At 37.2% G+C, this 144,179-nt stretch overlaps 10 protein-coding genes across 11 annotated transcripts; 4 read left to right on the plus strand and 6 right to left on the minus strand.

Moving 5' to 3' along the window:
* Positions 1 to 6,022: 6,022 nt before the first annotated feature.
* Positions 6,023 to 6,385, minus strand: LOC108944326 (uncharacterized). The gene has a single exon (XM_018769236.1). It carries the CDS (start codon positions 6,383 to 6,385, stop codon positions 6,023 to 6,025), a length of 363 nt encoding a protein of 120 aa, XP_018624752.1.
* Positions 6,386 to 7,990: 1,605 nt separating this feature from the next.
* LOC117275599 (uncharacterized) lies at positions 7,991 to 9,814 on the plus strand. The gene is made up of 3 exons (XM_033654899.2): positions 7,991 to 8,079; positions 8,253 to 8,396; positions 9,283 to 9,814. Exons 1-3 carry the CDS (start codon positions 7,991 to 7,993, stop codon positions 9,812 to 9,814), a joined length of 765 nt encoding a protein of 254 aa, XP_033510790.2.
* An 11,125-nt stretch (positions 9,815 to 20,939) lies between these two features.
* Positions 20,940 to 21,461, plus strand: LOC138904235 (uncharacterized). The gene has a single exon (XM_070192740.1). It carries the CDS (start codon positions 20,940 to 20,942, stop codon positions 21,459 to 21,461), a length of 522 nt encoding a protein of 173 aa, XP_070048841.1.
* Positions 21,462 to 29,681: 8,220 nt separating this feature from the next.
* On the minus strand, positions 29,682 to 30,503 carry LOC138904236 (uncharacterized). Its single transcript, XM_070192741.1, has 2 exons — positions 30,138 to 30,503; positions 29,682 to 30,041 (listed from the first exon to the last, which is right to left on the minus strand). Exons 1-2 carry the CDS (start codon positions 30,501 to 30,503, stop codon positions 29,682 to 29,684), a joined length of 726 nt encoding a protein of 241 aa, XP_070048842.1.
* A 5,610-nt stretch (positions 30,504 to 36,113) lies between these two features.
* On the plus strand, positions 36,114 to 37,669 carry LOC138904237 (uncharacterized). The gene is made up of 3 exons (XM_070192742.1): positions 36,114 to 36,653; positions 36,737 to 36,973; positions 37,022 to 37,669. The coding sequence occupies exons 1-3, from the start codon at positions 36,114 to 36,116 to the stop codon at positions 37,667 to 37,669; spliced, it is 1,425 nt and encodes a 474-aa protein (XP_070048843.1).
* A 4,667-nt stretch (positions 37,670 to 42,336) lies between these two features.
* On the plus strand, positions 42,337 to 48,185 carry LOC104091514 (peptide chain release factor PrfB3, chloroplastic). 2 transcript variants are annotated; one of them, XM_009596872.4, is made up of 6 exons: positions 42,337 to 42,651; positions 43,775 to 43,992; positions 44,120 to 44,320; positions 44,789 to 45,001; positions 46,065 to 46,266; positions 47,501 to 48,185. In XM_009596872.4, exons 1-6 carry the CDS (start codon positions 42,495 to 42,497, stop codon positions 47,785 to 47,787), a joined length of 1,278 nt encoding a protein of 425 aa, XP_009595167.1. In that variant the 5' UTR covers positions 42,337 to 42,494; the 3' UTR covers positions 47,788 to 48,185. The 2 variants fall into 2 exon arrangements, with proteins under 2 accessions (XP_009595167.1, XP_009595168.1); XM_009596873.4 differs by lacking the exon at positions 44,120 to 44,320 and having other exon boundaries at positions 42,353 to 42,651; positions 47,501 to 47,864.
* Positions 48,186 to 50,245: 2,060 nt separating this feature from the next.
* LOC104091516 (probable protein phosphatase 2C 55) lies at positions 50,246 to 51,370 on the minus strand. Its single transcript, XM_009596875.1, has one exon. It carries the CDS (start codon positions 51,368 to 51,370, stop codon positions 50,246 to 50,248), a length of 1,125 nt encoding a protein of 374 aa, XP_009595170.1.
* Positions 51,371 to 55,869: 4,499 nt separating this feature from the next.
* LOC104091513 (uncharacterized) lies at positions 55,870 to 60,525 on the minus strand. Its single transcript, XM_070194914.1, has 3 exons — positions 58,984 to 60,525; positions 57,885 to 58,324; positions 55,870 to 57,671 (listed from the first exon to the last, which is right to left on the minus strand). Exons 1-3 carry the CDS (start codon positions 60,451 to 60,453, stop codon positions 56,186 to 56,188), a joined length of 3,396 nt encoding a protein of 1,131 aa, XP_070051015.1. The 5' UTR covers positions 60,454 to 60,525; the 3' UTR covers positions 55,870 to 56,185.
* Positions 60,526 to 82,075: 21,550 nt separating this feature from the next.
* LOC104104903 (glucan endo-1,3-beta-glucosidase, acidic-like) lies at positions 82,076 to 83,499 on the minus strand. Its single transcript, XM_009613096.4, has 2 exons — positions 83,401 to 83,499; positions 82,076 to 83,174 (listed from the first exon to the last, which is right to left on the minus strand). The coding sequence occupies exons 1-2, from the start codon at positions 83,477 to 83,479 to the stop codon at positions 82,222 to 82,224; spliced, it is 1,032 nt and encodes a 343-aa protein (XP_009611391.1). The 5' UTR covers positions 83,480 to 83,499; the 3' UTR covers positions 82,076 to 82,221.
* Positions 83,500 to 112,473: 28,974 nt separating this feature from the next.
* On the minus strand, positions 112,474 to 114,786 carry LOC138904238 (uncharacterized). The gene is made up of 5 exons (XM_070192743.1): positions 114,118 to 114,786; positions 113,664 to 113,850; positions 113,136 to 113,438; positions 112,722 to 113,012; positions 112,474 to 112,613 (listed from the first exon to the last, which is right to left on the minus strand). The coding sequence occupies exons 1-5, from the start codon at positions 114,784 to 114,786 to the stop codon at positions 112,474 to 112,476; spliced, it is 1,590 nt and encodes a 529-aa protein (XP_070048844.1).
* Between the last annotated feature and the right edge of the window lie 29,393 nt (positions 114,787 to 144,179).

Below are 144,179 nucleotides of genomic sequence, written 5' to 3' on the forward strand. Positions count from 1 at the left end.
GGTAAAAAACCATTAAGGTTTGGAGATTATATTGCATTTGCTTTTTCAGTTGCACAGGAAACTGAAGAAATTGGAGATCCATCAAAATATTCAGAAGCAGTTTCTGGTGCTGACTCAGCCAAGTGGCTGATTGCAATGAATGAAGAAATTGAGTCTCTCCACAAGAATGGTACTTGGTCTCTTGTGAATCCGCTATCAGGAAAAAGAATTGTTGGTTGCAAATGGGTTTTCAAGAAAAAGGATGGCATTCCAAGGGTTGAAGATGCGAGGTATAAGGCACGATTAGTTGAAAAGGGCTATAGTCAGGTACAGGGAGTCGATTTTAATGATATTTTATCACCTGCTATTAAACATAGCTCTATTCGTGTCTTGCTTGCCTTCGTTGCCATGTATGATTTGGAATTAGAACACCTTGATGTTAAGACAGCTTTCTTACATGGCGAACTTGAGGAACAAATATACATGCATCAACCCAAAGGATTTGAAATTGAAGGAAAAGAAGATCATGTTTGCTTGTTGAAGAAATCCTTGTACGGATTAAAGTAATCTCCAAGACAATGGTATAAAAAGTTTGATTCCTTTATGTTGGGTCATGGTTATTCGAGGAGCATGTATGATAGTTGCGTTTACTTTCGGAAGTTAAATGATGGTTCATTTGTGTACCTATTATTATATGCTGATGACATGCTCATTGCTGCTAAAGATTTAACAGAAATTCACAACTTGAAAAGTCAGCTGAAAAGTGAATTTGAGATGAAAGATTTGGGAGCAACTAAGAAAATCCTTGGCATGGAGATCAAAAGAGATCGAAAATCCAACAGGCTATTTCTGACCCAGAAGAAGTACTTGGAGAAAGTCTTAGAGAGTTTTGGCATGAAAGATGCTAAACCAGTTAGTACCTTTCTTGCTGCTCATTTTAAGTTATCAGCTGCTCAGTTCCCGCAGTCAGAGGAAGAAGAGAGGTACATGGCACATGTTCCTTATTCCAGTACAGTCGACAATATTATGTATGCAATGGTTTGTACATGTCCAGACATTTCACAAGCAGTGAGTGTGGTAAGCCGGTATATGTCTTGCCCTAGTAAAGCATATTGGCATGCTGTGAAATGGATTCTCAGATACTTGCGAGGTACTTCAAACATATGTTTGGAGTTTGGGAGAAATATTAACACTTTGGTTGGTTTTGTAGACTCAGATTATGCAGGTGATCTTAACAAAAGAAGATCACTGACAGGCTATGTATTTTGCATCGGTGGTTGCGCTATTAGTTGGAAAGCTACATTACAACATGTAGTAGCTTTATCTACGACCGAAGCAGAATATATGGCAGTTACCGAGGCGATCAAAAAAGCTTTATGGTTGAAGGGTCTATTTGTGAAACTCAGTTTACACCAAGGTGGTATTACCATTTTCTATGATAGTCAAAGTACCATTCACTTGACTAAAGATCAAATGTATTATGAGAGGACGAAACACATTGATATAAAGTATCATTTCATCTGAGAAACCATTGCTGAAGGAAAAGTCTCTGTTCAGAAGATCAACACTAGAGACAATCCTGCTGACATATTCACAAAACATCTTCCAGTGTCCAAGTTCAAGCTTTGCCTGAACTTGATTGGCATTTATGAAGAATGATTTTGCCCATTGGGGTTTTTACGGAGAAGGTGGAGCAAATTTACTATATATAAGCCGAAATTAGGCCAAGGTGGAGATTTGTAATATGGCCAAATTTTTATGACATAATATCCATTATAACAAAATTTGTGGATCATGACATTTTTCATGACATAATATCCACTATTAGGCCAAAGATTTCTTGCTATAAATAGAGTAGTTTCTCCTCATTTGCAAACACACAAATTCAAGAGCTTTTTAGTCTTGTCTTTCTTTCTCCTCCTTTATTTTATTATAGAGTATTTTGTAAGAGAGTGAGTGTTGGGAAACACTTGTGTGAACCCTTTCTTTGGAGTGATCTTGTGAGGTTATTCTCTTGGAGTATTTGGGACTAATTAGAGTATTTACTCTAATTATGTACTCTCTTTTGTACTCTTGTTGGTATAGTAAAATTTTTCATCCGCTTGTGGACGTAGGTCACTTTGACCGAACTATGTTAAATTTGTATCTTCTTTAATTGCCGTTATTATCAACTTGCATTGTCTTTGTTATTGTCATTATAACGTTGTTTGACTAAATTCCGCACTACCCGGTAACCCGATCCTAACAGGTTGGACCCCTCAAAACTGGTTTCAATTGATTTTGATATATAAGCATGTACAGGTAGAAAAACCTTTATTACTGAATGAGAATTCAATGTAGAACACCAAAAGGAATATGTCAGATTGGTTAAAATTTAAGGACCATACAAATGTTTTTGTTTATCTGAATGTAACTGCTAGAGATCATTAGTATCTGACGAGGCCCCAAACTATTGCAAGATTGCATCTATAATATAACTTCACTGCTCTCTATCCTTCACTTTGATAGGGGAAAAATAAATTCAAATATAATGTTTGCATAAGCTGCCTTTGAAAAGAATAAAAGTAAGGCATTTGATGCACTAAACTTCCGCTATGTGCCGAACTATATTGGGTCTGTTCTTTTTAGTGATTACTTTAGAAAATAAAACACCAGAAATGTGGTGCCAAGTCAAAGCAATAACCAAATTCAGTGATAAATTTCATGGATATCATGGAGTGAAGCAAGAAGAAAGGGAGTTAGGTCAGAAGTTCCCGGTGGATGTCGATGCTTGGATGGATCTTCGAGCTGCTGCTAAATCTGACTGCTTGTTAGATACTCTAAGTTACACTGATATATATGAGTGAGTTATCATTTCGAGTTTGTTCTTTTGGAAGAACATAAAGAACTTGACTTCATAGCTTAATAGATGAAATTTTGTGAAACATTTTGAACTTGACCCGTTGCTTTCCCTTTACTGTATTTCTTTTACTCTGTTGTGACCATGCTTTTCCTGAGCCGAGGGTTTATCGAAACACGCTCTCTACCTTCACATCACAAGATAGGTATAAGGTCTATGTACATACTACCGTCCTCAAACCCCACTTGTGGGATTAAACTGGATTTGTTATTGTTGTCGTAGTATTTTGGACGTTTGAGTAACACAGTTATATTGCTCATGAGGTCAGCTTAAATAATACAAAAAGATACGAGGATTGAGCAGTTTCACCAAAGCTAAACTGAAAGAGTTGAATAGAACAGAACAGAACAGATGAAAACTCAAAATTGGGTTATGACCATTTGTAAAAGGTTTAATCATTTAATGATTTCTCATATTAAGAACTCTACTCATTTGAAACATCTCCGCTGCACACTGCAGCAAATTCTTCTTATTATGTAATTTTTTGAATGTTCCGTCAATTGGATTTTAAAGTCATTGCAATAGGCGACCTTGATCCTTTACTTTCTTGAGGCCATTGGACTATTGCCGCCCCCTTCTTCTTCTTCTTCTTCTTATTATTATTATTATTGTTGTTGTTGTTGTTGTTGTTGTTGTTGTTGTTATTATTATTTATCTTAGAAGACTTCATTTAACAACAACAACAACAAACCTAATGTAATCCCACAAGTGGGGTCTAGGGAATGTAGAGTATACGTAAATCTTATCCCTACCTTGTGAGAGTAAAGAGGATATTTCCGATAGACCTTCATCTCAAGTAAAAATGAAAAATAAGCAATAGCAATAACAACATAAGGTAAACAACATCACAATAATAGAATAACCGAAGCGAAACAAATAAGAATATGAATAAGAATGAGAGACAGAAAGAAAACTAATCATAAGGAAATACAAGAGTATTATCAATACTATTGGTATTTGAAAGAAATACGCTCCACAACCTACTATTCTTCTGCCCTAATCTTCGACCTCCATATCTCATGTCAAGGGTCAAGTCTTCGGTAAGCTGAAGTTGTGTCATGTCCTGTCTAATCACCTCCTCTCAATACCTCTTTGGTCTACCTCTACCTTTCCTCATACTCTTTAGGCTAACCTCTCACACCTCCTTGCTAGTGCAATTGTGTCCCTCCTCTTCATATGCCCGAACCCCCTTAATCTCACTTCACACATCCTTCACGGGGGCCACTCCTACCTTGTCCCTAATAACTTCATTCCTGACCTTATCTCTCCTGGTATGCCTACACATCTATCTCAGCAAATTATCATTTCTGCCACTTTTATCTTCTGGATATGAAATTTCTTGGCTGCCCAACACTCTGTCTCATACAACATAGTCGGTCTAACCACCACTTTGAATAACTTACCTTTAAGTCTTGGTGGTACATTCTTGTTACACAAAATACCAGATGCGAGCCTTTATTTTATCGATCTCGCTCCAATACAATGAGTGACATCATCATTAATCTCTCTGTTATCTTGGATTACTAACCCAAGGTATTTGAAACTCGCTCTCTTAGGGATGACTTGCTAGTCAAGCCTCACGTCCACATCCACTTCATGAGTCACGCTGCTGAACTTGCACTCCAAGTATTCCATTTTAATCCTGCTCAACTTGAATTATTTTGACTCTAGGGTTTGTCTCCAAACCTCTAGTCTCGTGTTAATACCACTTCATGTCTCGTTAATCAGTACTATGTTATCAGCAAATAACATGCACCACGACACATCCCTTCGAATGTAACGTGTCAAAACGTCCATTACTAAGGCAAATAGAAATGGTCTAAGCACTGATCCTTGATGCAACCCCATAACAAATAGGAAGTATTCTGAGTCCTCTTCCACCGTCTTAACCCTAGTCTTAGTTTCATCATACATGTCCTTAATCGCCCTAGCATATGCTATAGGAACACCACTAGCCTCCTAATACCTCCAAAGGACCTCCTTCGAGATTTTGTCATATGCCTTTTTATAGTCAATGAACACCATATGCAGGTCCTACTTATTCTCTTTATAACGCTCCACCAATGTCCTTACAAGGTGAATGGCTTCCATAGTTGAACGCGCCGACATAAATCCAAATTGGTTCTCGAAAATAGACACACTTCTCCTCACCCTCGTTTCTATCACCCTTTCTAAAACTTTTATAATATGACTTAGCAGCTTGATACCCCCATAGTTGTTATAGTTTCAGATATCACCCTTGTTCTTGTACAACAGAATTATCGTACTCTGCTTTCACTATTCGGACATCTTCTTAGTGCTAAAGATGACGTTAAATAATCTTGTGAGCCACTCCAAGCCTTCCCTGCTCGCGTACTTCGAAAACTCCACCGGAATTTTGTTTGGCCGGGTCGCTCTACCCCTGCTCATCCTATACATAGCCCCCTCAACCTCATCAGTCTTAATATGCCTACAATAACCAAAATCACGTCAACTCTTGGAGTGCTCCAACTCGCCTAGCATAATGTTCTTATCCCCCATTTGTTCAAGGGTTTAAGAAAGTATGTCTACCATCTTCATCTAATAAGTGCCTATTCTACCAATACTTTATCTTCCTCGTCTTCGATGCACTTCATTTGGTCCAGGTCGCGGGCCTTTCTCTATCTCACCTTGGCAAGCATATACAACTTCATATCCCCTATTGACCCTAGTTCTTCATACAGACGACCAAACAATGTAGTCTTTGCCGCTATAACCGCTAACTTCGCCTCTTTCTTCGACTTCTTATATACTTTCTTACTAGTTTGTTTCTCCTCCTCGTCTTTTCTCTCCGTCATCTTCACGTACGCTGCTTTCTTGGTTTTCACTTTACCTTAGACCTCTCCACTCCACCACCAGTCCCCTTTGTAGCTTCCATCATAATCCTTCGAGACCACTAACACCTCTCTAGCAGCTTCCCGAATGCAGCTTCCCCAACTCCTGAGATTTGTCGGTAGTCAAGGTTCCTCAGTTGATCTTAGGTGACCATACACCGCTCTCTTCTTTATCTTCCCCTTGAACTCTAAGTCCATAACCAAGAGCATGTGTTAGGTCAAGATATTCTCATTCGGGATAACCTTGCAATCTGTGCATAGACCTCTATCAGACTTCCTGAAGAGTAGGTAATCAATTTGATTCTTCGCCACCATGCTCTGAAGGTATCAAGTTCTCCTCCTTCTTCTGAAAACTCGAGTTTGCTATCACCATATCAAAAGCTTTAGCAAAATCTAACAGCCAAGTTCCTCCTTCGTTTCTATCCCCAAAACCAAAGTCTCCATCCATATCATCATATCCTCTAGCTGCCGTCTCGGTGTGGCCATTGAAATCTCCTCCTATCAACATCTTCTTGATGTGCAGAATACCACATACAATCTCATCCAAATCCTCCCAGAAGTGCCTCTTGACCTCTTTGTCCAAGCCCATTTGAGGTGCGTAAGCACTAACAACATTAACAGTAAACCCTCCAACAACTAGTTTAATAGCAATCATTCTGTCGTTCACCCTCCTAACCTCTATCACTTGCTCCCTGAGATCTCTATCAACCAAAATACCTACTCATTTCTTGTTCCTCACGCCTCCTGAGTACCATAGTTTAAACCCATCAACATCTCATGCCTTAGATCCTACCCATCTAGTCTCCTGTACACAAGCTATATTAATATTCATCTTATGGAGAATCTTCACTAACTCTATAGATTTTTCCGTCAAAGTACCTATATTCCAGGACCGTACCCCTAGCCTAGAGGCCCCCTTACCATCGTTTCTCCCACCCCTCGCCCCGCCCGAGGACAAGACCTTACTCTACCCGTACTTCCCATGACCACTATAATCCAAGGACTACTAAGCTAGCAGTAGCACAATACAAGCAGAGAATAGCAATGAACTAGAATAGACTAAATCTCAATTATAAATTACTCATAGGCACAAATAAAGAACAGGTAAGAAAGTGATGCCCTATAACTAGAGATCAAGCAAGTGATGCCCTATAACTAGAGATCAAGCAGGCAAATCAGCTAGACAAAAGCAAAGGCAATACAAGCACAGAGTAGAATAAACTAGAATAGACTAAGACTCAAGGATAGACTAAAACTCAAAGGATAGACAAAAGCAAAGGCAAGATACAAATAAGGGAGTGCTATGCTACAACTACAACTAATATAAAGTTTAAGGCAAAGGCAGGCAAATCGGACAAACTACAAGAATTGATTCAGGTAAGCAAGTATGAACAAACGAAGACTTCATTATACAATTAGTTTAAATGTTAAACTTTTAAGATAGGTAATAAAAGTATCAACAATGAGTAGCAAAAATGTTAGCATTCCATGGGGTGTATTGTATTTGCCTAGCATCATGTTTATCAACTAAAGTAAGGAGAAATTATTAACAAAATGCAGTGATTTGGTAGGACGTAGTATTGTCTCTTATAGTAATCTACAAGTGACCTCTTCTAGTCAATTGTAGGATTGTCCTGATTTTTACTTGATTTCAATCTTTTACTTTGTTGAATGTAAATAATGTAAGAAGAAAGTGACATTAATTTCTATGTTGAGAACTAAGGAAAAGATTAGGATCTTTATCATTCTAATGACTTGGAAAGTTTCTTGACTTACTTGGGCACAAGTTATAGAACTACATTTCAAGTAGGCCTTGTGAACTGTTAAGGGTCACGTATTTTCTTTATTAGATGCCAAGACGGCTATATGAAGTACCTTGCAGCTTCTACCACTAGTTCGAGTTTTTGCATGTTTACTTCTACATTCCTGCTTGTTTTTCTATTGGAGCTCCGCACACATGGACAATAGGTTCTTCTCATACATATCTGTTTGATTGGATAGAAATTTGAGAAGGGGAATTGTCTAGAATAAGGCAAAGAAGAATTAGCCTTCCCATGGTCTCATTTTCATGGGTAAATTCGATTATAATTACATATGGCAATGGAATAACACCTGCAGAAGATCCATTAAAAAATAAAGTGACCCTAAATTGAACCAAAAACATCAGTTAGACTTCCTTATTCCAGTTATCTAGCTTTACCAGCAAAATTGGAACCTTCCTTATCCTTAGCTAAATTAGGCTGTTGTTAAGGGAAGAGACATGGACTTGGAAGCAACCACCAGAGCAATTAGCAATATGAACTACCAAAACTATCAAATTCCAATGGTGATTAGTATTACTGATTTAAGGTAAGTTGCCTATCCGTATAACTTATACATTGCCTTAGACATGGACTTCTATGTTGCAGTTGCTTTTCATGTCTTAGAACTCTTTAAGAATATTAAGTATTTTGCGGATCAATTTCTTATGCTTGTTTTGGCATGATCTGTCCTTGATACCATTTTTGTCTGTGGAACGACAGAATAGTGAAAGAGGTGATGGAAGGGCCCTCTGTAAATCTTCTAGAATTTGTGGCTCAACTCATTGCATCTACAACCCTCACCAGGTATTCCCAGATATCTTCTGTTCGCGTTAGAGTTGGAAAGTCTCATGTGGCTGTCCAAGGGTCTGTTGACTACTTGAGTGTCGAGATTATTAGATACTGTTGATGTTCAGAACTAAGACTTATTATTTGTATTATTTGCAAGTTTAAATTTCTTCTGTTTCACAAATCTTTTTTAAGCCAGTTCAATTTGTGATACGAATAATAGTGGCTAAGGGTGGGACTATTTGAATGTTAGTTGAGTTGGAGTTGGCGGAAAAAGTAGTTATCAGCTTTTATTTCAAATTCTATCATTTCTTTTGTTGCATTTTAATTCTCAACAATTATAAATAGAGCATTATAATTGTAAGTCACACAATTATCATAATATAAGAAATCTGAGTTTATCTCTCTCTCTCTCTCTCTCTCTCTCTCTCTCTCTCTCTCTCTCTCTATTCTCTTTGTTCCCCTCTCTCCCTATTTTCTACTCTTCTTTTCTCTTCTTCTCGTCTACATATAGCTATTGTTCCATTTCTTAGCAGTTGATACTCGACATGTGAATATCAATTGGTATCATAGCTCCGTGAATTATGAGACCTTGAAGGGCAGTTGATGTGCTAACTGGTAGTCAACCACTGGATCTTCACGAACAATACGAAGATCTCACAGCTCAGCAAGTAGATCTGATCACTAAATTGACTCAGAAATACCAAGAGCTAAGGGAGGATTTGGATCGGCGACATGCTGAGCTACTTCAGCAGGTGAATTCTCTTAAAAACTCATTTTATGGAATACACCTCAGTCAGCAATCGAAGGACAATGCCTCTACTTCGACTGCAACTAGGGATAAAGGGCCACAATCAGGTCAGGGCATTTGAGGACCTAATCCTTATTGTGCAAATCCTAATCGTGGGCATAACTTGTTGTTTTCACGATTTAATGGAGAAAATCTAAAAACCTTGTTATATAGGATTGATCAGTACTTTGTTGAGGATAAAACTCCTCTCAATCAGAGAGTGAGGTTAGTTGCTATGAACTTGGATGATGATGCCTTAGTTTGGCATCAATCCTATTTAAAATGTAGACATTTACCTATCTTACCTGCTTGGGATGAATATATATCGGAACTAATTGAAAATTTTGGTGAGGAATTTGCTGATTCTATGTTAGAACTTAAGCAATTGAGACAAACTGGTACTGTGAGGGAATTTCAGTTTGCATTTGACAGGTTAATCGCACAGTGTAGTCTAACTGTTGAGCAAGCCATTTTTTGTTTCCTGGGAGGCTTGAAGGAAGAGCTGGTGCACCCTATTAAGATGCATGAACCTAAATCATTTTCCAAAACTTACAGGCTAGCTAGGGTAGTTGAAGAAACCTTAGATGTTAATGCTAGAGCCGTAAAACAGGCTTCATCTGGGCGATACTCAGTAGCTAGGAAGGATATGTATGAAAGTCAAGTACCACCAGCTTACTCCTCCTCCCAGATTAACTTCACCTGCTAGCTCTACATCTATGGCCCCTAAAACAAGAAGAACTATCTTTCATGCAGAAATGCAGAGTAGAAAAGCTCAAGGTCTTTGTTATTTCGGTGATAAAAAGTTCTCTCCTCGACACTAATGTACTCTTCCAAAGCAAATGTTTTTCTTGGAATTGGAGGTTCATGAGGGTGAATTTGTTAAAGGCGGAAACAATAGTAGTGAAACTAACTCACCTAGTGAAGAATGGTCAATTCCTGGAGGTGAGCAACCTTTCATTTCTCTGTGTGCTATAACAGAAATCCAAGGTGCTCAAACCATCCATATTACTGTCTATAGTGATAAGAGGCCTATTCAGATTTTGTTGGATGGAGGCAGCACCAATAATTTCATTGACTCGGATTCAGCCAAGAGATTAGGTTATCGGGTGGTTCCAACTAAGGTGGGGTATGTCAGCTTAGGCATAACACCATGGAAGCCACTTCTGGTATAGTTAGAAATTTCCAATGGATGTTGGAAGGTACAACATATTAATCAGACCTAATTGTCTTCCTAGTTGGAAAATATGATCTGGTCCTTGGGGCCTTATGGATGAGAACTCTAGGCCCAGTAACCATGGACTATTCTGCACTTACCATGACCTATAATTATTTGGGCAAACAACATGTCTTGAAAGGTGTTTCTGATGACTGCAGGTTGTCAAGTCCAAATACTGTTAATAAGTCCAATGGAGAAGATGTACAGCTCTTCATACTTCAGCTCATACTATAGAGAACTAAACCAATGCACAATTAAGGACAAATTTCCTATTCCAATCATAGATGATTTGCTTGATGAACTAACATGTGTCACCATCTTCTCTAAAATTGATCTTAGATCTGGGTATCACCAGATTAGAATGGTGCATAGAGATGTTCCTAGGACTTCTTTCAAGACTCATGTGGGCCACTATGAATACCTGGTCATGCCATTTGGTTTGACAAATGCACCCTCTATATTTCAGTGTTTGATGAATCGCATGTTCCAACCTTTCCTGAGGAGATTTGTTCTTGTCTTTTTTAATGACAATTTGGTCTACAATTTGAATTTAGTAGATCATGTTCAACATCTTCAATAGGTGTTCGAGGTTATGGTGTAACACAAGTTATTAGCTAAAAGGTCTAAGTGTATGTATGGAGTAACTAGTGTTGAATACTTGAGGCATTTTATTTCTGCACAAGGTGTATTCACTAATCCAAAAAAGATAGTTGCAGTACTACAATGGCCTACTCCAACTACTGTCAAACAACAGAGAGGCTTCCTGGGGTTAGCTGACTATTACAGGAAATTTATCAAAGGCTGTGGACTCATCAGCAGACCTCTGACATAATTATTGAAGAAGGACAACTTCCATTGGACTATTTCTATTGATCAAGCATTTTTTGAGCTCAAGCTGGCACTTAATTCTGCACTAGTGTTAGTCTTGCCTAACTACTCCTTTTCCTTTGTAGTTGAAACCGATGCAAGTGGTACTGGTATTGGTATTGTCTTAATGCAATCTGATCATCCTATAGCATTCATTAGTAAGGGTTTTGTACCTAAACATGTTACCCTTTTCTATGTATGAAAAAGAGCTTTTGGCCTTAAAGTATTTGTTGTTACTAAGTGGTCTCATTACCTACTAAGTCAGCATTTCATTATGAGAACTAATCGGAAGGCTCTAAAGTATCTTTTAGAGCAGAACTTCACACTGATTCTCAGATTAGATGGTTGGCTAAACTCCTTCCCTTTTACTTTGAGGTCCAGTACAAAAAGGGGAAGGAGAACATTGCTGCTAATTCCTTGTCTAGAGTTCAAGGTGTTGAATTCATGTCATTACTCATTAGCTTAGTGCAGGCTGATCTGTGGAAGAATATTCAGAATAATTGGCATACAGATGCTGAGCTAGCTAATCTTATTGCTTCTCTCTAATACACTCCACGGAAACACTTCAGATGGCTTAATCAACAGCTTCAAAGGAAAGGCAAACTCTTGGTAGGAAATGATGCTGACTTGAGGTCTAAAATCCTCACACTTTGGCACTCTTCTCCTACTGGTGGGCACTCAGGAATTGATATTACTACAAGGAAAATCCTCTCTTATTTCTACTGGAAGGGAATTAGAATTGACATTGTGGATTTCATTCACAAATGCAATGTCTGTCAGAGAAACAAGTATGGCACTGCTGCTTCTCCTAGTCTTTTGCAACCCCTTCCCATCCTTGTTCTTCCTTGGACTGACATTACTATAGTTTTCATTGAGGGACTACCAAAGTTTAGAGGCAAGTCAATCATTTGGGTAGTAATCGACAGATTGACCAAACATGCCCACTTTATTACATTATCTCACCCATATACAACTCAATCCTTAGTCCCTATCTTCTAGGATAACATCTTCAAACTTCATAGCTTCCTAGCATCAATCACCAGTGACAGGGATCCCATCTTTATCAGCAGCTTTTAGAAGGAGTTTCTCACTTCTCAGGGTATTACCTTACAAACATCCACTGCTTATCATCCACAAACAGATGGTTACTCAGAGATCCTTAATCGATGTTTGGGGACATACCTACGCTGCTTATGCACTGATTCTCCTACAGACTTGTCTCTTTTCCTTTCTTTAGCTGAGTGGTGGTACAACACTAGCCCTCATTCTGCCATTCAAACTTCTCCCTTTGAACTCTTATATGGGTACCCTCTCCTCCACTACACCTTCCTTACTTGTCAGTTGATTCTGACTCTGCTTCTATTGAAGAAATTGCTTTGCTACGCGAGTTCAAACTGCAAATGGCCAAGTTTCATCTTACACGAGCTCAACAAAGAATGCAATCCCATGCTAATGCCCATAGGTTTTATAAGCAGTTCAAAGTGGGAGACTGGGTCTTTATCAAGCTCTGACCTTATAGACAGTCCATTATTTCTCCTTTTCCTTTTCACAAGCTCACTTTTAGATATTTTGGACCTTATCCTATTGTTGAAAAGATAGGTGCACTACAACAAAAAAGTCTTTAGCAGCAATGAAAAAAGGATTTAGCGGCAATAGAAATAGCCGCTAAAGAATTTACCGGCTATTGATATTTGACCGATGTACATGGCGTCGGCAAAGCCTTTAGCGGCCATTTCAGGATTTGCCGGTAAAGTTATTTATTTATTGCCGGTAAAACGTATATATTGTAACGAAGATTGCTTAACGGAAATAATTATGGCCGCTAAATCCTTCCGAAAAATGGCCTAGCTAGCCCTTTGGCATCCATTGTTATTGCCCGTAAATCAAATTTAAGTGTCGCTGAAAATAACAGAATTTAATGACAATAACTTAGCGACAATTATAATAGCAGCTAAACCCATCTAAAAAATGACTCAATTTGGGAAGAAATTCAAAAATAGCTAGATTTACAAATGGTAATTGAAAAATAGCCACAGTTTCAAAAGTAATCGAAATTTAGCCACTTTTCACGTAAAGATAAATCTGAATGAAAAAACTGTTCAAAATTTAGAAAATATTCCAGCATAATATACTGGAGATCTAGTATAATATACCGGTCCAGCATAATATGCTGAAAGTTCATACACAGGTGATCCAATATCCAATATATTATGCTAAAACTTTCCGCGTATTGGACTTCCAACATAATATGTTGGAAGTTCATACACAAGTGCACCAATCTCCAGTATATTATACTGGACCGGTCCGTGTTGCGACAAAATAGTGACTATTTTTCAATGACTTTGCAAACGATGGCTATTTTTGAATTACCAGTGCGAAAACTGGCTAGCCCGTGCTATTTTTACCTCAATTTGCGTTGTTGGCCTCTGTTTTTATTGTCGGTAAAGTTAATCAAATTGCCGCAGAAAGTCATAAGCTTTAACTGCTATATTTTAGCTTCAATAACAATAGCTGTTAAATCCATACCTAGTTTGGACTTTAAACATCTAGTTTCATTGCCGATAATTCTAGTTAAATTGGCAAACAAAAGCCATTTAATGCAATATCAAAGGTACAAATTAGTTCCAATAGGCTATCTTCGAATTGGCAAATTCTAATAAACACACTACTTTCAATTCATAGAAACATAATATATCTCATTAAATATAGATTAAGAAAAGCAAGTGTTGATCCATAATCTAATGTAGTTGCGACAAAAAAGAAGACTAAAATTACATTGTTCGAACAAATTAGTTACTGTCCACATAATAACAAAATAGTAGATGCATAACCCTTAATCATATTGCCATCTTCCCATGCTATTTTTTTAACATCATAATATATGGCCTGACATAATAAAATAAGTGAATGTTAAAAGATGAAATTGTATGTAAAAAGTTTGTAAGTATTGAAAAATACTCCAAAACTTGACCTACAAAAGTTTAATTCCGCTATTTTAAACAGAAAAAAAAAAAGAGATTGTCACATAGTTCACCAAAATAATATCAAGGCAAAATACAGAAAGACCCCATTAAACTTGTCCAAAAAATAGGTTTGAACACTTTAACTAAACGGGTGTTCTTTTATCCCTTCTTCCCTTCTTTTACCCCCCTAAACACATTGCAAGTGAATTTTGTTCCACCCTCCATGACCCCAGACCCAGCGCGTGAAAATATTTGATTTGTGAGCGCGTTTTACACTAAAATTAATGGATAAAATGAATTAAAAAAATAAAGAAAAATTATTATAAAATAAGAAGACCCAACGGTAAAATCTCCAATTATCCGATCCAATTCTTCTTCTCTTCTTCAAGAACCATAAATCTCCTCTCCTTCAAAAACTCACGAATTTTGGCTAAGACCTACAATTTTGAATCCTTTTATCTGAATCAAAGCCTTATTCTTCTCTATAATTTTTTGATTCATATGATTTTAGGGCTTATTGAGTGTCTCAAATTTCTTCTTATTTGAGGGATTCATCTGATTTTAGGGCTTAGTCGACAATTCGGTCAACTAACTTGGCTAGGCTTTGCATGGAAGATAATGATCCTGGGTTAAATAAATAAGTACGCTGAAACAATGGTTATGTGCTGCCGATAATAACTGCTTGGACCCCTCGGAACCCCGGTAGAAGATATTGGATGTGTCCACACTATGGGGTAAGTTTAATTTTTGTAAATTAGTTGAATCTTTCACTGATTGACTTTTAATTAATTCCTTGTGTTTCATCATTGTAGGGTCCAAGATCTTGTGATTTTTGGCGTTAGAGAGATGCAGAAATTGATCCAAGATCGAAATTTGTTATTCCTAAACTGGTGGAGAAAATTGGTGAACTTGAAAGTGCAATGGAAGTGTATGAAAGTGTTGAGAAGCCTAGGAAAAAAAACAAGTGAAAAGGAAGATAGAGATGCAATTAGAGAAGTTGGAGAGAGAGATTGAGAAGATGAAAGGAAGGGTGAAGTGGAGGATCAACTTGGTTAACACAATATTCTTGGTTTTCCTTGCAACAGTCCTTCCAATATACACTTCTAACTCCTTTTGAACTAACTCCTGAAACTTAAAGATTCTAATATTTGGTTCATAAATTATTTTGTCCTTGTATCTTTTGTCTAAGTACTTTGAGTTGCATAGTTTGTTCTTGGTAGTACTATTGCACTTGTGAAGTGGATTATAGTCTTCATCACAAAATCTTTTGTCCTAGAATTATAACTAGCAAACAAGAGTCATGGACATCTAGCACAACACTTTACCCTCACCCTTGTTAGTTCATTAACATACTTATCTAACTCTACATGTTCATTGACTGCATACTTAGTAAGTGCTTCTCTAAACTGTCTAACACTTTCAAAAGAAAGTCCAGTTTCCCAAATAATTAACTTACAACTAGGATAAAAGATAACCCTATTTTGCTGCTTTCTTCTTGCTCTTACTGGCGGTTGGACTTCATCTTCACCTTCATCATAAGCAGTTTTATCAGGATCTGTTTTAAAACTAGCAGCTTCATCTGAGGGATAGTATGGCTCATCTCCAGCAATCTTACCCTCTAAAGATGTCTTCTTCCTAGCTGCATACTCATCATATCCTACATCTGGACCCTTTTTACCTAACTTGGCATGTCTAGTTTGAACCTCTTTCTCTTTTCTCTTCCTTATGTGCACTTTTTTCCTCTCTTCTCTTAAATTCCTATACTCCTCATCAACATCACTACTATATTTTTCTTTCCCTTCCTCAAACATCTCTTCAATTTCTGAATCTGTACTATGGTCACTGCTTTCTACATCAATTTCAACTAATAGAGTATCATCAAGATTAGAAAGACCACCCTCATCCCCACCAGGCACATTATTAGCAGCAGGGACGCTATTTTATGGTTATTCAAACCCTACACCTTCACTGCCCCCAACACTTTGATTTATCCCTTTATCAAAAGACACACTAGATTCCTCACACACATGGCTTATATATTCAATAGCTGGAGGGACCACTAATGCTTCATCAACAGAGTGGGACACATACACTTCAAATATAATCCTATTTTTTAATAGAGGCACAATACCCATAATATCCCTATCAGTTAAAATTTTTACCAAAGTGCTAGAATTAGGTGGTCTCACATAAATGTCACATATTTCACAATTATACCCATTTTCTTTCACATAATCTACAAACTCAAAATACAAAAATCTATCAACATCAATATCAAAGTACTCTGTCATAATACCTCATTCGTAGTTGATAGGATACTGTTGTAACTGACCTCCATGGAACATTCTCAGTGTAACGAGCTCAAAAGATATTTATTCGAACTGAAATTAATAAACAAATAAATATCCGTAAATATTTTTTTGAACTTCAAAATCGACAAGAGATTGAAGAAAACAAGAAGAACCTACAAGAGAAGACAACGATCTTCAGTATCTACACTTTAATCGACGAGATTTGAGGGAAAATCTACACTTGATTTTGACTTCATCAGCACTTTTATCGTTTTGTTTAGAGAGAAATGAGGTTGGGTAATTCAACCTAGGGTAAAAAATAAAAGATAGCGGGTCGGATATTTTAATCGGGTGGGTTTTTAAGTAATGGACCAGATCATTAAAAGGTTTGAGTTCATTTATGATGTGGCATCACCAGAAAGGGAGTGGCTCACACTTGTTAGTCTTTAACTGGTCTGGGGTCATGGATGGTGGAACAAAATTCACTTGCAATGTGTTTAGGGGGGTAAAAGAACACAAGTTTAGTTAAAGTATTCAAAACTACTTTTGAACAAGTTTAATGGGTCTTTATGTATTTTGCCTAATATCAATTAAAAGCTACAACAACATCCAAGATTATAGCTCAACCTTTCACTCATTATATCGTGATCAACTAAGGTACCAAACAAATGAAAACTTAACAAAGTTCACTAATCTTCATAATACTACCACTCACGCCAAAAAAGACATTGGTTCAAGTTAGTCCGGAGATAGATCGGGTAAGCACAAGTTTAATTATGTAAAACAGCTTATCACTAGAAGCAATTAGAAAATGCTAGCACAACAATAGCAAATAAGCACCTCATAAAGAAAAAAGACTACTAATTTTAAAACAGTTATAGCCTACTTATGATAATAATATACAACTTCCAGTAGTGCTATGTTAACTTATTATAATACAAGAGTAGTATCATGAGAGGATGGAGCATTTTCAGAAGCAGTAGGCATCCGCCGTGCTTGTGGTACTAGTTGATGACCACCGTTAGCATCAGGGACCTGAGAAATATTAACAAGTTAGATAACATTATTTTATAAGATTAAAATTTCAGGAAAAAAATGTCTAAAACTATTAAAATTGAGTTACCTGTTCAGTTGACATTCCATTGACATTATGAGGCATAAATAACTAACATCCTTACCAGTAAATTCCTTCCTAAAAAGCATGCAATCATTAGGACAAGCATAAATCTTTTTATATTTTAAGCCCAAACCTTCAACTATTTTATTGGTCTCATAGAAAGAAGAAGGTAATTTTTTCCCCTCAGGTAGTGCATCATTCAATAGTCCAAGTAAAGCATTAAAAGATTTATTTGACCATTTGAACAATAATTTTATACGATAGAGATGTAGCAAAAATGACAGTTTATTAAACTTCTTGCATCCAGGATATAGTTCTTCATTTGAATCTTTCATGAGACGTTCAAACTTATCTACCTCCGGATGATATTGATTTCTAGATGGATGATCTATATTTTCTTCTAAGTTTGGATCCATCTCACTTCTTTCACTAGTGTCACCATCCATAAACTGTGTTAGGCCTCCAAAAGCATCCTCTATCATTTCTCTCGTATCATCGGCCTCCAAAAGCATCCTCTATCATTCCTCTCGTATCATCGCCCCTTAAAGTAGATTGTCTACAATTATCTACTTGGGTACTAGTTGATTCATTCAGAGACTCTTCATGATAAAACCATGTATCATATGATTGTATAATACCATGGCACACAAGATGATCATATATTGTTGCCAGATTTACATCATAGTGTAGTGCGCATTCTGTACATGGGCATGGAATTGAGTTTTCATTATCTTTTTCATGAAAGGCGTAATTTAGAAAAGTCTCCACTCCATCCAAATATTCTTGAGTACCCCAGCAAGACATCCAACTTCTATTTCTAGAATTATCCATCACAATTCAAGAGAATATTGTCTCTTCTGCAATCACAACAGATATTCAAATGATTTCACAATAAATGTGAAAAGACAATTATTTAACTCAATATAGAAGTAAACAAACTTTTGAACTCAATGAAACAGAATTTGAACACCAATCAGGATAGTTTTCTCTTTAAGCTAATAAGAAATAACAATCTCAAGAACAACTTAACACTTACAAGAGCAAAACGTTTGCCGGGTCAATTTAAATGAAGAAGTAAACAACATAGGCAACACAAAAATCTTCATATTATTATACTACTAGTGTTTCATAATTTTAATTAACCTCTAGTATACCTGGTTGTTGTAGCAAGTTGTCGTGATTCATTAGGACTTAATGCAAGAATCAAGAAAAAAGAAAATAAAAGGAATATAATCTGGAAAAAATTGATTCATTTACGGTATTTTGGTCTTTTCTATCTTGTATTTTAGTATTTTTGCTTAACAACTACATTTTACATGTGCATGTTCAGTTAGCAGTTAGTAGAAGTATCAACTTTCAAAGAAAACATATGTAATGAGGAGTCAAATATCGGACATATCTTCTTCTGCTTAATTTCCTCTGTGCTTGAATACTTGAGGTACAAAACTGATACCCAGCTAATAAAGCTAAAATTATATGTCAGCAATCTTCTTAACAGTTAATTAAGTAATCTCCAGAGCAAAATACTTACCTAACCAAACACTAAATAAATCGTCTTCTCAAAAGACAAAATTATGCTAACAAATTTCCTATATAAATAATCTTCTTCATGCATAAATCTATAGCAAAAAATGAAAGCAATATCAATCAGAAAGTACCCCATCCCACTTCTCAAATATAAAATTACATCAACATTACTTTTGAACCAAAGAATAATGAATACCAAAGAAGATTATGAGAGTATAACTCAATTAGAAGAATGAATGTTGCAAATTAAACAAGAAAATTTAAATAGAGTTGGCACATAGACATGTGTTGATCTAGTGATGCCATGTAAACCTTCAAAACCCTTATTCTCAAATTGAGTGAACTGTGTATGAGAGGATCTACTGCAGCACATACTTTAATACTAAGGTTCTAGTATATTTTCAACACTTAATCTAAATAATAAGAAACCCCCCAAAAAGTAAAGATCTTGCTACAGTATTTCACTCAATTCTAAAGCAGGTTAAATTCTCATTATCTCCTTTTCCCTTTCCCTAATCCCCCAATACAGTAGAAAAAATTAGAGAAAAGTTAAAAGGGGGAAATTTTATCATTACACTAAATAGTACGATGTTTTCTGTGTTTTAGGGAGATGAAAGATAAACCATCAAAAATTCAAAAAGACGATAAATGCGAAGTACAGTGCACGACATAATAGATATTTGCTAATAATACTAAGGATGGTAATATACAACAAGCATTAGAATGTCAATACACATCAGCCTATATTAATAAAGAATAGAAAGCTAGACAATAAACATCTTTACTTGTATATTGATAGGTTATATGTATCCGTGTTATGTTTTGATGATCTAACAAACTTATTGATAAGAACCAGATAAGGAACTTGTTACACATCCTCAAGTACTTAAAGAACAACAAGTCTCAGTTCGGGGTCGTGGTTCAACTCTTCAGAGTCAAAGGAACAACAGAGGGAACAGATGGCCACCGGTTTCCGTGGTGACTGTATAAGTCAACTCCCCACAGCTGTAAAGTTTCTACCTACACACGCAACAGTGCAAAAACAGTGCAGCAGTCAACTTTATGAGGAATGCCCTTTACCTAACTTGCTTACATCATTCAAGTGATGTCACAAATGAGTTATTTACATCAAGCAAAGGTAAAATAAAACACTTGCACATTCAGGAATCGATCAAGCATTTTCTCTCAAGTCTGTGCCAATCTTGCAAGTGATTCTCAAAGGGCATCAAGAACAAAGAACAGCATAACGAAGGACCAGTTTCATGTATTGAGTCATTACATGTCCCTAGTTGTGTTGCACCTTTGTTAAAGTTCTTTACTTGTAATTCTTACTTAGCTTAGTTAGAAGCATTGTGTAGGAAACCTTTGTAAATAATAAACCCTTGTGGTTGTGTCTTGGCTAGAGTTAGTCGAGTTGTAAGTCTTTGTAATAGAGTTATTACAAAGTGACTTGTAATAGAGTTGTTACATGTTAGTGAGGGATTAAGAGGTTAATTCCTAGGTTACAATAGGTTGTAATCTAAAGTTTGCTCAGTAGTGTAGTTGAAATCCTACAAGGGTAGGTCGTGATTTTTAATACCGTGAGCTGGGAGTTTTCCACGTAAAACTTCTTTGTATCATTTACCTACTGCAGTGTGCGTTTATTCTGTGGAAACTAATAGAGAACCTGGTTCTCTATATAGTTTGGTGGACCCTTAGTTTCTATCAATTGGTATCATAGCAGGTTCTTTCTCTCAGGCTAACACCTAGAAAGGATCCTCATGGCTGCTCCATCAAACTTCGAGGAAGGACAATCAACGTACAGACCACCTAGGTTCAACGGCCAATACTATGATTGGTGAAAAATAAGAATGCATGATTTCATCATAGCTGAGGACTCAGAGTTGTGGGATGTAATCTGTGATGGACCTTTTGTTACCATGAAAACTGTTGATGAGGGAACAGCTACAGTCCCAAAAACGAGAAAAGAGTACAATGATGCTGACACAAAGGCTATTGAGAAGAATTTCAGGGCAAAAAAGATTCTTGTCTGTGGCATCGGACCAGATGAATACAATCACATATCAGCTTGTCAGAGTGCTAAGGAGATCTGGGAAGCTCTTCAAACAGCACACGAAGGGACAGCTCAAGTCAAGCAGTCGAAGATCGACATGTTGACAACTGAGTTTGAGCTCTTCAGAATGAAGGACGACGAGTCCATTCAGGACATGCACACTCGCTTCACCTCTATCATCAATGAGCTTCACTTACTGGGAGAAATTATTTCCAGGAACAAACTTGTCAGGAAAATACTTAGTGTATTACCTGGTTCCTGGGAAAGCAAAGGTAAATGCCATAACAGAGGCAAAGGATTTGTAGAAGTTGACCATTGATGAACTCATAGGTAATTTGAAAAATTATGAAATGAAGAAGAAGGTCAATGAGAGAAGAGGGCCCAAAAGGAAGAAGAACCTGGTCCTCAAGACAGACAAAAATGACTCAAGTAGTGAGGATGCCGACATGGCTTACCTGACAAAGAGATTTCAGAAAATAGTTCTCAAAATTGGAGGTATTCCAAAAAGGGGCATCTCTAGCAAGCCTAGAGGCTATGACCTATGTCATAAGTGTAGAAAACCAGGACATTTCATCAAGGATTGCCCCCTCTTTAAGCAAGATCAGTACAAACACAACACAGACAAAGCAGTCAAAAGGAACCAGGTTCCTGACAAAACGTTCAAGAGAAAAGATGGCGCTGACAATGTTTTGAAACAAGGTCTTGCTGCATGGGGAGACTCCTCCAGCAAATCTGGAGATGATGATGATGATCAAGGTAACAACTCCATGATGGCAGTAGAAAGCGAAGCAGCTGAATATGATTCCGTATTTGCTCTAATGGCTAAATCAGATGAGGATGAGGAAGATGACGATGAGGTAAACTTTCTGGATGTTCAAAGAAATCTGAAATCCTATTCTCAAAAGAAGCTTATATCTTTGGCTAATATTTTAATTGATGCTTATCACAGTCTCATTAATGATAAAAATGCGCTAACCACGGAACTAGGAGAAATATAACACGAGAGAGATGATCTAGTGGTGGTTGCGGTTGATCTAAGAGAGACCATTGAGAGTTTAAAAAGGGAAAATGATATTTTGACTGAGAGAATTACAAACATAGAGCATGAAAGAGATGACCTATTGGTAGTAGTTGTAGACCTAAAGGAAACAATTGAGGAACTAAGAAGGGAAAGTAGGCCTATGAACAGTCAAAAGGGAAAGGAAGTTGCGAGTGAGGCACACCTTAGGCTTGAAAATGAGCTAAAATCAGTGAAATATAGTCTGTGTGCTGAGCTTGAGAAAAACAGACAACTTCAGGAAGATCTAGGCAAAGTGAAGAGTGACTTAGAAAAATCTCTTAAGTGGACCTGGTCCTCTAATGCAATCACTTCTATGTATACGAACAATGGGGAAACATGCAGGGAATCGGGTTCCAAAAAAAAAAGACCTTACAGCCCACACAGCAAGTATATTACTGTTCCTGATAACTGGCCCTGCACTCACTGTGGTAACACTAGACATTTCAAGGAAACATGTAAAGTCAGATTCCAGTCCCAGTAGAAAAACAAAGTTTTTGCTGAAAAAGTAACTATTGCAAAAAAACATGCTCTCTCATATAACAAACATGTATTGCCTGCTTGGACAAAAAGAACCCTGATTCACCTGTTTCCTCATTACAAGGGACTTAAACTTGTTTGGGTTCCTAAGTCTAATCTTTGATTCTCTTGTATAGGTGTCACGACCCAAAACTCTAACCTATCGTGATGGCGCCTATCGATGGTACTATGCAAGCCGACCTTTCAAAAATACTTCAATATTTCATAAAAAGGATAATTCAAAGCTTTTTCATGCTAGAAATGTTTACAAAAACCGGAGTTGAATTCAAAATAAAATGCGGAAAGATAGCCCCAAATATTGGGGTGTTACCAAGTCATGAGCATCTAGATATTCAGTCTAATAAAAATAGTGTCTAAGTATCAATACAGGAAAGAAAGAAATCATAAAAGGAGAGACAAAGTCTGCAGACGCCGGCAGCTACCTCGTAGTCTCCAGTACTTGATCGCGCATGAACTGAACGACCTCCGTGATCAAACACACATGGATCTGCACATGAAGTGCAGGGTGTAGCATGAGTACAACCAACTCAACAAGTAACAAAAATAAATAAGGAACTGAGAAGCAGTGACGAGCTATACAGTTACAGTACATTTTCAATAATTCCAGCAAAGAATAGACATATTTTCGCATCCAGCAGTTTAAGTCCAATCAGTTTTAAACAGTTAAATTCGGGTAATTCAGATATAAAATCTTTCAGGAATTTCACAACAACGACAGATAGAAACTAAGTGTATCATCAAATGAAAAGGCAAGTACAACCTCTCAGGGAAACAGTCACTCAACCCGTCACAACAGCTCAAATCACTCGGCTCTCAGCCCTTAGTACTCATACTCAATAGGTACCTGCGCTCACTGGAGGTGTGCAGACTCCGGATGGCTCCTTTCAGCCCAAGCACTATATTCGCACAGATAACTCACGTGCTGCACGGACAACTCACGTGCTGCACAGACAACTCACGTGCTATAGTATCAATATGTGGAACCGCACGGACAACTCATGTGTTGCACGGACAACTCACGTGTCATAGTATCAATACCTCACAGACAAGCCATCGGCCTCACTCAGTCATCAACCTCTTTAGTCTCTCGGGCCCTCGAAAATCACAAAGGTCGGCCCAAACAAAGATAACATAGTGTATCAACAAGAATCAAGAAGAGGCTGAGATATAATATGTAAGTAAAACCATGACTGAGTACAAGACAGCAATTAACAAGTAATTCAACAAGTGCGCGACCTCTGCAGGTCCCAACAGTACCATCACATAACCTAAGCATGATTTCTAACATAATTTGCAATCAAATTTCTATAATACGGGGAGAGCATATAGCTAGCAACAAGTTATTCAACTTTACAGTTTCACAAAATGGACCAAGTCCCAATTCCTATGGTGCACACCCACACACCCGTCAACTAGCATGTGCGTCACCTCCAAAATACTCACATGATCTAATAATCCGGGGTTTCATACCCTCAGGATTAGATTTAAAACTATTACTTACATCAAACCTCGCAAAATCCTACTCTGAAATGCCTTTGCCCCTCGAATTAATCTCCAATCGCCCTGAATCTAGCCACAAGCAGTACGATATAATTAACATAGGCTAAAATAATCAATTCCACAAGAAAAATACGAAATTATAAGCCAAAATCCAAAATAGGCTCAAATCGGTCCCCGGACCCACGTCTCGAAATCCGACAAAAGTCACAAAATACAAACACCCATCCACACATGAGTCCAACCATACAAGAATTACTCGAATCCAACCTCAAATCACCTTCCAAAACTCGAAATTTTAGCCTATGAAGTTTCTATCATTTCCCCCAAATTTATCACTCGAATCCCTAATTAGATGATGAAAATAGTAATAGATTTATGAAATATAGTCCAATCCGAGTTAGAATCACTTACCCCAACAATCTTCTTGAAGAAACCTCGAAATATCGCCTCACACCGATATCTCAAAGTCCCAAAATCGAAATGGGAATCAAACCCTCGAAATTCCATTTTCTGCCCAGTTATTCCGCATCTGCGGACATACTACCGCACCTGCGACACCGCACCTACAGAATTTCCCTCGCAGGTGCGGAAATCACTTAACGAACTGGGTCGGAATCTGCGAGCAAGAGTTCACACTTGCATGTGCGCACCTTCGGACAAGGGTCCACTTCTGCGATCTTTCCCACTAGCTCACTCTCTGCATATGCGGAGCTTCAAGCGCATTTGCGGGCTCGTAGATGCGAAAATTCCCTCGCACCTGCGACCCCTGGCCATCTCCTCCATGCCCGTTTCTGCGCTCCTTCACCTGCACGTGTGAACACGCACCTGCGGTCTCCCCACCGCATGTGCGAAACCACCAGATATCAGAAAACTTTAGCCATTTGCCTAAGTCCAAATTCAAACCGTTAAGCATCTGAAATACCCCCGAGGCCCCCGGGACCTCAACAAATATACCAACAAGTCCTAAAACACCATACGAACTTAGTCGAGCCCTCAAAACATGTCAAACAATAATACAAACATAAATCACCCTCCAATCCAAACTTAATGAATTTCGAAATTTCCAAATTTCCAAATTCTACAAACGATGCCAAATCATACCAAACCACGTCCGATTGACCTCAAATTTTGCACACAAGTCATGTACAACCTTAAGGACCTATCCAACTTTCGGAATCATAATCCGACCCTGATATAAAAAATTTAACCCCCTCCCCCTCCCGTCAAACTTCCCAAAATTCAACTTTCGCCATTTCAAGCCTAACTTAGCTACAGACCTCAAATGCACAGTCTGGACATGCTCCTAAGTCCAAAATCACCCAACGAAGCTACCAGAACTGATAGAACTCTATTACGGAGTCGTCTTTACACAATTTCGACTACGGTCAAAATCCTAAGACTTAAGCTTCCGCTTTAGGGACTAAGTGTCCCAACACACTCCGAAACCAAAAACAAGACCTCCCGGCAAGTCACATAAGCATAAATAGATACGGGGAAAGCAGTAAATAGGGGATCGGGACTAATACACTTAAAACGACCGGTCGGGTCGTTACATCCCCCATCTTAAAATAATCGTTCGTCCTCGAACGAGCATAGCGACATACCTGAAATGGTGAAAAGATGAGGATAACGGCTACGCATATCATGTTCGGTCTCCCAAGTCGCATCCTCGATCGGCTGACTCCTCCACTGAACCTTCACAGAAGCAATATTCTTCGACCTCAGCTTTCGAACCTGCCAATCTAAGATCGCCACTGGCTCCTCAACATAAGATAGATCCTTTCCCAACTGGACTGAGCTGAAATCCAACACATGAGACGAATCGCCGTGATACTTCCGGAGCATAGAAACATGGAATACTGGGTGCACTCCCGCTAGGCTGGGAGTTAAAGCAAGCTCATAAGCAACCTCCCCAACTCGCCGCAACACCTCAAAGGGACAAATGAACCTTGGGCTCAGCTTTCCCTTCTTCCCGAACCTTATAACGTCCTTCATAGGCGAAACCCGGAGCAAGACCCGCTCTCCAACCATGAATGCAACATCGCAAACCTTCCGATCTGCATAACTCTTTTGTCTGGACTGGACCATGCGTAGTCTATCCTAAATCACCTTAACCTTCTCCAGAGCATCCTAAACCAAGTCTATACCCAATAATCTAGCCTCGCCTGGCTCGAACCAACCCACCGGAGACCTACACCGCCTACCATACAGAGCCTCATACGGTGCCATCTGGATGCTCGACTAATAACTGTTGTTGTAAGCAAACTCCGCTAGAGGCAAGAACTGATCCCACGAACCTCCAAACTCCATCACACACGCACAGAGCATATCCTCTAATATCTGAATAGTGCACTCGGACTGTCCGTCCGTTTGAGGGTGAAATGCTGTACTCAACTCCACTCGAGTACCCAACTCATGTTGCACGGCCCTCCAGAACCGTAATGTGAACTGCGTACCTCGGTCAGAGATAATAGATACTGGTACGCCAAGAAGCCTGACGATCTCGCGGATATACACTCGAGCCAGCTGCTCGGAAGAATAGGTAGTCATCACAGGAATGAAATGAGTTGACTTAGTCAGCCTATCCACAATCATCCAAACTGCATCAAACTTCCGCTGAGTTCGTGGAAGCCCAACAACGAAATCCATAGTGATCGGATCCCATTTCGACTCCAAAATCTCTAACTTTTTAAGCAACCCACCTGGTCGCTGATGATCATACTTCACCTGCTGGCAATTTAGGCACCGAGCTACATACTCCACTATGTCTTTCTTCATTCTCCCCTACCAGTAATGTTGTTTCAAGTCCTGATACATCTTCGCGGCACCCAGATGAATAGAACACCATAAACTGTGAGCCTCCTGGAGAATCAGCTCACGCAAACTATCTACATTGGGCACACATAGCCTGCCATCCATCCTCAATGCACCATCATCCCCAATAATGACCTTCTTAGCATCACCGTGCTAGACCGTGTCCTTAAGGACAAGCAGATGTGGGTCATCACACTGACGCTCCCTGATACGATCAAACATAAAAGACCGAGAGACCACACAAGACAATACTCGACTCGGCTCAGAAACATCCAATCTAACAAACTGGCTAGCTAAGGCCTGAACATCCAATGCCAATAGCCTCTCTACTGCTGGAAGATATGCTAAGCTCCCCAAACTCTCCGCTCGGCAAGTCAAGACATCGGCCACCACATTGGCCTTCCCATGATGGTATAAAATGGTGATATCATAGTCCTTAAGAAGCTCCAACCACCACCACTGACGCAAATTAAGATCCTTCTGTTTTAACAAATGTTGCAAACTCCGATGATCAGTGTAAATCTCACAATGGACCCCGTACAAATAGTGCTGCCAAATATTCAAGGCGTGAACAATAGCTGCTAACTCAAGGTCATGGACAGGATAGTTCTTCTCATGAGGCTTCAACTGGCGGGAAGCATAAGCAATCACTTTACCCTCCTGCATGAGAACACACCCAATACCGATCCGTGAGGCATCACAATACACTATATAAGAACCAGAAGCTGATGGCAGAACTAGAACTGGAGTCGTGGTCAAAGCAGTCTTGAGCTTCTGAAAGCTCTTCTCACACTCCTCCGACCACCTGAAAGGAGCACCCTTTTGGGTCAATTTAGTCAAGGGTTATGCAATAGATGAGAAGCCCTCCACAAAACGGCGGTAATAACCAGCCAAACCAAAACAACTTTGAATTTTCGTGGCTGAGGACGGTCTGGGCTAACTCTACACCGCCTCTATCTTCTTCGGATCCACCTGAATACCCTCCCTAGACACCACGTGCCCCAAGAACGCCACTAAACTGAGCCAAAACTCACACTTGGAGAACTTTGCATAAAGTTTCCCCTCCCTCAATCGCTGTAACACAATCCTCAGATGCTGAGCATGCTCCTCCTAGCTACGAGAGTACACCAGGATATCATCAATGAATACAATAACGAACGAGTCAAGATAAGGCTGAAACATACTGTTCATCAGAAGCATGAAAGCTGCTGGGGCATTGGTCAGCCTAAAAGACATCACAAGGAACTCATAATATCCATATCGGGTCCTGAAAGCTATCTTAAGAATATCTGAGTCCCGAATCTTTAGCTGGTGATACCCTGACCTAAAATCAATCTTGGAGAATACCCTTTCTCCCTGAAGCTGGTCAAACAAATCATCAATACGCGAAAATGGATACTTGTTCTTGATTGTGACCTTGTTCAACTGCCTCTAATCAATACATATTCTCATAGTACCATCCGTCTTCTTTACAAATAGAACTGGTGCACCCCAAGGTGACACGCTAGGCCGAATAAACCCCTTATCAAGGAGTTCCTGAAGCTGCTTCTTCAATTCCTTTAACTCCTCCGGTTTCATACGATATGGTGGAATAAAAATGGGTTGAGCGCCCAACACCAAATCAATATCCCTGTCGGGCGGCATGCCCGACAGATCTACAGGAAACACATCCAGAAAATCTCGCACCACAGGAATAGAATCAATAGCAGGGGCCTCTGCACTAACATCCCTCACAAAATCCAAATAGGATAGACAACCCTTCTCAACTATCCGCTGAGCCTTCAGGTATGAAATCACTCTACTGGGAACATAGTCTATAGAACCTCTCCACTCAACTCTCGGCAACCCCGACATCACTAACGTCACGGTCTTAGCGTGATAATCTAAAACAGCTTGACATGGAGACAACCAATCCATACCCAATATCACATCAAAATCGACCATACTAAGCAGCAAAAGATCTACTCTGGTCTCCAGACTCCCAATAGTCACCACACATGACCAATATACACGGTCCACAATGATAGTATCGCTCACCGAAGTAGATACATGAACAGATAAAACTAGAGACTCACAGGGCATATCCAGAAAATGAGCGAAATACGAAGACACATATGAATAAGTGGAACCAGTGTCAAATAATACAGAGGCATCTGTGTGGAAAACTGAGACAATACCTGTAATCATAGCATCTGAATCAATGGCATATGGTCTGGCAGGAAGAGCATAGAAACGGACCTGGCCACCCCCTGATCGGCCTCCCCCTCTCGGGCGACCCCTAGCTGACTGGGCTCCACCTCGAGCTGGCTAGATGGGTGGTGGAGCTGCTGGTGTTGGTGCCATCGGCTGAGTACTCTGTTGTGGAGGCCCACTCAAAACATGTCTAAAAGGACGGCCACCTACCTTGGTGGAACTGCCCCCAGAAGGAACACCGTTGAAGCCACCCTGGCCATGAGGCCTCTTGGTGGAACCCACTCCTGGCTGCAAACCATCTCAATATGATGAGAAAATGTAGACAACCTTGTTGAAAGTAGTACCAGACACTCTCTCTCTAGTCATAAGCATTCGCAACTGAAAAGTGAGGCCATCTATGAACCTCCCGATCCTCTCCCTGTCTATGGGAACCAACTAGATAGCATGACGGGCCAACTCTGAAAATCTCATCTCATACTGCATCATGGACATATCACCCTGACGAAGCTGTTTGAACTGCTTGTGCAGCTCCTCTCTGCGGGACTGAGGCATGAACTTCTCCAGGAATAGACCGGAGAACTGCTGCCAGGTAAGGAGCATTGTGCCGACTGGCCTACGCCTCTCGTAAGCCTCCCACCAACTAAAGGTATCCCTAGAGAATTGAAAAGTAGTAAACGAGACCACACTGGCCTCTAGAATACTTGCGGTACAGAGTATCCTCTGGCACCTATCCAAGAAGCCATGTGCATCCTCTCTCTCGACACCACTGAAAGATGAAGGCTGTAGCAATCGACACTGCTCATCATCAAGAATGACAGGAACCACATAGTCCTAAGCAGCCGTAACTGGCTGGGCTGGTGGTGCCCCCGGTGTCTGGAATCCATGTACCACCTGCTCTAGTGTGCGGGCGGCAGGAGTCTGAGCACCTTCCCCGGCCTGAGAAGTGGTTGTTGCGACCGAAGCAGAGACCGCCTGAGCAAGACTAGTACACGCGGTCAGGATCTGAGCTAAGGACTCCTGAAGGCCTAGAATCGCAATAAGCACAGGTGGTGCCTGAGCTGGTCCCATAGGCTCGTCCACAACTGGAGCATGCTCCTGAACTGGGAAAACTGATAAATCTGCAGGTGTTGCCCTAGCTGCGGTGTGAGCTGCACCTCTGCCCCTACAGCGGCCTCTACCGCGACATCGGCCTCTCGCAGTCCTGACTTTTGGTACTGGTGGTTGTCCATCCTGCCCCGTAGTACGCGTCCTCACCATCTATGAGAGAATTAGAACAACAGAAATTTAGTTACCAGAATTAAAAGATTCGCACGACAATAATTCAAGAATGTGAAATTTCCTAAGGGTTCGGCAGCCTCTCGAAGATAAGTACAAACGTCTCTGTACCGATCCGCAAGACTCTACTAAACTTGCTCATGACTCGTGAGACCTATGTAACCTAGGCTCTAATACCAACTTGTCACGACCCAAAACTCTAACCTATCGTGATGGCGCCTATCGATGGTACTAGGCAAGCCGACCTTTCAAAAATACTTCAATATTTCATAAAAAGTATAATTCAAAGCTTTTTCATACTAGAAATTTTTACAAAAAACCGGAGTTGAATTCAAAATAAAATGCGAAAAGATAGCCCCAAACATCGGGGTGCCACCAAGTCATGAGCATCTAGATATCCAGTCTAATAAAAACAGTGTCTAAGTATCAATACACGAAAGAAGGAAAACATAGAAGGAGAGACAAGGTAGGCGGACGTCGGCAGATACCTCGTAGTCTCCGGTACTCGATCGCGCACGAACTCAACGACTTCCGTGATCAAACACACCTGGATCTGCACATGAAGTGCAGGGTGTAGCATGAGTACAACCAACTCAGCAAGTAATAGAAATAAATAAGAAACTGAGAAGCAGTGACGAGCTATACAATTACAGTTCATTTTCAATAATTCCAGCAAAGAATAGACATGCTTTCGCATCCGTCAGTTTAAGTCCAATTAGATTTATACAGTTAAAGTTCAGGTAATTCAGATATAAAATCTTTTAGGAATTTCACAACAACGACTGATAGCAACTAAGTGCATCATCAAATGAAAAGGCAAGTACAGCCTCTCACGGAAACACTCACTTATCTCGTCACAACAGTTCAAATCACTCGGCTCTCAGCCCTCAGTACTCACACTCAATAGGTACATGTGCTCACTGGGGGTGTACAGACACCAAAGGGCTCCTTTTAGCCCAAGCGTTATATTCGCACGGACAACTCACGTGTTGCACGGATAACTCACGTGTTGTAGTATCAATATATGGAACCGCACGGACAACTCACATGCCATAGTATCAATACCTCATAGACACGCCCTCGGCCTCACTCAGTCATCAACCTCTCTAGTCTCTTGGGCCCTCAAAAATCACAAAGGTCGGCCCAAACAAAGATAACATAGTGTATCAGCAAGAATCAAGAAGAGGCTGAGATATGATACGCAAGTAAAACCCTGACTGAGTACAAGACAACAATTAGCAAGTAATTCAACAAGTATGCGACCTCTGCGGATCCCAACAATACCATCACATAGCCTAAGCATGATTTCTAACATGATTTGCAGTCAAATTTCTATAACACGGGGAGAGCATATAGCTAGCAACAAGTTATTCAACTTTACAGTTTAACGGAATGGACCAAGTCCCAATTCTTATGGTGTACGCCTACACGCCCGTCACCTAGCATGTGCGTCACCTCCAAAATACTCACATGATCCAATAATCCGGGGTTTCATACCCTCAGGACCAGATTTAAAACTATTACTTACCTCAAACCACGCAAAATCCTACTCTGAAATGCCTTTGCCCCTCGAATAAATCTCCAAACGTCCCGAATCTAGCCACAAGCAGTACGATATAATTAATATAGTCTAAAAGAATCAATTCCACAAGAAAGATACAAAATTATAAGCCAAAATCTAAAATAGGCTCAAACCAGACCCCGGGCCCACGTCTCGAAATCCGACAAAAGTCACAAAATATAAACACCCATCTATACACGAGTCCAACCATACAAGAATTACTCGAATCCAACCTCAAATCACCTTCCAAAACTCGAAATTGTAGCCTATGAAGTTTCTACCATTTCCCCCAAATTTACAACTCAAATCCCTAATTAGATGATGAAAATAGTAATAGATTTATGAAATATAGTCCAATCCGAGTTAGAATCACTTACCCCAACAATCTTCTTGAAGAAACCTTGAAAAATTGCCTTACACCGAGCTCTCAAAGTCCCAAAATCGAAATGGGAATCAAACGCTCGAAATTTCATTTTCTGCCCAGTTCTTCCGCATCTGTGGACATACTATCGCACATGCGACGCCGCACCTGCGGAATTTCCCTTGCAGGTGCGGAAATGACTTAAGGAACTGGGTCCGCATCTGTGAGCAAGAGGTCACAACTGCATGTGCGCACCTGCAGATAAGGGTCCGCTTCTGCGATCTTTCCCACCAGCTCACTCTCCGCATCTGCGGAGCTTCAAGCGCATATGTGGGCTCACAGATACGGAAATTCCCTCACACCTGCGACCCTTGGCCATATCCTTCATGACCGCTTTTGTGCTCCTTCACCCGCACGTGCGAAATCACAAGATATCAGAAAACTTCAGCCATTTACCTAAGTCCAAATTCAAACCGTTAAGCATCTGAAACATCCCCGAGGCCCCCGGGACCTCAACCAAATATACCAACAAGTCCTAAAACACCATACGAACTTAGTCGAACCCTCAAAAGATGTCAAACAACAACAAAAATACGAATCACCCTCCACTCCAAACTTAATGAACTTCAAAATTTCTAAATTCTACAAACGATGCCGAATCATACCAAATCACATCCGATTGACCTCAAATTTTGCACACAAGTCTTGTACAACATTATAGACCTACTCCAACTTCCTAAATCAGAATCCGACCCCGATATCAAAAAGTCAACCCCCGGTCAAACTTTTCAAAATTCGACTTTCGCCATTTCAAGCCTAAATTAGCTACAGACCTCAAATTTACAGTCCGGACATGCTCCTAAGTCCAAAATCACCCAACGGAGCTATCGGAACTGAAAGAACTCCATTCTGGAGTCGTCTTCACACAATCCTGACAACGGTCAAAATCCTAAGACTTAAGCTTTCGCTTTAGGGACTAAGTGTCCCAAAACACTCTGAACCCAAAAACTGACCTCCCGGCAAGTCACATAAGCAGAAATAGATACGGGGAAAGCATTAAATAGGGGACTGGGGCTAATACACTCAAAACGACCGACCGGGTCATTACAGCAGGGAGCAGTGAAAGAAAGCAACCAAAGATGGTACATGGATAGTGGCTGCTCGAAGCATATGACTGGAAGCACCAATGATTTCTTTTTACTCAAAGCCCTGCAAGGAGGGAGTGTATACTTTGGAAATGGAAAAAAGGGATACATTCTTGGAGTAGGAAGAATTCGAAAGTCTCTCACTCACTCAATCGAAATGTGTATTACGTGAATGGCCAGAAGTACAGCTTGCTGAGTGTCTCTCAGATCTGCGACAAAGGCAACAAGGTGTAATTTGTGTCAAAAATTTGTACAGTCACAAAGATATTATCTTGATGGAAAAAGATACAAGAGCATCTATGTCGCTGATTTTGAGTCACTACATAATGAGGATCTCATGTGTCTGAGTGTTGTGGATGATGACGCTAAACTATGGCACAGAAGGTTGGGCCATGCAAGTTTTACATTGCTGAACAGTTGGTCAGGAAGGATCTGGTTCGTGGATTGCCTAAGTCAAGCTTCAAAAATCACAAGGTGTGTGATGCATGTGCAAAATGAAAGCAGATCAGATCCTTCTTCAAACCTAAAAAAGAAGCTTTGGGAAAGTTTGATGCAAAGAGTGATGAAGGAATATTTCTTGGATATTCATCACAAAGAAAAGCTTACAAGGTATACATCAAAAGAACTCAATGTGTTGAGGAAAGCATACATATGATCTTCTACTAAGCACAACACCCTCTTGGAAAAGCTGCACATGATAAGGCTGATCAAGATGGAGAGTTATCAAATATCCCTGGTGAAGTTATTGACATGGCAAATGGAAAGGTCGATATAATAAGTCAGGTCAAGGAATCAAATGACAATGGCACAGCTGAATCTCCAGCTGACATAGAGGAACCTGGTCCCCCAATCACAATAATTGAAGCAGAAAACAGAGTTGTGGATGTTGTACATGGAACTCCGGTTGCTGAGGTGAGGAACAAGACACATGGATCATATACAGAAGAATCTAAAACCTCTCATAATGAGATTCAGGTGTCCAACTGGAAGCAAAACATCTCACACCCTCTTCAAAATGTAATCACCCCCCTTGACTCAGGAATTCAAACTAGATCAAATTCTAGAAACTCACTTGACTTCTCTGCATTTCTCTCTCAAATTGAGTCCAAAAATATCAAAGAAGCATTGAAAGATGCTGACTGGATTACGGCTATGCAAGATGAGCTTAATCAATTTTAGAGGTACAGTGTATGGCACCTGGTTCCTCGACCTGCTCACAGAACTCTCATAGGAACCAGGTGGGTATTTAGAAACAAACTTGATGAGTTTGGAAACACCACAAGAAATAAGGCAAGGTTGGTAGTTCAAGGGTACAATCAAGAAGAAGGAATTGACTATGTATAGAGGCATTATTGGGTCACTTCTGTATCTCACAACAAGTAGACCAGACAATATTTTCAGTGTGGGACTCTGTGCCAGGTTTCAATCCAATCCAAAGGAGTCTCATCTGAAGGCTGCAAAGAGAATTCTGAGGTATCTCAAAGGAACGCAGGACCTGGTTCTCTACTATTTCTCAGGAGATAACTTTGACTTAATAGGGTATGTTGATGCTGAATATGTTGGTTACCTGGTGGATAGGAAAAGCACTTCTGGTATGGCATATTTTCTAGGCTCGTGTCTAATCTCATGGGGCACAAGAAAACAAAACTCAGTGGTCCTTTCAACTGCTGAAGCTGAGTATGTGGCAGTTGCCTCTTGATGTGCTCAATTGCTGTGGATCAAGCAGCAGCTAGAAGATTTTGGTGTGTTTTCTGATTGTGTGCCCTTACTATGTGACAACACTAATGCTCTCAACATGGCAAAAAATCCAGTTCAACATAAGAGAACAAAGCATATTGATGTGCGACAACACTTCCTCAGAGACAATGTTGAGAAAGGGCTCATCTGCATGAAGTCTTGCAACACAAAAGATCAAATTGCAGATATCTTCACCAAAGCTCTGAGCAGAGAGCACTCTGAAAAGAATCGCTTGGCACTAGGGTTGATGAAATCTAGCTAGGGACCTGGTCCCTCGATGATTGGCTATGAAAGAAATGTACAGGTAAAATAGCTAGAAAGTGTTTTATGGCAAAGTCTAACTCATCTCTATACCATTTCAGGTAGACACGCATGACGATTACAGAGCAAACAAGTAGCCAATGATATCGTATTTCAGTCAAAAGAATGAAGTTCACATTTAAAAAATCTTTCAGGGAACCTGGTTCCTTTGACACAGGTTAGTAGTTTCTATGTACTCTCATCAACATCTTTTTAACGGCTGAAATGGTGCCATGTCATTAAAATTGATGCCATGTCATTAAAATGTCAATCCTTCATTTATCTCTCTTTTTGGAACTCAAGCGTCCTACCCGTTATGAAACGACCCGTCTACCTAACTTGATACTCGTTCATAACCGGTCACTCACCCCTCTTAAGTAACCTCTCTCACGGTCACTATCATAATTGTTCACATTAAAGCCAAAAATTCCCTTTTTCCTTCAAACCAAAGACTCTCTTCTTCCATCAAACCCTCACTATCCTCCATCATGTCTGAAAATTTGGAGACTCAGACTGTTCCAAGCATCGTCCCCACTGTGTCATCACCCATTGAATTCCTAGTGCTAGAACCTACAATCCCTACACCATCTAGTCCAAACCCTAAGCTAGAGTCACAACCATCTACTGGTTCTTCTCCAACTCAGTCGAGCACTGGCTCTCATAGGAGTCGCAAAACCGCGACTCCCAAGAAATTTGTGGCAGCAACTTCTCTTTCTGTCTCATCGAAAAAAATGGTAGAAGCATATACAGTGGCAGAAAAAGACAATCAGGAAATATTTAGTCGACCAGTGAAAGAATGTTCTGAGATGCAAAGAGTGGGTTGTAACAGTGATGAATCGGCAAAGACTACCCCAGGTCTTAATTTGAATGTCGCCGAGTCTACAGGTAATGCTCTTCTTATGTCTTCTGAGTTTACTTTGGGTTTGCAAGAACAAGAGGCCATAGAGAATATGTTGTCAATTGCTGCTGAGGTTTGTGTAGTTGATGAGTATGAAAGCGTGTCTGAAACAAATGGGTCTAAGGGGAAGGTGATAGTCTACTAGCAGAGGGAAGGGAACTGGTGCCTGTCAAAAATCTGGCACCAGACAGTACTACTGGGGAAATTCCTAAGGGATCTGATCCCTTCACACAAGAGGAGCACTATGCTCCTACTTGGGATGAAACTCCTTGTTCTTCTAAAGAACCCCAGGTCAGTACTGATCCCGCTCTCTCTCCTCATTTCTATGCTGAGCTGTTGGCCATTGTTCCTCCCGAGATGCGATCTCTGTCTGAGGAGGAAAATGAAGGGAGTGAAGATGCCTATGATAATGTGGCTCTTGCGAGCTTCATCAAGCCTAGGATTAGTCAGGCAACTCCCTAAGAGTCAACTTCTAAGAGACTTATCACTAGGTTGCAGAAGAAGGAAGAATTTGAGTCAGTTTTAAGGAAAAGCAAAAAGGAAAAGAAGAAGAGGAGATTGGTGAAATATGGAAAGGTTGTAAATGAGAAGGTAGTGCCTCCTGCACTAGTCGTTGTTGTTGATGATAAGGTAGAAGAGGAACCTGGTTCCTTGGTTCGTAAGTCCTCAAAGAAACTTGTTGTTCCAAAGTCCAACAGGGAGTCATCTATGAGTGAAATGGACTTGAGCAAGGTTGAGGGTGAAAACTCTTGTGAGAAAGTAGCTGAGAAATCTGGTGAAGAGTTGGTTGAACAAGCGTCTGAGAAAAAGATGTCTGAGAAATCTGGTGAGAAAAGAAAAGATGCAAGACAATCAGTTAAAAGGAAGGCTAGTGCTAGTGAAGAACCTGGTTCCTCTAAAAGGGCCAAGGTTGATGCAACCCAGGATGCTGGAAGGGAAAAAAAACTGAGAAACCAAAAGGTACTGTGGGGCCATACATTTGCCCCTGATATTCTGGATATGTCAGGAATGCTCCAATTGGTGGAGATCTGCGAATTCCAACAGTGGACACATCTGTTCACAACTGACAATCCTAAGGTATATAAGGCAGAAGTCGTAGCTTTTATGCTGACTTCTTCACAGTTGAGGATGATAACATTTGTCTGACAGTGAACGGTGTTGATTTTGTGATGGACACTAGTGTATTGGGAGCCATTTTGGGCGTGCCCACTGATGGGATGTCATCCATTGAGGGGGTCTTCTCTACAAATTTCAGAAATACCATTGTGAAGGATAAGGCAGTACAACAAGAAGAACGGGTACACAAGAAGGCCCTCCTTCCAGTGTACCAACTGCTGTTCGAAATGGTGAACAAAGTTCTGCTCCCACGTGCTGAAAGACGCTCCATTACATCACGAGCAGACTTGGTTCTCATGGAAGCACTGGATGGTTACACCGCCATAAACCTGTCCGGTCTTATGATAGAGCACATGAAGAAAATAGTAGAGTTCAAGGAAGGTAATCATGGGTTGCCTTACGGGTTTCTCCTCACTAAAGTGTTTGAATTCTTAAGGTCCCCTTGGGACAGGCTAAAGTAGGAACTCGCAAGCAATCTTTCTCCAAAATCACCCTTGAAGAGTGTGAGTGCATTGATAGAAATGGAGAGGTAGGCAGCAATTTGACCATTTCTCAGTTGATCAATGCTCAAAACAGTGCCAATGAAGAAATAAGGAAGCTGAAGGCTCGGAATGCCATTCTCGAAGGTCAGCTCAGTCAGACCCAGGAGGCAGCTGGTTCCAATAGGGCCCAAAACACAGAGGTTGCCCTCCTGACAAAGGAAAATACTGCTCTCAGGAAACAGGTTGAGGACATGAAGGAAAGGTTGCTAACCGAGCAAGGGTCTGCAAATGCTCATATGGACATCATTCTTAGAAACCTTGCCTCTTCCTCTGCCTTCAGTGCTCCCCCTTCCAGTGCTCCTTAATAGTCGTCATGTTCCCAGTGTCAAGTTCCTAATGTTCGTCCTCTATTTTTAGTCTTAATGATGTTTATGACTGGTACCTTTTGTTGTTTTTATTTTGTGGATGTTTTGGTAACAATGGAACTGCTCCCTGATTAATTTCGAAAAATTAATAAAAATTTCATACTTTTGTTGTATATGTCTTGCTCTTTGGCTCTATTTTTAGTCATGATTGTGTGCACACATGTGGCATGAGTTAACCAAGCTAGACTTTTTTTTGCTTCTTGCTTGCTACTGATCTTTTTATGATGCCAAAAGGGGGAAAAATAATTGAGGGGGAACAAGCTGGGGAATAGATTTAGGGGGAATACAGGAAACTGATCTACCATTCTAGCGCTAAGGAACAGATTCAAAGGGAATACAGAAAACTGATCTATCATTCTGGCTCTTAGGGGAAACATCAATTATAAGTTTGTCATCATCAAAAAGGGAGAAATTGATAGATTATATGTATCTCTGTTATGTTTTGATGATCTAACAAACTTATTGATAAGAACCAGATAAGGAACTTGTTACACATCCTCAAGTACTTAAAGAACAACAAGTCTCAGTTTGGGAACGTGGTTCAACTCTTCAGGGTCAAAAGAACAACAGAGGGAATAGATGGCCACCAATTCTCGTGGTAACTGTACAAGTCAACTCCCCATAGCTATAAAGTTGCTGCCTGCACATGCAACAGTGCAAAAATAGTGCAGCAGTTAACTTTATGGGAAATGCCCTTTACCTAACTTGCTTACATCATTCAAGTGATGTCACAAATGAGTTATTTACATTAAGCAAAGGTAAAACAAAACACTTGCACATTCAAGAATCGATCAAGCATTTTCTCTCAAGTCTGTGCCAATCTTGCAAGTGATTCTCAAGGGCATCAAGAACAAAGAACAGCATAACGAAGGACCAGTTTCATGTATTGAGTCATTACATGTCCCTAGTTGTGTTGCACCTTTGTTAAAGTTCTTTACTTGTAATTCCTACTTAGCTTAGTTAAAAGCATTGTGTAGGAAATCTTTGTAAATCATAAACCCTTATGGTTGTGTCTTGGCTAGAGTTAGTCGAGTTGTAAGTCTTTGTAATAGAGATATTACAAAGTGGCTTGTAATAGAGTTGTTACAAGTTAGTGAGGGATTAAGAGGTTAATTCCTAGATTATAATAGGTTGTAATCTAAAGTTTGCCCAGTAGTGAAGTTGAAATCCTACAAAGGTAGGTCGCAGTTTTTAATCCCGTGAGCTGGGAGTTTTTCACGTAAAATTTCTTTGTGTCATTTACCTACTGCAGTATGCGTGTGTTCTGTGGGAACTAATAGAGAACCTGATTCTCTATATAGTTTGGTGGACCCTTAGTTTCTATCATATATACCTCAATCTTGCAAAAGGAGTCAACTCCAACGAAAGCTATCCATATTGTTAAATTTTCCCAGATACTAAGTTGAGAATCTTTCAAATTGAAGGATTTAGACCCAACCAATTAATTTATGATAATGCTTCAATTTAAGTGCAATTTTTCATTAATCCCTAGACCTATCCAACCAATAACCTAAAGATAGAGATGGAAATATATAGAAAGGCAAACTTACTGGTGATGGTGGCCAGCAATTTTGGTTGCCGGGGATTGAAGAATCGAGAGGGTACATTCTCTGATAGAAGGTTTCTTTCTTTGAGCGAAAGTTTTTCTCTTTTTTGCAATCTTTAGGGTAAATACCATAGTAAAATTTAGGCGTGATAAGATTTAGAGGGAAAAGAAGAAATTAGAGGGAATATGAAAAGAAAAACTAATTATATTGGCGGCTTTTCTCTTGAATAGGCGCTAAAAGATACTAATTAGTAGCCAATATTCATTAGCAAGTAATATATGGCTTCCGCGAATAAATTAACGGCAACTGTCTTATTGCCACTAAATAATTGCCGCTAAAGATATTTTTTGTAGTAGTGGTGCAGTGGCATATAAACTCCTTCTTCCTCCTGAGGTCTTGCTACACCCTACCTTCCATGTGTCTCAATTAAAGTTCTGTTATGTAGTTCCTACCACCATCATTCAACCTCGTGTTGTTAACTTAGATAATCAGTATTGTTCATCTCCTAAAGCTATCCTTGATCGCAGATTGATCAAAAGGGGTAATAGAGTTGTCGCTCAATGCTTGATCAAATGGACTGACTTAGATCCTTCTTATGCTACCTGGGAATTGGCTTCTGCTTTAAAGGATTGATTTCCTTCATTCACCCTTGAGGACAAGGGTGTTGTTCATCGGGGGTATTGATACGAATATTAGTGGCTAAGAGTGGAACTATTTGAATGTTAGTTGAGTTGGAGTTGGTGGGAAAAGTAGTTATCAACTTTTATTTCAAATTCCATTATTTCTTTTGTTGCATTTTAATTCTCAGCAGTTATAAATAGAGCATTGTAATTGTAAGTAACACAATTATTATAATATAAGAAATCTGAGTTTCTATCTCTCTTCTCTCTGTTTCCCTCTCCCTATTTTCTACTCTTCTTTTCTCCTCTTCTCGTCTACAAATTGCTACAGTTCTATTGCTTAGCAGCTGATACTCGACATTTAAGTATCAATTTGATGATCAATTGTCATTGAATGTTGGTTCTATCCTGTTGCACACTTTTATAGCGAACACATGCCGCCAAAAGAAAAAAAATTACAAATAGAGAATTATATACTGCTAACAAAGAGTAGTGTGCAGGATTTAGATCCATAGAAGATAAATATGTATTACTGGAAATAGTGCCAAGAAGACACTATGTTTGAGTTTTCTCAAAGCAAAATACTGCAAGAAAACACACACACTTGGCACTTTGTTTCAAACATTCATACCACCCCATTTACTCTATGATTAGTCTCGTGCGGGTGCTAACACTAATTAGTCTAAAACACATAAGCATTATTTCAACACTTCCAACACGTATACATTCAAAGAATACTTTTGCATATCTTGAACATCAAATGTGTGCAAAGATAAGTAGAGAAGTAACGAGTTTTTGAGTACACAGATAGCTAGAAAGCAATCGAATTCGGTTACTAGTGTCCAACTCAACATTTTCTTTCTTGTTTATCACAAGTCACAACCAACACTTACTCAAAAATAAAAATGCTAAAAACACGCAATACCTGGATGAAAGAAAGTTTCAATATTGAAAGGAGATCGGTATGGTTGGAGCCAAGGAATTTGTATGTCTTTTGCCATAATTGGATCCACCTTTTCAAGTGCGAGAACGAAGAAATCGCTCGCTCTTAGTTTGGCCAAGTTTCTAAAAGCAACTTCTTTAGAAAAATATTTTCTCAAAATTATTTTTCAATAAAAACAGTTTGTGTTTGACTATTTAATTTGAAAAATACTTTTTAACATTAATTAATGTTTGACCAAGCTTTTGAAAAGTGATTCTAAATCTATTTTTTTCAAAAGTGCTTTGGGGAGAAACTCTTATAAAAATTATTCTTGCTTCTGCTCAAAAGCATTCTTTTTCCTTTTAAAAGCTTGGCAAAAAACTCAGCTAGCGTTTGGACATAGATTTGATTGAAACTTTAAAAAGAAGATTTTTGAAGCTGTGTTGCAAGATAGTTTTTGGAAGATCCAAACCAAAATTTGCATATCCAGTCCGAACTGCCCAAATGTCCGCCCCTATTTTTAGTAGTGTACTTTTAAATAACTTGTGTCGTACAATAGGTTAGGTTTTTCATTCTATTTTATTAAGTACTGTAACAATTTAAACCTTAATGGTAGCGTCAATTGCTGGAAATGATATTCTAGTTGTCCCTAATGTCAATATCTGGAGAAGAATCAATAATCTTCTTTTTTTAACAGTAAAGTAAGAGCAACACCATAGAAAAATATAAAAACAGGAAAGTGACACGTGCACAGCCCCAACACCACTTCCCACTTCCCAAAGCCCGTGTTCTTGGCGGCGGCGGCGGTCGGAATTTCAAGAAAGCTTCGGACAACATTTTATCCACCACCATTAGTACTATGGCTAAAATGACTGTTGACCCTTTTTCTGTACAAGCAGAAGCTAGTTGTTCCTCTTCTCCTTCAACTGTTGGAAGCTCAAGGATATTTGCTTTCAGAATTAGAGCTTATAATAATCAGCATATAGATGACAAGAACAGGTTCTACAAAGAGCTTGGTCTGTAATTTCCCTTCTCTTTCTTCCCTCTTCTCTGCTCATGCTCTACCTTAATATTTTGAAATGAATCAGTAAAAAAAAAATGTACCATCTTCTTTACTTTAAGTTTAGCTGAAATTTAGAATTTATTATCAGAGTCATTCATGTGAAAAAAGAGAGGTTCATAAGTGAGGGACACGTGGTGTAAACTTAGTGAATTTAAATTTCTTTGCTCTAAACAGCTTTTAGATGAAGTTGTCATCCTATTCAACATTTTTGTCACAGCTTAATAGTTCTAGCTCTTTCTTTGTGGCTAGTGAATTTGGCACAGTCAAGTCATTTACTTTGCTTTTATATCAAGGGTTCTTTTGTTGTTGTTGTTGTTGTTGCTGGCAGTGGTTCTTTAAATATCATAAATTCAAAATTGGTAGTGCTAAGTAGACTACCTACTTAATGCTACTGTTTTACAAGGTTGTGGTACTTGGTATGAATTCAACTACTTTGGGTTATTGATTGCTTGTGCAAGCACTAGTAGTGTGAAAATATTAGTGAACAGTGAATTAGAATGATAAACCAAGGTTGCGAAGGAAGTGTAAAGGTATGGCTAGGGTATAGGCATTTCACAACTGCCCTTCCCGATAGGGGAAGTGAAGAATCCATCAAAGTGGGGTTGGGTGAGTTCTTCCTTAACAGTTTTTAATGGTTTTTGGATGAACAAAGTTTTGTTGAGAGAATATAAGGTGGAGATTCTAAAGGGAGGAAACACAGAACAGATGAAAAGAATCTTTGTCAAGAAGCATGTGAATGGAACACAATCCAGTTAGAATTGCCAACATATTCATATTCTACGATTTCAATAAGAAAAGGTATACAATACACATTGTGTTTAAGCAAAGGGATGTTAAGGCATTTACACCGTCCAGTTAATGAGTATGTATAGTTTACATTTATTTACAAAGTGCTATACAATCTTTCTCTTTTTAGATGATAAATCAAATAAATTTCATTAATATCAAACCAACTCGGCGTAACATAAGTTTATACACAGTATCTAGTTACTGCTATAGAATCTTTGCATTCTAGTGTATGTACAATATGTAATAGTCTGTTAATTGCTAGTGGTATTGATGGTTTGATGATGTAGGTACATTTGCTTTGAAAAGGAAGATTGAAGATTTGGTACTCCGTGCTGAGATGTTGACACCAACAGCTCTAGAATTTGAAGAAGCAAGACGCCTCAAACAGGAAGAGGTTATTCGTGAATATGATTTGTGGGATGATGTAGCCAAGTCAGATGAAGACCTTGTTCAATTAGCTGAGAACGCCAGAGCCATTGATTCCCTCAAAGACCTTAGATACAAGGTGTCATGTCCTCAAAGCTTGTTCTCACTCGTCACCATATGTTTATTGCCTTGTTAATACTTCAAAGGAAAAACCTTAAAACTCAAGCATGTTATTTGATTCTATTTGATTGAGTGTTATTCTGCAGGCTGAAGAAGCTAAGCTGATTACAGAGCTGGCAGGAATGGATTCTATCAGCTATGAGTTTTTAAAGCAGGCCTATACAGCCTGTGTCAGTGTGAATAAGTCATTAGATAAGTATGAACTATCCAAACTTCTTAGGGAACCATATGATATGGAGGGAGCATGTGTCACCATTGAATCTGGAAATGAGGGCATTTACTCAGAGGTGATGTGTTCTTGCTATGTTGCCACATATATTTACGGGGTTGATGGCAAAGGACCATATACATCTTAGGTTAAAATAATAAGTCAATGAGTTTTCTAAGGAGGGAGAGAGGGTTATATTTGTGTAGCTTTACCCCCTTGTGTCGGAGATACTACTTCGAAAACTTGAAGCTGTTACGGCTTTATTAAATTGAGGTATCCTGGAATTACTGCAAGGCTCACACTGTAAGAAACTATATAGATGAAGGATCTAAATGATAATAATAGAATGCCTACAGATATTATCTACAGAATATTATTCACTTTGGCTATTTTATTGGGATTTAATCATTAAATGGCAAGAAAGGCTGTTGAAAGACAAATTCAAATGGTATAGTAACTGGGGTGTAAAGTTGATAGGTATTTATTTTTTTATGGTTGCAATGTACTTTAGGTGGTACTGCTTCTCACTTATCCAATTATGATGCAGATTTGGGCAGAACAACTGACAAGAATGTATATCAAATGGGCCGAAAAGCAAGGTCATAAGGCGAGGATTGTTGAGAAACAAGATTCAGAGAGTGTTGGTATCAAATATGCGATGATTGAGTTAGAGTTCAAGTCAGCATATGGCTATCTTTCAGGGGAAAGAGGAATTCATTACATGAGTGGAAGTTCTGAAAACAAATTCGATCTCTCAAAGGTATTCTAAGGATATATACTTGGCTCAAATTTAGTTATCCCTTTGCTATCAGTTGACCATATGAATTATAAAATTCTTATATTATGCGCTTTGTATTCCTAAGATTGTCCTTTCCTATTCCCTCCTCAACCTTTTGAGTTATGTGTTTCTGGAGAATTATTAGGCGTGCTTTCCCTATTGGCCTCTTAAGACGAAAACATTTTATGTGCGTGAAAAAAAAAATGAAAAAAAAGAAAGAAAGAGGAAAACAATTTGTCATCTTAAATCTCAGTGTTCCAGCTGCATTTTGCTTCTAATATAGTTTCTCTGACATGAATCATGATCAATCACTCTGTCACTGACAGTTTGTTCAGAAATCCTCTTTAATCTAATTCAGTTCATGAAAGTGTGATCACTACCATCAATGTTATGAAGGAATCTGTGATTGTCCACATTTAACTGAAAAGGGAGAAGAAATAATACAGTTATCATGGTATGATATTTTAGCGTAGAAAACTAAAGTATTTCAAGTTCTGAAGTAGTATTTGTATAGAACGTGATGATTAATGACACAGGCTCAAATTTTATTTGGACTTAATACCAAGGTATTAGCAGTGTATCATGAGTTTGTAATGTTTAGCTGAATAAGGAGTGAAAACAGTCATATAACTCAAAGTACAATGTTCTCTCCCTATTAATAAACTCCCAATCAAAATAAAGCAACCCCCCCCCCCCCTCTTTCATTTGCCAAGAAGGTGGAATCACTTGGCTAGCAATTTTCATGGTGAAGTATTGCTTTCGGGAAGAAATAGAACAAGAGTTCTGTTTATCCTCCTCTATTTAGTAAAGTGATCCTCTGTGATGTCCTCATAAACTCTATTTGTGCGTAAAGTTATCATGAATAATGAAATTCGTTTCAACTGTTAGGAAGGCAGGAAATTTAAGCTGTTGAAGTATTTAACTGACTGATAAAGGAGTGATGATTCGGCTCATGTTCGTTGACCAATGATTATGTACCTTACATTAACACAAGATTCTATCTGATGAGATACTTGTATCTTCTTAAAAATGACAAAATTTACAGGTTATCAAGCCTGATGAATTGAAGGCTGGAACTGCTGCTGTTGATGTTATTCCTCTTTTTCTTGAATCATCCCCTGACCTCTCAATTGATGAAAACAATCTAGAAATCACGACACAGCCATCATATGAAGAGAAACAGAGCAACACTTCGCCTTCACTCACCATTCAACATATTCCAACAGGATTGCAAGTCCGATCAACAGGTAATAACGGCTTATGTTGCGCTTAGTATCATTGGCTCTGTAGGGTGATTCATATTACTTCAGTGTTTTTGCACTATGATCTATTTAAGGTTTCTGCATACACACACATGTATTTAAAGAAGACTCTATTCATTGTGGGTATTCATCTGAATATTGGTGAAGAAAAAGAAAAGCTCTTGTATTCAGTCCTGCTGACGGCAGAGATGTTAGACCTCATACAGACTACTTAGAGGCACTGATGAGTGCGTTGAAAAAGAATACTTGATGCAGGAAAATACCTTGCGACTCTCTTGGTTTTCCTTTCTCCGAGGTTAAAACAATATTAGAAACCAAATAACTATATGTCGAGCGTGGTTCTCGAATCATGGGCATGATATATGATTTGACAGGGAACCCCTACTGTTCGCTTGCAAGATGTACGATTGGATACATTGTCAACAAGAAAACAAGTTAAATGTCTATGAGGCACTCAATAGAACACTGTAAGTCAATATAATAACGTGTAAGTTGATACATATCATCTTTATCACATATGCGCGATAATCAAGTGTGGCTCTGATGGTATCACTGTTCAGTGAAATCAGAGGATTGCTTGGTCGAATGTTACGTTCCTGAAAGTTTTCTTGTCCTTCAGTCATACAAAAGCCATTCTACACAAAAATGTGATACTTTACATGTTGGGGTGGAGAAAAAAGGTTCTGGTTCATGATTCAGCAGTAAATTGTATGCTATTACGTTGCTGACAGATTCAAGGCAGGTGTTGGAGATACTATCCTTTGTTCCATTGATTCACAAATGGCTGTGAGATACGGTCTAAGATATTGGTTTCCAACAGAAATATGTTGCATTTTTAGGAGAATCTGTGCTCTAAATTTGTGGCTCTAACTAGCACATATTAATTGTTGACGAAAAGAGAAGAATTTACAGTGCTGATATAACTTAGGCTTCTAAAACAATGTGGCTTAGTGAGAAATTGGTGAAGAGTGAAGAAACGGCAGAATGGACAACTCAAAGACAAATGATTGAGGAAGAAAATGGGCGAAGTCAGACTTGTAGTTTGTTTTGTGACAATAGGTTGCAGATGGAATAAGAGTGAACATTTGATCTACTTAAATGTTTTATGCCTTACAATAAGTTTTCCTTTACAAATTTTGTTTATGTGTGTGCTTTATTTTGCTGTTTCTAACTTCTCCATAAAATATCCATTCCTTTTCATAGCGGTTGCTATTTGTAGGTGAAAGAAGCCGGTTTGCAAATAAGCTGAAAGCCCTCAATAGATTAAAGGCAAAGCTTCTCATTGTAATGAGGGAGCAAGGAGTCTCCGACTTGGCTAGCGTTAGAAGTAGTGCTATCTCTAGTAGCTGGAATCAAGTGGCCAGAAGGTATGTATTTCACCCAAACAAACTGGTAGAAGATATAAAGACGGGCATCCAATTGTCTGACCTTACTGCTGTGTTAAACGGAAATATTGAACCATTTATCGGTGCCCACATCAATAGTAGACGACATGAAATCCTATGAGCCAGATCCCCTCTCATGCAAAAGGATCCGAACTTTGGAGTTGTGCTAATGATTTGATGCCTCATTCTCATATTATTGAAAGCCAAGATCCTTCGACCCGTTTTCTTATAAGGAAAAGAAAAAAGGAGAGATTTTGTGATAAGAAAAGGAGCAGGTAATTAAGGGAAAGAATGGGAGAGGAATGCAGTCACTGCTTCATTTTGAAATGCAAGATGATGCACTTGTTTGTCATATTTTTTTTAGAATTGGTTCTTAAGTTTTATATTATTAAGCTGGTGGCAACATTTTATAGTAGTTGTGCTCTACAGATCTGTAAAAGAGTCATGATGCAACTTTAGATGACTCAAAACCACAGGCTATACTTATTATCAACACCAAGAGTACTGCTCTCAAAGCCATTTCTTCTTCTTCTGTTGCCTTTGCTCCTACAGCAAAGCAGGGGTGTCAAGATCAAGCAACCAGATTATGGTAGCAACTAGGAGTGGCAAACGTGCGGGTCGGGTCGGATAATATGGATAGCTAACTGTTTGCTTTTAACCATTTTGCACCACTAGTAGCAACAGACTTTGTTAAAAGGCTAATTACCAGAAGGTCTTCTTGGTCATACAAGTACTTAGTGAGCGTTTGGACATAAGAATTGTAAAATTCCAATATAGGGGGAAAATAATTTTCAAGTGAAAATGGTATTTGAAAATTAGAGTTGTGTTTGGACATAAATATAATTTTGGGTTGTTTTTGAAGTTTTGTGAGTGATTTGAGTGAAAAATTTTGAAAAGCAGTTTTTTGGAGTTTTTAAAATTTTCGAAAATTTCCAAAATGCATCTTCAAGTGAAAATTGAAAATTTTATGAACAAACGCTGATTTCGAAAAAAAAGTGAAACGTTTTTGTAAAAAATTTCTTATATCCAAACGGGCTCTTAATTTTACGATAAGTATTGATTTAATTTGCTGCATCTTAACCCCTTTGTTGTCTATTTTTTTCTTTCTGTTTCTCAATTAGGTACTCCCTCCGTTTCAAAAATATTGTCCTAATTTGACTTGACACAAACTTTAACAAAGAAGGGAAGACTTTTGAGATATGTGGTCTTAAATAAGCTATAACATTTGTATGGCTTTAGAACTTTTGAAACTTGTAATTTTAAACATGTCATAACATTTGTGTGACTATAAATGTTTCCTACTAAGGACATATTGAAAGGTGTCAATCACTTTTAAACGGATAATAAGGAAATAGTATCAATATTTTATGAAACATAGGGAGTATTTCTTTGGACTATCAAAGTAGACATGCATCAAATCAAATAATTTCCACCTATTAATCAGCTCCTTTTTTTTTGGCTTGTCGATTATTATTTTTCCCTTTTTGGGTAAAAAGTTCAGGATTTTTAACTCATTTAATGATTGGTCAGATATTTAGATTTTTGAACCCTTTGTGGGATCATTAGAAAGAAGAGATTGAGAAATGAAATTAACAAAAAAAGTGATATGAGATTGTGATTGTGGTGTACAAAGCTGGACTGGTTGATGGTTCTTAAGTTGGATGTTTCTCTTCTTTTGTTCCCCTTTCATTTTTGAGAGCAACTTATATACCGATGTGAGAGTTAATATCTTGTGGAAATTTTCTTTACTCAACGATTTAAATATTGCATGAGCAAAGTAGTACCAAAATAAATCATAAATAAGTGTTGTAAATAGTTTTTTGAAGTAGAACATTACTCATTTGGTAGGATCACAAATAGCCGGTCATATTCATTGATTACTTTTTTTAATCATATACAGAGATTATACATTGATTATACATAATTATACACATATAAGATATAAATTATACACATATTATACCTTCACCGGCTTAAGTGGTTGGATGACCGACTATTTGGGTTAGTTCTTCTTAACTTCTATTCAAATAGCAGCTTCATTAATTTGGCAATAAGCACGTGACTAATTTGTTAACAAATATAGTATTATTGGCAATTTAATGATTAATTATGTGTGTTTATTGTTTTCATTCTTTATAAGTGAGATTGACCATTCGTTTGTCTAATTTTATGACTAATTCACTGCGCCTTCTCCTTTCAACATAACCGACCATTCTGGGATTTCTTCGACGGTATATAAACTTTTTCTTTTTAATTGTCAAGGAAGAATAATGCTTTTCTCCTGAAAATAATTCTACATTGATTGTTGAAAGGAAGAAATATGAAGGTACATAGTTCAGCGCTAACCAATAGTACAAAACTTCTTGTGATATAACTATGAAATCTGTGTATTCATCTTTAAAATATAATTGCAAATAATTCATATTGTTTATACAAAATTTGCTAGCTATATCTACTGGCCAAAATGTTCCATCTCAACTAATTAAAGTACAAACAAATAAGCAACCTAACAAATACTTTAATTTCCACTTCTTCTAATAACTGAATTCATATTCTCAATCGACCTTTTCTCAAAATAATCATTGAATACAAGCAACAATAACAGTAATATCATCAACTTTTCCTCCTCTATGACTTAGCCATTCCCTCTCAGCTGCTCTTCCAAAAGGTGTATCTGCAAATCTATCAAATGAATTATACAACGCAACGTTCCCAATTTGACTAGCCAATTCCTTTGGCTTCAACTTCACATCAATCCCTCTTTGTACAAGTTCCTCAATCTCACTTTCATTCATATTATCAAGCAATCCATCTGTTCCAACAACTAAAACATCGTCTTTTTCGACGATTATTTCCATCTCTTGAGCAACACTAGGATTATCTTTAGCATTTCCTAATTGATACGGACAATTAAACCTCCGTTGTTGTATTGGCGATTTGTATATAACTCTTCCATTTCTAATCAGAAAAAATCCACTGTCACCAACGTTAGCAGCACATAACGTATTTTTCTCACTGTCCAAAGTTATAATACATGCTGTTGACGATCCTTCAGAATTTGTATTTTTGTAAGCTGCTTGAAGAATTCTTTTAGGGTTCACTGCAGTACCCTTTGGTTCATTAATATCTATAGCAATAAGTGAATTTCTCATAAGTTCTCTTGCGTATATTCCAGCATCAACTCCCTTACTTGCCCAGCCACCAACGCCATCTGCTACACCAATTGTTTGGTATAATTTGTGGATAAAGTGAGCATCTTCACCTCGTGATTTTGTTGGGTTTTCTTTGGGTAAATATAAAGATCCAGCCACCATTTTTAGGTATGGTAATTTGTTACTACAGTGCGAGAGTTCTGTCCCTTGGACGACTTGAGTAATAGGAGAATGGCAGCTGAGACCTACAGTGGTAGAACCTCGTGAATCGGGCAGCCCGAGAACTTGATCAAACTTCTTGAATGAATATTGATCATAACCTAATTGTGGTTTCTTTGGGTCTTCTTTGGGACGTTCTTCGTCAAAAGATGATGCAGTCAAAAGTTTTGGACTAGGGTTGTCATGACTAAATTTGAGTCTCTTGTTGCTGTAATTTTCCAGTTGATAATTATCGTTACAAAAGTCGACGTACCTCTTCTGTGGCAGCTTGAAAACTTCATTAAACTTCTTAAATGAATGTTCATGACCTAATGATGATATGCATGCAGCCATTGATGTGTTGATTTGCAAAAGATTTGGAAAGTAAAAATATGAGGTGATGAAAGTTTGGTTAAAAGATGGAGTAATATATATATGTATATATATGTACACGTAGTATAATCCTAGTTAGAATAGGTTAGGGAAACAAAAAAAAATGGAAACTAAAAAATAAAAGTACTGCTTGAAGAGCACGTTAGGGCTTTGGTTATAAGTAATTTATATATATGTGTGTGTGTGTGTGTGGGGGGGGGGGGGGGGGGGGGGATCCTAGTTAGAATAGGTTAGGGAAAAACAGTTTTTGGAAAGTGAATGGAATTACCGTTTTGGAAAGTAAATGGAATTACTTTTTGAAATGCAAGATGATACACTTGACTGACATATTTTTGTAAGAATTGGTTCTTCTTGTTCTTAAATTTTGTATTCTTAAGATGGTGGCAAATTTTCTAGTAGATGTGCTATATATACATATCTATAAAATTTTAATTTTTAGGAGAATAGAGATTTACGTAACAGTTTGTTTGGATGGTTGTTACTCATTGTATCGTATTATATTGTTATTCAGAAACAATGTTTGTTTTGATTGTTTAGTTAAAATTGGTTGTATTGTATTGTTAAATTCATTATTCTGGAATAATGAAAAGTCCATTTTTTGAAACAACCGATTTGGTGTGGTGGGATTGTTTCCTATTTTTCTTTTCAATTATGCCATAACTCATTACTTTATAATTCTATTTTACCCTTTAAATTTTTTATTTTATTTTAACTCCAACCTATAACCTACGTCTTCGTCTCTTTTTTCCTTCTGCTGCTTCCAACTCAGGTGTAGGTTTTGCCTTCCTTTTGTTTCATTCTTTCTTCTACTTTGATTTTTAATTCCAATTCTAATTACTTTATCTCCAATTAGTTGTATAATATTGGTTGTTTTCAAGTGTGCAAAGTGTTATTATTTATCTTAAATTATTTTATGCATAATTCTTGATAAATTAAATATTTAAAGTAATTGAGGGTATTTTAGTAAGATTATCAGTTACAGTACAGTACGATACAGTCAAGCCAAACAGCAAAATGTTATTTAACAATAGCAAACAATACAATCTATCCAAATATTGTATTCATAAAACGATACAATACAATACTGTACAATATAATACATTATAAACGTTGGGTAACAATTATCCAAACAGAGTGTAAATTAGAAAAAAAAAATTATCTTGTTTCATCAGCCACTGGTTTGTGAAGTAGGCTTTTTTCAACTCTTAGTAACTTTTGCCATGGATATATCAAGCCATCATAGAATAATAAGGAGGGTCTCTCTAATCTATGTACCATGGGAAAGAGCAAATTTTCATATAGGGGTGGCAAGTGGGTCGGTCTCGGGCCTAAACGGGTCAAGTGGGTCGGTTCAATCGATCTCGGTTTCAAATTAAACGGGCCAAATGATCTTTTTGTAGGGACCGGCCCGGGACCGGGACCGTTTGGTCCCGGGCTAAACGGTCCCGCTCCGCTGGCTAAATGGGCTAAGTGGGCCCAACAGTTTTTTAAAAAAAAAATAGAAATTAGAGACAAAAGGATGTTAAAAAAAATATCTAAGGCAATGCCTTGTAAATTTTATTATAGAATTGTGACTTAAATTTTTTAATTAAAATTTAAAGTCTAAAGACAAAAATATTGTAAAGAGATATTCAAAGCAATGCCTTATAATTTTATTATAGCATTAAAAAAATATGGCAATATATTTCTTAGTCTTCATCCCCCCTATGGAATGAGCACAACAAGGTGCTAATACCACCATTGAGAAAAAAAAAGAAACTAATCAAGATGTGCCAAAATACAAGTTACATAATACATATTAATTTTTGTTCATACAAGTTACATGGTATCTCTTACAAACTTCATAAATCCATCAAGGTCCGGAGGAATTTTCGTTGGTGGTGGCGGAAAAGTAGCTTGGTCATTGCCACTTCCGGGCGAAGCAACATCCTCCGCAAGTTCAGCTAGCATTTCTTCGTAAGCTTCGTCTTCATCTGGTTGTGATTCAGCACGTCCAAAATTTCTTCTTTGCGGCCGGATCCAATCTCTAAAAAGTACTGATTTTCCCAAGCTCTCACTTATAGACGCTCTATAATCACCAAGTTGAAATCTTGCTTGACTGAAAATGCTCTTTGATGCCACTGTTGAAGTTTGAATAGTTAAAATGTCTCGGGCCATTCTTGAAACAACCGGAAAGTATTTTTTTTTGTCCTTCCACCATTCCAAAAGATTAAAGGAGCCGTCGGGATTTACTTCCTCAATTTCATGCGACAAATAAACTTCAAACTCATTTAGTTGTGAAAAATCACTACTACTAGAACCTTGAGAACCCCTAAACCCCGCTCAAGCACTAAGGGCTCTTACTCTCGCAGTTCCTTTAGATGATTCAGAATCAGAAGAAGAAGGAGTTGGAACATTTGGTCTGACATGATTTAATGCAACTTGATAAGCATTAAAAATAGTTTGAGCGTTTATTCTAATTGAGGCTATTGCTTCCGGAAGTTACAACTCCTCATCTTCAAGTGCTAAACCATTATAAAGAGTTTCATACAAAAAATGAGGACCTCCTAATTTCATACAAGGAATTAACAAAGCAGCAATACCATAAATAGGGGGAATAAGGAAAAAATATTTTTTAAACTTTTTTCTCGTAGAATAAATAGCAAGTTTATAAATTTTCCCACCCTCTGAAAAATGAGCAAACAAATTTGCAAGTTCTTCAATATAAACTAAACAGTTAGAAATAGTAGTATAATATTGTCCAGAAAATTCATTTGTAGCAATATGAAATTTTTCTAAAAAATCTACAAGTATTTTAACATTAGCCCAATTCTCATTTGTAAGGTGCCCATCATCATCACCTACATGTGCATTAAATGTTGAGTTTATGGGGTTTCTATATTCATATGCAACAACCAAACTTTCATACATGTAATTCCATCTAGTTGGACAAGGTTTAGGAATATTTCTTTCTCTTAGGCCAAATTCATCACATCTTTTAAAATATTCTCTAAGTCTACTTCTACGGTTTGAATAAAAAAGCCAGTTAAGGGCTATTTTAACCTTTTTAATTTTAATATTTAAAATTCTTATAACATCACCCACAATTAAATGGTAAATATGACAAATACATCTAACATGAAAAATATCACTAAATGCAGGATTTAGCGTAATGGTAAGTAAGGCTGTAGCATTTGTGTTACTAGTAGCATTATCCATTGAAACTGACATTATTTTATCACTAATGCAAAAATATCTACAAATATTCGTAACTGTGCTAGCAATAAATTGTCATGTGTGACGTGAATTAATAATTCGATAAGCAATAATGCGCTTTTGCATTATCCAATCCTCATCATTCTAATGACTGGTAACAGTAAGATAATCACTGTCGTTACCACTTCTACCAATATCGGTTGTAATAGCAACACGACAATTTATATGAGTAAATAAATAGCGCAAATATTGTTCCTATTCATGTTTATATTTATAAATACAGCTCTTTACGGTTGTGCGAGAAAAACCTTTATAAGCAGGGTTATCACTAGTTGGGTTAACATCAGGAGCAGGACTGGTGGGTATATCATCATCCGGTTGAGTTTCATCAAAATCTATTTCCTCGTCATCATTTTCATCAATAGTTGGATTAGAATAAAGAGCATTCATTAATTCATGGTCTAATTGTTCACCAGCTCTAATATTATGGCAAAATTGACTCTCAGTAAATTGTAATAAATTATTATCGCTATCAAGAATAGCAGGTGTAGGACGGATATAGGGTTTGGTTCGGGGCAGTGGAGGAGGAACAAATTGAGCACTAGATTCACCACTCTTGAATTTTCCTTTATTTTTACCAAAAAGTTTTTTTAAGGAAGTCATCTTAATTAATAAAGTAATAGAAAATAAATAAAACAAACAAAACTATAATAAAATTTTGACAGCTCAACGGCTATAATAACAAAGCTATTTTTGACAGCCCAACGACTACTTTATAAATTTTAATTTTTTTTTAAAAAAAAAAAGGTTGACCGTTTGGCCCGCGAGTGGTCCCGTTCCTGACGGGCCCAAAGCTAGGACCGGTCCTGGCCGGCCAAACGGGCCAGCCCACTTGCCAGCCTTATTTCCATATGACTTAATCGTTTGAGATAATATTTGCAAGAGGAATAGAATAAACTTAGGTAAACTTTTGTTTCTTTGGTAAAACCAAGCAACCAATCTACCACTAGTTTTGAACAGGTCCAATAATCAACCACGCACTGGTTCGTCAAAGGAGGATCAGATGATATTATTAGAACATCAAGATCAATTTTTGTTTTTTCGGGTGCATGTTCTGTTCCATTGACGTAAAATAATTGAATTGGCAAGTATAAAAACAGTTTTAAAACCCAATTATCATTTCTTCAAAAGATACTTTTTCTTTTGATTTGGAGAATTAATTCTATCAAATATGAAACTTTCTGTACTATTATTGCAAGAGAAAAGAAGTTGCAACATTCCAGCTCTCATCAGAAACATTATACAAGCCGTTTACAAACTTTTCAGTCTTAACAGGAAGTTTCTTGCGAAGAAGCATTTACAACAGACCTATTATTGGGTAAATATCACAAGCCCACAGGTGAACTATGGAAAAAAAAGAATGTGACTGTCAATGAAATAAGGAGAGTGAAAAGGATGAAAACAAATTGAAGGGTAGCCCGATGCACTAAGATCCCGCTATGCGCGGGGTCCGGGAAAGAGCCGGACCACAAGGGTCAATTTTACACAGCATTACCCTGCATTTGATAAAAACAAACTGTTTTAGCAAAATAAAGCTTCCAAATAGTCATCAACATAAGCAAGGCATGGCCAGTGATCCGTTCTAATTCGGACTAATGTAGAAGTATCAGAAACCTCCATCTGAAAAAGGAGATGAAATCTTGGTGGAAGGAATATTAAGATCTGAATTGATCCAAGGTTTTTCTTACTAATTTGGACATAACCCCCTCCCTCATCTTCATCATCCTTGTACTTGAGGTAAAGGGGCCCCCCAACTATACTAGATTCTGAGATGGTATCATCAGTGGAAGAGGTACCCAAAGTCACCTCATTCCATTCAACATCCCTTATAACTCCTCTCTCCTTCACGAGGCTGGTTAGAGGATCACCGGTTACACATACAACAAAAGGTGCCAAGGATCGCTCTACGGCTTGGATCAAAGATGCCACAGGAACCTCCAGTAGCTTCACGGAGCGAGTACCACTGATTGCTGCAACCCCTTTACCTCCTTTAAGTACAAATGTCTCCCGCCCAGTGCTGGTTGATGCACCACATGCTTCCCACAAGGCACTAAACAGATCCACATAATATCGACATACTGCATCTTCAGGCGTGTCTTCTGGAACAATAGCTTTGAGAAACATATCTTCAATTCCTACTGTAATGTTATGCAGCTGTCCTCTAATGATCTGACCATTGTCCGCATTTGTTTCAATGAAAACATCAACAAGACCAGGTACTGGATCCTGTGGTTCCAATTCAATCAGAACAGGAGCTTTGAAGCTTTTGTCATCTCCAGAAGTTTCAGATACATTCTCCACAGGGATAATATCAAGGGAATTTGTCTGGTTAAACGAATAGAAACTTTTGGGGGGTTGACCTAGAAGAAAAGGAATGTGGCATGATGGAATAGAGCCGTATGGCGCAGCAGAAGAGAACTTGAGCGCAGTTGCATATAAGGCAGGAAGGGTGTCAACTCCATTAGCTAGCATATTGATTCCCCAAATGCGACTGAAAGGCTCTGACTCAAACCTTAGAGCACAAGGTATTTTAATCTTGAAACCTGGCATGTGTCTTAAGTCGGGAATAAATGAAAAATGCTTCCTCAAGATTTCAACAATCTGCGAAATCTTTGAATCCATAACACGTAATGGCTCCGGAGGCTGACTGTGCCTATTGGCTTCAGAGATCACCGTAATATCAGTAATTTTGTCAAGCTCACTTTGCTCACTTGGGGACACATTGTCCTTGATGGGTTCTATATAACTAGGTTTCTTGGCATCAAGTCCCAGAGTTGACAGGGACAAAGACCAAGATTGTTTAACCAACAATGGCACCACGCGCTCAAGATGCATGCAGGATGAAATACTCCTGGATTTCTTAGGGTCGTGAGAAATTCTAGGAGACTGAACACTGAAGAAAGAGCTGGAATGAGTAGATGGAGAAATTCCAGGAAGCTGGTCCCCACTGTTTAGAATGTCTCTTAGCTTTTTCCCAGGAACACAAATCAGCATCCGCAGGTAAATTCTGCAAAATACCACCAAATGTTAAAAAGCAATAGCATCCTGCAAAGTTAAAATGAATGCTTTTCTCCATGTTCATCCTGCAAATTTAATGATGAATATACTTCCCAATGTTATTTACATCTGTCATTCGCGGTGAACATGTGATGATATAAACAATGTGTACAGACAAACAGAATGAGGTAGGAAACAGGATGAGATTTTCTCATAGAATTACCTGGCATTGTCACGAATCTCCAGATCTGGGAAATAAAGACAAGTGAATGATAAAAGACGAGATAACCCAACAAATAATTTGGAACTATGTTGATGCAGGATCATAGTTCGACAAATTCCAAGAACTTTACTCCCGTGACCCCAAGACCTTAATCCTGTATCTGGACCATGTTTTTCGACAAGAAATGCCATGAACTTGGTAAGGATCTCCATTAACCCAATAGAAGAAACTTTATCACTCTCAGCAATCCTTTCCAATATAGAGAAGTAAGATACCAATTTGTAATCTATCTTGAGTTTTGGAAGCAAGTGGTCATCAAATGTCTTAAGTAGGCGTTCCCCCAACCACCGGTGCTTGTGACATGTCAATAAGCGGTCAGTAAAACCAACAATGACAGGAACTAATCCTCTATATTCAGATAAAGAGTCTATAAGTGTTCTCTGCAAACAAAAGTCAAACTTCCAAATCATTTGGGCACAAAATAAATAAGCTTCGTTTGCAAAATCAAAGTAGAGTATCAGTACTATAGCTAAGTCAGGAGGAGATGCATCATTATTTTTTGGTGATAAGATAAAGTAAAATGTCAGGAGGAGACGCATCTCATTCATTTCTAAACTCCTCAAGACGAACTCTAATCACACCACTAAGTTTTCCTAACATCCAGATTTCGATGAGGAGATGGAAAGACTTTAAAGTTACACACGTGGCAGGGCACCTATAGAAGGAAGAACAAGTACACCTAAGAAACCAATCCAGTTTTACGCAGCAAAAGTGACAAAATGAATGATATATATTGTTAGAGTGTTAGGCTCTATGCAGATTCTTCACAAAAGTTCTTATCTTTTGTGTTGGAGCACTTCTTCTCGACCTTTAATTATCCTACAGATTTCTTTCATCAGTAACATATTCTCCTACATCTTTCAAATTCTACAAGATAAAAGTAAAAAGGGAAAAGAAGAAAACTCTCAACTGTTTGCACTACAGAAGCACGGCGACAAAGAATGTATAAATATTTTCCTATTTATGAAACACCAATTGCGTTGAAGCAATGTCACAGAACTAAAGTAAATACAGAACAACAGAATCTAAGTATTTGTACCTGCACAGTGTGGAGGATCGTTGGCTCCACTAGGATTTTATTGGAGATAGAATCATTGTCTGAATGAGACTGCCCAATCAAAAACTTATAGATAGCACGAATTGCCACAGAAGTCTCCATACTCCAAGGAGGCAACCATTTAAAAGCTGATACACAAACAAGGCCGTCTTCAAGTAACTTCTCCTTAGTCATTTCCGAACTTCCCTTTGCACTCACTACTCCTTTTTCATTATCCATCAAAGCAGAACAATAGGCAAGCAAGTCAAGCTTCAATGATTTCAAAGCAAGCGGATCAAACACTGACGGATAAAAGCTCAAGCTCATATCAACGACATTCTTCCTTTTCTCCACATTCCTCTTCAATACCAACCGTATCAATCCAACTAACCAATACAGCACCAGCAACCGGAAAGACAAATGATGCTGAGATTCTTTCGATAACAACAAGAGTCGACTCGCGATTTCCAACTCTTGCCCTTCGAACGAGTCCATAAAGCTTAAATACATGACCAAATAAGCATGCCATAACAAAGGATCGTACGTATAAAGCAACCCTGAAAACTGAACCTTCAACAAAGACCCCTGCAAATCTAAAGCTGCAGCAACTGGCAATGTCTTGTCCATAAACTCCAAGAGACCCCATGGAGTCAAATTTTGCGGCCATTCAAACAAAAATGAGATCACTCTCCTTAACTCCCTATTACTCAAATCTGATAACTCCCCCCCTACAAAAACCTCATCTTTACAATTTTCATCTACTAAAAACCTCGGTACAGTAAACGGAACCAACGTACTCGAAGAATTACTAAACGATACATGAGGTTTTAATTTCACGATGTTATAAACAACAGTAACTAACAATAATACATAGCTTTGGCCAGCATGAGTACGTTCACTTTGGCACAAACTCCATAGATGTGATCCAATTTCACAAAGTAAACAAGGAAAAGCAATTTCTAACTCGCGTAAGCATTCACAGGCGATCGACCGGGTTTGTCGGTCAACGCTATGATTCGGCCGGTTGATAATAGTCAACAGAAGCTCAATTAAGCTTTCAAACGGAGTAATAAAACTCGAATTAACAGAATTTAACGGGAAACTAACGGAATTGATGAAAATCGAAGTGGACGAGATGAGGAACTGTTCTTTGAGCGCGAATGAAGTTGAAACGCCGTCGTTTGGCGATTGGATGACTGATCTTAGAGTTTCGAGGAGACGGTTAGGGAAAGTGGATGAAACGACGTCGTTTTGGTTGTTGTATTGTTGTTCTTCGAGGAAGATGAGGAGTTGGAGTTTGAGATTGTGAGGGAGGTCTTTGCGGAGGAGTGATGAAAGTGTGAGGTTAAAGAGAGGAATGGCGGCGTAGTTGGTGGAAGTCCACCGGAGTAGCCGTGCTACGCCGCCGTGGTTGTAGTCGTCGATTAGATTTTCCCATTCTGAAGGCGATAAGGGTTTGAGTTCCGATGACATTTGACTCGGTCCGAGTTCCGAGTCTGGAAAACTCGTCGCTGATTAATGTCTCAAGTTCTTGTCATTTTTTTGAGCTAGAAGACAAGGTCCAAGTTCGGTATAGCCGGTCATATTAATTAATCATAGATATCGATTATACATTGATTATATATAATTATACACTTTTAATACATAAATTATGCATATAATAACATTCGCTGGCTATTTTTAGTTTAAGTTCTAGGGCGGCTATCTCGGTTCCGCAGAAGCGAGTCCGCAGAGCGGAAGAAGCCGCAGATGCGGGTGAGTGGTCGCTTCTGCGACGCCACAGAAGCAGTTAAGTTTCCGCAAAAGCGGAAGTGCTGGACAGAACACTTAAATATAAGGGTTCGCGATTTTGCTTCATTTTAAACAATTTGAGCTCGGGTTTTGGCAATTCTTGAGAGGATTTTCGAAGGGGATTCTTGAGGTAAGTCCCTTGTGCTCATTTTCAATCAATAATCTTGCTTCCCTATTGATTTTTCCACCTAGTTGGTATGTAAATAAGGTGTAAATTGAGAGTTTGAGACTAAGGGTTTAGAGAGTTTGATTTGGAGATTTGGGTGACGATTTAGTGTCGGATTTTGATAAATTTTGTATGGTTGGACTCGTGGTTAAACGGGCTTTCAGATTTTGTGACTTTTATCAAATTTCGAGATGTGAGCCCGAGGTCCGGGTTTTGAGTCGATTTTTTACTTTTGATTAATAACTTAACATTTTCTCATGGAGTTGATTCCTTTAACCTGTATTAATTATATCTAATTGTTTATGGCTAAAATCGAGGCATTCAGAGGCTGTTTCGCGAGGCAGGGGTGTGTTGGAGTAAAGAGTTGCTCGGATTGAGGTAAGTAACAGTTCTAAATTTGGTTATGATGGAATGAAACCCCGTATTATGTATCATGTGTTTGGTTTTGAGGTGACGCGCATGCAAGGTGACGGGCGTGTGGGCGCGCACTGTAGGAATTATGGCTCGGCCAATTCCACGGAATTGTGTAGTTGAATAATCTGCTGTTATCCGTACATTTTCCACGTATTAGAGAAACTGAACTGTAATTCATGTTAGAAATCATGTTTAGACCATGTGTTGACATTGTAGGGACCCACAGAGGTCGTTTACATGTTGAATTATCTAATTTGCTATTTTGTACTCAGTCACAGTTTTACTTACATATTACATCTCAGTCTCTATTGTTCATTATTGATACATTATGCCATTGTTGTTTGGGCTGATTATCATGATTTTTGAGAGCCTGAGAGATTGAGAGGTTGATGACTGACTGAGGCCGAGGGCCTGATTGTAAGGATATTTATGGGATCGGGCTGCACGTCGCAGCATGTTTCATTGTTTATATGCTATGATTGGCTTGTTATAGCGTTTGGGCTGAAGGAGCTCCTCCAGAGTTTGTACACACCCCTAGTGAGCGCAGTAACCTACTGAGTACTAGTTTCGAGTGGTGAACGACTGAGATGATGGAGTGATTGTGAGGAATGAGTAATTGTGAGGTTGGAGTGAATGAGAGGACTGAGTGATTGTTGCTCTGTGAGGATATATTTGACTTCATTATTATTGCACTTCAGCTATCATATATCAGTGTCTTGAAATTTCTGAGAGATATTATCTTCTATTTCAAATGAACTTGACATGAAATAACTGTTTTGGACTTATTTGTCGAACTTGAAAGCATGCCTACCTTCCTATGTGGAGATTACTGTAATTGAACTTTAACTGTGAAGCTCGTCACTACTTTCAGTTCTTTATTTAGTCTTATTACTTATTGAGTTGGTTGTACTCACGCTACACCCTGCACTTCGTGTGCAGATCCAGGTATTTTCGGACAACAGTGGGTATTAATTTCATCGCATACTTGATCTTTTTTTTGGAGATTCCAAGGTAGTTGCCCGACGTTTCGCAGACCTTGTCTCTCCTTCCCTATCTTTCTGCTTATTGTATTTAGTTTCAGACTATTATAGACAGTATTTTCCAGACTAGTGATGTATAGATGCTCATGTACTCTGTGAGCCCTCGATTTTTGGAAACTTCCGCGTTGAGTTTTGGGTTTCTATCTCTGTTTATGACAACTTTTATTATTTAAACTGCTTTAATTCATTTTCTGTTAAAAGTGTTGTAATTATTTCGTAATGTCGGCTTGCCTAGTACCACGTTAGATGCCATCATGACAGGTTAGGATTTTGGGTCATAACACATTATTGCTTTAAAGTTATGTAGCGTCTCTAATTGGAAATGTTTATTAACTTTGATAACATTACTTTAATATGCTACGTTACATTCTTGAAAATCAGATGTCCAATTTGGACTATATATAAGTATATGTTTGTGTTCATTTTAAAAAGTGAACAAAGTAATAACTTTCTACTGAGTTGTCTTTGTTAATCTTTGTTGTTTCTGCTCTTAGTTTATATTAGAAGAGCTTGTTAAATTCGGAGGATACGCCTAATTTATCACGATGTAGGCGAAATATTCTTAAGGACAGTGTCATTGACACGCCTCAAACTAAACCTTTTATTCTCCATAATCATCCAATAATTTTTCCAACAAACTCCTCGTCGGATTTTTTCTAACTCGAATAAACCGTACAGTTTTCTATCTAAAACGACGACAAATCACATTTGAAACTCTTTGTCAAATAATATTTTCTAGTTTGAATCGGGAGAACCAAAAAGGGACTGAAATTTCCAGCAAGGTTTTTAGTCAAGGCCTCCATGCAAGTTTTCTTTTTTGCTTGTTTCCGAACAACTATTCAATTTTTCTATACTCAGGCTATAAGTTTCTTTATCATCAAAGAGGATTTTCTAAACCATGCATGTGATGGAAGAACTTCAATTTTGCAATATCTCTCGCACCTTTTTATAGATTTTTCATTTGCAAATTTATTTCATGTACTTTTGAAAAGATTTTCTGGAGGTGATGGAGATAAGAACAAAATATTAATATAAGAGTCTGTTTGGATTAATTGATTGTAAATAACTGATAAGCTTGAAGTACTGGAAAAAAAATTTAAGTGTTGAAACTGATTTTTAAAATAAGTATTTACGTGTTTAGATAAAAGTGTTGAAACTGATAATAAGCAGTTAATGTGTTTGATAAAAAAATTGCTTATAAGCTATTCTTTTGTTAAAATGACTAAAATACCCTTGAAATTTTTTCAAAAGATTATAATTTAAAAAACAAATTGTAAAAAAAAATATTGACAACGAATATGGAATGAAGAGGAAGTCAAGAAATATATTTGGGAAAAGTATTTTGTGAATTAGAAAATATTATTAAAGATAAACTAGTAAAAGTGTTGGTCAAACTAAAACTGCTTATAAGCTGAAAAACCATAAGTTGTGGGTGACCAACATATGACTTATGGCTGATTTTAGCTTATAAACACTTGACTTATAAGCATTTTGGGTATTTACCAAATGCGTAGATAAGCCAAAATATGCTTATAAGCTAGTATGACCAGCTAAAAATGAAACAAAGGGGAAAGAGATAGCTCGCGGGGGTGGGTGGCCAAGGCAACGCCATGTAGGGGTATTCGTCGGTCGGTACAGTACGGTATTTGGATATTTCAGTTCAGCATTTTCGGTATTCGGTTTCTTAAAATGCTATACCAATACTATACCTAATTAAATTCGATATGATTCGATTTTTCTCCTTTCAGTTTCAGTTTATTCGGTTCAATAACTTACGTTTTATTCGATTTGAATACTAACTGTCACACCTCCTTTTTCCTCAGGGATATGGGATAGGGGAGTTTTTCCAATCTAAGTGACATTGTTCGAAATGAGATTATTTTATTTAATTCAGAGTCGCCACTTGGAATAATTGTTATGGTGTCCCAAGTAACCTGTTTATTTTAAAATCTCAAATCGAGGAGATTGACTCTTATTTATGGTCTGCGAACACAGAAGATCGAGTAAGGAATTCTGTTAACCCGGGAGAAGGTGTGAGGCACTTCCGAGTTTTGTGGTTTTAGCACGGTCGCTTAACAATTAATACTTGACCTAATTATCTGACTTATTACATGTTTTAAACCTATTGTGCACTTTACCTTTTGATCACTTTTAGTTACTTGCTTAACTGCTTTTAGTATTTATGGAGTTATTTCTTGAACAAGTTACGATGTCGTACACTTGTCGTTTGGTACACATTGCAAACCGCGCCACGTGAAACGCAACCGCGATTTATAACATATTTATTATTATTATTATTATTATTGTTTGAAGTTATGGTCAAGTCGCGTGAAACGCGCACTCGAATTGGAGTTTACGTATCGTAACTATACAATGGGAACCGTACTCATAGTCGCGATAATTTATTAATCGCGCCTAAAACAAGCTACGATATTTATGAATTATTGGTCTTAAACTAATTTGAGATTTGTAAAGCCATAAGAGTATGTCGTTGTAGAAAAGCATGAAATAGATTAAATTAATTATTCAAGAACTACAAAAGGGGGCCACTGTATGAGATTAATGGGCCTAGCAGATTTCAAGTTTTGGTCCAAAGATAAAATAACTTTTTTCATTAGCTTATAGTAACCTCACAAACCCACTTCCTTCAACAACCCATTTGTCTAGGCCCAAACATTGGATCTTCACCAATGACATAATTCTAGTTAAACTTGTTTAACAACTTAACTCTATACTTTAGACAATTGACAGCTTAATTTAAAACAAAGATGGAACTACTAAAGTACATTTATTAACACATGAAGTACTAAATAACCAAACAGAAACATAATCATGCTTGAGCTTCCATTTCAATAAGAATTTTTTTTTTTATGAACAATCACAACTCACTTATCAATTAGCAAATTTTATTAAACCATTCATGGATGAACCCTTTTTTAAGAGAACATGCTAATGAACTAAGATAAATATACAAAGAGGAAGCTCAAAAATTGGCAGCATGTTTAACAGAGAATAATTTCATTCATTCAAGATATAAATGAACATCAAAGAACACCAAAAGAAAAGGAAATAAATCATATCATTAATTAAAACAAGATAAGAAGTGGACCTCAAAAGTTGAATCTGAAACTTTATAGTTTTACAGCTTTGAATCTTAAACTCATTCACACCGCACGCAAGACCTCAAACGGAGCATCGAAACTCGCTAGCGACCTCAACTAAAAGCCTCACTGTTTCGATTGGGTTTGGATGGTAGTTTATGGTATTAAAAGGATTGTTCTATGGAGGTTTAAGGATTGTTTTGGGGTGGTGAAACTACTTAATTTTTCGAAAGAAAGACGAAGAAAGAATGACATGAATAGAAATTCCCCTAGCGTAGAAGAAGCAAAAACATTTATCTCAAATACCTCTCCTCTTTTTTTTCTCCTTCTCCTTCTCCTTTCTTTTTTTCTTTCTCTCCTATTTATAGAAAAAAAATCTGAATTTTTAAGATTGTTTTTTTATTATTTTTTAATTAAAAAAATTCCCACTTCCCATCTTATTTTTTTAAAAAAATAATTCCTCACTTTCCTTTAATTTTATTTTTTAATTTTCCATTTTTTACTTTTATTATATTTAAATTCTCACTTTTTACTTTCTTTTTTTTATTTTCCACTTATTTTACTTTTCTTTTTTTTTAATTTTCACTTACTTTTACTTCTTTTTTTAATTTTCAGCTAGCTTTACTTTTATTTTTTAATTCCAAATTTCTTTTACTTTTCATTTTTTTTAAATTTTCACATTCTTTAACTTTTATTTTTTAATTTTCCACTTTCTTTTACTTTTTATTAAATAATTTTTACCTACTTTTACTTTTACTTTTTAATTCCATACTTCTACTTTTACTATTTTTTTATTCAAATCCGAAAATTAAAAATAATAATTTTTTTCGGGTTTTTAATCTATTTTATTTTAAATTAAAGATAAAGAATAAAAATAATATTAATAGTGATAATTGACCTTTTAAATTATTTTTAATTTTTTCTCTATATATAAAAAAATGTCACAAAGTTAAAATAAATAAATAAATATATATATATATATATATATATATATATATATATATATATATATATATATATATATATATATATATATATATATATATATATATATATATATATATTAAATGTTTAAAAATATTTACATAGTAGAAGGTGATAAAAATTCAAATATAGTAAAAAATTAGGTGCTCATAGCTGCCCCTCTTTGCTTGGAAACATGAAGAGTTTTCAAGCAAATATTAGGTGAGCCATGTGACTAATATTTTACCAAACCATTATTCAAAAGGAAAAGAAATAAAAGATAGGGTGCAACCGAGTCCTGGTCTTGGACAACCTACATATCTCGGGTTATAGGGGAATCAGGTCGCGTGTAGTTCAAGGAGAATGGTAGACTGATGAGTTGAGGAGTCGAGTGAGATTTCGTCGAGGCTCCGGACCGCGATCCTGCTATTATATCAAAATAAAAAAGAAACTAAACAAGCCTATCAGTTATGAGTTACAAGATTTCTATATATGAGTCTTCTGAAACTTGATCTTGAGTCTTGGCTGGTTCTTCATGCAGACTCTGATCTAAACCTTGATACTCGTTAGCTGTAGGTTCTAGTTCATTGTTCTATAACTTCTTCTAATCAAAACGGGACTCCAATGCTCGTGGCTTCAATCATGTCATGAGCATTCCACATCTTTTCAACTCTTTTTGCATTTTGGATTCACTTATTTTTTCTTTTCTTTTATTCTGAATTGAGACTTCTTCTTTTGGTCATCTTGAACCTTGTGCCTCGAGGTAAAATTTACTCAGACACCAAAATAAATAAACGAACAAAATTTTTCTATCCTAGTTTGCACTAGAAAAATTTTGTGAGTAATTATAACAAAATTCTAAACTACTTCTTTATTGAAAGCAATAAAACGTTGGGAGTGGTATACCCCGAAAAACTTTTTTTTTTGGGGATGGTGTTCCTTTTTTGTCAAAAGGATGTCTCAACTAAGGATTGATGCACCTTATGTTGGGAAAATATGGCCATGGAATGGGATACCCTATATTGACAAAGATATCAGGGAGTGGTATACCTTACATTTAAGATCAAATCAATTATGGAATGGATACCCTATGTTGGAAAGGAGACTAGGCAGTGGAGAACCTATATCTAAAATAAAATTAACTAGGGAGTGTAGACCCTATGTTGGAAAATAGACTAGAGAGTGGAGACCCTATGTCTAAAATAAAATCAACTAGGTAGTGGAGACCCTATGTCAGAAAAGAGACTAGGGAGTGGAGACCCTATGTCTAAAATAAAATCAACTAGGTAGTGGAGATCCTATGTTTAAAAAGAGACTATGGAGTGGATACCCTATGTCTAAAATAAAATCAACTAGGGAGTGGAGACCCTATGTTGGAAAGGGCGATTAGGGAGGGGAGACCCTATATCTAAAAATAAAATCAACTAAGGATTGAAGACCTTATGTTGAAAAAAAGACTAGGAAGTGGAGACCATATGTCTAAAATAAACTCAACTAGGGATTGGAGATCCTATGTTGGAAAAGAAACTAGGGAGTGGAGACCCTATGTCTAAAATAAAATCAACTAGAGAGTGTAGACCCTATGTTGGAATGGATACTAGGGAGTGGAGACCCTATGTCTAAAATAAAATCAACTAGGGAGTGAAGACCCTATGTTTGAAAAAATACTAGAAAGTGGAGACCCTATGTCTAAAAATAAAATCAACTAAGAATTAAAGACGCTATGTTGGAAAAGAGATTAGGGAGTGGAGACCCTATGTCTAAAATAACATCAACTAGGGAGTGAAGCCCCTATGTTAGAAAGGAGACTAGGGAGTGGAGAATCTATGTCTAAAATAAAATCAACTAGGGAGTGTAGACCCTATGTTGGAAAAGAGACTAGAGAGTGGAGATCCTATGTCTAAAATAAAATCAACTAGGTAGTAGAGACCTTAAGTCAAAAATAGAATCAACTTGGTAGTGGAGACCCTATGCTGGAAATGAGACTAGGGAGTGGAGACCCTATGTTAGAAAGGGCGATTAGGTAATGGATACCATATGTCTAAAATAAAATCAACTAGGGATTGTATAACATATGTTGGAAAAGAGACAAGGGAGTGGAGACCCTATGTCCAAAATAAAATCAACTAGGGAGCGGAGACCCTATGTTGGAAAAGATACTAGGGAGTGAAGACCCTATGTCTAAAATAAAATCAACTAGGGAGTGAAGACCCTATGTTGGAAAGGAGACTAGAGAGTGGAGACCATATGTCTAAAAATAAAATCAACTAGGGAGTGAAGACCCTATATTGGAAAATGCGACTAGGGAGTGGAGACCCTATGTCTAAAATAAAATCAACCAGGGAATAGAGAACCTATATTGGAAAAGGAGACTAGGGAGTGGAGACCCTATGTCTAAAATAAAATCAACTAGGGAGTGTACACCTTATGTTGGAAAGGAAACTAGGGAGTGGAGACCCTGTGTCTAAAATAAAATTAACTAGGGAGTGAAGACCCTGTGTTTGAAATGAGACTAGGGAGTGAAGACTCTATGTCTAAAAATAAAATCAACTACGGAGTGAAGACCCTATGTTGGAAAAGAGACTAGAGAATGGAGACCCTATGTCTAAAATAACATCAATTAGGGAGTGGAGAAGGAGTGGAGACTCTATGTCTAAAATAATATCAACTAGGGAGTGAAGACCCTATGTTGAAAATGAGACTAGGGAGTGGATACCCTATGTCTAACATAACATCAACTAGGGAGTGAAGACCCTATGTTGGAAAGGAGACTAGGGAGTGGAGACCCTATGTCTAAAATAACATCAACTAGTGAGTTGAGACCCTATGTTGGAAATGAGACTAGGGATTGGAGACCCTATGTCTAAAATAAAATCAACTAAGGAGTGGAGATCCTAAGTTGGAAAAGAGACTAGGGAGTGGAGACCCTATGTCTAAAATAAAATCAACTAGGGAGTGGAGATTTATGTTGGAAAAGAGACTAGGGAGTGGAAACCCTATGTCTAAAATAACATAAATTAGGGCGTGAATACCCAATGTTGGAAAAGAGACTAGGGAGTGAAGACCATATTTCTAAAAATAAAATCAACTAGGGAGTTGACATCCTATGTTGGAAAACAGACTAGGGAGTAGAGACACTATATCTAAAAACATTAATTAGGGAGTGGAGATCCTATGTTAGAAAAGCAGACTAGGGAGTGGAGACCCTATGTCTAAAAGCATCAACTAGGGAGTGGTTACCCTATGTTGGAAAAACAGACTAGGTAGTGGAGACCCTATGTCTAAAAATATCAACTAGGGAGTAGAGACTCTATGTTGGAAAAGCAGACTAGGGAGTGAAGACCCTATGTGTAAAAACGTTAACTAGGGAATGGAGACCCTATATTGGAAAGTAGACTAAGGAGTTTATAACCTATGTCTAAAATGACATCAACTGGGGAGTGAAGACCCTATGTTGGAAAATAGACTAGGGAGTGGAGACCATATGTCTAAAACTAAAATCAACTAGGGAATGGATACCCTATGTTGGAAAGGAGACTAGGGAGTGGAGTTCCTATGTCTGAAATAAAATCAACTAGGGAATGTAGACCCTATGTTAGAAAAGAGACTAGAGAGTGGAGACTCTATGTCTAAAATAAAATCAACTAGGTAGTGGAGACCCTATGTTGGAAAAGATACTATGGAGTGGATACCCTATGTCTAAAATAAAATCAACTAGGGAGTGGAGACCCTATGTTGGAAAGGGCGATTAGAGAGTGGAGACCCTATGTTTAAAATAAAATCAACTAGGGAATGTAGACCCTATGTTGGAAAAGAGACAAGGGAGTGTAAACCCTATGTCCAAAATAAAATCAACTAGGGAGTGGAGACCCTATGTTGGAAAATCAACTAGGGAGTGAAGACCCTATGTCTAAAATAAAATCAACTAGGGAGTGAAGACCTATGTCTAAAATAAAATCAACTAGGGAGTGAAGACCCTATGTTAGAAAGGAGACTAGGGAGTGGATACCCTATGTCTAAAATAAAATCAACTAGGGAGTGGAGATCTATGTTGGAAAAGAGACTAGAGAATGGAGACCCTATGTCTAATATAACATAAATTAGGGAGTGAACACCCTATGCTGGAAAAGACGACTAGGGAGTAAAAACCCTATGTTTAAAATAAAATCAACTAGGGGAGTAGAGACCCTATGTTGGAAAAAGGCGACAAGGAGTGGAGACCATATGTCTAAAATAAAACCAACTAGGGAGTGAAGACCCCATGTTGGAAAGGAGACTAGAGAGTGGAGACCATATGTCTAAAAATGAAATCAACTAGGGAGTGAAGACCCTATGTTGGAAAAAGCGACTAGGGAGTGGAGACCCTATGTTTAAAATAAAATCAACTAGGGAGTAGAGACCCTATGTTGGAAAAGGCAACAAGGGAGTGGAGACCATATGTCTAAAAAAATCAACTAGGGAGTGTAGACCCTATATTGGAAAGGAGACTAGGGAGTGGAGACCCTATGTCTAAAATAAAATCAACTAAGGAGTGAAGACCCTATGTTTGAAAGGAATTATAGGGAGTGGAGACCCTATATCTAAAAATAAAATCAACTAAGGATTGAAGACCCTATGTTGGAAAAGAGACTAGGGAGTGGAGACCCTATGTCTAAAATTAAATCAACTAGGGAGTGGAGATCCTATGTTGGAAAAGAAATTAGGGAGTGGAGACCCTATGTCTACAATAAAATCAACTCGGGAGTGTAGATCTATGTTGGAAAAGAGACTAGGGAGTGGAGACCCTATGTTTAAAATAACATCAACTAGGGAGTGAAGACCCAATATTGGAAAGGAGACTAGGAAGCAGAGACCCTATGTCTAAAAATAAAATCAACTAGGGAATGGATACCCTATGTTGGAAAAATAGACTAGGGAGTGGAGACCCTATGTCTAAAAATATCAACTAGGGAGTGGAGACCCTATGTTGGAAAAGCAGACTAGGGAGTGGAGACCCTATGTCTAAAAATATCAACTAGGGAGTGGAGATCCTATGTTGGAAAAACATACTAGGTAGTGGAGACCTTATGTCTAAAAACATCAACTAGGGTGTGAAGACCCTATGTTGGAAAAGCAGACTTAGGAGTGGAGACCATATGTCTAAAAACGTCAACTAAGGAGTGGAGACCCTATATTGGAAAGGAGACTAGGGGGTTTATAACCTATGTCTAAAATGACATCAACTAGGGAGTGAAGACACTATGTTAGAAAAGAGACTAGGAAGTGGAGACCCTATGTCTAAAAATAAAATCAACTAGGGAGTGGAGACCCTATGTTGGAAAATCAGAGTAGGGAATGGGTACCCTATATCTAAAAACATCAACTAGGGAGTGGAGACCCTATACTGGAAAAGCAGACTAGGGAGTGGAGACCCTATGTCTAAAATCATCAACTAAGGAGTGGAGACCCTATGTTGGAAAAGAAGACTAGGGAGTGGAGACCCTATGTCTAAAAATATCAACTAGGGAGTGGAGACCCTATATTGGAAAAACAAATTAGGGAGTGGATACCCTATGTCTAAAAACATCAACTAGGGAGTGGAGACCCTATGGCCAAAAAATATCAACTAGGGAGTGGAGACCCTATGTCTAAAAATATCAACTAGGGAGTGAAGACCCTATGCTGGAAAAATAACTAGGGAATGGAGACCTTATGTCTAAAATAATCATCAACTAGGGAGTGGAGACCCTATGTTGGAAAAGCATACTAGGGAGTGAAGACCCTATGTCTAAAAATATCAACTAGGGAATGAAGACCCTATGGTGGAAAAGCGACTAGGGACTGGAGACCCTATGTCTAAAATAATCATCAACTAGGGAGTGGAGACTTTATGTTGAAAAATGCAGTTAGGGATTGGTGTACCCTATACTACTATAATTTTGAACTATTTTTTTCTTTTTCTTTTTTAAAATTATTCTTTTAGAGAATGAGTAAATACGGGAAAGAATTTTAGAGGAAATTTCCCTTTTTGGAGTTGTTACTGCAAAGTTGTTTCTAACCCTTGGGCTGTTTCTTTTTAGTTGCACCTGCTTCTTGCAAGGTTGCTTTTGGATTGCACTTGTTTCCTATTTTTTTTTTCTTTTTTTCGAACAAAGAACAATTTGTTAGTTTGAAATGGTGGCTGGTTTTGTGGCCTTGAATGTTTCGGTCACTTGATATCGGCCCTTTCAACTGCAATTGGTTATTTCCTGAATAGCGATAGCATTTCTGATCCTGGAGAACCTCTGTCTTTTCCAGACTTTGCCATGACGGTTAGTCACGTGAGACTTAACCTTTCAACTTTATTTTGCCTTTGTGGGCATTTGACTTTGATTTCCTTTCTTTTCAGGAGTTTTGATTTCGAAACATCAACCATCATGGCCAGTCGGAGTCGACTTGATGCCCTTATCGAGGCTGGGTGCCTTTTGAATATTAGCTCGTATCAGACAAAACAAACCCCTGTAAATCACTCTTACCATCCTTTCTTTGTCTTAGTTTTGGAACAAAATTAGACCGAAAGGGATTCAAAGAAAAGCACATAATGGAATGGACAAATGAACTTAGACGAGAGGTGTCCCTTTCAGGAAAAAGAAAGAAAGACTTATCTGGAGTGCATGCGGACTTCAATGAACATGACATGCCTCTTGGACTGGATGCCTGATCTGTATAGACCGTCCAACTCTCAGAAATTCATCACAACTTTGCCTTGAAATCAAGAAACCTTGCCCAAGACAGTATCGATGTCTGTGACTGTGAGGATCCTCTTTTCGATCAGTGGCGCTCTTTGCGGGTTTTCACCATCTGACCTCTCTCATTTCTCTTCTCACCGTTGCCTTATAGTGCTCTTTACGAGTTTTCATTAGTAAGACTCTCTCATTTTCAATTTCTCTGCTTACCATCGCCTTATGGTGCCCGTGAGGGTTTTCACCGATAAGACTCTCTTATTTTATTTCTCTCATTTTATTGTATCAGATCCAAGTAACTGTACCCTCCCATTTCGAACCTCTTTGCCGATTGATCAAAAGGACTTGAACATGGTTTTTTGGGGTAAAAAACATTTGGATCAAATTACAACGTTGAAACCTTTCAGGCAAACCCATCACCGAATCATTGTAACTTTTGCCCACTTTCAACTTTTGGGGGAATTTAGATTTTTGTTTTGGTGTGACTGAACCCCAAAGGGAGGCTGCCTACGTATCCTTTCGAAATCAAGTCGAACGTAGTTCAAGGAATATGAACTTGTTTGATTTTATTTTTTTTTCTATTTTCTCTCTTTTTTTGTTTTGTTTTTCTTCTCTTTTTTCTTTCTTGTTTTTTTAATAACATCTTCAGGTTCCAAAGAGGGTAATCAAAGGAAGGTAACCGACTCAAAAGGGTTAGCAAAAGGGTTAATGATGTTTGGATGGCGAGAATGAAAGCCTTCATCATCCCAATCTAAGAACATTAATGCCACATATAAGGTCAAACATAGTACCTTTTGACTGCATCCGCGTTGACAGTTGTTTCAGGGACATTTTCTTTGATGCTTCCTAGATACAACACTCTCTTTTACAGTACTATCATTACAATGTATGAATCTTTCCAATTCTGAGCCAATTTTCCTTTAACTTCTTCATGAGGTGGGAGGATACGTCTCACGATGAGTTGTTCTATTTCAAATTTCCTGGGCCACACTTTCTTGTTGTAGACACGGGCTATTCTTTGTTGGTATAACTGCCCGTGGCAAATTGCGGCCAATTATTTTTCATCAATCAGTGTCAATTGTTCCAATCGGTTCGTAATCCAATCTTTATCCTCAATCTCTGCTTCAATAATGATCCGGAGAAATTTCATCTTTTTCCGATTTCATTCAGACTTGGCCTAGGCCTACTGTTCCAATTCTTTATTTATTTTCTCATAAGCCTTATCTTCAACACATTCTGCTTCTTGATTCATTATTTCGAGGTCTGACAGTGTTTTAGGATCTGGGCATGAAGTCCGCAAGCATGTCATATTATAAAATCTGCATTAACAGAACTGAAAAGAGAATAAGAAAAAGTGACAAAATTAAGAGAAGAGACATTCTTGGACAATGAAATATTATTTAATTTTTTTTTGAATTTTAAAGATAGAAGGGTTTACATCGGAAAGTAAGACAATAAAGTAAAACATCCGGATCACACCCTGATATAATCCGGACGCAGAAAGGATAGCAAGACTGGCTACCGAAACTCCCGTCTCATGGGGAACTTTCAGGCTTGGCGACCGTTTTTTGGTTTTTTTTTTTCCTGTCTCGGCAATGACTGCAATGACATTCAGTGCCAGATCAAATTCTTCATCTCTCCAATTTTTGTTCATCAAACCCTCTGAACCACTCTGAACGGCCTGTGATGTGGCCTTAAAAGCAGCATGACTCAAGATTCGGCCCATTTTAAAATCATTTTCGACCATCTCCCCAATTTTGATAGCCTGAACGAATGGTCTACCCATAGGAGACATCATGTTCTGGAAGTAGTCCGCCTCTTGGGCCTGTAGGAAAACCGTAACCATTTCTGTTTCGTCCATTGGAGGCTTTACCGTGGCGGCTTGCTCACGTCATTTGATAGCATATTCACGAAAACTTTTCGTGATTTTCGTTTTCAAATTGGACAAATCGTTCTCTTTTTGGATTTTTTTTTCATTCTTGCTTTCTTTCTTTCTTTCTTTCTTTTTTTTCATTTTTTTCTTCATATCTTGATTTCTTTTTCTTTCTCTTTTTGTTGTATTTTTCTTTCTATTTTTCTATGTTATTTTTTGTCATTCTTTTCTTTCTTTTTCACTTAATTTTTTTCGGTTTATTTTTTCACTCAATTTGTTTATGGCTATGATCGAATCCGATGGAGATTGCCTACATATCACAACGCCGCATGAATCAGATCTTGCGTAGTTCAGGAAGATCAGAAATAAAATAGATAAACTAACTCTCTTTTTTACTCATATACAAATAATCCGACAAAATCTCCTAGCAACGAAAATATTTTCAATTTGTTTTTCGATTTTTTTTATTTTTTTTATTTTTTATTTTTGAGAATTGGTGAAAGAAAGAATTCTAAAGAAGAAAGAAAATATTTTTTTGTAAATTTCAAAAGGAAAAAAATATTTTTTTGGATTTTGATTTTTTGAATTTTGGGAGAAAGACTTCTAAAAAAAAGGTAAAAAATATTTTTTTAGTTTTTGATTTGATTTGTTTTCTTTTTTCAAATGAAAGACTTCTACAAAGAAAATATTTTTGGGTTTAAAGTTTTTTATTTTATTTTATTTGTTTGGGATTTTCTAAGAAAATATTCTTAAAGAAGGAATTAAATGACAATATTTTTTGGATTTTTTTAAAAATATTGGAGGCCGAAACCGATGAGGTTTGCCTACGTATCTCACATCCGGTGAGAATCAGACCCGCATTGTTCGGTTAGTTTTGACGGAACAGAAAAATTTGATTTATTTTGAAATGACTTTTCTTTTCCTTTTTTTCTTTTTTTTTTTCTTCAAAATTTCGGCAGAGTTTCAGGATATTTTGAATATTGGGATTTTCAGAACCGAGTGATTTTCTCTCTCCTACCTCAATCGTGGTTTTTCTTTATTTTTCTTCCCTATTCTAGAAGTCGGTCAACATGCAAGCCCAAGTAAATAAATATACAAGTAGCACGTAAAATACATCAGGATGGTCTTTTTATTTCGAGTACACCTGTCCTAGAAAGACCCAACCCATGTGTTGAGCCCCCAAAGTCAAATGTATGTGATGCAAACAAGCATACCTACTAGGGATCAAGCATGAGGCACTTTATTCTAGCTTTAAATCCTGGGTGTGTTGTTCTAGACCTGGCTTACCCGAGCGGACAACTCGAGCCGGGGGGGGGGAGGGGGAGGGGGAGGGGAGGGGAGCGTACCGGAAATACAGAAGCTTCACCGGCTTTGCAACTTGTCCGATCCTTGTTCTAAAATTAGGGTATGACTCTAATAGAAAAGAAGTCATGCGAATCGCACGCTTCCCAGAAGATTTAGAAGACTCAGAGAGAATAAGGGTTTTCGTAACAGTTTATATACAGTTCACAAAATATAAAAGTAGTAAAAAGTGGCATTTAGCACATTAGGCTCAAACACGAAAAAATCAGAAAATAAACAAAAGCCAAGTATAAAAGTCATTTAAGCTTGAATTATGAACCCTGAACCAGAGATTCTGGGTTCGGTCCCTAACGGAGTCACCAGAGCTGTCACACCTTATTTTTCCCGAGGGATATGGGATAGAGGAGTTTTTCCAATCTAAGTGACATTGTTCGAAATGAGATTATTTTATTTAATTCAGAGTCGCCACTTGGAATAATTGTTATGGTATCCCAAGTAGCCTGTTTATTTTAAAATCCCAAATCGAGGAGATTGACTCTTATTTATGGTCCGCGAACACAGAAGATCGGGTAAGGAATTCTGTTAATCCGGGAGAAGGTGTGAGGCACTCCCAAATTTCGTGATTTTAGCACGGTTGCTTAACAATTAATACTTGACCTAATTATCTGACTTATTACATGTTTTAAACCTATTGTGCACTTTACCTTTTGATCACTTTTAGTTACTTGCTTAACGACTTTTAGTATTTATGGAGTTATTTCTTGAACAAGTTACGATGTCGTACACTTGTCGTTTGGTACACATTGCAAATCGCGCCACGTGAAACGCAACTACGATTTATAACATGTTTTTTTTTTTTTATTATTATTATTATTATTATTATTATTATTATTATTATTATTATTATTATTATTATTATTTGAAGTTATGGTCAAGTCGCGTGAAACGCGCACTCGAATTGGAGTTTACGTATCGTGACTATACAACGGGAACCGTACTCATAGTCGCGATAATTTATTAATAGCGCCTAAAACAAGTTACGATGTTTATGAATTATTTGTCTTAAACTAATTTAAGATTTGTAAAGCCATAAGAGTATGTCGTTGTAGAAAAGCATGAAATAGATTAAATTAATTATTCAAGAACTATAAAAGGGGCCAATATATGAGATTAATTGGCCTAGCAGATTTCAAGTTTTGGCCCAAAGATAGAATAATTTTTTTCATTAGCTTATAGTAACCTCACAACCCCACATTCTTCAACAACCCATTTGTCTAGGCCCAAACATTAGATCTTCACCAGTGACATAATTTTAGTTAAATTTGTTTAACAACTTAACTCTATATTTTAGACAATTGACAACTTAATTTAAAACAAAGATGGAACTACTAAAGCACATTTATTAACACATGAAGTACTTAATAACCAAACAGAGGCATAACCTTGCTTGAGTTTCTATTTCAATAAGTTTTTTTTTTATGAACAATCACAACTCACTTATCAATTAGCAAATTTTATTAAACCATTCATGGATGAACCCTTTTTAAGAGAATATGCTAATGAACTAAGATAAATATACAAAGAGGAAGCTCAAAAATTGGCAGCATGTTTAACAAAGAATAATTTCATTCATTCAAGATATAAATGAATACCAAAGAACACCAAAAGAAAAAGAAACAACTCATATCATTAATCAAAACAAGATAAGAAGTGGACCTCAAAAGTTGAATCTGAAACTTTATGATTTTACAACTTTGAATCTTAAACTCATTGAGTCCGCACGCAAGACCTCAAACGGAGCATCGAAACTGGCCGCTGACCTCAACTAAAAGCCTCATGGTTTCAACCGGGTTTGGATGGTAGTTTATGGTATTAAAATGGCTGTTCTATGGATGTTTAAGGGTTGTTTTTGGGTGGTGAAGCTGCTGGCTTTTTCGAAAGAAAGACGAAGAAATAATGATACTAATAGAAATTCTCCTAGCATAGAAGAAGCAAAAACATTTCTCTCAAATCCCTCTCCTCTTTTTTTGTTCTCTCCTTCTCCTCCTCCTTTATTTTTTCCTTTATCTCCTATTTATAAAAAAAAAATCGGTTTTTTTCAGATTTTTTTTAATTATTTTTTAATTAAAAAGAATTTCCACTTCCAATTTTTCTTATTTTTTTAAAAAATAATTCTCCACTTTTCTTTACTTTTATTTTTTAATTTCTTATTTTTACTTTTATTATATTTAAATTCCCACTTTTTTTACTTTTCTTTTTTTATGTCCCACTTATTTTACTTTTTTTTAAATTTCCACTTACTTTTACTTTTTTTTTAATTTTCAGCTACCTTTACTTTTTTTTTTAATTCCAACTTTCTTTTACTTTTAATTTTTTTAAAATTTCTACATTCTTTTACTTTTATTTTTTTAATTTTTCACATTCTTTTACTTTTTATTAAATAATTTTTACCTACTTTTACTTTTACTTTTTAATTTCATACTTCTACTTTTCCTATTTTTTTATGCAAATCCGAAAATTTTAAAAAATATTTAATATTTTCGGGTTTTAAATTTATTTTATTTAAAAATACAGATAAAGAATAAAAATAATATTAATAGTAATAATTGACCTTTTAAATTATTTTTAATGTTTACCCTATATATAAAAAAATGTCACAAAGTTAAAAAAAAAAATATATATTAAATTTCTAAAAATATTTACATAGTAGAAGGTGATAAAAATTCAAATATAGTCAAAAATTAGGTGCTCACACTAATTAGTGCATAAAGTCATAGACTGTAATATTGTTAATTAAAGTACTTAAAAATACAAAACTAAAAATATTTATTGATAAAATTTTTGTCCAAAATCAGAAAATATCAATCCAGAGAGAGAAAATTCTACATAAAGGAATAAATTTGATCATTAATGTCTTGTTAATTGCTTAGACTTAATTGATGAACTTAGAGAATAAAGAAAAGTAAAATTTTAGATTTTTTATATTTATATTATAATTAATAATATATGTATTATGTAATATAATATATATTTCGATACGATATCGGTATTTCAGTATTTTATTTTAAAATACCAAATACTATACCTAATACCATTTTAAAAAAAAACTTAAACCGAATACCATACCGAATATCAAAATATCGAATACCAAATATCAAAATTTTTAATTTTGGTACGGTAATTTGGTATTACCAAATTATGCACAGCCCTAACATCATGATTGAGTTCTAAAGATGAAAATTGAAAAAAGAAAGGGAAGCGATAATCATAATTAATTAGATAAACATAATTATTTAGTATCCAATTACAGAATGACACTTGTATACATGATTCAATCTTAATTTCTTTTTTTTTTTTGCCCTCCAGAGTGGGCTCACTTTCTGTATTACATTATCACTAAAGGGGTATTTATTTCGTTTCGAAAATGTTTAGGGGTGTCATAGTACCCCCGAAAAGTTTAAGTGTTTATTTGAAAAGACCAAACTAGTTCAGGGGGAAATTTGTATTATCCTTTTAGAAATCAAAACAAAAAGTAAAAGAAAACCAAAACCCCAAAGGACACCCCTATATAAAGGACTAGTTGTTTGAGAAACTTTCAGATCTCCGCAGCCGTCAGTTTTTCAGATCTGAATCAGTTGAACTTCAGTATCTTTGGTGCAAAACATTGAGTAAACTATGGCAACTTCTTCATCATGCCAACTGCCTTCTACTCACCACTTGTTTGAGATATCGGAGTTTGAACAAAAAGAGAGTCTTTTGGCAGTTATGGCTTGTTGAAGAAGTTTCCATCATTTACTAGCAAATGTTTAACAATTATCAGAAAGAGATGATTAAGGATATGAAGCAAGTGGTTATAATTGTTCTGAGATGGTATACACAAGAGAACACTTTATTTTTCGTTTTTTTCCTTTGTTCCTATATTTGCTTTAGCTATTAAAAGTTGCTGAAGTATATTTTGGATACAAATCATACATTGAAACCTACTTCTTGACAGTGATGTTGATAATGATGAAATTACAGTTAAATTTGTGATGAGAAAGATAATTACAGATTTACTTGCTCAACACCAGATAACTTTCTATGACATTTTTTCTACTAGATCTGTTATTCTTATTCTCAACCATATAACTACTTCACAAACTAGTGGAAAAAATTCCTCAGAGTGATGAGTAATACTCTGGTGAATACTGGAAAAAGTTAAAGCAGCATCACTATGGATATATTTTGTGATTAATGCTCAAGATTATAGATAATACTTGCGCTTTTTATATGCATTTATTTAACCATTCTATGATCTTTGTTGAAATGTAACTCATGCCTAGCATCAAGTTCTCTGGACTTGTGTAATTGTGTTGCTTCAAGCGGTGATTCGAGGTGAATTTGTAAGGTTAAGCGTTATTGTCATACTGATGATGTTAAAATGACAGACCTTGGCGTAAGCAAATAGTAATTCTTAACAAATGTGCTAGTTGACCTCAAGATTTTGGGGTTAAGTTAGTCCCAACTCTTGTTTTTCTTAACAAATGTGACTGCAAAAGTCTCACCAAAAGAAACGCATTAGTAGCCCAAAGGAAAATGTGAGCTGACGGACAAAAGGTGATCACTGAAGATGTAGTAGCTATCATGGTTTGAAACTCCAAGTTAAACTTAACTTTCTTTATCTGAAATGATAAGTTACTCTTGATGTATGTTTCCGAGATGTCTTATCATTGGCAGCTCAAATGTTAACAGTAAATCAGGATTTCATCTTGGCTAGGAAGACATTGGTGTCTTATGGTCAAGAAATTAGAAGCCATTGCCACAAAGAAATAATCTTTATCACATCGGGTAACTTTACTTGGATTTAAGATTCTCATTCTTGCTTTACGTTTTCATTGCAATTGAAGTGGTTTAGAACAACTCAAAATGCTTTCAGAGGAGAAATAATCAACCTCTGCAAGAACCATTAACCAACTAGGAAAATAAAAGGAGTTGCAGATGCAGACCACCGCAGAGACAAAATCATGCAGAACTACTTGAGAAATTGAGATCATTTGTATACTTGGAACTCATTTAATGCTGAAGCGAACTGCATGACCAGAAAAATTGGATTTCTGGCAAATAGCTTGAATGCTACCAAAAAATATTTTCCATATTTAGATTCCATATCATGCCATGCTTATTCAGGGTCCAGGACTGCTTTTCACTACTCAAGTGAACCTGATCCCTTCGGTACAGGAGAAATAGGTTCTTGGTAGAACAAGGGTCTCATAAGTTATCTCACCTGTTTATTTGGTAATTCCTACTGGGCAAAACAGAAACTCGAATTGCTTTTTTTTTACTAACAGTTTTTTGTTGTGCTTGGGTGGTTGAGTCTATTGGAGGCAGTGGTGGATTCGTTTGATGGATTTTTCCTGAAAAGATCTCTTTTGCAAATATGAATAGAGGTTTCTCTTCTCTTCCAGCTATATGCTTAAGGACTTCTTTGTTTTGCTTCCTTTAGCTAAGGTTTATTCCTCTGCTTCATGTAAATTTCTTTGAATAACAGTCTTATAATCCATTACTTTTTCCCCAGTTTAAAACCATTCATTTTGAAACTAACACAATTTGAATTTAAACGAACCAATTGTAGCACAAGGAAATTTTGGGACCTGGATAAAGTTAATAATCTTTAGTATATTGAGATTCAGTTTGGATTTTCCCATTAGCTTTATTCTGGTTTTGCTTAGCTCTGACCTAGATGTCTAAAGATCACTATGGACTACTGAGATAAGTGCCTTCCATAGAAGCATATAGGTCTGGGTACATAATACAAATGAGTTGCTTTCTGCTGAAGCTGGGCAACCCTTATTTAATTACATTTATTTAAAGAAAACAGTTGTTATTCCCTTAATTCTCTTGCTTTCTCCAACTAGTTAAAGTTGATTGGGTACTTTGGCTGCCTGTTCGGTGTAAATAGTCCAAAATGCTTCTCAAATTCAGGGCTCTTCTGATCCTCATTAAACAATGCAAAAATATAAGTCTCTATTGGCCTGGAGGGCCTTTTAGGACTCCCTCCTTTGACATGCCTTATCAAGTTGTTGTTATAAGTCCTGGCATTGTCAATGGAGGTCAATTGCCCTGCTCCAGCTGAAGGCCAACCACTCTCTGATACAACGATTTCTAAAGACGAGCCACCGGCCTTTTCAAGGGCCGAGTATGTGGCATCTAAGAGGGCATCAAACAGGTTTTGGTATCCTTTTCCATTATCATTGACAACAACTCCAGGTGATGTAAATAGCGCGTACTCAAGCTTAATGTCTTGATTGCTTGCTTTTGAAAAATAAGGATAAATGTTGACAAGCAAAGGTGAGCGGTTGGCTACTAGGAAGCTGATGATGGGATCAATAAATCGTCGAACATCATCTCTAAATTTACCTCTTGATGGAGGAAAAGTGTCAGTTGTAAGTCCAGTTTCAATAGCAGTGGAAACTTTAATCTGGTTTCCAAGACCAGCACCAGAAATTGCATTTTGAATGTTTTTCATGGCATTGAGCAAGAAAGGTACATATTGGGAGTTGCCATTTAGCGGACTTATTTCATTTCCAACTGCTATATACCTGAACCTGACATTACCATAGTTCCTAACGTTGTTTTGGACCCAGGTATTTGCATTGCCTTGGCTAGAAGCAATATTCTGAAGGTCAGGGTTTGGCACACCTAACATGAGTTCAATATTGGAGCCGCTGAGGGCTTGGAGAGTGGACTGGCGAGGATCGTAGATTCTCATTCTTTGGATATTCTTCTGCTTGCATAGAGCCACGACATCTGCTGGAGAAGGTAATCCATTCCCATTTGTTCCATAACACACTCCTGTTTGTGCACCTGCATTGCGTTTCTGCATATTAGCTCATGAAGCTATCTACTACTTGGTCAACTGGAATATCAAGACAGCCAGAAAAGATGCATATAATTTATAAAGAAAATGATGGATGCATAATCATATCAAGGAACGTATTTGGGAAATAAAGAGCTATATTCCTGCAACATCCAAATTGTATAGGCAGGCTACATTAGTGTTTACTATGTAATTTTAAAAAGAGCGACCGACCTGTGAAATCTGAGGTAGCCAATATAAGTACCCCCAGCAGAATTATGGTAAGAGTAGAATGTGGTTTTGTGCAACCCATGGCAAAGAAAGACAAATTGCGCTATGGCTGAAATGGCAGGAAAGCTTGCCCATTTATAGTGGAAAATTCAGAAAGAGGGAAGGACTTTGTTACTCCAATTTCCACAGCCAAGTCCATCTATGGAAAAAAATGCTACACAAACTTATCACAAGCTGCAGAAACTACACAAATGAGAGAAATTCTTATTTCCATAGGTTTGAAAAGTCTGCAGCCCCTAAATTTCCTTGGTGAAAATGACTTATGACCAGCGGAAATGTGGAATTGGTTAGTAGCCTTGCCATTAATTGCTACATTAAACATTGGGAAAAATAGGTTGATATTTCTCTTAGGATTAAAAGAGAATATCCATTACCCGGCTGCAAAGTGAACTCTTGCACTGTTCAAGAGAGACTAGTACAAACTTCCTTAGGCCTTAAACCAGGGAGTAATATTTTGAACATTCAAAGTTTTTATGAGAATGGACTAGCATTGCACTTTCCAGATGCGTATGAAGGATTTTGCCCAAGTAGTGTCGATCTATTACCTATCACAATTCAGTTTGTACTATTCTGGGGGTTCAAAAACTTTACTTCCCATTCCAAGTTGATATTTACTTTGTATTATTTTTCAAACAGCATCAGTCTATGGTATATATATTTACTGCTATTTAGAGACACGGACGTGTGAGTGTATATTATACCTGTTAATCGGGTCGGGCTGACCCGTTTACAGCCCGGTCCAGCCCGGTACTGTAGCGTGGCGCGGGCTGGGACGGGTTGGGTAGGGAGCGGGTTTCAAACGAACAGTTTTTTGATACAGGTGCACCGGAACCCGCTAAGCCCGTTAACGGGTTGTTAGCGGGCTACAGCCCGATTCAGCCCGTTTATTAACGTTTTTTTTAAAAAAAAAAATTTAATGGACCAATTGAAACTCCTGATATTGACACTTGTATTTCTTATCTACACAAACATTTAGAAACATTATATAATTATTATGCTAACATTGTTGATGCTTCTTCTGCTGTAGATGCAAATATTCCTTCAAGTTCAGTTTCAACATCTGGGACCAGTGCTTTGGATGATAATGATGGTGTTGAAGATTATTTGATTTGGTCTACAATAGGGGAGCATCAACAAACCTAGCAGGAATATTAATGAACTTTAATTCTACTTGCAAAAGTCAGCAGAGCCCCGCACAAAGGAATTTCTACCATTGGATTGGTGGAGGAGCAACTCAAATCAATTTTCTGTTCTTTCGGCCATGGCTCGAGACTTGCTAAATGTGCCGATTTCAACAGTCGCATCAGAGAGCGCATTTAGCCAAGTAAGGCAGCAACTAGGAGATACCCGTCATTCATTGGGTAGCAACGCTTTGGAAATTCTAGTGTGTTTCAGAGATTGGATAAGATCAGAACGACGAAATCAAGGGCGTGACGAGGTAGATGAAGCGGAGGACCAAAAAATTGGAGATATAATGGTTTATGGTTCTGATTCAACCAATGCCGAAAACCAAGAACCTTATGTTGACATGGATGAACTTACAAAAATGATGCAAAGCATGTGATGTACTATTTGTTTTTTTATAATTGTTGTAAAATTTTAATTTGCAAGTTCAAAAATAACAAAATCAAAAAAGAACTTGCAACTTAATTTGAAGTATTATATATTATTCAATAAAAATATCAATTGAAAGTCTTCAGAGCTTGATCCTTACATATAGGTCTTATTAAATAATTTTTTGTAGCCACTTACTTTCAAATTTTAATTTTAACATTATAAAATTCAAATTTAAAATTTAAAATTTTAAACTTCAAAGTTTAATTCTAAGTCTTAAAAGTTTACAAACACTTAAGTATCAATAACATTGAATAAGAAAAATAAAATTTACTTAAAAAAAATAAAATAAAAATTCACGGCCCGCTAACAGCCGCTAAGCTCGAACCCGGACGGACAAAAAAAAAACTCGAAAAAGTACAGCCCGCTAACTCAGCCCGCTAACAACCCGCAACGTTAAACGGACGGGCTAATTTTTTTTGTTTAGCCCGTCCCAACCCGCCCGTTAAACACCCATAGTGTGTATATATGTGTGTGTGTACATATTCCCTTCAACAGTGTCTGATGATGCCACTTGGTTGAAGATGCCTCCGGCTATGTCCAGATGGTATCATTTTGGGATTCTTGAAAGTCCGCCCTCAAGAAGAGGCAAAGTATTAGTTGTGGAAGTGCCCTAGTCTCTAGCATTATCAAGTAATCAAGTTCTGACTTTTAGCATTAGCTTCTAACTCTTAAGGCAAAGTCACCAGTTGAGCATTTAGGAGAGCCATTTTCTCTGACACAAGGAGCAAAGGACATGGTTTTATGGTGTGCGACAATTAGATCTTTTAGAGTAACAATAAAGGCATTTGCTTGTAGAGCCGATCCCAACTTATTTGGAATTGAAGCGTACACCAGTACTCCTTTGTGACAACAGAGGAGCTTAGCGTAAATGTATACAGTTACAAGCCAAGTATCCGCTTCTAGCGCCAGAGCAACTACTAGTTCTGTCAAATGTATCTTTCCTATCACAAATGTGTTAGATTAATGTACTGTGAAAAAGGGTTACTATTTTAATAGTCATGCATAATGCGTATAGCAATGTTTAGCATGATATTATTGACCAAGTAATATTAAAGACTAGACTCATTGACTTATTATTGAAAATTTCCATCTGATTTAGGACTTCCAATACAAATTATAGATGAGTTAGGTCGAGTCCATTAAGGACTTGAAAGTTGAAACTCAGATGGAGAAAATCAGAAAATTGAAGGCAAAAACAAAATGAGGATCATCTATCCTTGTATCCAGTGTTTTAAAAGGCATTTTCGGGGCGAGCCGCACCAAAAAAAATTTGTTGAATAAGTCCTTTATATAATACCCAAATTCTCAAAAGTTAGCTTGGTAATTACTCAAAAGTTTTAAAAAGGAACTCAAATGTATTAAATTTAAAAGTGAAGACTTTTTTTTATTGATTGAAGCCCTAATTCATGGTCTAATATCTCCCAAAAGCAACAAGATTTGTTTTTTACAAATACAAAGAGAACTCCATTCTCCTTCATAGCTGCAAGTTCAAAGTTCAAATTGCATGTTAGTCATCCTTTTTGTTCCTCAATGTAGAAAACTTTTTTTTTAGACTCAAGTTACTTGTGATTGTAAGTAGCGTATAATAGATTATAGATTATTTGACTAGTTTTTTGTGGGGATGGGGCATATATATATATATATATATATATAGTTTTCTTCAATTTTTATGCAATTTTACATGTTTATAAATATTTACTGTCATTATATTATTTTATAAAATATTAAAAATTAAATACTTATGGGGCTTACGCCCAGTGCCTCGGGGCTTACGCCTCGCTGAGGCATATGTAAAACGCATCGCCTTACGTCCACGCCTTTTAAAACACTGGTTGTACCACGATTAAAACTATTTCAGTTATTGAATACCAAATTTCTTATTTTTCTTTTTCGGGGAGGGGCTTGAGTAAAAATCTAATGGTATCTAAATGTAAAGAAGGTTATGTGGTTAAAGAAGTTGAATGAAAAAGAGGTATAACTCTCAATATCCCTTAATAATTTACTTTTCTTAGCAATATCCATTCACATAATCGTTTCTCCATGTCTGTTGTCTACAGATTTTCGAACGCACATTTGTGTAAAATTGAACATTATGCTAAGATAGATGCATATTGTGTAAAATTGAACATTATGCACATTGTTCGATCAGAGGACAATCAAGTGAACAGTCATTCATAGTTTCATACAGAAGTTCTGATTGATGAGTCGTGAGTCGGTGTTGACGAGAGGCTGGAGGTTTGTAGATAGGCTCTTGAGTCTAAGGGTTTCAAGCTGAGCAGGACGAAGACGGAATACCTGGAGTGTAAGTTCAGCGCTGATCCAGGGGAAGTGGGCGTGGATGTGAGGCTTGATTCGCAGGTCATCCCGAGAAGAGGCAGCTTCAAGTATCTTGGTTCGGTTATCCAGGAGGGAGGAGAGATCGATGAGTATGTCACACACCGTATAGGGGTAGGATGGATGAAGTGGAGATTAGCATCTGGAGTCCTGTGCGACAAGAGAGTGCCACCGATACTCAAAGGTAAGTTTTATAAAGCGGTGGTTAGACCGGCCATGATGTATGGGGCTGAGTGTTGGCCCGTTAAGAACTCACATATCCAGAAGATGAAAGTAGCAGAAATGAGGATGTTGCGGTGGATGTGCGGACACACTAAGATAGATAAGATTAGGAATGATGATATTCGTGAGAAGGTACATGTGGCTCCTATTGATGACAAGATGCGGGAAACGAAGCTTAAATGGTTCGGACATATTCAGAAGAGAAGCCTAGATGCTCCGGTACGGAGGTGTGAGCAGCTGGTTGTGGAGGGCACCATAAGAGGTAGAGGGCGGCCTAAGAAGTATTGGGGAGAGGTGATCAGGCATGATATGGCGAGACTCCAGATTTTCGAGGACATGACACTAGATAGGAAGATGTGGAGGTCGAGTATTAGGGTTGTAGGTTAGGAGATAGTTGAGTCGTGCCTTACTTCGTACTATTGTGGGACTAGTCATGTAGGTTTTTGTCTGAAATAGCTAGTGACAATGTTGTGGATTACTATTTCGCTTTTCAATGCATGTCTTATTTACTAGCTATCACTTTTTCTTTGCATCTTTTTTCTAGATTTCATTGTGTTTCTATTGTTCTTATGATTGTCGTGATAATATTAATATTTACTAATATTGTCTCCCTTTGCTTTGCATCCTGCTTCTGGATTTCATGGTGTTTCAATTTATCATATGATTGTTGTTGTGATACTAATATTGTCTCCTTTTTGTCCTTTTATATTTTTATTTCTTTTTGAGCCGAGGGTCTTTCGGAAACAGCCTCTCTATCCCGTCGGGGTAGGGGTAAGGTCTGCATACACACTACCCTCCCCAGACCCCATTAGTAGAATTTTACTGGGATGTTGTTGTTGTTATCATGAATTTCTTTTCTTCCTTTTTTTTTTGGGAAAAAAATGTCTATGAAGAAGAATAAATATCAATGGACAAGAAAAAAAAATTAGTAGCTATGATGAGTAAGATGGGGTCCAAAAAGAGGTGGAGCCAAAATTTATACTTATCTGTATCGGGTGTAAATACCCTGTGTGGGTAAGTTTTTATCTTAAAAGTTTATGAGTTCTGAACTAGCCATACAACACAGCTCGTCTTAGTTACTAAGTTAGCAATTAAATATTCGTACATATTTAATAAATTTTTTAATACAAATACATAATCTAAATAAAAATTACTGAATTCAACTAAACTCGTACCTAATACACTAGCTTCGCCCCTGGTCCAAGACCTCCAATACATGGTCATCTCCGAGCAGCAAACCAAGAAAGACTGTAGACAAGATTTAGATCTTCTGTGTTTAGACTAAAATTTCATATACAGCCAAAAGATGTAAATACATAAGCACAAACAGTAAAACCAATTAAAAAAGTCAGTGGCTCGTGAAAAGGAAAAGTATGTTGGTAAATGTCAAATTAAATCAGTAGTACATCACAACTCAAGATTACAAAGATGCTCTGTACTCAACCCGGTTTGCCAAATTTTGAGTAGTATTTCTTGATTTCTACTTTAAGTGAAAAATAAAAGTACCACATCCAATTGCCAATTTAATGGCTGATTGCTCCTTCCTATTTCTAGCTTGAGGGGAGGGAGTTCGGGAAAAAAGAGCTTATATTTACCAGGTTCTTACACTAAATTAAATTGTTAGTAATCTGTATTTAAAAATAAATTTTGTAACTTATAAACAAAACAGAAACAGAAATGTAGAAGAAACAAAAATAAATTGAGCCCACTAAATTTTTCATGTGTCCTTAAAGAACTTAATCCTCTTCTAGTATTCGAGGTTTAGAACGGATTAACCTCACTGGTGTAGCGGTATTTCAAACATCAGTGTTCAACAAACTCAATAAGGCGGCAGCTAGGGGTGTACAAATAAAACCGACAAACCGCACCAACTCGATAATACGAGTCAAACCGAGAAAAAAATCCCGACTATTGTTTGGTTTGATTTGGTTTGGTGTTGGAAAAAAAAACCCGACCATATTTGGTTTGGTTTGGTTTTAACTAAAAAAAGTCAAACCGAAACCAAACCAATTCGACATTATATGTATAGAAGCTTTAAATATATTTAATACATAAGAATATTTATGGTAGTGTAGTTTATAAATATTTCTTAAACTTTTTCATAGTTTTATCTTTTAACATATTATTTCAAGTTTGGGCATATAATTTTTGGATGCTCCAATAAGTTTTATAGTCCATAAATGTTAGTAACTCAAATAAATCCTAAACCAAAATCAAATCAATACTAATGCTAATAAAAGATATTCAATTCAATTGTACTATGAATGAAAATGGTGTTGGATATCTATTTTTTAGTTTTTTCATGGTTTAGATAAAATGTATAACTTATTTTTCTTTTAGTGGTTAGTCATGTAAATAATAGTACTTATTAGTCATAATTTTAAATTATGTTTGTTTTCATTATGGCTTATTAATAATATTTATTTTATGCGATTTTATTATCTTTATTGTTGAATATTTTAGTACAATGCCATGACCTATCTCATATTTATGTTATTTTATTGAAAAATACCTTATATAGTTCTGTCTTACTAGGATTAAAGAAATATTTGGAGTACAAATTTTACGTTTTGTGCTATGAAGATTTTATGAAAAAAAATCGAAAAAACCCGAAAATCCGAAAAATCCGAGATTTTAAAACCCGACTTTTATTGGTTTGGTTTGGTATTTAGATTTAATAACCCGATACAATTAGTTTGGTTTGGTAATTAAAAAATTCGAACCAACCCGACCCATGTACACCCCTAGCGGCAGCAAATCATACTTACTTTTTGTTTATTAGAAACAATGCAAGAAAGAAGAAGAGAACTCAGAAGTTTCGTAAGAAAAATCTGAGGGAATGACCAGATATTTATAGCCAACAGGTTGAGTTAAAACAGAAGAGTTGCAACTCTTCGTTTGAGTCTGCAACTCAAAAGTGATTGTTTACGAAATGGCTATTTACGCAAAACTGCTAATTTGGAGAAAAATTAAATTACCATAACAAACGATCAAAAAACGTTAATAAAACATTAATATTAATGAATAAATTTGGTCCCAAAAATTAATCAATCAATTAGATTATTTGACCAAATCCAAAATCGAACGAGCCGAAAATGACGAGACTTGCCTTCTTCTCAACTCTTTAAGAGCTAAAAGAAGTGCAATTGTATATAAACCCATCAAATCTCTTTTCCTCCTTGAATATTGGTCAATATTCTTTTGTAAAGAAAGAAAATTTAAAATTTTATTTTTTCCTCCATTTCCCATTTACACCACTTTTAAGCCAAAAACCCAACATAAGTATTTTTAACCTTCAATTTTATAATTAAAGTGAATCCATATAAATATCGCTTAAAGTTAATTTGGTGCTAAATGGACATAGATAGACACATATCATGTATCTTGATGCAAACATAAAGTGTAGTAAATTTAGTACATTTTTCCTGTGATGTATATATATATATATATATATATATGACTTGAACCAAACCTTGTTATCTTGATTATTAATCAAGTCGTAATTGTAAAAATATCTTCTTAAACATAGTTTCAACATTCCTCGTACCTTAGTCGAATCAATTATCAGTTAAAGCTAAAATAGCATGCCATTTAAAAGAGCAAATTGCCTTTTTATTCTGGTGTGGGGAATGAAGAAGTTATGGTTAACCTCATCTGGTAAGGAAAAGCTTCTAAAAGTTTGTTTTGAGAAAAAAAAAAAAATGAAAAAATAGACTAAGTTTTCGTAGCTTGGAATAATCCTGTAACCACCAACTTTCTGCCCAGTATTAAGATAGGATTATTCAAAGGCGGATCTAAAAATTTAAATTTTATGGGTTCAATTTTTAAGCCTTTTAGCATTGAACCCATTATATCTTTAAACTTATGGGTTCAGAACTACCAATTATTGCAATTTTAATGAATTTTTAGACATAAATTTATGCTCCGAATCGAAAGTTATGAGTTCAGATGAACCCGACACTGATACTCTACGTCTGTCCCTGGAATACCATAGAGTCAGAGCCAGATTTTGAACTTTATGAGTTCTAAATTTTAAGATAGTAATATCAGATGTTAGTAATTGAATTCTGGATTTGAACCGAAACTATTGGACTCGGTCGAATGCGTATATCACATTCTAGCTCCGCCTATGAAACCCATCATGGTGAGGTGTCCACTTGGCGATGGCGAAATCGTTGCTTTTAAGTCCCACAGGGTCCAGCAACTTGGTATCGACACACATGTCTCAGAAATTAGTAGTCATTAATTAACTTGATTTTAAGTCAAATGGAGCATTAACTAACTAATAAAAAACCAACTATTTTTCCTCCTCACCTTTTATAATGTCCCCTCATGTTCTCTAAGTTAAATGTCTGTTCAACGTTCTCCACAAACAAATTATATAAGACAGACCCATATTAGAGCCAATTTTGAAAGTCATTATGTTGACGAGTTGAATATAAACTCAGGACACTGCGATATCCTCTTAATTGCGATAAGGATGAGAAATTATAATGACCAAATGTCATATCTTAATACATCTAGCTACTACTATATATCTCTAGTGAAATATAAACCACTACAAGAAAAGTGTGAATTATCTGAGAATTTTTTTCGCAGGAAATTTCTATGGATTTTCATGCGAAAATTTAAAATTCATAAGTTGATGAATATTTTATCTGCGAAAAATATTTTTCCAGGAAAATTTCCATATAATTTTGGCCCCACTTTGCGCCAAGATATTACGTGGGGAATTATTTGGAAAAATTATCTGCAAGTACCATTTTTATAGGTAAATCCACAAGTAAATAAATAATAATAAATTTCTTTGTTGTTTCGTAGGAAATTCACTAGGTAAAGCTACCTACAGATTTAGCTGTGGATAATTACCAGAGAATTTACTTGGGAATTTTCTTACTTGGGGAATTACCTGAAAATTGTTGGTCTGCGAAATTATGAGATTTATTCCTTGGGATTTTCCTGAAAATTTTCTTACATGGGGAATTACTTGAGGATTTTATAGTTGCGGATTTAGATATCATTTTTGGTTTGGGAATTTACTTTGGGATTTTCATACTTGGGGATCTATCTAGGGATTTCGTTGTTGCAATTTTAGTTGTGAAATTTTCTTGGGGTTTTCTTACTTGAAAAATTACTTGGGGATGTTTGCTTTGTAGATTCCTTTTTCAATTCAAATCGTTTATTATGTAATAATCTCACTCTAATAAGTTCTTGAAACGAAAAGGTTTAAAGTAATAATTTTGACATAATTATTAATAAAATCATCATATTCAATTAATTTATTTTATGAAGATAATGTCATGACATATTTATCAATGTTTAAAGCTAAATATAGTTACTAATCCAATAATAAATAATTATCATAAATCTAATTAATGTTAACAAAAGAATTAAATATGAGGAAATTAAATTAAAAACAAATTAATTAAAATAATTAATTATTCTTACCCAGCTTGTTAGGAATTGATTCATATCAATTATTATTATTTAAATCTAATTAGTGTTGAACTAATATCATTAGAACATAAACTAAATTTTGTATTATTGATTTAACGTAAGTATAGTTTTTAAGTAGAAAAAATATACAGTTACATTTATAATTAACAGAGTGATCTTCTTACTTTATTTTTAAACGTACTATCTTGATTAACTTATAATATTATTGAAGTAATTGAATCTTGTGTTTGTGGTTAAAATTGGCAAAATAATTTTTACCCGTTACTTAATTATGTACAGTGTATTTAACTCTTGTTTAAAAGAATTATTATATAAAGATTTAATGCGTTATTCAAGGTATTTAAATGTCTCATTATCATTTTGTTCCTTATTTGAGACTTCTAATTCCCAAAATTGTATTCATGTTCTTTTTCTTGAAAGAAAAGAGAATTTATCAACAATCAATAAAATCTTAAAGAAATGATTGTAATTCAATCCACCTAGTTATATTTGAAGAAAAATTTAGTTTGTGAATTTGGAATTCATACTCACTGTATCTTTCTTCAAACAAAAACAAAAAACAAAATAAATAAATTTTCATCTTGATTCAGTGAATTGAAAAATTATGAGATAAATGGCTTAGGTCTCTCTTTGTCCCACACCGGACAAGAAAATAAGATATAGGCATTTATAGTGAGCAGCTGCCAAGGAGATAACACGTAAGTGAGGCATTCTAGGAGTTTAATTAGGCAATGAAATTCGTGGTATTATATACGTGCGTATATATTGAAAATATCAAAGAAATAGTTATTGAAAATGTAACACTAAAAATAATTAATGTATCTTATTCATAAACATTTGTCAAAACTTTCTTACGACTTTACTTGCGGATTTTCCCCTGAAAATCCACAAAAATTGCTTTTTCTCACGATTTTTTACCAAAAGTTTCCTGCGCACGTTTAGTGTTACATGCGGATTCAAAATTCGCAACTATGTTACGTGGAGATTTCAAAATTCGTAGGTAATAATTATCTGCGAAGGTTTTTCCATGAAAATTATTTCGTATGAAATTCCGTAGAAAATTAAATTACTTGTGAATTTTTCTGTAAAATTCTTAAAATAATTCCCATGTAATTCGCACTTTTCTTGTAGTGAACTAAAATAATGTACATTAATTTCAAATTATTGGCCTAGCCGCTTAACTAGGGTCAATGATATTATATGGTATGGCTTTTTAATTAGCTGCCATAAGATTGTGCTAGATGTTCAACGAAGGAGTCTTTTCAAATAAATTTGACGAGCTCGTCTGATTGCTTACAATATTTGGTTGGAGACGCATCTTCTTCTTTTATTTTATATTTTTTGAAATTCTTATTTATGTTATCTGAGAGAATGTTAGACACAAATAATTAATGAGCTACGATAATAAAGAATATATCCTAGACCTTCGAAAATTATGCAAGGTGAAGTATGAAGAAAGAAAAAACATTAGCAGTAACTTTCAATTGTTCACAATAAACAAAGCAAACAATTTCCATCGAAACATTGGATACAACTAAAGAAAAAGATTATAAAAGCAATATAAATTCGATGGAAATTGTTTTAATCATGTTTAATACGCTTATCTAAAAGAGTCTTATATTTTCTAGAAGTTGTTTAGTCATGTTAATTATACACCAGTACTCCAGTAGAAACTATAGATATAATACCTTTTACTACTTTTTCTTTCTATTTTTATTTTTGTATACTATTGGCTTGAGATGAACTTAAATAGCGCGAAATGGTTGATCAGGATTAATAAAGTTGATTCCAACTCGAGTTTGAAATTAAGGCGTAGTTTGTTGGTATTGTTGTAAAGTTTCATGAGAAATATAGACAGATAGCAAGCAAGCATGGTAGTAGCAGAAGTCTCCAACAAAGACCCACAAGTCTATCCTATATATGGAGCGTGTTCAAAGGCAATTTTCTTGGAGACACATCACATCGCATCATTTTCAGAGTTATTGGTAGAAAGATGGTGTGAAGGTCTGAGAGTGTTGGATACGAACAAACTCTTACATTGGTTGTTAAAAAGATTGAGAGTCTACATATAAATTGTAGGGATTTCTTAACGGTGTGAGGCATTTTTGAGGAAAATCATGCGTGATTGGCCCAAAGCGGACAATATCACACCATGATAAGAGTATCTTTGGGCCATTTAACCTAACAACTGGTATCAGAATGCAGGTTTAGCGGGACGAGTATGTGGATGACAAAGTGATGGTGTGGGCCGACACACACACAAGAAGCTAGTTTTGCGATGACCCTCTATAGCCCCTCAAAATTTTAATAGCCCATATTTTTTTTTTCATTTACACGAAATATTCCTCCGGCCCAAACATATTACATTTAATAGCCCGAAATATCTATTTTGTATATATTTTGTATAGTGACAGTCTATGGTATATAAATTGTATATTGACAGTCTACTTCGTATATAAATTGTATAATAATAGTCTATTTTATATATATTTTGTATTGTGATAGTCTATTTTGTATATGTTTTGTATAATGACAGTCTATTTTGTATATATTTTGTATAATGACAGTCTATTGTATATATTTTGTATAGCGACATTCTATTTTGTATATATTTTATATAGTGACAGTCTATTTTGTATATATTTTGTGTCCCGAGCACTTTTATTTATCTAACGTGTATAGACTGTTGAATGATGTATAAAAGTGTATATATATTATTCTTTTACCTTAACCTTATCTATCCAACGTGTATAAACTATTTTGTATAGAAATTTATAATTAAGAAATTGCTGACATTTCTATTAAAACAAAAATCAAAGAACGGTAATGAACAAAAACAATAGGTCCACCTCACCAAAAAAAAATTAAAGTAATTCTATTGAATCACAACTCACAAGACTCATGTTACTCTAATTAGTTTTTATTTATTTAAAGTTTTTGCTATTTTTCAGTTTCTATTAAACAAGCATAAATTTCTTTCTGCTAATTGTAAGTATTAGTAAATTTAAGGAACTCATTATTCGTAATATGAAAAACTGAGTATCTCTCTGATGAATATTTAAAGGGTATTTTATACCTTTTAATTTTTATCCATAAAATAGGAGTCTGATTCAAAATGGTCCAACTTGACCTTAAAAAGCAAAATGTGACACTTATTCAGATTAGAGGAATATAAAGACGAATTTAAAAAATAAGAGAGAGAGAAATTAAAACTTGCTCATTTAATCGTAAGTTGGTGCTTTTGGTTTTAGTTATATGAAATTTTCATTTCATTTCTCCATTTCTTCAGTTATTAAAAAAGAAATGATATCGACTTTAAAATAACTTTTAGTTGTCTACTAAATCCTGCAAATCAAATGGAGTTAAATAAGAAAATTGATTTATTTTTAACATTTAACAATTTATGGTGGAGATATAATGAAGAGTAGTAGATTAGAATAAATTAAAAACTCCACTTTGCAACTTGAAGAGTTGATTAGACTAGAAATAAGAAGGCTTCAAATTGAATTAAGAAAGTGAGGACTGATATTTATGATGGATTATGATAGTGAGGTGACAGAACAATCCGTTGTTATATTTTATGATAAGGTGCACTTATCTGGATGGTGGAGCTGGGCGTAGGAAAGAGGCAGAATGAAAAAGTGAGGTGAGTCAGCACCTTTTGTGTGTGTGTGTAGCTCATGTAATAAGTTTTTGGCTATAGCTTGCAATCAAGATAATGGGCTAGCGATTGCCTTAATTTAGTGCCGAACGACCACTTATGTCAGAACCCCATACTCTAAAAATGTGGGTGACATATAGTGAATCTCGAAAATTGATTCGTAGATCGTGGTAATGGGCCACGTGGAACTTAGTTCGAAGGGGAGATTGCTGGGTACGAACAAAGTCCGAGTCTACATATATGGTGTGGGGATCTCTTAATGGGGAGAAATTCAAAAATAGTCAGATTTACAAGTGGTAATTGAAAAATAGCCACAATTTCAAAAGTAATTGAAATTTAGCCACTTTTCATGTAAAGATAAATCTGAACGAAAACACTGTTCTAAATCCGGAAAATATTCCAGCATAATATACTGGAATTCCAGTATATTATGCTGGAATTCCAGTATATTATGCTGGAGTTCAAGTATATAATTATACTTGAACTCCAGTATAATATACCGGTCCAGCATAATATGCTGGAAGTTCATATACAAGTACTCCAATTTCCAGTATAGTATGCTGGAACTTTCCGCATGTTGGAGTTCCAGCATAATAAGCTGGAAGTTCATACACATGTGCACTAATCTCCAGTATATTATGCTGGACCGGTCTGTATTGTAGCAAAATATTGGCTATTTTTTAATGGCTTTGCAAACGCTAGCTATTTTGCAATTACCAGTCCGAAAGCTGGTTAGCCCGTGCTATTTTTACCTCTTAATGGTGTGAGGTCTTTTGGAAAAAATCGTACGGACTTGGCCCAAAACGGATAATATCACACCATGTTAAGAGTATTTTTGGAACGTTTTAACCTAAGAGAGATAACTAAAAGTGTCTCAAATTTGGTTCATAAAAATGTAGAGAAAACTACCCTCTATAGCCCCTCAAAATTTTAATAGCCCATATTTTTTCTCACTTACATGAAATGGCCCTTCGGCCCAAACATATTACATCTAATAACCCGAAATATCTATTTTGTATATTTTTTATATAGTGACAGTCTATTTTGTATATTATTTGCATAGTGAGAGTCTATTTTGTATATATTTTGTATAGTGACAGTCTATTTAGTATATTTTTTGTAAAGTCAGTCTATTTTGTATTTGTTTTTTTGTATAGTGACAGTCTATTGTATATAAATTGTATAGTGACAATCTATTTAGTATATTTTTTGTATAGTGACAATCTATTTTGTATAGTGACAGTCTATTTGGTATATTATTTTGTATAATGACAATCGTTTTGTATATATTTTGTATAGTGACAATATATTGTATATATTTTGTATAGTGACAGTATATTGTATATAAATTTATGCTTCATCAACAAAAGGATAAAAAAGGGTTTCCCATATGTAAAATTCAACCGTCAAATTTTTTTCCTTCCGAAATGTCACTTCTTTTAAGCCTCTTATTTACGGTTCCTTCTCTTCATCTTCTTCCTTACATACGTTACATAGACGAATGTCCCCTAACCAGATTCTGAATCAAGAGAGAGAGAGAGGCGATCTTTTCATCGGAACATGTTTCAACAGCGTTCTTCAAGCTTTGGTGCTTCATCAACAAAAGGATTGATCAAATGGTAGTTATTCCCTTTATTTGATGGGCAAACAAATTTCCACAATTTATCCACCATTGCTTTTCTTTGATCTTGAACCTCTATACCAATAGGTTTTTCTCTTCCCAGAAATATGGACTAATCATGAGCATCCCAGAAAATTTCATTCCTAGAGCTACGACTGATTTTCTAGCTTTGATTCCCAGTAATGTGCGGTGAGGGACCTAGAGCTTCGTCTGATTTTCCGGCTTTGATTCCCAGTAATGTGCGGTGAGGGCCGGAGGAGCAGAAAGAAAAATAGCCCTTATTATTATTTTTAGGCTATGACTTATATGGGGTCATTTTATGGCTACCGGGTGATATAAATTCTGGCTGAGTGGCTACAAATAAATTTTGCTCAAAAATGTAATCAGCGCAATTTATCCAAAGTTTTGAGTAGTTTGAGCTGGACCATATGATTCAATTTACGCAACAAACAAGTTAACCCGTTTAAAAAGACTTGTCAAGAGTCAAAACATAACTAAACCAAAAACATCTGTTGATTTATTACAATAACCATGATATGAATTTTTTTGTTTGTTTCTTTGATAACTGAAAAACAAAAATGAAGTGGTAAAAGTTAGACGACTTGAGTTATGACACATGGTCTAGCCTAATTGTTTGATCCAACTCATTTTTACCTAAATAAATGTGAAATAGTTTATAACCTTATTCAACCTATTTTAATCTATCAAAACTTAGTCCAACTAACCTCTTCTATGTAATTAGGGCTGCTTATCGGGCGGTTATTTATGATTAACGGTTCGGCTTATCGGTTATCGGTTATCGGTTATCGGTTTTTAAATGTATTAATCCGCTAGTCACCCGATAAGATATTGGGCGGATTGGTATCCGTTTAGCTATTATCGGACGGTTATCGGGCGGTTTATCAGTCTATTTATATATCTTCTATGTATGGTTACATATTTTCCTGAAGATACATATGATATTCTTTGACTTTTATAAAAATAATTATGCCATTAGATGTTTCGTGACTTGACTGGAATTGCTACTGATTCATCCACCGAATTAATGAGATGCATTATTACCTTTATTAACAGTATAAAATAACTACAGAACTAACTAAATTCTGTTTTTCACTTTGTGAGTTGGTTTAGGCTGATCCTCACTTAAGCTTAAGGAAATCCATATAAAAATAAACTAGTGTTCGAAAAACAAATAGCAATAGAAAAGAGGTAGCAGACTAGCTTGCTAGTGTTCGAATTCTTACCACATATATTAGAACTGAATCGAAATCGAATTAGAAAGTAAATTTATTTCCTGACAAAGTATGACGAGGAAAATGACATTCTTCTGCCACGAAATTTTTCTTTTAATCCCCAGAATAATTTTGACATTTTTTCAAACTTCTACATAGATTTGGTCTATTTTATCAATAGCAGAACTAAAGATTCGACCATCAAGTAAAGATTCGAAAATGAGAAGAAAAAAACTTACCGTCTGCTACTCTGGCTATGGCCATAACTGAGAGTCTGAGATCTAGTTATGTGATTAGAGCTATAGAGCTATGGAGGAAAGACCCTTGAGAAAAGAATAGGAGGAGAGAGCGAGAGGCAGCGGCCGGAGAAATCGGGAAGTCTAGATTTTAGGGTTTCTAAATTCTAAATTTCTAATAGAGTAAATTGTACTATACATCTTTTTCTTTATATTTAATACAATGGTGAATGAAGACCACTAAGGCACTAACCGGGAAAAATAGGAAAGAAAAGACATGTATTTTGGCTACCAATACCAACACTTGTTAATGGGAAATTGGGAATTGATACTTGACACTTGGCAGAAACTATATCATTAGGGTATATATATATATATCTACCAATACCAACACTTGTTAATGGGAAATTGGGAATTGATACTTGACACTTGGCAGAAACTATATCATTAGGGTATATATATATATATATATATATATATATATATATATATATATATATATATATATATATATATATATATTTTAATGGGTTAACAGATTATCCGTTAAGAAAATTGAATAATCTGCCCCCAAACCAATAAGTCGTTAATAAAAAAATTTCAATCCGTTCTCCATCCGTTAAACTGTTAACCCGATACCAATAAGCCATTAAGCTTCGGTTTCGGTTTGGTTTTCGGTTTCAGTTCAGTTTTGAACACCCCTACATGTAATGGAACTTTTAATCTTAGTTGGTTGTGACTAAGGGTGTGTTTGGTACGAAGGAAAATATTTTTCGAAAAATATTTTTTAATTTTACCATGTTTGGTTGACTTAAATGTTTTGGAAAATATTTTCCTCATTAACTCATTTTCCTCCAATTGGAGGAAATTGTTTTCTCTATCAAAAGAAGGGAAAACATTTTTCAAATTTCTTTTTCAACCTTCCCCATCCTATTCCCTATCCCCATCAACCCACCCCGACCCACCCTCACCCCCGCCCTGTATTTCTTTTTTCATTTCAACAAATAAATATTATCTTTTCATGATATAATTATTTTTTATTTTAACAAAATGTACTTTCTCTTCATAACGTAGAAAAAATATCTTCTTTCGTATCAAAGTATTTTCTTTCCATGATGTAGAAAAAATATTTTATTTCATTTTAACAAAATAAATATTTTATTTCATGTTGTAGAAAAAGTACTTTCTTTTTCAGCCAAAAAGTATATTTTCTTTTTAGTTATCGAACACAAATTTCAACGTTGTTTTTGCGTAAAAAAAGTAAAGCAACACTTTAGTTCCTTTGGATTTGTGTGAAATTTTAGAAGAATAATTAAATTCTTGAAGAAAATAGAGTCCTGAAAACGTTGGGTATTTTGGAGGGGGGAGAGCACAGAAAACATGGCTTGGGGGTGGGGGGTGGGGGGAGGGGTGAGAAAAGTAGCACAAAAAATTATTTTCCTAAAAAATATTTTCTACTCTCTAATTAAACACTAGAAAATATTTTTCGAAATTTTTTTTCACTCATTAACCAAATAAAGAAAAATAAGTGATAAAACCACTCATTTTTCATAAAAACATTTTTCATGAAAAATATTTCCCTTCATACCAAACACACCCTATGAAACCACTGATTTCACTTGGTGAGTCGGAAAATGCCTGACAACTCAATTAATCCGATAAACTACTAGGAGCTCCCTGATAGTAACAAGCTATCAGCCTTGTATTAAGATAGGATAATATTTGGCATAACCCGCGCTAGGTGAGGTATGCACTAAAAGGCGAAACTAGGATTTGAACTTTATGAGTTCGAGATTATATTTTTTTAATTTATTAAATTTTAAATTAATAATTTATAAATATTTATTATAACTTTTAATACAAATACAGAATTTGAACAAAAGTTACTGGATTCGGGCGAACCCGCAACCAACATTGTGGCTCTGCCCATGTGCACTTATGTCCACTTGTCGAAGACACAAGCATTGCTCTAAGTCCCACTGGGTCAAGCAACTTGGTTTTGACACACATATATGCCTCTGAATTAGTAGTCATTAACTAACTCGATTGCTTGCCCCCCCAACTAGTTACCTCTTCGCTTTTTTAAAATGTCCCTTCGTGTTCTCTAATAAATGTCTATTTTTCTAAAAGTAGTTTGGTGGGTTTTACTTTCAATCAGTCACTTTGTCCTTTGTAATTTTCTTTCCAAAATTGGACATATACATCTGATCCACTTTTAGGAGGTCAGTGCTCTTTTGGCCAAAAGCATCTTTTAATCGAAGAACATGTGAAATCTTGTGGCAGTTATATTACAGTCGAATCTGGAATTTAAATTTACTGTGTTCAATTTTTAAGATTATCGGTATTAAATTTATTACTATTAAAATTATGGGTTCAGATCTAATTAATATTTATATGAAGATTTTAGCAGATTTTACATATATATATTGTTGGGTTTAAGCTTCTTAGAGCTTAAAAGAGGGTGAATACGAAATGAAGAAAAAAATAAAAATTTGATTTTCCCTCCTTGACAAAGGGACATTGTCCCATATTGGAGGAGAAAAAGATTTTTGGTGGGTATATATACAATTGCTCTTCTTCTAGCTCTTAAAGAGTTAAGAAGAATGCAAGTCTCGCGCAGTCGTCGTCGTCGTCGTCGCTTGCTAGGCTTCAGCCAAATGATTGATTGATTAATTTTTTGGACCAAATTTATTTGTTAATATTAAGATTAAAGTAATATTATTTTAATCCAAATAGTGAACAATCATAACAGACATTCTGAAGAGTTGCACCTCTTCGTTTAAACTCAACATGTTGGCTATAAATAACAGACTATTCCCTTAAATTTTTCTTTCGAAAATTCTGATTTCTCCTTCTTCTTTCTGCATTGTTTTAACAGAAAATAAAGCAGTACGTGTGATTTACTACTGTTCTTTGCATTCGTTGTCACTGTGATTTGAAGCACCGCTACACCAGTGAGGTTATCTGTTCTATCCTGGGAGCAGGGACGGATGCACGTAGGCTCAAGTGGTGTCACGTGATACCGCCTGATCGGAAAATTTAACTAAATTTGTTTATGGTAGAGGATACATAAAAACAAATAAGAAATAAAATAACTAAAGTGACACCACTTATCAAATCCAGGTCTCAGTTTAGTGGTCCAGTGTCTAGGTCTCAAACTGAAGGTCGGGGGTTCGATACCACATTCTTGAATGAATTCACTCTTTTGGGCATTTTAGCTACTAATTAATAAAGAGATGCTTCGGTCGGGTGCTGGGAGGAGAAAACACTGTGAATTCAGTGGGCTCAGATTAATTCTATTTTTCTGTATTTCTGATTTTACATTGTTTTAATTTTTTGACTATATTTTCGAATACAGAATATATATATACACACACACACACACACACACACACACACACACACACACACACACACACACACACTCCGTGTCGAAATTTATGGGTTTAGATGAACCCGTATCTCAAGTTACATCCGTTCCTAAGGTATATAATCAGTGGCAGACCCAGGATTTTATGCAAGCGGGTTCAATCTTAGAAGTACATAACTTTAGTAGTAAAATAGTAGTTGTCAAGTGGGTTCAAATAAAATATTTATACAAAATTTACACAGCTTTAATCCTAATTTATACATATACACAGTATTATTTTTTGATAAAGCGTGTTCAGTTGAATCCACTTGCCACCACGTACGTCCGCCACTGTATATGATATAAATTAAATGAGAAAATCGTGCTAATTTCACCTAGAATCTCATGGTCATGACTAAAGATGTTGAGATTGGAGTTACAGCTTCACATTACAACTTCTGAAACCAATCTCTCTTTCACTTCTGTCAAACAGCACAAGAAAAAGAAGAGAAGGCTTTATTATAGAGTAGTACTACAATCAAACAGCACAAGAAAAAGAAGAGAAGGCTTTATTATAGAGTAGTACTACAAACTTGTAACATCATTTTCAAGAAGTGAAGCATGAAGTAAGCACAAATGGCTGTAACTAATTTCAATATTTCTTAAGAAATTAATTAACCAAAATTTAATTGGAGGAAACCATGCTAACCTAATAGTCATCAAGCTAGCATGAGTTATTAGCACGTTCTAATTCTTAATATGTAGAATGGAAAGTGACCTAACATGAAAACAAGATTTCTATGTGATCACACCCAACTATGCCTTATAAAAAGGACAAGAGGTCGTCGCAAATATATCCCGGCTAATAAGTTCGGAGTCGAATCCCACAGGAAATTAACCTATCAACCACAGCTGCTAGACTCACACAAATTCAATTAATCAATCTTCAGAAATATTTAAATAACACTTTGGATGTTTATTAACTAAATATTACGTAATGAAAATGTAATAATAAATAACTAATTACGAACAGTTTGTAAACAAGAATTAGAATGATCTAAGGTTGTGATTTCCCCTTTTATCAGAATCTTTTCCGCTACATTTTCTATAAATTAGCCTAAGTCTTCTCTATCGATCATGAGCACTATGACTGTCGTAACTCTCTCTCGAGTAATTACCACAATTTACTAGACATATTCTCCCGAATTACGCTAGCTGGCATTAAGTACGGCTTACTCAGATCGCACCAAGGTTTCATTATCCCTAATCCCACCTTTAAACTTTTCGTATTGATCCCTCATATACGTTAGGAGTGATATTGTTCAACAACTACCTAAATATGTACTCTCTCCCGAGTAATACATACTAAATAAGCACAGCTAATTGAGGGCCCTTCAATCAACTACATGAATAATATAGTTAAACAAATAAAAAAAATACTACGGCAAATTTATATTAATGTAACGAGAAAATCATCCTTCAATAAGTTCCATCAAAACCCTAGATTAGGAGTTTAGCTACTCATACTCATAGTAACAATATCCCAAATATTTTGCATAATTCAATTACAAAGTAAAGATGAAAGGATATAGAAATCGATGATTCTAACTCCCAACGAGTGATTCCACAAGCTATTCTTGTCTCCGGTTGCAAAAGTCACCCAAAAGTGGCGTTTTTAGGTCTATTTATAAGTGTAGGAAAAGACCTAAACGTGTAGGCAACGTCCTAGTCAAACCCGGAGATGAAATAAGTCTTCAAAACTCGGACTGTGCACGCCCAGACCTGGCCTCGCAGGGCCTAACGCCCGGTGGACCTCGCCCCAGGCCTAGCGTCGCCAGGTATAAGGCCTGGTCAAGCTCTCCTTCTGCCCTGCCTCGCCAGGTCTCTCGCCAGCTACAAGCCTGGCGTCGCTAGGTATAAGGCTGCTCTAGGCCTGGCTTCGCTAGGTATAACGCCTGTTGTAAGCCTGGCATTGCCAGCTTCTCCTTTTCAACTGCTCCCGATCACGCTTTCAACTTTTAAGTATCCCTTTTTGCTCTACTTTCATCTCCAATTCACCTACACATAAAATAGACTCTGTTACGCACAATTAAAGTGTAGTTTATCATTAAAGCATATAAAATGCAAGGCAAATTATATGCTAAACTATGGAATTATAGCCACACATCAATATCCCACACTTAAACATTGCTCGTCCTCGAGCAATCAAACTACACTTACAGACACAACCTCACTAAGCAAATCCCTTAACTCATTACACCAAGAATATTTAAAATAGTCTAAGCACCAAGGTGTAACATCCTCGCCTCAAGATTTGACTCAGACTTATTCACAATTCACTTACTTACTCTAACATGGAGGTCAACGACATTACCTTTCCTTTATGAATCACGTGCCCTCACCCAACAAAGAGCTCAGTTCCACACACAATGAATTTTAAGAACGTAGGAACTCAAGATAGAAAAAATTCACTCGCTCTCAGATATAACATTCATATGCCACAAATGATACACCATAGGCTTGCCCGTAGTGTAATACTCTACTAATCGAGCTTATTCAGTCTAAGATCAAATAGGACTTTTATTGGTTGTAATGTAGGCTGCGGGTCGGGTAGGATATATTTGGATATAAGTGACTACACCTCCCTTAAGTACTTTAATACATACACTTTAACATTCAAGCCCATACTTATGTCAAACCAAAACTCCACCTTAACTTCACTTTATATTAGCCCCTACTTCTTTAAGCACCAGTATATCACTAGCCACCACCATCAAAAATTATTTTTCTTACAATACAACTATTTATATATTTTTTTCTTCTTTTCTCTTAATCCAAGTGGCTTTTATTGACATTTTTTTTTTCAAACGGTGCACCTTTCTCCTTATTTCGATTATTCCACTCAAAAGCCAATCCACCACCCCACACTTTAACTTTTTCATAATTCATCACAATTCAAGTGCTCATGAGAGGTGACAAGGTTCAAATATATGGTCGATTCAAATAAAGGGGTACGACTTGTAATGTGGTTACTAAAGAAACAAGATTATAGACTTAAAGGGGTTAACTACGATACATAGCTTTTAGGTGGGTAAACTATATATATCTGGCTTAACAAATAAATGCCTATATTACTTCTCAGACTGAACAAGACTTCTATTTCGCTTTGCACACACACATGGCAAGTTATAGACATCAAATGCAATGCCATATGAGCTGACGAAAGGCCCCATGAAATCGATTCCCCATACATCAAACACTTCTACCTCCTGAATTGGGTTCATAGGCATCTCATGTCGGCGGGAAATATTCTCGGTTCATTGGCATTCATTACAACCTTTCACCCATAAGTGTGCATCTTTGAACAATGTCGGCCAGTAAAAGCTCGACTCCAAGACTTTCGCAACTGTCCTTACTCCCCCGAAATGGCCACCATATGGTGATGCGTGACACGCCTGCAAAATAGAAGATTGGTCTATATCGGGGATACACCTCTGGATCATGTTATCAACACAAATCCTGAACAGATAAGGCTCATCCCAATAGTACATGCGACAGTCGTGAAAGAACTTTTTCTTTTGAACAGAAGAAAGGTCATAGGGGACAATACCGCTTGCCAGGTAGTTTGCAATGTCTGCATACCATGGCGCTACCTCAAGACTCGTGACTAGTAGTTGTTCATCCGGGAAGGTCTCCACAATCTCTTCCACGTCAACCTTCTTCTCGGCTCCTTCCAGCCTGGACAAGTGATCAGCCACTTGGTTCTGCGTTCCCTTTCGGTCACGGATTTCCAAGTCAAATTCTTGCAGTAGTAGTACCCATCGAATAAGGCGTGGCTTTGAATCCTTCATATCAATTAAGTACCTGAGAGCAGGATGGTCAGTATAAATAATTAGCTTAGAGCCTATCAGGTATGGCCTGAATTTGTCAAATGCGAACACCACTGCTAGTATCTCCTTCTCGATCATCGTGTAATTTAGTTGGGCACCACTCAAAGTTCTACTAGCATAGTATATTGGATGCAAGACTTTGTCTTTGCGCTGTCCAAGAACTGCTCCCACAGCATAGTCGCTTGCGTCACACATCAGCTCAAATGATTGCTCCCAGTCAGGTGCAACTATGATGGGTGCTGTCACCAGCCTCTTCTTAAATTCCTCAAAATCTACCCTGTAATCATCAGAAAACACAAAAGGTAATATTTTTCAAGCAATTTACACAAGGGGTTAGCAATTTTGGAAAAATCTTTTATAAATCTTCTATAGAAGTCGGCGTGGCCCAGAAAACTTCTTATTGCTTTGACGGACATGGGTGGTGGAAGATTTTCGATCACATCAACCTTGGCATGATCTACCTCAGTGCCCTTACTCGACACTAGGTGCCCCAAGACTATACCTTCCTGTACCATGAAATTGCACTTTTCCCAGTTGAGTACCAGATTCGTCTCGACACATCTTTTCAGCACTCTTTTCAAATTCCTTACGCAATCATCGGATGAGTCTCCTACCACCGAGAAATCATCCATAAAGACCTCCACGATGTCCTCAACTATATCAGTGAAGATGGCCATCATGCACCTTTGAAATGTGGCGGGTGCATTGCATAGGCCGAACGACATCCTCCGAAAGGCGTAGACGCCATATGGATAGGTAAATGATGTTTTCTCTCTATCTTCTGGGGCAATGGAGATTTGATTATACCCCAAGTATCCATCTAGAAAGCAAAAGTGGGACTTCCCCGCCAATTTATCTAGCATTTGGTCAATGAACGACAAAGGAAAATGGTCTTTTCGGGTGGCCTTGTTCAATCTTCTGTAGTCCATACAAATTCGCCATCCCGTGACTGTTCTTGTTGATATCAACTCATTGTTCTCGTTTTGCACTATAGTCATCCCACCTTTCTTAGGCACACATTGGACTGGGCTGATCCAGTTGCTGTCGGAGATGGGGAAAATAATTCCCGCATCTAACCACTGTAATTACCTGTCTTGTTGTTTTAAGAATTTAAGCCCCGTCTCGTGGCATAAGGCCCTGAGCAGCTTCTTATTATGTGTATTGACTTGCGTACATGGTTGAATTCAGTTACCGGATGATTCGGAGTGATTTGGGACACTTAGTCCCTAAAACGGAAGCTTAAATCTTAGGGTTTTGACCGTAGTTGGAACTGTGTGAAGACGACTCCAGAATGAAGTTACGTCGGTTTCGTTAGCTCCGTTGGGTGATTTTTAACTTAGGAGCATGTCCGGACTGTAAATTTGAGGTCTGTAGATGATTTAGGCTTGAAATAGCGAAAGTTGAATTTTTGGAGTTTTGGACCGGAAGTGGACTTTTTGATATCGGGGTCGGAATGCGATTCCGAGAGTTGGAACAACTCCGTTATGTTATTTGGGACTTTTCTGCAAAATTTGACGTCATTCCGGGTTGGTTTGATAGGTTTCGGCACGAGTTTTTGAAGTTGGAAGTTTTGGAAGTTCAGAAGTTCGATTCATGGTGCGGTTCATAGTTTCGACATTATTTGATGTGATTTGAGACCTCGAGCGAGTCCGAGTTAGGTTATGGAACTTGTTGGTATGTTTGGATGTGGTCCCGGGGGCCTCAAGTGAGTTTCGGATGGGCTACGGGTCATTTCCCTCCTATTTTGAACTACTGTTCTGTCTTCTGATGTTCTTCTTCGCGAACGCAAAGAGTATCTCGCGTTCACGAAGTGTTACTGCTGAAAACCCCATATTTCTTCTTCGCGTTCGTGTTCAACCTCACGCGTTCGCGAAGGTTTGCCTTTTTCCTCCATCGCGTTCGCGAAGCTCTTCATGGCAGCCTCATATTTCTTCTTCGCGTTCGCGTTTGCGTTCAATGTCTCGCGTTCGCGTAGGTTCTGTCCCTTGTTCTTCGCATTCGCACTCCTTCCCTCACGTTCGTGAAAGGTTTTTCTGGACAACCTTACCTTCCTTCTTCGCGAACGCAAGCCTTTCTCCGTGTTCGCGATGCTTTCAGACCTGAGCAGATTATAAGTTTTCCAAATCGAGGGTTAGGCCATTCTTATCTCATTTTGACTTGTAGAGCTTGGTTTTGAGCGATTCCTTGTGGATTTTTCAATAAAATCGATTGGGTAAGTGTTCTTCACCTAGAATCTATTTATTTTCATGATTCTATCTTTATGTTTATCATTGAAATTGAGTTTTGAGTTGAGGAAAATGGTGGTTTTTGAAGAAAATTTTCAAAATGAAATATCACGATTTGAGGGACGAAATGGTATCGAAATTTGATAAAATTGATATGGTTGAACTCGTATCGGAATGGGTATTCGGATTTCATAAAAATATGTCGGGTTCCGAGAGGCGGGCCCCGCGTTGACTTTTGTTGACGTTTTAGAATAAAATTTTAAGTCGACGTATTATTATCCGGAATTGTTTTCGATGAATTTTAATAAAGTTATACAATTAATTTGGATAGATTTGAATGGCCCGGAGTCAATTCAAGCAAGAAGGCGATTTTGGAATATCGGTATAACTTCAAAGAGGTAAGTGTCTTGCTTAACCTCGAGTGGGAAAATTTCCCCTTAGGCATTGAGTCTTATGTGCAATTTGTGTAATTGAAAACCATGTACGCGAGGTGACGAGTACGTTCTTGGTTTATATGTGCAAATTTTATTGAGTTAAAGTCTTGAGCATATTGTGTAATGAATTGGATAATTGTTGGCATATATTTAATCATCTACTTGTCGTGCCTAAATCCTTGTTGTTGACTCTGTTGTTATATGATAATTTGATGTGATTGTTATTTGATTATTTATGAAATTTCGTGAATTTGCTGGTTTGATAATTATTTGAATTTAATTTAATTTTTTATTTTCCCCTCTGCAAATAATTAATTAAATGAGCTTAAGAAGAGGTGTTTATATAATTATTGAAAATTTGATTTTTATGAAGACTTTGCTTTATGTTGAGTAATTTCTATCTCTATTGATTGTTTTTGGGTGTTGTACGCATTGTGTGGAGCTTTTGGCTATTTGTTGTGAAATTAATTGACTTGGTTGTAGCTTGGTTGTGGCCATTGGGCAAATTGTGATATGAATTGATTTTTGTTATGTTGCTGTGATAATTTTCCGTGTAAATTATTGTGGTGTGTGAGTTGTTATTTTGGGGAGATAAGGGTGGCATTTCATCGTTGATATTATGTGGTTATAAGGGTGGCATTTTACTGTTGTTGTGTTTGTTGGAATATTGTCTGGGCGGAGCGATAAGGGTGGCTATAGGAGCGATAAGGGTGGCTATTGATATTGTCTGGGCGGAGCGATAAGGGTGTTTATAGGAGTGATAAGGGTGGCAGTAGGAGCGATAAGGGTGGCTATTGTCAGGGACGATATGTGATGATGTGGGGTTGTGGTGTTGATAATTTTCATGCGATGTTGTGATTTTCTTGTGTTTATTTTTATACCTTGTGCAATTTGTCTTGTTGTTGATAAATTGATAACAATATGATTTAAGTTGAATTTGAGAGCCTGTGGCTATTGCCATGCGGATTACAAAATGAAATGTGGGCACGAGGTGCCGTGAGTAAATAATGAGGATATTTGGCACGTGAATTGTCCGTGCAGTTGTGATATGAAATGTGGGCACGAGGTGCTGTGATAAAATGATAATGATATTTGGCACGTGAATTGTCCGTGCAGTTGTGATATGAAATGTGGGCACGAGGTGTTGTGATGAAATGATAATGATAATTGGCACGTGAATTGTCCGTGCAGTTGTGATATGAAATGAGGGCATGAGGTGCCGGAAAAATATGATGATTTAATTATGGGCACGAGGTGCCGTGGAAATGTGAAAATGGGCTGAGACCCGTGTTTACGAAAAATATGAAAATGGGTTGAGATCCGTATTTTTATGATTATGAAATGAGGTGTCACATCGTGACTTTTTAATCGAAAGAATTATATTTAAAATATTTATTTTGAAGGATTTTTACTTAGAAAGTATTATATGAAAGAATTGTATTTGAAAAATATTTATTTGAGGAAATTATATTTGAAAAGATTTATTGAAAGAATTATATTTGAAAAATAATTATTTGATAAAATTATATTTGAAAGAGAGTTATCTGGAAGAATTATATGTGAAAGATATTTATTTGAAGGACTTGATTTAATTGGATGTAATTGTGTTTATTAATTGTTGAGTGATATTAATGGTATTCTTGTTATCTATTGTGCATATCACTGGTTGTTTTATCCCTTATTATTATTATTATTATTATTATTATTATTATTATTATTATTATTATTATTATTATTATTATTATTATTATTATTATTATTATTATTATTATTATTATTATTATTATTATTATTATTATTATTATTATTATTATTATTATTATTATTATTATTATTATTATTATTATTATTATTATTATTATTATTATTTGTTTCCTATTATTTTGTATATTATATTGCACAGGTTATTAGACTAGTGAGTGTCTTGACTGTACCTCGTCTCTACTCCATTGAGGTTAGTCTTGATACTTACTGGGTACCGACCGTGGTGTACTCATACTACACTTCTGCACATTTTTGTGCAGAGCCAGGTATTGGAGATATCAGACTTGAGCAAAGTTAAAGCGCGATCGTAAGGATTCAAGGTAGAGCTGTTTGGCCGTCGCAGTCCCTTGGAGTCTTTTCATTTCGTTGTACTGTAATCAAACAGTAGTGTATATTCGGTCCTCGTGACCATTCCATGTATTTAGTTAGAGTTTGTGAGTCAGTACTACCAGTCTTGGGAGGTTGTGTATTGTAACTATTTCCGCTGTTAGTTTCAAAAACAAAAATGGCTTCAAAAGGTAATCTAAATCGGCTTACCTAGTCTTAGAGACTAGGTGCCATCACGACGCATGTGGTGGGATTTTGGATCGTGACAACCACTTTATCACCTCCTATTTCACAACTTCCTTCATGTTGGGGTTCAGCCTTCTTTGATGTTCTCTAGAAGGTTTGTGGCCATCTTCTAGTAGAATCTTATGCATACAGAAGGCCGGGTCGATACCCTTAATATCTATGATGGTCCAACCAATTGCAGTTTTGCACTCATTCAATACCTGCAAAATATGTTCTTTCTGCATATCTAACAAACCAGATGAGATAATAACAGGTAAAGTTGAGTTAGGTCCCAAGAAATCATACCTGAGGTGAGGTGGTAGCGGCTTCAACTCCAACTTTGGTGGCTTTTCTATCGATGGCTTAGCTGGAGGAATTTTTCTTTCTTCTACGTGCAAAGGCTCAAATTCGAGCTTTCTTTTTCAAAACCCTTGGCCTTCAAGAGCCAACACCCATTCTGCCAAATCCTCTCCATTTACTTCATCTAAGTTCATGAGACAAGCTGCTACAGGTTCTTTAGCGTTCAAGGTTTCATCTTCCTCCTCCAAAATTACATCCACGACTTCTATTAGAGAGCAATTAGCAAATTAACTTGGTTGCCGTATAGATTTCTGCACGTTGAATGTTATTTCTTCATCATTTAGTCTCATTTTGAGCTCTCTAGTCTCACAATCGATTAAAGCTCTCCCAGTGACCAAGAATGGTCTTCCCAAAATTATGGGAATCTCCTCGTCAACCCGACAATCTAGAATGACAAAATCCGCTGGGAACACAAACTTCCCAACCTGTACTAATACATCATCAAGGATACCAGAGGGCCTCTTCACTGTCCGTTCGGCCAGCTGTAGTAACATGGAGGTAGGTCTAGCTTTTCCAATGCCTAACCTTTTGTAGATAGCTAAGGGCATCAAGTTTATGCTTGCCCCCAAATCACAAAGTGCCTTAGCAAATGCATAGTTGCCTATTGTTCATGGGATTGTGAAACTCCCTGGATCTGATAACTTCTCAGCTATGGGTCTCGTCACAACAACACTACATGTCTGAGTCAGTATAACCGTGGCCAAGTCTTGAAAGTCGAACTTACGAGACATCAAGTCCTTCATCATTTTTGCATAACCAGGCATTTCCTTTAAGGCGTCAATCAATGGAATGTTAACCTGAATCTGTTTCAACATCTCCAAGAATTTCTTATACTGCTCATCTTTTTGATATTTGGCCAATCTCTGGGGGAAGGGTGCTGGAGGCCGCTTATTTCTTATGATTTGATTTTGAACCTGCTCTGGCACTGTTTCTACTGCCTTCTCTTGCACTGACTCAGTTTTCTTTGCGACCTCTTTTTCTTTGCTTGATTCAGCTGGCGCATGTTGTATTGTCACCTCTGTCAACCCTGTTTAATCATCTATCTCAATGGGTACTGGCACAAATATTTCAGTAGGCCGGCTTTCTCGAGCCATCTCTTGCTCCAGATCTAGGTCTATACCATTCCGTAGACTCACTATCAATAGCTGTTTCGGGCCCTGTTCTTTTGGATTGACTTATGTGTCCACAGGTAACGTCCCTTGGGGACGATTGTTTATAGACATAGAAATCTGTCCTAATTGAATCTCAATACCCTTTATCGCTGATTCATGTGAGTCTACTCTCTGTTGTATTTTTTCTGTGGACCCAATTAGTTGTTGCAGCATTCTGTTTTTGTTGTCCAACATTCCCTTAAGTTCAGTAAAACCATCATCTTGTCTCATAATATGTTGTTGTTGAGGTTGTTGATAAGCCAGCTGCTGATTTTGCTGGTTGTAACCCTGTTACCTTTGGTAAGGCACAACTTGACCCAGTGGTTGCATAACTCTAGGATTATTGTTGTTATTATACTGCTACTGCGCTGGTCTATATTGTTGATTCTATTGACCCTACTACTTACCACCTTGCCTCTGTCCCCCATAGTTGGCTACATAATTCATATCTTCCTGATAGTGCTGGTTGTCACCTTCCACACTCCACGAGCAAACACATGGTTGGTTAATGCATGGTGTACATAAGCCCTCATTAGTTGTGTCAACTATGTGAACCTGTTGCTTCTGGCCTGATTCATCAATCTTCTTGGTAAGGGTACTCATTTGTGTCATTAGAGTGGCCATATACTCAGCTATGGAGTTGTTTGGATCCAAAGCCACTGAGTGAACTACAGGAGTGATTGTAGAGGCTATTGTCATCCATCCTGAGTTTTGGGCCATCTTATCAAGTAGGGTCTTGCATTCTCCGAATGTTTTACTCAAAAATGCTACACCTGCTGAAGCATCAACATTGGTCTTTAAGCCGTCAGCCAGTCCCGTGTAGAATCTCTGCCCCAACATCTGATCTGGAATGCCATGATGTGGACACTTAACCAGCATACCCTTGAACCTATCCCATGTTTCTTGTAGTGGTTCTGTTGGTCTCTGCCTGTAGCTCAATATATCATCAATCTGTTGGGCAATTTTATTGGGTGGGTAGAATTTGTTCAAAAATTGCTTGACTAATTCCTCCCAAGTAGTGATGAAGTTTATGGGGAGTGAATTAAGCCAAGTTTGAGCTTCTCCTGTCACTGAGAATGGGAACAATAACATCTTTATTGCGTCTGGTGTCACGTTAGGTTGCCTTTGCGCGACACATATCGACAGGAAATTCTTCAGATGCTGCTGAGGATCTTCAATGTGTGACCCTAAGAATAGTCCCTTGTTCTGCAACAAATGTAGCATGTTGTTTGTGATTTGAAACGATTCCGCTTGTATTTAAGGGAATGCAATTACGGTTGCCAGATTGTCGGCGGTGGGTTGTGCCAAATAATATAATGCTGCTTTTGGTACAAGAGGCACCATACCCTGATTGTTTGGTTCATTCGCATTGTTTCTGTTTTGATTGGATTTTCTATTCCGTCATCCATGTCTGGTTCGATTTGTTCTGTCAAGTTTTGTTGCTATTTGCTTTTCTTGTTTGCACGATTTAGTGCCTTGAAGACTTTCTCACGATCTGATAACGCTTCGAGCAGTTCACCAGTTCTTGAGGAGTTCCTAGGCATGCACCTATAACACCCAAGACTACAAACGTTAGAATTTTAATATATTTGATTTAGGATGAAGAAAATTGACTACACTAAGAATTCTAGCACTTCTTTTAGCTGCAATTAATAACACTGTTAACTCCCCGACAACGGCGCCAAAATTTGATCACGCCCAGCTATGCCTTATAAAAAGGACAAGCGGTCGTCGCAAATATATCCCAGCTAATAAGTCCGGAGTCGAATCCCACATGGAATTAACCTATCAACCACGCTATTAGACTCACACAAATTCACGCAATCAATCTTCAGAAATATTTAAATTATACTTTGGATGTTTATTAACTAAATATTACGTAATGAAAATACAATAATAAATAATTAACTACGAAGGGTTTGTAAACAAGAATTGGAATGATCTAAGGTTGTGATTTCCCCTATTGTCGGAATCTTTTCCGCTATGTTTTCTATAAATTCGCCCAAGTCTTCTCTATCGATCATGAGCACTATGACTGTCGTAACTCTCTCCCGAGTAATTATCATAATTTACTAGATATATTTTCCTGAATTACGCTAGTTGGAATTAAGTACGGCTCACTCAGATCGCACCAAGATTTCGTTATCCCTAATCCCACCTTTAAACCCTTCGTATTGATCTCTCATATACGTTAGGAGTGATGTTGTTCAATAACTACCTAAATATGTACTCTTTCCCGAGTAATACATACTAAATAGGCACAACTAATTGAGAGCCCTTCAATCAACCACATGAATAATATAGTTGAACGAATAGAGAAAATACTACATCAAATTTATATTAACATAACAAGAAAATCATCCTTTAATAGGTTCCATCAAACCCTAGATTAGGAGTTTAGCTACTCATACTCATAGTAACAATATCCTAAATATTTTGCATAATTCAATTACAAATTAAAGATGAAAGGATGTAGAAATCGATGATTCTAACTCCCAAAGGGTGATTCCACAAGCTATTCTTGCCTCCGGTTGCAAAAGTCCCCCAAAAGTGGCATTTTTAGGTCTATTTATATATGTAGGAAAAGACCTAAACGTGTAGGCAAAGTCCTAGTCAAACCCGAAGACGAAATAAGTTTTCAAAACTCGGACTGTGCACGCCCAGACCTGGCCTCGCGGGGCCTAACGCCTGGTGGATCTCGCCCCAGGCCCTGCCTCGCCAGGTCTCTCGCTAGCTACAAGCCTGGCGTCGCTAGGTATAAGGCCTGCTCTAGGCCTAGCTTCGCCAGGTATAACGCCTGGTGTAAGCTTGGCTTTGCCAGCTTCTCCTTTTCAACTGCTCTCGAGCACGCTTTCGACTTTTAAGTATCCTTTTTTGCTCTACTTTTATCTCCAATTCACCTACACATAAAATAGACTCTGTTACGCATAATTAAAGTATAGTTTATCATTAAAGTATATAAAATACAAGGCAAATAATGTACTAAACTATGAAATTATAGCCACACATCACTATGAATGATAATCTTGATTCTTAGCTTGTTCACTTGAACTGAGGTACAAAGAAAACATCTCCCTTTTTTATGATCTTCACGTGCAATAAGGGTCATGTCAAGTATGATAATACATATATTTTTGTTTTATAGATAGGGAAAGGTAAAAGAAAGAGCGATATATATATATATATATATATATATATATATATATATATATATATATATATATATATATATGACAATCAGGGGCGGACGCACATGGGTTGAAGTGCTTCAGCCGACACCATTTCGTCGGAAAAAATATTAAATGTTTATACTAATATTCTGTAAAAATGAAGCAATATATAATAATGACACCGCTTTTTGGCAAAGAGTACTTCTTGGTCCATTGGTTATGCCCATATTAATTTGGGCTTGTAAAGGTCGTAGACTTGAGTCTGGACTTAGACATTCTTCTCCTTTTTTTGTTTTTTGAATATTTTTGAGCGAGCATTTTTGTTAAAAATTTTAGGCTAAGAAAAATTAAACCTACACCTCTATTTGCAATAATATTCAACTAATTCATCAGGTCAATACTTTCAACTTGTTGAAAAATGATATTAAATAATAATATTTTTTATTTTTTATTTATATAAATACGACATCACTTAGAAAAAGGTCTTGATGACAATGGTACCAAAGTCTTCAAAAAATAGACCTAAAATTCTAGTATTCTACCAAGCGAACCTTTAATAACGCCAATCTCATAGGATCTTGTGGAAAAACACTAAGTCATAATCAATTGATATCCCTAGCTTGTTTCTCCGCTTCTTGAGTTGCTTTCAGTCTAAAGCTTTTCTTAATATTCCTGTTTTTGTGGGGCACATAAATCTCCTAGCTAGCTCCTATGCTGAATGATAGCATAAGTAGTACTCTATATGTCTCATTATTTGTGACAAGAATATCTTTTAAAATGTGTTTATTAAAAATGATACATTTCTATAGTTTAAGAAATTCTTAGATTATCATATCATTTTACTTCCTAGCAGGTACCCGCTCTTATTTTCAAGTTCATGAATCTCATTTTTTATGGAGGTTACTTCATATATATAGATATCTTTGGCGGAGGCGGATCTAAGATTTCAAGAGAATGGATGCAATATTGTGAAGATGCGGATTTAGAATTTATATTTGACGAGTTTAACTTTAGTATCTACTATGTATCCACTACACTTTTGAAATTATAGGTTCAAAATTATATTCTTTTTAAAATTTTAGTAATTTTCATGTATATATTTATACTCTGTGCCGAAAATAAGACCGTCCGGAGTGAGATTTGAACCACCAATTTCACTCGTAGAGGTGCACCCAATAATAGTCTTTGAGCATGGGTTCTAGCACATATAAATCAATAATTTTCAAAAAATATAACATTATTATACATGGTTTAGGGAGATAAGTATGGGTTCACGTGAACCCATACCCTAAGACTTAGATACGCCCCTAATCTTTGGGTGATATGTTGGTGTACAAATATCTTTAGGTTGTTTGTATATATAAGTTAAACTCATTGAAATTAATCTTACACTTCAAACCAACTAGACTTATAGTCTAGTACGGGAGTCTTCAAAAAAACATTATATCAATTCTCACTGTCCTCGTTCCCTTTCCTTTCCCTTCTCCCCTGCAAATGAAAAAAAGTTATTAAAAAAAAGGGAAATATTACGCTTCATCTTCAAAAGATATATTTTCCTATGTTTATGGATAGGGGTGTACATGGATCGGGTTGATTCGGTTTTGTCAGATTTTTTTGTTATATGAATATTATTTCAACCTTACTTTATTAAAGTTACAGATAAAGTTTTGATAAGTAAATATATGTTTAGTAAAAATTAAAAAAACAGACAAATATATGGTCTATAAAATATTCTTATTGGAGAATATTTTTATTAACACATGATAGTTACTTTTTTAGTCATCTAACAATAACTTTTCGTTGATGTACGTTTTCAAGGTCAATCGAGTTTAATAATTAAACATCAATATGATACATAAATACAATCGAATTTAATAATTAAATATCAATATGATACATCAATGATATGATAGATCTTGATATATGAATATGGGAGAACAAAGAGATTGACGCATTTCAATAACACTTGATAAGAAAGTGATGATACAATCCATTATTTAAAGTAAATAAAAATGGATGCACTTCATAGTTCTATTAAACATTACATCCCATGAGAGGATTCCAAATATTTCTAGATATTTTTTAAAGAAAATTCTATATAAGATCTTAATAGTATATATAAAAATTATATATTTATATGTCGGTTTAATTTGAGTTCTTTTACTCAATACCAAATCAAATCAAACCAAACCTAATCAATTTTTTTAATCGATTTGGTTTGACTTTTCGATTTGGTACGATTTTTTTGTTCGGTTTGAACACCCCTATTTATGGAAATCATGGACGCCAATTCACATAGAATCGTCCTTGTAATTCAGAATCTTTCTCAAGTTGCCAACTTGGTTTCCAACAGTAAGAAAATATGGAGGCAGACATAAACCCTAGAGCACTTTCAATTTCAACCATCAACATGTCTTTAGGCCACTGAGCAAAGGCCTAATGCCTCGTTAGAAAATTATTGCCTATATATAATTGGAATCTTTACAAAAATAGCCGATCATATTAATTATTTACTTTTTCTAGCTATATACATAAATTATATATTAATTATACATAATTATACACATATAATAAATAAATTATGCATGTATATTATACATTCACTGACTATTTTTAGTTTAAGTGATAGGGCGAGCCGCTATTTGGGTTAATTCTTCTATATAATTCAGCATCTCTCATAGTATTGGACCGACTCTTAGGTCCTGTGGCACAACCCCCCAATTTCATTCACTGTTGCCTAAGACTTAAAAGAAAAAAGAAACAAATGCCATCTAATTGTCCAGAATAATAAGGCAAACAGCATCAACATGTAGAAAGAAAGACCAAACAAAGACAATTAATAGTCAAAACTAGAATAGAATGTAAATTGGAGGGGAACATGATAAGTTGAAATTTTCCTTATATAGCCAGGTTTAGGAACCCCTTTGGCTCTTCTCTTTTGTGCTACCTCCCTCCTAAGGTTTACATACCCCTAAAAAACCTTGTGTGTTTTTCTCTTAATCACCTTATTGTTATAGGATATATTACTATTCATATAATGATATAGTGGTGGGAAAAAAAGAACGATCTTTTCGAATTTCAGCTTGATTGTCTCCTTTTCATCGGCATAGGCAATAATATGTGCCTCCACTTTTTTTATTTAAAATAATATTTTATGGTTTTGCTCCTTCCATTGGTTCTTTTAAAACTATATTCATTTGCACTAGAGAAAATAAATAGTAAATTTAGGGAATCCATATTTGGAGGGATGTCTCAAGGGGATGTACATGTGGGGTTCAAATAAGATATCATAGACAGAATGAAACATGATTCTTCTCCAAAAAAGGAAAAAAAAATGACGCGATTATTTTAAATAACAGTAATAAAAGTTGGTGCATAATGATGTTGTCTATTAGAAACAATCTAAACCAGTCCTTAATTATATGGTGAGGCAATAAGGGGTACTAGTGGATACATGTATTTTTCCTAAAAGTATCCTCATGGGACCTAGAATTCAACCAAATCAAAAACCTAAACTTAGATTTGTTCAAGAAATGGAGATGATTTCTTCAAAGAATTTTATAGCTACTTGCATACAAATCTTTCCAAGAAGTAATGAGAAACTTTGACGTGACAGCTGATGCTAAATTAGGGTGTTGGAATATGAAAATTATTAGTCTATATTTTTAAAAAAATATAATTTTCCAGGGTTCACTAGGGGTGTTAGTATTTATCTTCAAAAATAGGAGGGGATAGCCTTACCTCCAACGATTACAACACAAGGATATAGATATCCTTACCAAAAAACATAGAAGGGTGACTACATACACTTCACCTCTGTGTGATACAATCACAACTTGGTTAGCTTACAAAGAAATTTGTCTTATCATACTTTGTCCTAATACTAGGCATCCACAATTTATCCATTATGAAAGGACCTTTGGCACCTCTAGGAAGTTGTTGAAAGGAAAGATATATGTTACTGCCAGAGGTGGTTGTGGCTAATTTAGCTAGGTAGTAAGCCACTTGATTTGCTTCTCTATAGCAGTGCATAGGAGTGATTTTGGCTTGGTTCATAAACTGTGTAATATTCTCGATGATCTTCTTCATTTTGTAGTTGTCCGTATTTTCTTCTTTTAAAATGTTTGTCACCAGAAGGGAGTCCAACTATATATTGAAATTAGAGTAACCATTTTGTATGCACCATTTGATCCCAAATAAAGCAGCTTGGGCTTCTGCATCGTTATTGCTACTGCATTTGGCTTGGACCGAGAATGCCATAATGAAATCTCCCTGATCATTTCTCATAGTACCACCAAGACATGCTTTCCCATTCTCATGTATATAGCTACCATTAATGTTAAGTTTGAAGGATCCTTGGAGAGGTTTCCTCCAAGCTACAATAATGGCTTCAGGAACTGGTTTTAATCTCATCATATCATCATAATATTTGACCCAAGGCAAAGTCAGTTTGCACCTAGGGAAGGTTCTATGAACTGCAGCTTGTATGTTCCATATTATCTGTTGCTTCATCTTGTAGAAATTGAATCTATTTTGGTCACCATATTTACATGAGCACCTATTTTTCCAGATCTCCCAACATACAATGATAAGAGTAATTTGTAAAACTTGTTTGTGTATGACATTTTTGCTCCTTTGCTGCCACCAGTAGTTAAACCATCCTCTAATGGGAATATGTTTGTGGATGATGCCCATATGAGTACCAATGAGTTTCCAAATGTACCTAGTTGCATCACTTTCCATGAAAACATATTGTAGAAACTCATTTGAGTGGTTAGTACAACAAACACATCTTGAAACAATTTTTTTTCCAAAGTTAAGAATTACCTCATCAAATAGAAGTATAGACATCCATAATCTCCAAGTTAAGAAGAAAACTTTAAAGGGGATGCTAGGGTGCCATACCTTGCTTAAGAAATGATCTTTAGGCTTGAGATCTCTGAACATGTTTAGAACGGTTTTGTTGGAATACTTAACATTCTCTGTGAGATCCCATATGGATTGATTAGGGATGTCATGCTTTCTAATATTGACATTCATAATGATTTGATCAATGTCCTCTAGGAAGGAGCCTCTGAGTTTATGAATATTCCAATTTCCATGTAGAATGAACTCCTTGACTAGAACTTTAGGACTGTTGTTGGTATATGATAACAAGGATGCCAGAGGGCCCTTACCAGTCCAATTGTCCCACCACATACTAGAATTTTCCAAATTAATAAGCCAGAAGATGTGAGGTTCAGCCTTATCTCTAACCTTTCTCATCTTCTGCCAAATATGAGAGTTACCAAAAGCATTCTTTTTACTCACAGGGTGAGATCTTGAGCAGTATTTATGTATCATGAAAGTAGCCCACAAAGATGGGATGGTCCTGAACCTCCACCGCCTTTTTGTAGCTAGAATATTATCAAAGACATCCATTATTTTCACTCCAATGCCTCCTTCCTCTAAGAGGAAGCATAATATTTTTCAAGATCTCCAATAATAATTCTTATTTTCTCCCGAGTAGCCCCAGAAAAAATTAACAAAATGCTTCTCAATCAAGTTAAAAGTGCTCTTGGGAGGGGACATAGCAGACATAGTATATATAGGGAGAGATTGTAGGACATGTTTAATAAGAATAAGTCTACCTCCGTATGAAAGTATTTTACCATGCCACCCATTAAGCTTCTTAATTATTTTATTAACCAAGCAATCAAAGTAAGCACTCCTCTTTCTCCCTATATAAATTGGACATCCTAAGTATGTAAAAGGAAAGTTCTTGTCCATATGACTTGTAGCATTCCTGATTCTATTAATTCTAGTAGCACAAGTATGAGGAGCAGTTAAAAAGAAACTTTTATCAGTGTTAACCTTCTGACCAGAGCTATTCTCATAGTTCTTAATGGTCTTTATGATTGTCTCGCCCCGTTTTCTCTCGAAAGCGGGCCTCGACGTGTGACAACTCTTTTAAAGGAAGGTATTAAAAGAGAAGAGTCGACACCTAACGATTTTTAAATCACGCTAGGGTACCTATTTGTAAATAACTCTATTTGACTAGCCTGTGTCACCAAAGATCAGGTAAGGGTTTAAATTACCTTAAAGAAAAGGTATTAGGCACTCTTCGAGGTCCATAACTGTGAGTCCCGGCCGAATTTTAAACTATGTGGATTATGTGATTAAGCTAGGTGATTGAATATAGAAAGGGAAACATAGAAGTCGAAGAGTCTTATCATAACACATGAGAATCGGTACAATTCTTTAATGATTACAAGTATACAACTACATTGGTCTATGTTAGGTGACTAAGCGTAAATAACAAGTACTATATAGAGAAAGGGGGGTCCTAAGTTTTAACCTAAAGGATTACCCCGTGCAACATAAATAATACTTCGCAACTCCCTTAAGATAAGGGGTTGCTCATATTATTCAGCAGGCACAAACTATCATCTCCTGCTACCCAATTACTATGTTGAAGTTATTACTTAATGGCGCTCTAATTTAGTTCTAAGTCGTACCCTATGCGTGCACTACCCGTCCCATACCTGCGATCCAGGAGGCTTTGGACCTCTATTTGGGTGGTTCTAGACTTTACCTAGGTTACTCAAAATGATAAAACTAATCGCGCATTCAGAATATATAGGACTTCACATAAAGATAATAAATGGGTCAAGTTCACATCCACACATGAGCAAGGAATGCACACGGGTAGAATTGGCAGTATATATTTTAGGGAATTAAGACGCATTAAGGTCGTTAAGTCATATAGGCATGATTTCTATATGATTGCAGTATTATGCAGGCAGTGCTGCAGTTTCTAGACTAACGAATCTGCAGATGACAGGTGTTATAAACCTATAGACATGATCTCTAAATTATTTATGCAATGAGGCAGTAAACTATTTGAAGGCTTGGAGTTAACGACGTTTGAATTATAAACATGCTTTCTGACGAGGGATAATATTCTATAGGCGGTATTTGACAATTGATCTTGATTTTATAATACTTTATTCCTATAGGCATATCATCTAGGCAGGACAGTGTAACGAAAATAACAGAAGTAGTTGATTAATTAATTAGTTAAGACCCTATAGTTATGATATCTAGATGAGCGTTAACAAAGGCATGTATTATTGCATCCTATAGGCATGTTGTCTAATAACTAAACAAGTAGTTATTGGCGTTTGGTTCCTATAGACATGCTGTCTAATAGTGCACAACAATAGACATGGAAACAAGTACAACACTTACTCAAACTAATATGCCTTGCATTGTGCTCATGTATTAGACAAGTTAAGTGAAGTGTGTGATTTTCTATAGGCATGGTTTCTATGTGTGTACAAAAATAAAGCATGTCGAACAAGGTAGCAAACAAAGCAGGTAGATCCTATAGGCATGCTCTCTACCCGTTTATACGAGCATTAGAAGATAATCGTTTCCCTCTAATTTCATTAACACCCCAGTTATTTGTTTACAAATTATTACAAGCTTAGATTAAAATAATTACAAGCTCAAAAGAATGATCACAAGCCCAACTAGAAGTACCACAGGCCCAACATAAATACAAAATACCCAACGGCGGCTTCTGGGCCTTCAACTAAGCCTGGAGCCTTAGGTGATGAACAAAATCACACTCCAGGTGGTTATTAGCATGCTTCAGTTTTGAGTATCCAACTAGCCCAACAGCTAGGTCCAAACCATAAGACAACTGCCTTGCTTTCCCATGGAATACTTAAATAGCCATAATGACACAAGCTAAGTACTAGGCCAGCTAAACAAACTTTAAGACTTAGAGAATTTATCCCTTAACACTATAGCTGACAGAGAGTAGAGGTTTCCAGACCAAGATACACAAATGAGGCTACACAAAATCCCTTACATGCATATATGGCGTAGATAGAAACAAGCTCTCAACGACAGGTTTAAACATCATAGGACATCAAAAGCAGAAATTCAAGGTAGACATGATTCCAAACTAATCTTATTAGGACTCTAGACGTATGATTCTTGACATAGAGTCCAAAGTCATAATCAGAACAAACAAAGGGGAAACAGTCTCACAAGAAAAACTTTGACAAGAGAGCCTAATGATCATAACTAACTTGTAGAACGTAACAAGTGAAATGTTCAGGCAAATAATACAAAGGTTATAAATCCAACAGGTAAACATCCATGACAAATGAGAATAAGCTAATCTTCATATTAGTAAGGCAAATATACTTCACATGAAGAGGGCTAGGACTTATTCTAGTCGACATAGGGAGAATAGGCTAGACATATATTGGAATTCACCCTAGGAGTCTTAAGCAGTCAATGAGCACACAACATCAAAATAGAGAAACAAGTCGGCCTCGGAATTGTAACAATATTGGCATAGGGAATCCATATAATCACAGGGTGATTTCAGGGAGGTAACAAGTTGTACATGAAAGTCTTAGCAAACACACATTCAAATAAATTCTAGGCATGCATTAGTTCCTTAAGAGAATCTAAGTCATGGATTCATGATAAGCAACAGACCTTAAGTAATCAGTTATACTTAAACATGAAGATGAGCAATCAATTAGGTTGTACACTTATAAGGGTATGTATTAAGGCTAACAGTAGCAAAAGAACATATTAGGCTAAGCATTTAGACAGTATTGTCACATGATTTGCAGAGAAACAACAAGTTATGTATAAGGATTCAACAGGAAGAGAGTAATTATAAGCAAGGACATAGTTCCCTAAGGGTTTTAGTACAAGAAATCAAAACACGGTGCAGCAAGCATCAATCAGGGTTTAATTACAAATCAGGCAGGCATCATGAATCAACTTAGCTAGTCACATATGAGTTAAAATCAAGATCTGAATAGAATTGAAGCTAGTGAAACTACAAAGTAGTACTAAATAAGCAGAATTATATACGTGGCATAATATCAAAATTAACTCAGGGAAATCCAAGTAGCACTAGTGCACATAACATAAACACAAATAGAAAGAAATAGAATTGCGAGAGTATGGGGTACTAACCAGTTGCAAATAAAGTGAATAAAGAATAAAAAACTCAAAATCTCAGGAATAACATCAATTGTAGGAGAATAATGAAACCTCAAATCTCCAGTGCTTTAGAGTTCACAAGAGCCTCGACGTGGGCTCCGATCAGTCCTTGCACTAGAAGAAGCTAATGAACAGATCCCGGTGACCTTGGCTTTCGGCCAAAATTGAAGTCTTAGAATAGTATAGAATGAGTGAGAGTGAGAGAATAGTAGTAGTAACAATAGTTAATTCATAAAAAATTCTTCTCTAGGGGAGACGGGAAAAGAGTTTATATAGTGTTGAATCATGCAAGTAAACAAGGAAAGAAATCAAGTAAACATGAAAAAGAGAGAGTAAAATATCACATGCAATTAGTAAGTAATCGGAAAGGAAAGAAATAAAACTCCAAACCCTAGTTAGGGTTTAATACTCGAAAATCGGTCAACTGGTATGAAGAATCAGGCCCTTTTTCATGTACATGGACGAAATATTGTTCAAATCTCCAAGATTGAGGTTGATTCTAGTCTGATATAGAGATCGTATTTGCCAAAATTAGGCAAATACCTAAGTAATACCATAAAGATGTGACCAGTAGCGGAGAAACATAGATATGGTAAGCAAATAGTGGTGGAATCCCATTATCAACGGGATTAGGAGAGGAAATTAAGGAAAAGGCGGCTAGGGTTCTTCAGAAGAGAGAAGAGAAGTAGAGAGGGTTTAGAGGTGGATGTCTCTGAAGAATGGGGCTAGGGTTTGGGGCGGATGTAATTAAAAATGTGGGGTTATCGTGGACCGTTGATCTTGAGAGATCAACGGTCTGGAATAAAGAATAGGCGGGGTGGGTCGTTTGAAGTGGGTTGAGATCGGGTCAGTCACAAGGGTCGTTTAGATTGGGCTTTGGGGTTATTGAGCTGGCTTGGCGTGTGGGCTGATAGATTGAGTCCGAAATTGGCTCCAAATTGGGCTACAAATTAAATACACGAAAATAATTTATAAGAGGTAATTAACAAATAATAAAAATATTATTTATGTAGTAATATACTTTTAAAATAACATTTTAATATTATAAAAATATAAAATGCTAGTTGTCACAAATAATATAATAAAAATATAATTATGCGCAACATATAGGCTATTAGTGAAAAATTATGTAAAATAGCTTAAAATATAAGTATAATTATATAAGATAAAGTAAAATATTATGAAACATATATGTGGATGCAAATAATAAATTTTTATGATTAAGTCATCATAAAATAATTTAGAGGGGGAATTAATACATATTCAAGTAATTAAAATGCAAGAAAATCCATTTTAAAGCTTTAAAATTATGGAAAGTCATGGAAAATACTTATATGAACCCTGTAAATTAGGTAATAATGCAAAATAAAGTATATGTGACACTTATAAAAATATGAGGTCAAAACTGGGTATCAACAATGATAAGGTTAATAGAAGCATTATTACCACTGATGAATATAACAATATCATCAGCATATGCAAGATGGTTGATTTGGGGACCTCCCTTAGGCATAGTGAAGGGGATGAAATTGTTGTGTAAAAGAAGATTATTCAGAAAACAAGTAAGAACCTCAGCAACTAAAATGAAGAGGGATGGGGATAAAGGATCGCCTTGTTTTAAACCTTGACTGGATGTAATGAAGCCTTTTCTACTACCATTAATAATAATAGAATACCAAATTCCAGATAAAAAATTTATAATCATGTAAATCTAGAATTTAGAGAAACCAAATTTTCTAAGAACAGAAGTATCAAAGGTCCAAGACATCCTATCATAGGCTTTAGCCATATCCAATTTCAAAACAATATTGCCCCCATTTATTCATATGTGAGATAGATTGAACAATTTCCTGTGCTAATAAAATATTTTCAGAAATGAGTCTTTCTTTAACAAAGCCACTTTGATTTGTGGAAATAAGATTGGTCAATAGAGGGTTAAGTCTATTAGATAGGATCTTAGAAATAATCTTATTAGTAAAATTAGAAAAACTTATAGGCCTCAAATCATTAAAGGAGGAGGGGCCATCTATCTTAGGAATAAGGACAAGGCAAGTATGTATGTAAAATTTAGTAAGAGGAGTACCTTTGAAGAAATTCCAAATAAAAACATTGATATCCTCTTTAATGATGTCCCAACAATTATGAAAGAATGTGTCATTGTAACCATCTGGACCAGTTGCACTAGAAGCAGACAAGCTAAAAATTGCATGTCTGATTTCTTCTTCACTTGGTTCTTCATTAAGGTTGTCACTTTCTTCTTCTGTGATCCTTTTAGAAATAAAATTCAGTAAAGTAGGATCTAGTCTAGCCACAGGAAGATTGAATATGGAATTGAAATGTCTAATAGTAACTTTAGCTATTTTATCGTCTACCTGTATCCATTTGCCTTTATGAGTTTTGATCCTGGTTAGCTGAAGCTTTCTTCTTTTTTTCTCTGATCATACTATGAAAATATCTGGTGTTTCTGTCTCCTTCCTCAAACCCTTTGACATTTGTTTTTAGATTAGTAGGAAATCTTGCATATTCAGCCATCTAATATATTCCGTATGTGCCTTGTTCGTTTCTTCCCGAGCTGCCTCAGTATTGTTGGTAATTTCAAGTTCTTCAAGGCTCTGGATTTTTTCCTCCCATTTCAGAGTTTGTTCATGAATGTCGCTAATATCCTCTCTAGACCATTGAAATAGACTTCTGATAGGGAGCTTTAATTTAGACTGGAGTCTCCACATACTATTGCCAGTAATATTAGTATGCCAAACTTACTCAACAAGATTGTAGAATCCCTTATGTAAAGTCCAAAATTTAAGAATTTGAAATACTTAATGTGAGTATTATTAGAGTCAAAAGATTTCATGAGTAATGGCCTATGATCTGATCCAGTCTGCACTAAATGTCTGATGGTAGTGTTTTGAAATTTTTGAGACCACTTATCATTAATGAAAACTCTATCAAGCCTTTTTCAAATTCTTTTCTGAGGTCTCCTGTTGTTGCACCAAGTGAACTTTGGACCTATATAACCGATATAAGTAGTTTCGCAGTTATGTATGCAATTCTAAAAATCTAAGATCCTGTGCATCCTATGAGGATTGCCACCTAATTTCTCTTCAGGCTTCAGGATAACATTAAAGTCACCTCCAATGCACCAAGGACCATTTATAGACAAATTGATGTTCTCCAGGCTGCTCCACAGTTCTCTTCTCTCCATATTACTGCACTTAGCATAAACTGCGGTGATAACTATTGGGTGGTTGGTTAATCCATCATCAATTTTGATGGAGATCTATTACTCCTCATTATTAATAATAGAAATTTGACTGATATTCTTCCAGAAGAACCAAACCGTCCCGTTGTCATTAGAAATGCATTCCTGATAACCCAAGAATTTTCTATACCACTCAATTTTATCCTTGTCAACCATATGTTCCATGATTGCAGTAAAGAAAGTATTATTGATGTCAATAAGTTATTTTAGCCTATGGATGGCCTTTTTTTAACCTTACCCCCTAATATTCCAAAATATTGTATTAATCATAGAGTCTTTGGAGGGAAGTATCATTCTTTTGTGCCCTCTTCACAAAGGATGTGGTTCTGCTTTTGTTTCTTTTATTGGAGTTTCTGGATCTACTTCTTCCCCTTTCTTCTATTATATATTCTTCTTCTTTTGTAATAGTTTTGTCTTGTCTACTCTCTTCACTCTGATTGAGTCCTTTAAGAATTTGATATAGTGAGGCGTCTTGTATCGGATGATTAATAGTTTTTTCAGTGTTGTTATAGGAGGTTTGTATTTGATCTGGATACAACTCTACCTTTAAATCTATAACACGATACTCAATGATATTTATTGGCAGGCATGTGGAACAAGAACTATATTCCATAGCTGTATCATTTCCTTTAGTTGTCATTTTTTCTTTGGATGCCATTTCGAGATTTTGGTTTTGATCTCTCTTTTCTTCCAATATCTATTTCGTGGCTATCTCTTGTTTCTTTGCATTTGTATCTGGTGGCTCATTATTAACAGAATTCTCCTCCTTCTCTGATTATGTTGACTATAACTTATTGCCATGCATATGTTCATTTAATGAACTCTCATGTACCATTTCCACAAGGTTATTGCTATGCATATTTGCATATTGCTTAGCTCCCATACTGTTGTTATTGATATCCTGCTTTTCCTCCATATTGTTGTTGTTTTTTGTCATATTTTCATATGTATAGATATGGTTTTGATTTGTAGAAGTCCTGAAAGTGGTATTTGATTTATTGTCCCTAAGAACTGGTTTGAAAACCACCTTACCTTTCTTCTTTAGCATTTTCTTTTGGTTCTTCTTTTTCTTTCCAGTTCTTACTGCTATGGATACAATATCTTTTTCCTTAGTCAAATAAATATCATGATCATGTTTAGTCTCCAAAGTATGTTGTGTCCCCATTTGGATTGTTTGGGCAGTTCTTTCTTCTCTATTAGCTTCAACACCCAAAGACTTGCCCTTGATTGTATTTTGTGTCTACTCATCATTTTCTTTGTTGTTCTCTTTTGTAGATAATTCAAGATTTCTTTTGTTTTTCCCTCTCTTTTCATTCTTCTCTTTTTGTACTTCCGGTTGTATATAGTTCTCATCTTTATTATTTTTCTCTGCTTCTAAAACTCTTTTCTTTTCAAGGATTCTGCAATTCATTAGGTTATGCCCAAGCTTTTCATACTGCTTACAATACTTAGAGATGTTCTCATATCCGATTTTTTGAGTAAACCCTTTTAGCAGTGCGTTCTTATCTTCTGATCCCATAAATACATTGTCTATAATAGGTTTGAGCAGATTAATTTCCACCCTAACTTTGGCCATACTTGGCCTAGTTTTACCCTCTGTCGCAACATCTAGAGCTAGTGGAGTACCAACCTCACTATATATTTGTTTGGCATAATGGCAAGTGTGCATATTAAATGGGAGGGCAGGAATTAAAACCCATACAGGAACAATTGGAATATCTTAATCTGGTCTGAAATCCGGCGTCCACTTTTGTAGCCACATCTGAAGTCCATCGATTTCTACAACTCTTCTATACCATACTAAATAGAAAGCATCCTCGTTTGTGAAATCCAAGAAGACATTATAGTTGTCATATACTCCGATTTTAGCTCTGCCCTTTACCGGAAAACACTCTTTGAATGTAGACCTAATTTTTTTTTAATTTGGGGCCTTGGTTTCAAAAATCTTCCAACAATAGTGAGTTTACATTCTTCAGCCATTATTCCATAGTAATCCTTAGCTTTGAAGATCACCGCAGGCATTCCATTGTGAGTGGTATGCCTAGCAATGACGGATTCTCTGGGATGGCGGATGGTAGTAATAGGAGTAGGTGTAGCAGTGGTGATTGTGGTAGCATATGTTGGAATATTTTCAATTCCTTCAACAGTCGGGTTAGCCGTATTAGGAGATTTAGTTTGGTTGGTAGTACGCACTGATACGGCTCCGTCCGACGGCTTCATGGGGCGGGGCGTGAAGGTGACGCTCTAAAGTTACCGTTTAAGAGTGCCAACGGTTTACTGTACGAAGAGTTCTCTATTTTTTCTATAGCTTCCAGGAAAACATAATATCGTTAAACTTTTTAATTATTAGTCTATATAATTCTTCTTTTTAGATTATGATGGAATTTAAATGATTCATATTGAAAATGTCAAAAAGGAAGGTGGTTACTCAGAAAATAGTCAGTTTAATTGCAGCTACGATTTTAACCGAAGGCAAGTTGCTAAATGTATCCCTTTTAGGCTAAGCTTATCCACAATTCTAATATGTAACCTATATGCTTTAGATGGTGAGGTCACACACTTTTCATAAGTAGAATAGAATGAAGAAAAGAAGAGCAAAACCCTAGTCACATACGTAATTATTTTATACATCATATGTTGACATGCCTTTCTCCCATGGGTGCTACTAGAAAAAGAAAGGAAAAGATAACAAGATTGACATAAAATTTTAACTTCCAATCTCACTTAGGGAGGTGCACCCAATAACCATTGCATCATATGATACTTGAACTTGGGTGCACACATATGCCAAATTCCAAAATAAGAGAGAAAAGATAATAAGAAAGGAGAAACAAGGACTGCGGACGCCGGCAGCTACCTCTTAAGTTTCTGATAGTTAGCTCGCGCACGAACTCAGCGACTGCCAGAACCGTACACATCTGGATCTGCACATGAAGTGCAGGGTATAGCATGAGTACAACCAACTCAGCAAGTAACAGAATTAAATAAGGAACTAAGAAGTAGTGACGAGCTATAAAAATACAATTCATATCAAAAGGTTTTAGCAAAGAGTAAACATGCTTTCAAATCCGGTGGTATAAGTCAAATCAGTTCGAGCCCAATTGAAACAGATATGAATCTTTCAGAATTTCACAACAACATCGGACAACAATCAAGTGCAACAATAAATAAAAGCAAGTACAACCTCTCAAGGAAGCAGTCACTCAACTCATCTCATAATCTCATACTCTCGGCTCTCAACCCTCAATACACACTCTCAATAGGTACCTGCACTCACTGGGGGTGTACAGACTCCGGAGGGGCTCCTTCAGCCCAAGTGCTATATTGTTGCGGCATGCAGCCCGACCCAATACTATTGCGGCGTGCATCCCGATCCATATATTTCTGTGGCGTGCAACCCGATCCGATATATGGCCCGAAGGCTTGTTGCGGCGTGCAACCCGATCGAATATTGTTGCGGCGTGCAACCTGATCCAATATATCTCACATAGTTCTCAACCTGACACTCAAGACCTATCTCAGTCACTAACCTTTCCAGCCCCTCGGGCTCACAGAATATCATAATAACCAGCCCCAACAGGGAATACAACAAGTATCAACAAGAAATGAGAGGAAATAGAGATATAACACACAATAAGACTGTGACTGAGTACAAGACAGCAATTAACAGTCATTTTAATAGGTATACGACCACTGCGGGTCCCAATAGTGATATCATATGGCCTAAGCATGGTTTCTAATATGAAAGGCAGTCAATTGCTCAAAGACAAGGAAAATCAAGTAATAACAATGGCTATTCGACTTTACAGTCTCACGGGATGGACCAAGTCACAATCTCTCACGGTGCACGCTCGCACGCCCGTCACCTAGCATGTGCGTCAACTCCAAATATCACATTATACAAATTCTCAGGGTTTCATACCCTCAAAATCAGATTTAAGACTATTACTTACCTCAATCCGAGCAAAATCCTACTTCGCGATGCCTTTGCCTGTCAGATCGGCCTCCAAACGTCCCGAATCTAGCCACAAGTAATACAACACAATCAATAAAGGCTAAAGGGATCAATTCCACAAGAAAACTACTAAAATATAGCCCAAAATTCGAAATCGGCTCAAACCGGCCCCCGGGCCTACGTCTCGAAATCCGATAAAAGTCACAAAATATGAACACACATCCACTCACGAGCCCAACCATACAACAATTACTCGAATCCAATCTCAAATCACGTTCCAAAACTCGAAATTTAAGCCTATGAAGTTTCTACCATTTCCCCCCAAATTTACAACTCAAATCTCTAATTAGATGATGAAAATAGCAATAGATTCATGGAATATAGTCCAATCCAACTTAGAATCACTTACCCCAATAATCTTCTTGAATAAACCTCAAAAAATTGCCTCACACCGAGCTTTCAAAGTCCCAAAATCGAAATGGGAACCAAACCCTCGAAATCCCACTTTTCTGTCCAGTTCTTCCGCACCTGCGGACCTTCAGTTGCATCTGCGATGCCGCACCTGCGGAAATTCCATCGCAGGTGTGGGAATGACTAAAATGGCTGGGTCCATATCTGCGTGCAAGTGGTCGCGCCTGCATGTGCGCACCTGCGGACAAAAGTCCGTTTCTGCGATCCTCCCCTCCAACTCATGTTCCGCATCTGCGGAGCTTCGGCGCATCTGCGGGCTCGCAGATGCGGAAACACCCTCGCACCTGCGACCCCCGGCCATCTCCTCAACTCCCGTTTCTGCGCTCCTTCCTCCGCACGTGCGAGTACGCACCTGCGGCCTCCCCATCGCAGGTGCGAAAATACTAGATATCAGAAGTCTTCAGCAATCTCATAAGTCCAAAACTCAATCGTTAAGCATCCGAAAAACATCCGAGGCCCCTCGGGACCTCAACCAAACATGCCAACAAGTCATATAACCCCATGCGAACTTAGTCGAACCTTTGAATCACTCAAAACAACAGCAAAAACACCATATTACCCTAGGATTCAAGCCTAAGAACTCCTAAACTTCTAAATTCCGCAAACGACGCCGAAACCTATCAAACCACATCCGAATGACCTCAAATTTTACACACACGTCACAAATTACACCACAAAACTACTCCAACTTCCGGAAATTTATTCTGACCCCGATATCAAATTTTCCACTGTCGACCAAAATCGCTAAATTTTTAATTTTTGCCAATTCAAGCCAAATTCCACTACGGACCTCCAAATTACATTCTGAACGCGCTCCTAAGTCCAAAATTACCGAACTGAGCTAACGGAACCATTAAAATTCAAATCCGAGATCGTTTACACATAAGTCAATATCCAGTTGACTTTTTCAACTTAAGCTTCTAATAAAGAGACTAAGTGTCTCAATTTACTTCGAAACCACTCCGAACCCGAACCAACTAACCCAATATATCATAATATAACTGAAGAACACAGAAGAAGCATAAATGGGGAAAACATGGCTATAACTCTCAAAATGATCGGCCGGGTCATTACATCCTCCCCCTCTTAAATAAACGTTCGTCCTTGAACGAGTCTAGAAATATACCTGGAGTCTCGAATAGGTGTGGATATCTGCTCCGCATCTCCCGCTCTGTCTCCCAGGTGGCCTCCTCCACAGGCTGACCTCTCCACTGCACCTTCACTGAAGCTATATCCTTTGACCTCAACTTTCGAACCTACCGATCCAAAGTGGCCACCGACTTCACATCATAAGTCATATCACCATCCAACTGAACCGTGCTGAAATCCAAAACATAGGATGGATCTCCAATATACTTTCGGAGCATAGAAACGTGGAACACTGGATGTACACTCGACAAGCTGGGTGGCAAGGCAAGCTTGTAAGCCACCTCCCTAATCCTCTGAAGCACCTCAAAAGGCCCAATGAACCGAGGGATCAACTTGCCCCTCTTCCCAAACCTCATAACACCCTTCATGGGTGATACTTTCAGCAACACCTTCTCCCCAACCATGAAAGACACATCATGGACCTTCCTGTCCGCATAGTTCTTCTTCCTAGACTGTGTTGTGCGAAGCCGCTCTTGAATTGATTTCACCTTGTCTAATGCATCCTGGACAAAGTATGTACCCAAGAGCCTAGCCTCACCCGTCTCGAACCATCCTACTGGATATCTACACCTCCTCCCATATAAATCCTCGTACGGAGCCATCTGAATGCTCGACTGATAACTGTTGTTATATGCAAACTCCGCGAGTGGCAGCAACTGGTCCCATGAACCACCAAAGTCGACGACACAAGTGCGTAGCATGTCCTCCAATATTTTGATAGTGCACTCGACTGTTCGTCCGTCTAAGCGTGAAAGGCTATGCTCAACTCAACCTGAGTACCCAACTCTCGCTGCACGACCCTCCAAAACTGCGATGTAAACTGAGTGCCCCTATCTGAAATGATGGAAAGTGGGACACCATGCAGGCGAACAATCTCTCAGATGTAAATCTCAGCCAAACCCTCTGAAGAGTAAGTAGTGCCAACTGGAATGAAGTGCGCGGACTTGGTCAACCGATCCACAATATAGCATCAAACTTCCTCGAAGTCCGTAGGAGCCCAACTACGAAGTCCATGGTGATCCGCTCCCACTTCCACTCTGGGATCTCTAACCTCTGAAGCAAGCCACCCGGTCTCTGATGTTCATACTTAATCTGCTGACAGTTGAGACACCGAGCCACAAACCCAACTATATCCTTCTTCCTCTACCTCCACCAATAGTGTTGTCTCAAATCCTGGTATATCTTCGTGGAACCCGGATGCATGGAATACCGCGAGCTGTGGGCCTCCTCAAGAATCAACTCCCGAAGCCCATCTACATTAGGCACACATATCCGGCCCTGCATTCTCAACACGCCGTCATCACCAATAGCCACATCCCTAGCATCACCTCGTTGAACCCTGTCCTGAAGAACGAGCAGGTAAGGGTCATCATACTGACGCTCCCTGATATGGTCATAAAGAGTAGACCTGGAGACCATACAAGCCAATACCCGACTTGGCTCCGAAATATCCAATCTGACAAGCTGGCCAGCTAAGGCCAGAACATCCAATGCCAAAGGTCTCTCTGCTGCTGGAAGATATGCTAAACTCCCAAAACTCTCCGCCCGGCGACTCAAAGCATCGGCCACGACATTGGCCTTCCGCGGATGGTACAAAATAGTGATGCCATAGTCCTTGAGAAGCTCCAACCATCTCCGCTAGCTCAAATTAAGATCCTTCTGCTTTAACAGATGCTGCAAACTCCGGTGATCAGTGTAGATCTCACAATGAACCCCGTACAGATAGTGCCGCCAAATCTTCAGGGTGTGAACAATAGCTGCTAACTCAAGATCATGGACAGGATAATTCTTCTCATGAGTCTTCAACTGGCGCGAGGCATAGGCAATCACCCTACCCTCCTGCATCAGAACGCATCCAATACCTATCCTCGAGGCATAACAATACACGGTGTAAGAACCAAAAGCTGATGGCAGAACTAGAACTGGAGTTGTGGTCAAGGTGATCTTGAGCTTCTGAAAGCTCTCCTCACACTCATCCGACCACCTGAATGGAGCACCTTTTTGGGTGAATTTGGTCAAGGGCGATGCAATAGATGAAAATCCGTCCATAAAGCGACGATAATAGCTCGGCAAACCAAGAAATCTCCTAATCTTTATGGCTGAGGACAGTCTAGGACAACTCTGCACCGCCTCTATCTTCTTTGGATCCACCTGAATACCCTCACTGGACACCACGTGCCCCAAGAATGCTACTGAACCGAGCCAAAACTCACACTTGGAGAACTTTGCATAGAGCTTATCCTCCCTCAATCTCTGTAACACAATCCTCAGATGCTGAGCATTCTTCTCTTGGCTACGAGAGTACACCAAGATGTCATCAATGAATACAATAACGAATGAGTCTAAATAGGGCTGGAATACACTGTTCATCAAATGCATGAACGATGTTGGGGCATTGGTCATCCCAAAAGACATCACTAAGAACTCATAATGGCTATATCGGGTCCTGAAAGCTGTCTTAAGAATATCTGAATCCCGAATCTTTAGTTGGTGATACCCTGGCCTCAAATCAATCTTAGAGAATACCCTCGCCCCCTGAAGCTAGTCATATAGGTCACCAATACGTGGCAAAGGGTGCTTGTTCTTGACCGTGACCTTGTTTAACTGCCTGTAATCAATGCACATCCTCATGGAACCATCCTTCTTCTTCACAAATAGGACCGATGCACCCCAAGGTGACACACTAGGTCGAATAAACCCCTTATCAAGGAGTTCCTGAAGCTGTCCCTTCAACTCCTTCAACTCCGCCGGTGCCATACAATACAGTGAAATAGAAATGGGCTGAGTGCCCGGCACCAAATCAATACCAAAGTCAATATCCATGTCAGGCGACATGCCCGGCAGGTTTGCAGGAAACACATCTAGAAAGTCGCGTACCACCGGAACAGAATCAATGGCAGGAGTCTCTGCACTAACATCCCTCACAAAAGCTAAATAGGATAGACAATCTTTCCTAACCATCCCCTGAGCCTTCAAATATGAGATCACCCTACTAGGTACATAGTCTATAGAACCACTCCACTCAACCCTCGGCAACGGCATCGCCAACGTCACAGTTTTAGCGTGACAATCTAGAACAGCATGACATGGAGACAGCCAATCCATACCCAATATCACATCAAAATCGACCATACTGAGCAGCAAAAGATCCACTCTGGTCTCCAGACCCCTAATAGTCACCACACATGACCGATATATGCGATCCACAATAATTGTATCGCCTACAGGAGTAGATACATGAATAGATAAAACTAAAGCCTCGTGAGGCATATCTAGAAAATGAGCGAAATATGAGGAAACATATGAATAAGTGGAACCAGGGTCAAATAATACAGAGGCATCCCTGTGACAAACTGAGACAATACCTGTAATCATAACATCTGAAACAATAGCATCTGTTCTGGCAAGAAGAGCATAGAAATAGGCCTGGACACCCCCTGATTTGCCTCCCCCTCTCGGGCGACCCCTAGCTGACTGGGCTCCACCCCTAGCTGACTGGGCTGGTAGTAGAGGAACTGTTGCTGATGACATAGACTGGCTCCTCTACGGAATGGGACCTCCCACTAGACGGGGACACTCTTTCCTCATGTGACCAAACTCCTCACACTCATAGAAACACCCCGGTGCTGGTGCTGGGGACTGAAGGGAGCCCTGAATAATAGGATAACTAGCAGAAGGACCCGGCATAGACGAACCCTGACCCAATGGAGCACAAGAAGAACTTTGCGCTCGAAGGGCACCAAAAGATGAACGACCCTGCTATAACTGTGAGATCTATGGCCAGATGATATACCACGGTGAACTGGGCGAGCCGTCTGAGCATGTCTGAATGGGTGGCCTCTACCATGCTGGAACTGACCCCCAAAAGGAGTACCACTAAATCCACCATGTCCACGAGGCCTCTTGGCCTCCCTCTCAACCCTCTTCTGACCGTGAACCATCTCAATCTACCAAGCAATGTCGACAACCTTATCAAAAGTAGCACCAGACTCTCTCTCTCTCTCTCTCTCTCTCTCTCTCTCTCTCTCTCTGTTCATAAGCAATCGCAACTGATAAGTGAGGCCATCTATAAACCTCTTGATCCTCTCCCTGTCTATGGGAACCAACCAGATAGCATGATGGGTCAACTCCGAGAATCGCATCTCATACTGCGTCACAGACATATCACCCTGACGAAGCTGCTCAAATTGTCTGCGCAGCTCCTCTCTACGGGACGGAGGCACGAACTTCTCTAGAAAGATAACGGAGAACTGCTGCCAAGTAAGGGGTGTTGCGCCGACCGGCCTACACCTCTCGTAAGCCTCCCACCAATTGAACGCAGCCCCAGAGAACTCAAAGGTAGTGAACGAGACCTCACTGGTCTCCAGAATACCCGTTGTACGGAGTATCCTCTGACACCTATCCAAGAAACCTTGCGCAACTGGTGGATCTGCAGGTACTGCCTCAGCTGTTGTGCTGGCTGCACCACTGCCCTTACCACGGCCTCTACCGCGGCCTCGGCCTCTCACGGCCCTAGCTTGTGGTACTGGTGGCTGGCCCTCCTGACCGGTAGTATGAGTCCTCACCATCTGCGAGAGAATGAAACAATAGATGTTTAGTTACTAGAATCAACAGATTCGCACGGCAAGAATTCAAGAATGTGGAGTTTCCTAAGGGTTCTGCAGCCTCTCGAAGATAAGTACAGACGTCTCCGTACCGATCCGCAAGACTCTACTAAACCTGCTCATGACTCGTGAGACCTATGTAACCTAGGCTCTGATACCAACTTGTCACGACCCAAAACCTAACCCGTCGTGATGGCGCCTATCGTGGTACTAGGCAAGCCGACTTTTCAAAAAACACTTTCCAAATTTAACAGAAAAGAATTAAGACATTTAAAATAACTGGAGTTTCTCATAAATACTGGGGTGAAACCTAAATAAAACATAAGTGCGGAAAAAATAGCCTGACATAGGGGTGTCACTAAGTCACGAGCATCTAACAACCAATCTAGAAAATGGAGTCTACTACAGTCAGTGCCAAATGCCAAAATAAGAGAGAAATGATAATAAGAAAGGAGAAACAAGGACTGCGGATGCAGGCACCTACCTCGTAAGTCTCCGATAGTCAGCTCGTGCACGAACTCAGCGACCGCCAGAACCGTACACACCTGGATCTGCACATGAAGTGCAGGGATTAGCATGAGTACAACCAACTCAGCAAGTAACATAATTAAATAAGGAACTGAGAAGCAGTGACGAGCTATAAAAATACAGTTCATATCAAAAGTTTTTAGCAAAGAGTGAACATGCTTTCAAATCCGGTGGTATAAGTCAAATCAGTTCGAGCCCAATTAAAATAGATATGAATCTTCCAGAATTTCACAACAATATCGGACATCAACCAAGTGCAACAATAAATAAAAGCAAGTACAGCCTCTCAAGGCAGCAGTCACTCAACTCATCTCATAAGCTCATACTCTCTTCTCTCAGCCCTCAATACACACTCTCAATAGGTACTTGTGCTCACTGGGGGTGTACAGACTCCGGAGGGGCTCATTCAGCCCAAGCGCTATATTGCTGCGGCATGTAACCCGACCCAATATTTCTGCGGCATACAGACCGATTCATATATTTTTGCGGCGTGCAACCCGATCCGATATATGGCCCGAAGGCTTGTTGCGGCGTGCAACCCGATCCAATATTGCTGCAGCGTGAAGCCCGATCCAATATATCTCACATAGTTCTCAACCTAACACTTAGGCCCTATCTCATTCACTAACCTCTCCAGCCCCTCGGGCTCACAGAATATCATAATAACCAGCCCCAACAGGGAATACAACAAGTATCAACAAGAAATGAGAGGAAACAGAGATATAACACACAATAAGACTATGACTGAGTACAAGACAGCAATTAGCAGTCATTTTAACAAGTATACGGCCACTTCGGGTCCCAATAGTGATATCATATGGCCTAAGCATGGTTTCTAACATGAAAACAGGTGAATTGCTCGAAGATAAGAAAAATCAAGTAATAACAATGGCTATTCGACTTTACAGTCTCACGGGACGGACCAAGTCACAATCCCTCACGATACCTTTGCCTCTCAGATCGGCCTCCAAATGTCCCGAATCTAGCCACAAGTAATACAACACAATCAATAAAGGCTAAAGGGATCGATTTCACAAGAAAACTACAAAAATATAGCCCAAATTCCGAAATCGACTCAAATCGGCCCCCGGGCCCACGTCTCGAAATCCGACAAAAGTCACAAAATATGAACACACATCCACTCACGAGCCCAACCATACAAGAATTACTCGAATCCAACCTCAAATCACCTTCCAAAACTCAAAATTTAAGCCTATGAAGTTTCTACCATTTTCCCCAAATTTACAACTCAAATCTCTAATTAGATGATGAAAATAGCAATAGATTCATGGAATATAGTCCAATCCGAGTTAGAATCACTTACCCCAATAATCTTCTTGAATAAACCTCGAAAACTCCATCGCAGGTGCATGAATGACTAAAAGGGATGGGTCCGCATATGCGTACAAGTGATCGCGCCTGCGTGTGCGCACCTGCGGACAAAAGTCCGCTTCTGCGATCCTCCTCTCTAACTCATTTTCCGCATCTGCGGAGCTTCAGGCGCATATGCGGGCTCGCAGATGCGGAAACACCCTCACACCTGCGACTCCCGGCCATCTCCTCAACTCCCGATTCTGCGCTTCTTCCTCCGCACGAGCGAGTACACACGTGCGGCCTCCCCACCGCAAGTGCAAAACTACCAGATATCGGAAGTCTTCAGCAATCTCATATGTCCAAAACTCAACCGCTAAGCATCTGAAACACACCCGAGACCCACCGGGACCTCAAACAAACATGCCAACAAGGCATATAACCCCATGCGACTTAGCCGAACCTTCGAATTACTCAAAACAACATCAAAACACCAAATTACGCTCGGATTCAAGCCTAAGAACTCCTAAACTTCCAAATTCCGCAAACGATGCCAAAATCTATCAAACCACGTTAGAATGACCTCAAATTTTATATACATGTCACAAATGACACCACGAACCTATTCCAACTTCCGAAAATTCATTCCGACCCCGATATCAAATTTTCCACTTCTGACCAAAATCGCCAAATTTTCAATTTTCGCCAATTTAAGCCAAATTCCACTACGGACCTCCAAATCATATTCCGAACGTGCTCCTAAGTCCAAAATTACCTAACGGAGCTAACGAAACCATCAAAATTCAAATCCAAGATTGTTTACATATAAGCCAACAACCTGTTGACTTTTCCAACTTAAGCATCTAATAAAGAGACTAAGTGTCTCAACTCACTCCGAAACCACTCCGGACCCGAACCAACTAACCCGATATATTATAATATAATTGAAGAACACAGAAGAAGCATAAATGGGGGAAACGAGACTATAACTCTCGAAACGACCGGTCGGGTCGTTACAACGTGCCCCCGAAAACCCCCTGGATACTCCCTTGTGTGCATACAACGAGGATCAAAGGAGATGCTGTACATATTGCATATTTCAGGTAAGAGAGAGATGTCAATAGCCCAATATGTAGTCTCGCAATAGCGCATCACACGGCGCTTTTTAATGGAACTTTACCCTTAGCAGGTGTGACCAAAAAATCACTAATCTCTCTTGTACTAGAGGAGCCTATGTATGAGCGAAGATCAATTCTTTTCCTATACGTGCATTCAAACTAAAGTCACGTCAACAAAAAACAAATGAATTTTCCACAATAAACTGTTGCTTAGTGCTTATCGGTAAGAGCTGGGATCTAGGACTCCATAGCCAATTTGTTTTGTTGTATAAATTAGCTTATTTCCTAGACCAGCCATTTAGCTTTGTATCCTTTTTGGTGGCACAATATATAGATTGTTCGTCAATCGTCAGCTGACAACTCTGAAGACCAAAAGAATTAATCAAAAGGGTGTTGCCCAAAAACGCACACGTAAGTATACACGGTCAATCAAGTAATAAAGAGTGAGTAGAGTATCGTTCCCACGAGGACTTGTGAGTAATTATCAACTAAATCAAGTGAATTATAATTTATCGAGTCAAGAACAATTTCAAAGTGGTTTTTGTTTGATTAATTCTACTAATGATAATTGCAAGTAAACGAAAAACCAATGAACTAGCACGAAGGATTTTAATTTAATGAGAGATAGTATTCCAGGGTCATGGTTATGTAACAATCCTGTTGAATTCTTCAATCAACTAGACTTATTAATTTATTTGGGTTATTAACCTGCAAGGACAATAATACTCGTAGAAATTTAACAACTTCTACATCTCGCCTATTCAATTTATTCTAAACTCTATATTCCTATGAGATTATAGATAAAAAGAACGCATTAACAATCTCTTGCACAATTGGCTAAGCAAGGAAAAAGGTATACTTCTATCCGTATTCGCAAATCAATTCCCCAATAACTAGGTTCAAGATCGTACTCTATTCAATCCTATTGCAATCAAGAATTACCTCTTTCAAGTTCAACTCAAGATTCATACATAATATTTGTCACGACCCAAAATCCGTTAAATGTCGTGATGGGGCCGGACTCCACTGTCAGGCAATCAAACGCTAATTAGTTAATTAAATTCTCATTTTAGTATTTCTGAAAACATAAATTTGCTTCAATTTAACTAGTAACAAACGAACTTTAAGAATAATAATAATGTTTTCCAATTTCAATACTAAATATCCCATAATCATCCCAAAACCCGGTGTCACAGCTGTATGAGCATCAACTAGGAAGATAAAATAAAATACAATACCTGTCAAGAATACAAATTAGACAGAAAAATACATAAGTAACTCTGAAGGGGACTCGGCTGGCTGCGGATCGTAGATGTAAATGCAGTTCACCTAAGTCTCCGCATTTACCAGACCTCTGCGCCCGCAAGGCTGCTAGACATATATGCACCTGCACAAAAATATGCAGCAAGTATAGTATAAGTACGTAAATCAATATGTACCCAATAAGTATCCTGCCTAACCTCGAAGAAGTAGTGATGAGAGGTCGACTCCGACACTTACTATGGGCTATAAATAAATTTCCAGTGATACAGTTTAAACATGAGTTATATAAAATGTAAGCTCAATATTTTGAAGTAAATAAGCAATTCCTTTATAATTAAGAAATCTCCAAAATTTATTTCTCATCATTTAACAATTTATCTCAGGCCAAAGAGGCAATATCATTTATTATAAATTCCAAAGCAATCAATTCAATCATGAGCAAATCATGCCGAGGTCGTGCGGCCCGATCCAACATAATATTAAACCGTGTTGTCACGACCCAAAATCTCACCTGTCGTGATGGCGCCTATCTCAATATTAGGCAAGCCAAAAATCCCAATAAACCACCATTTCTTTTAAATTTGAAAATGAAATAATTAATTCAGCGGAAGAAATCTCAAAATTTCAAATACATCACTCCGAAAACCCGGTGTCACTGAGTACATGAGCATCTAATATGAATACAATATCTGACTGATAAAAAGCCACTGTTTTAAAGTATAGAACAGTACAATAACTGAAGGAAAGAGAGACAAGGTCAGCGGACGCCAA

This window comes from Nicotiana tomentosiformis, chromosome 2 (assembly GCF_000390325.3).
Source record: "Nicotiana tomentosiformis chromosome 2, ASM39032v3, whole genome shotgun sequence".
Lineage (NCBI taxonomy): Eukaryota > Viridiplantae > Streptophyta > Magnoliopsida > Solanales > Solanaceae > Nicotiana > Nicotiana tomentosiformis.

What these genes read in the sequence shown, in the direction of transcription:
- LOC104091516 (XM_009596875.1), bottom strand. Translation starts at nt 51,370, where the DNA reads ATGGCTGCATGCATATCATCATTAGGTCATGAACATTCATTTAAGAAG.
- LOC108944326 (XM_018769236.1), bottom strand. Translation starts at nt 6,385, where the DNA reads ATGATTGCTATTAAACTAGTTGTTGGAGGGTTTACTGTTAATGTTGTT.
- LOC104091513 (XM_070194914.1), bottom strand. Translation starts at nt 60,453, where the DNA reads ATGTCATCGGAACTCAAACCCTTATCGCCTTCAGAATGGGAAAATCTA. An exon ending in CGATCCTCCACACTGTGCAG is followed by an intron (nt 58,325 to 58,983) that starts GTACAAATACTT and finishes TTTTGTTTGCAG; the next exon opens with AGAACACTTATAGACTCTTT. An exon ending in GAGATTCGTGACAATGCCAG is followed by an intron (nt 57,672 to 57,884) that starts GTAATTCTATGA and finishes GGTATTTTGCAG; the next exon opens with AATTTACCTGCGGATGCTGA.
- LOC104091514 (XM_009596872.4), top strand. Translation starts at nt 42,495, where the DNA reads ATGGCTAAAATGACTGTTGACCCTTTTTCTGTACAAGCAGAAGCTAGT. An exon ending in CAGGTTCTACAAAGAGCTTG is followed by an intron (nt 42,652 to 43,774) that starts GTCTGTAATTTC and finishes TTGATGATGTAG; the next exon opens with GTACATTTGCTTTGAAAAGG. An exon ending in ATGAGGGCATTTACTCAGAG is followed by an intron (nt 44,321 to 44,788) that starts GTGATGTGTTCT and finishes ATTATGATGCAG; the next exon opens with ATTTGGGCAGAACAACTGAC.
- LOC138904238 (XM_070192743.1), bottom strand. Translation starts at nt 114,786, where the DNA reads ATGCTACATTTGTTGCAGAACAAGGGACTATTCTTAGGGTCACACATT. An exon ending in ACATGAATCAGCGATAAAGG is followed by an intron (nt 113,439 to 113,663) that starts GTATTGAGATTC and finishes ATGATTAAACAG; the next exon opens with GGTTGACAGAGGTGACAATA. An exon ending in TGGGAGAGCTTTAATCGATT is followed by an intron (nt 112,614 to 112,721) that starts GTGAGACTAGAG and finishes CTCTAATAGAAG; the next exon opens with TCGTGGATGTAATTTTGGAG.
- LOC117275599 (XM_033654899.2), top strand. Translation starts at nt 7,991, where the DNA reads ATGGACTTGGAAGCAACCACCAGAGCAATTAGCAATATGAACTACCAA. An exon ending in ATTAGTATTACTGATTTAAG is followed by an intron (nt 8,080 to 8,252) that starts GTAAGTTGCCTA and finishes GTGGAACGACAG; the next exon opens with AATAGTGAAAGAGGTGATGG. An exon ending in TCTCATGTGGCTGTCCAAGG is followed by an intron (nt 8,397 to 9,282) that starts GTCTGTTGACTA and finishes CTTGTTATATAG; the next exon opens with GATTGATCAGTACTTTGTTG.
- LOC104104903 (XM_009613096.4), bottom strand. Translation starts at nt 83,479, where the DNA reads ATGGGTTGCACAAAACCACATTCTACTCTTACCATAATTCTGCTGGGG. An exon ending in GGCTACCTCAGATTTCACAG is followed by an intron (nt 83,175 to 83,400) that starts GTCGGTCGCTCT and finishes AACGCAATGCAG; the next exon opens with GTGCACAAACAGGAGTGTGT.
- LOC138904236 (XM_070192741.1), bottom strand. Translation starts at nt 30,503, where the DNA reads ATGGTGAGGACGCGTACTACGGGGCAGGATGGACAACCACCAGTACCA. An exon ending in CCGCCCGCACACTAGAGCAG is followed by an intron (nt 30,042 to 30,137) that starts GTGGTACATGGA and finishes GATGATGAGCAG; the next exon opens with TGTCGATTGCTACAGCCTTC.
- LOC138904235 (XM_070192740.1), top strand. Translation starts at nt 20,940, where the DNA reads ATGCATGATTTCATCATAGCTGAGGACTCAGAGTTGTGGGATGTAATC.
- LOC138904237 (XM_070192742.1), top strand. Translation starts at nt 36,114, where the DNA reads ATGTCTGAAAATTTGGAGACTCAGACTGTTCCAAGCATCGTCCCCACT. An exon ending in CAAATGGGTCTAAGGGGAAG is followed by an intron (nt 36,654 to 36,736) that starts GTGATAGTCTAC and finishes GAAATTCCTAAG; the next exon opens with GGATCTGATCCCTTCACACA. An exon ending in TCAAGCCTAGGATTAGTCAG is followed by an intron (nt 36,974 to 37,021) that starts GCAACTCCCTAA and finishes ACTAGGTTGCAG; the next exon opens with AAGAAGGAAGAATTTGAGTC.